The sequence below is a fragment of the Oncorhynchus clarkii genome, chromosome 18, assembly GCF_045791955.1.
Source record: "Oncorhynchus clarkii lewisi isolate Uvic-CL-2024 chromosome 18, UVic_Ocla_1.0, whole genome shotgun sequence".
Taxonomy (NCBI): Eukaryota; Metazoa; Chordata; class Actinopteri; order Salmoniformes; family Salmonidae; genus Oncorhynchus; species Oncorhynchus clarkii.
Genome location: NC_092164.1, coordinates 39,655,680 through 39,758,329, shown reverse-complemented (window position 1 = coordinate 39,758,329; position 102,650 = coordinate 39,655,680). Strand labels below are relative to the sequence as shown.

General features: G+C 41.5%; 3 protein-coding genes across 3 annotated transcripts; all 3 read right to left on the bottom strand.

Moving 5' to 3' along the window:
- Positions 1-17,933: 17,933 nt before the first annotated feature.
- On the bottom strand, positions 17,934-25,274 carry LOC139373474 (ectonucleotide pyrophosphatase/phosphodiesterase family member 3-like). The gene is made up of 6 exons (XM_071114030.1): positions 25,107-25,274; positions 24,533-24,668; positions 24,122-24,199; positions 23,656-23,788; positions 23,307-23,460; positions 17,934-22,396 (listed from the first exon to the last, which is right to left on the bottom strand). Exons 1-6 carry the CDS (start codon positions 25,236-25,238, stop codon positions 22,223-22,225), a joined length of 807 nt encoding a protein of 268 aa, XP_070970131.1. The 5' UTR covers positions 25,239-25,274; the 3' UTR covers positions 17,934-22,222.
- Positions 25,275-31,991: 6,717 nt separating this feature from the next.
- LOC139373475 (venom phosphodiesterase 1) lies at positions 31,992-65,608 on the bottom strand. Its single transcript, XM_071114031.1, has 25 exons — positions 65,458-65,608; positions 59,787-59,874; positions 59,397-59,531; positions 57,340-57,465; positions 57,115-57,175; positions 56,852-56,949; positions 56,650-56,729; positions 53,049-53,168; positions 52,638-52,747; positions 52,454-52,519; positions 52,262-52,334; positions 48,900-49,008; positions 48,541-48,669; positions 48,423-48,454; positions 48,071-48,198; positions 47,887-47,956; positions 44,682-44,769; positions 42,934-43,106; positions 42,080-42,125; positions 36,659-36,813; positions 36,085-36,220; positions 35,674-35,751; positions 35,208-35,340; positions 34,859-35,012; positions 31,992-33,948 (listed from the first exon to the last, which is right to left on the bottom strand). The coding sequence occupies exons 1-25, from the start codon at positions 65,497-65,499 to the stop codon at positions 33,775-33,777; spliced, it is 2,604 nt and encodes an 867-aa protein (XP_070970132.1). The 5' UTR covers positions 65,500-65,608; the 3' UTR covers positions 31,992-33,774.
- Positions 65,609-67,296: 1,688 nt separating this feature from the next.
- On the bottom strand, positions 67,297-100,879 carry LOC139373476 (autotaxin-like). The gene is made up of 25 exons (XM_071114033.1): positions 100,441-100,879; positions 98,968-99,073; positions 98,338-98,493; positions 97,810-97,935; positions 97,122-97,182; positions 96,761-96,858; positions 96,279-96,358; positions 95,946-96,065; positions 95,663-95,718; positions 95,066-95,131; positions 94,806-94,878; positions 94,349-94,457; positions 93,863-93,988; positions 93,692-93,723; positions 93,429-93,556; positions 91,848-91,932; positions 91,658-91,745; positions 91,339-91,508; positions 87,557-87,602; positions 86,007-86,146; positions 85,190-85,331; positions 84,894-84,971; positions 83,993-84,125; positions 70,973-71,126; positions 67,297-68,524 (listed from the first exon to the last, which is right to left on the bottom strand). Exons 1-25 carry the CDS (start codon positions 100,456-100,458, stop codon positions 68,354-68,356), a joined length of 2,562 nt encoding a protein of 853 aa, XP_070970134.1. The 5' UTR covers positions 100,459-100,879; the 3' UTR covers positions 67,297-68,353.
- Between the last annotated feature and the right edge of the window lie 1,771 nt (positions 100,880-102,650).

The following is a 102,650-nucleotide window of genomic DNA, read 5'->3' as shown; positions in this document are numbered from 1 at the left end:
CTGAATTTGGGATTTTGGCCATCACTCATCCTCTGGATATTAACTGAGAAACTCCCAAGAAATATTTTGCAAAGTTCTCAAGAATATAAAGAAACAATCATAAGAACTGGTGACACACAGTTGAGTGAGACAATTAGAAGCTGTGAGGCAGGGGGCGAAGAGAGTGAGGTCACACCATTACATTTGTATGGGCAAAGGTCAGGGTCAAAGGTAACATGACACAAACATCGCGTAATCAGTGTATCAATACATGCAGGCACATAGGTTTCAGAGGTTTTTGTCTTTTCTCTAAACAATGTTACTGTTTATTAACTGGGTGGTTTGAGCCCAGAATGCTGGTTGGCTGGTACTGTTCTAATTACGTTTGTAGCCAGTTTATAATAGCAATAAGGCACCTCGGGGGTTTGTGGTATATGGCCAGTATACCATGGCTAATTCCTGTATCAAGACACTCCGCATTGTGTCGTGCATGAAAACAGCCCTTAGCCGTGGTATATTGGCCATATACCACACCTCCTTGGAACGTATTACTTAATAAGGAACAGAACAAAAATATAAACACATGTAAAGTGTTGGTCCCATGTTTCATGAGCTGAAATTAAGGATCCCAGAAATTGTCCATACAGTACGCACAAAAAGCTTATTTCTCAAAAATGTTGTGCACAAATTCGTTTACATCCCTGTTAGGGAGCATTTATGTTTTGCCAAGATAATCCATCCACTTAAGAGGTGAACCTTGTGCTGGGGACAATAAAAGGCCACTCTACAATGTGAAGTTTTGTCACACAACACAATGTCACAGATTCAACTGTACCGGCAGATTTGCTGATGTGAACGTTGTGAACAAAGTGCCCATGTAATAGATTGGCATATTATAAGGTTAATTGACCCCACCCTGTGGTACCACCGTATAGTGTCATTTGTGACTGGATATTCCGTATGTGCAGTGCACTGAATTGGTAAGGGACATTGGTAAGTGTTGTTAGACTCTAGCTTGAAATGTACTCATTCATGTTACTATACTAGTGAACACATTAATTACATTACATGTATAAGGAATGTGTATGTTGGGATCATTGAAGGGTAGACGGGACTAGAAAAATGGAAAGTTATTGATAGTAAAAGCTTCATATTCTGTTCCATGTTTCTGAGAGGAGAGGTGAAAGGTAATTGTTAGTCTCTGATTAAGGCAGGATGGCTGGGGAGGAGTGAGGAATGCGTCACGAGGTCAAGTCAACAGATGAAGTGTGTAAGGACAGACGCTGGGAGACGAGAAGCAAGTACAGGGAGTGAATATTTAATGAATAAACAGACGGGAAACAAAACACGAACAGCGTCGTCTGGACAAGGGACACATAACGACATTAACGCTGACTCGGGAAAGAAACTGAGGAAGTGACAGATATAGGGGAGGTAATTAATAACGATGGAGTCCGGGTGAGTCCGATGACGCGCTGGTATGCGTAACGATGGTGACGGGTGTGTGTAATGATGAAGCAGCCTGGCGGCCTCGAGCACCAGGGAGGGGGAGCAGATGTGACAAAGTGAGAAGAAACCTCTGAGACGGGGGCCAGAGAGGCCCGCCACAATGCCTCTCCTGCTGCAGTGCTACCGCACACATACATTCTACGCCCATTAAGGTTTTAGTAACAGGCAGGGCTGTGACGACACCAGTGAGATGAACCAATTATATTCCTGCCTAGAAACAGAAATCTATTGGTTGTCTAGATGTGTAAGGAGTTGACCGCGCCTATTAGAAGGTTATAAATATATGTGCATGTGTAATTATGCCTCGTCTTTGCAGCTGTATGACCAAGTGGGTGAATAAACTTGGCTTGAGCTTTTTCTAGTTGTCCATTTGAGCTTTTACTCAGTTAGGTTCTGAACAAACAGGGTGAACGAGGTCACAGGGTCGACCGAGCAGGTTGTTGGGATGTGGGTTGATCGGAGCTCCTGTATCAATCGTTAATAAATGTATGTGTGAGACTGATGATTGGCTGAGAGAAATTGATGATAAAAATGATTGTGGGGCTCTTTTTAGACTTCAGTGCAGCTTTTGACATTATCGATCATAGTCTGCTGATGGAAAACGTATGTGTTAGGGCTTTACACCCCCTGCTATAATGTGGATAAAGAGTTACTTGTCTAACAGTACACAGAGTGTGTTCTTTAATGGAAGCCTCTCAAACATAATCCAGGTAGAATCAGGAATACCCCAGGGTAGCTTTTTAGGTCCCTTGCTTTTTTCAGTCTTTACTAACGACATGCCACTGACTTTGAGTAAAGCCAGAGTGTCTACAGTACGTATGCGGATGACTCAACACTATACACGTCAGCTACTACAGCGACTGAAATGACTGCAACACTTAACAAAGAGTTGCAGTTAGTTTCAGTGGGTGGCAAGGAATACGCTAGCCCTAAACATTTCTAAAACTTAAAGCATTGTATTTGGGACAAATCATTCACTGAACCCTAGACCTCAACTAAATATTGTAATAAATCATGTGGAAATTGAGCTCTGAGGAAGTGTAAGGGGGTGTTGAGCAGCTGGACTGATCAAGCAGGGAAGCAGTGGATTAAAGGGCTGATAACAGGAGTGCCTGTGAGTGTTAGCACTAAAGAGGTCAGCAACAACTTGAGAGGAGGCGTTCTAGTGAATGTTCAAAGATTGCAAGCAACAAGGGATGGAGCCTTTAAGGTGTTCTAATTGCCAGAGGTTTGTGCATGTGGCAACAGCCTTTAAAGAGAAAAAGAGGTGTGCCAGGTGTGGAGGGGAGCATGAGTATGGGAAGTGTGGGGATGGTGTACAACCCAAGTTCTGCAGCTGTGCGTGGGCTCATAGTGTGCCGTATGATGGGTGTGAGGCAATGGAGCAGGCAGTGGAGGTGCAACAAGTGAGAGTGGAGAGAAGGCTGTCATATGCTGAGGCAGTGAGGGTGGTCCAGGTCCAGGTTCAACAGAGAGATGGTTAGGAGCATCTAGACCAGGGATTACGGGGCAGGTGGGCGGCGATATGGCATACATAGTGTTAGCAATGGATGTTATTCTTCAATAACAGAAACTTCAAAGCAAATCAGGTGGAGGAAAATAGGTTTATTCAAAAAGGAGAAATCATACTGGGAGGTAGATGGTCATTCTCTCCTGTCCTCAGTGATTCTCTCCTGTGGTTCTCTCCAGTGATTCTCTCTCTACAGAACAAAGGAACATCATGCAGTTTTATAACCCAGCCCTAGCCTGTGGTTGACCAATTAGAATTCCTTGCAATAAAACTAGCCAATGGCCAAATAACAAGTATCCTATTTCAGAAGACATATTCCTCCCATGTTTCTGAACCATTGACCAATAATTCCCTATTACAGAAAAAACACTTTCCATTAATCGTTATTACTCTATTGACTCTTGTCGTCTCGTCCTCTGTCTCTGCGTTGTGTATTTATCTTCGACATATTCTTACACTCCCCCCTATACCATTTTAAAAGGAAATACTTCATGTATTTTTAGAAGAAAAAAATGTAAACATGAAAAAAATAGACATTATAAAATATATTTATGCAGTAAGCATATAGTCATTCACATTAAACGCCTTGTATTTCTATAAAACACAAAGGGCACATTGTACTTGCTATTACAATAAGAAATAGATTTCAAAGTTATAGAAAATAAGTATTAACAGGTGTAATGATAATGTACAGTGGGGCAAAAAAGTATTTAGTCAGCCACCAATTGTGCAAGTTCTCCCACTTAAAAAGATGAGAGAGGCCTGTAATTTTCTTCATAGGTACACTTCAACTATGACAGACAAAATGAGAAAAAGAAATCCAGAAAATCACATTGTAGATTTTTTAATGAATTTATTTGCAAATTATGGTGAAAAAAAAATAATATTTGGTCAATAACAAAAGTTTATCTCAATACTTTGTTATATACCCTTTGTTGGCAATGACGGAGGTCAAACGTTTTCTGTAAGTCTTCACAAGGTTTTCACACACTGTTGCTGGTATTTTGGCCCATTCCTAGATCTAGATCTCCTCTAGAGCAGTGATGTTTTGGGGCTGTTGCTGGGCAACACGGACTTTCAACTCCCTCCAAAGATTTTCTATGGGGTTGAGATCTGGAGACTGGCTAGGCCACTCCAGGACCTTGAAATGCTTCTTACGAAGCCACTCCTTCGTTGCCCGGGTGGTGTGTTTGGGATCATTGTCATGCTGAAAGACCCAGCCACGTTTCATCTTCAATGCCCTTGCTGATGGAAGGAGGTTTTCACTCAAAATCTCATGATACATGTCCCCATTCATTCTTTCCTTTACACGGATCAGTCGTCCTGGTCCCTTTGCAGAAAAGCAGCCCCAAAGCATGATGTTTCCACCCCCATGCTTCACAGTAGGTATGGTGTTCTTTGGATGCAACTCAGCCTTCTTTGTCCTCCAAACACGACGAGTTGAGTTTTTACCAAAAAGTTCTATTTTGGTTTCATCTGACCATATGACATTCTCCCAATCTTCTTCTGGATCATCCAAATGCTCTCTAGCAAACGTCAGATGGACTTGGACATGTACTGGCTTAAGCAGGGGGACACGTCAGGCACTGCAGGATTTGAGTCCCTGGCGGCGTAGTGTGTTACTGATGGTAGGCTTTGTTACTTTGGTCCCAGCTCTCTGCAGGTCATTCACTAGGTCCCCCCGTGTGGTTCTGGGATTTTTGCTCACCGTTCTTGGGATCATTTTGACCCCACGGGGTGAGATCTTGCGTGGAGCCCCAGATCGAGGGAGATTATCAGTGGTCTTGTATGTCTTCCATTTCCTAATAATTGCTCCCACAGTTGATTTCTTCAAACCAAGCTGCCTACCTATTGCAGATTCAGTCTTCCCAGCCTGGTGCAGGTCTACAATTTTGTTTCTGGTGTCCTTTGACAGCTCTTTGGTCTTGGCCGTAGTGGAGTTTGGAGTGTGACTGTTTGAGGTTGTGGACAGGTGTCTTTTATACTGATAACAAATTCAAACAGGTGCCATTAATACAGGTAACGAGTGGAGGACAGATGAGCCTCTTAAAGAAGAAGTTACAGGTCTGTGAGAGCCAGAAATCTTGCTTGTTTGTAGGTGACCAAATACTTATTTTCCACCATCATTTGCAAATAAATTCATAAAAAATCCTACAATGTGATTTTCTGGATTTTTTTTCTTCTCATTTTGTCTGTCATAGTTGAAGTGTACCTATGATGAATATTACAGGCCTCTCTCATCTTTTTAAGTGGGAGAACTTGCACAATTGGTGGCTGACTAAATACTTTTCTGCCCCACTGTATATGGGAGAAACTTAGAGAGGGTGGGGGCCTTCAGGTTCTTTGGGATATACTTTGCCACTAGACTGATCTGGGCAGAACACATTGAGAGAGTGGTGGGAAAGTATAAGGTGCTAAATGTGATGCACTGTCTGACAGGGAAGGAAGGAGTGGGTGGCTGGGCGTTCCTCATTGAGGACCATGTATGTTGCATTGATCTGATCTGTAATAGACTATGGCGGTATAGCGTAAGGTTCGTCAGCTCGGACCTCATTGGAAAGGCTAGATGTCGTACAGGGGCAAGGATTCAGAATATGTAGTGGGGCGTTTCGGACCTCCCCAGTGGCTGCACTACAGGTGGAGATGGGGAATATGTCATTGCAGATTAGGAGACAGCAACTGGCAATTAATTATTGGGCCAACCTACAGGGACATGGGGTGTCTCATCCTGTGAAAGGGATTTTATAGGCATGCTGGGAACATAAGCAAGGACGAGCTTTGGGTGCTTTGGGCGGGTGGGTAATACCCAGGCGAAGGAGATTAGTTCAACGGTAGCGATTCCGGTAAATCCACCATGGCTACCCTCGCCCCCAGTAGTTGATTTAGAAGTGTTGGAGAGATTACAGAAAGATAGGGAAGGTGTTGATCTCATCTGATTTGTTTAATAGACGTCTGGATACTGTGTATCGGGATTTTGGGGCCATTTACAGATGGCCATACTGTTGGCCTTGCAGTGGGTGAAGGAAGTCAAGCCAGACAGAGTAGTTATTTGCTCTGATTCATGTGCAGTGTTGATGAGTCTCCAGTCCTTTACTGTACCTCACATAGCAGACAAGACCTGCTTTATGATGTACTACACACCCATGACAGGATTAAACAGATGGGTATACAGATAAGATTTACTTCAGTCCAACTACAACCCTTACAACCCTGCTAAAAAAGGAGGTTACCTGTAAATGAACACCGGAGTGCAAAGCAGCGTTCCACAACGCAAAGAGACAGCAGTTGTACACTATGACACAAAGAAGCAGGTGAGGCTAGATGGCCACACGTCTCCGTCTGGACTTGGCGCTGTCATATCACAGAGAGGATAAGCCAATAGCATTTGCGTTGCGTACAAGTATTCTCAGAAAGAAGCACTGGCTTTGATATTTGGAGTAAAGAAATTCCAAAAATACCTGTATGAACGAAAGTTCATTCTCACTACAGACCACAAACCGCTTTTGCCAATCCTGGGTCAGCTGTCCCTACCTTAGCAGCATTGAGGATGCAGTGGTGGGCACTGATCCTGATGGCATACGCCTATGAGGTTGAATACTGAAAATCAGAGGGCCCTGCAAATGCACACTCTCTTTCCTGGATGTTGAGAGACAATGAAGAGAAAACAACCGAGGAGGGTAACGTATTTCACATCTCTTTCTTGGGTGAGTTGCCTGTGTAGGCGAGTGAGCACAAGCAAAGATCCAACTCGAAGCAGAGTGTGAGAGTTCACTTTAAATGGATGGCCAAACTACAAAGAGGATGAATCTCTACAACCGTTCTTTAACCGAAGGACCGAGCTATCTGAAGAACATGGATGTGTATTTTGGGGACTGAGAGTCATCATTCCCTTAGCACACTGAGAAAGACTGAGTGATCTGGGGCGGCAGGGAAGCCTAGTGGTTAGAGCGTTGGACTAGTAACCGAAAGGTTGCAAGTTCAAATCCCCGAGCTGACAAGGTAGATCTGTTGTTCTGCCTCTGAACAGGCAGTTAACCCACTGTTCCTAGTCATTGAAAATAAGAATTTGTTCTTAACTGACTTGCCTAGTTAAATAAAGGTTCAAAATAAATCTACATCAAGGACACCCGGACATTTGTCGCATGAAGGCGTTTGGAAGAAGCTATGTGTGGTGGCCCAACCTAGACGGTGACATAAAAAAAACAGTATTTGAAAACAAAAAAAATTGCTGGGATTCGACAAACAAAAGTTTGTGTACATGTGAATTCACTGTATCACAAGTCAGAAGTTTACATACACTGAGTTGACTGTGCCTTTAAACAGCTTAGACAATTCCTGAAAATTATGACTTTAGAAGCTTCTGATACGCTAATTGACATAATTTGAGTCAATTGGAGGTGTACCTGTGGATGTATTTCAAAGCCTACCTGCCTCTTTGCTGCCATCATGGCCTACCTTGCCTCTGCTTGTCATCATGGGAAAATCCAAATAAATCAACCAAGACCTCAGTAAAAAATGTGTAGACCTGCACAAGTCTGGTTCATCCTTGGGAGCATTTTCCAAATGCCTGAAGGTACCACGTTCATCTGTACAAACAATAGTACGCAAGTATAAATACCATGGGACCACGCAGCCGTCATACCGCTCAGAAAGGAGACGCGTTTTCTAGTAGTGTCTCTGTACTTTGATGCGAGAAGTACAACTCAATTCCAGAACAATAGCAAAGGACATTGTGAAGATGCTGGAGGAAACAGATACAAAGTATCTATATCCACAGTAAAACGAGTCCTATATCAACATAACTTGAAAGGCCGCTCAGCAAGGAAGAAGCCACTGCTCCAAAACCACCATAAAAAAGCCAGACTACAGTTTGCAACTGCACATGGGGGAAGAGATTGTACTTTATGGAGAAATGTCCTCTGGTCTGATGAAACAAAATTAGAACTGTTTGGCCATAATGACCATCGTTATGTTTGGAGGAAAAAGGGGGAGGCTTGCAAGCCGAAGAACACCATCCCAACCGTGAAGCACGGGGGTGGCAGCATCATGTTGTGGGGGTGCTTTGCTGCAAGAGGGACTGGTGCACTTCACAAAATAGATGGCATCATGAGGTAGGAACATTTTGTGGATATATTGAAGCAACATCTCAAGACATCTCTCAGGAAGTTAAAGCTTTGTCGCAAATGGGTATCCAAATGGACAATTACCCCAAGCATACTTCCAAAATTGTGTCAATCAGGTCAGGATGAGCCTGCAGGAAGGGTACCACATGAGGGAGGAGGATGTCTTCGCTGTAACGAACAGCATCGAGATTGCCTGCAATGACAACAAGCTCAGTCCGATGATGCCTTGACACACCGCCCCAGACCATGACGGACCCTCCACCTCCAAATCGATCCCGCTCCAGAGTACAGGCCTCGGTGTAACACTCATTCCTTTGACGATAAACGCGAATCCGACCATCACCTCTGCTATGACAAAACTGCGACTCGTCAGTGAAGAGCACTTTTTGCCAGTCCTCTGTGGCCCAGCGACAGTGGGTTTGTACCCATTGGCGACGTGGTTGCCGGTGAGGACCTGCCTTACAACAGGCCTACAAGCCCTCAGTCCAGCCTTTCTCAGCCTATTGTGGACAGTCTGAGCACTGATGGACGGATTCTGCGTTCCTGGTGTAACTCGGGCAGTTGTTGTTGCCATCCTGTACCTGTCCCGTAGGTGTGATGTTCGGATGTACCGATCCTGTGCAGGTGTTGTTACACGTGGTCTGCCACTGCGAGGTCGATCAGCTGTACGTCATGTCTCCCTGTAGCGTTGTCTTACACGTCTCACAGTACGGACATTGCAATTGATTGCCCTGGCCACATCTACAGTCCCCATGCCTCCTTGCAGCATGCCTAAGGCACGTTCACGCAGATGAGCAGGGACACTGGGTATCTTTCTTTTGGTGTTTTTCAGAGTGAATAGAAAAGCCTCTTTAGTGTTCTAAGTTTCATTGAACAAGCATGGGAAACAGTGTTTTAATCCCTTTACAATGCAGATCTGTGAAGTTATTTGGATTTTTTATCTTTGAAAGACAGGGTCCTGAAAAAAGTCTGTTTCTTTTTTTTGCTGAGTTTCCATACACACACACACACACACACACACTTTTTCCCCAATCCCAGCTAATTATTTTGTACTAACCATAACCGTTGCTCCTCAGGAGTGTTTTGTACTTCATGGATGTAAACAGTACCAGTCAACAGTTTGGACATACCTTCTCATTCAAGGGTTTTATGAAATAACACATATCATGTAGTAACCAAAAAATTATATTTTAGATTCTTCAAATTAGCCACCCTTTGCCTTGATGACAGCTTTGCACACATTTGGCATTCTCTCAAACAGCTTCACCTGGAATGCTTTTCCAACATTCTTGAAGGAGTTCCCACATATGCTGAGCACTTGTTTGCTGTTTTTCCCTTCACTCTGTGGTCCAACTCACCCCAAACATTGCTGTGAAAAAGTATTATCCCCCTTTCTAATTGTCTCTATTGTCTCATATTTTGCATACTGAGTGTTGAATACTGAATGTCAGATCTTCAATCAAAACCTAATATTAGATAAAGGGAACCTGAGTGAACACAACAATGACAGTTGTTTCATAAACAAAGTTATGCAACACCCAATGCCCCTGTGTGAAAAAGTAAATTCCCCCTTACACTCAATAACTGGGTGTGCCACCTTTAGCTGCAACGACTCCAACCAAACACTTCCTGTAGTTGTTAATCAGTCTCTCATGTCACTGTGGAGGAACGTTCGCCATGCAGAACTGTCACCAACAGATGCATTTCTATATTTCCAGTCATGTGAAATCTAGGGCCTAGTGAATTTATTTCAATTGACTAATTTCCTTATTTGAACTGTAACTCAGTAAAGTCTTTGAAATTGTTGCATTTATATTTTTGTTTGCATGCTGACAATCCTGCGAGACCGTTGTATATTCTTCCCAAGAGAGCGCATAAACACACACAATCACTTTATATTCCTAGAGAGTTTGTTGGAAAGGAATTCTCACACTACAAATCTCAAACAAGGTGTGTTTTTTGTGTATATAACCATCTGCAACATGGTAAAGTAAACTACCGACCAGAAACAGTCTCACAGATACTTCCAGACTACCAACAGTCATCTGCTGTTTATTATGCTTTCAGTGAATCAGTGATTTATCATGGTTAAAAGATCAAGTCAACATTACCTCATTGTCTACATAGTAACTAAGCCACTTTGTTATTACATTAGATGTTATTCTTCTGGTCGTTTTGCTTCCAATGTATTTTATACAAGCATCTCACTGGTTCGTGTTGAGACGAGATAGGAGAAACTGAACAAAGAGAAAATAAGAGGAAAAGTCAGTTGTCCAACTGAATGTATTCAACTGAAATGTGTCTTTTGCGTTTAACCCAACCCCTCTGAATCAAGAGAGATGTCGGGGGGCTGCCTTAATCGACATCCACGTCTTCGATTCAGGGGAACAGTGAGTTAACTGCCTTGCTCAGGGGCGGAACAACAGATGTTTACCTTGTCAGCTCAGGGATTGATTCAGCAACCTTCCGGTTACTCGCCCAACTCTCTAACCACTAGGCTACAAGCAGTGAAAAGTGATTATTTTTCACATGTCGGAATTGTAGTTCACATGCAGCCATTCGGGCCAAAGCTAACTCCTGAAAACCCTACAGATAATAGAGTAGCACAGTATGAGTCATATTCTCAGCTCACTGGTCACGATAACAACACCCACCTGTAGCACCCGCTCCAGCAGGTATATCTCACTGGTCATCCCCAAAGCCAACACCTAATTTGGCCACCATTCCTTCCAGTTCTCTGCTGCCAGTAACTGGAACGAATTGCAAAAATCACTGAAGCTGGAGACTTACATTTCCCTCACTAACTTTAAACATCAGCTATCTGAGCAGCTAACCGATCACTGCAGCTGTACATAGTCCATCTGTAAATAGCCCACACAATCTACCTACCTCCTCCCCATATTGTTTGTATGTACTTTGCTGCTCTTTTGCACACCAGTATCACTACTTACACACCATCATCTGCTCATCTATCACTCCAGTGTTAATCTGCTAAATTGTAATTACTTTGCTACTATGGCCTATTTATTTATATATGTTTTTGAACCTTTATTTAACCAGGAAGGGCTCATTGAGATTAAAATCTCTTTTTCAAGAGCGCCCTGGCCAAGATCGGCAGCACCAAGTCATTACAAAAAAATTACAGACAGACAACATGAAAAACTACGAGTAATCTAGTAAAAACCATTAATTTCACAAGAGTATAAAACAGCAAATTAAAAAAATTGACAGGTCTGGGAATCAGCCACAAAATCGTTCATCAGTGATTTAAAAACACCAATCGAGACAAGTTCTTCCAGTTTAAAAGTATTTTGTAAGGTGTTCCAAGACGATGGCGCAGAGTACATAAAAGCCCTTTTACCAAATTCAGTTCGGACATTTGGAACAGTTAGCAGGATAAAGTCCAGCGAACGAAGAGAGTACCCACCACATTTCTGAACAATAAAAATGCAGAAATAAAGAGGTAGTAAACCCAAAATGGCTTTGTAAAGTATACCAGTGACTGAGCCTACGAGTGACTAGAGAAGGCCAGCCAACCCTAGTATACAAAGTGCAGTTGTGCGTAAGGGTTTTGCAGTTTAAAATAAATCTCAAAGTGCCATGGTAAAGAGTGTCAATTGATCTCAAACACTGAGCGGAAGCATTCATATATAAAATATCCCCATAGTCTAGTAAAGGCATAAATGTAGCTGATACTAGCCTCCTTCTGGCTTCAAAAGAAAAACAGGCCTTATTCCTAAAATAAAATCCCAATTTCAGCTTCAGCTTCAATTTTTTTGTAAGTTGTGGAATATGCAATTTAAAAGAGAGGCCGTCATCAATTGGCCAGGTCGCAATTGTAAATGAGAACTTGTTCTCAACTTGCCTACCTGGTTAAATAAAGGTAAAATAAAAATAAAATAAATAAAACATTAACATTCTAAAGAAATGTATATGAGGTTACAACCTCAATCTCCTTGCCCTGACAGGTAGAAATATGTGAAAGGTTCAAATGTAAATGAGAACTTGTTCTCAACTAGCTAACCAGGTTAAATAAAGGTCAAATAAAACATTTCAAAATTACCCTTAAAACCTAGCAGTCAAACGGGGAAATGTTTGCAATTGTTTTTCCACCATTAATTTTCCCATAGGGGATTTTAGAAACACTTAAAATAAGGGCTGTGCCTCGTGTAAGCTTACCCTGGCGTGACATTTTGATAACCATGTAAATTTCTCTAGGCCAAGGTGACTTTTATCAATATATTTGCCTGTATTTACCTGCAAAAAATTAATGGCTTTCATAAAGAACTACAAATACCATGGTGATCTGGACAAGACTCTCTGGGTTAACTATTTAATGTTTGCTAAATGTAGTAATGAATTGGCTACATTTCTTTAAATTGACAATTCTGTGAACTGTTATGTGCAAGTTATAAATTGACACAATACATGTTTAGCAAAAAGGTGTCAGTTAGCGATTACGTGCAGGAGCTTGCAGGGATTTGTAGTCTTGCATGTCTACTTTGATGTTAATTAGCATTTTTGAATATGAGAATAAATACAGCCGAAATATAGTGATAAAAGTCACCTTGTCCGAGAGAGATTTACATAGTTGTCAAAATGTCACGCCAGTGTAAGCTTACACGAGGCACAGCCCTTATTTTAAGTGTTTCTAAGATCTGCTACAGGAAAAATGAATGGTGGAAAAATGATTGGAAGCATTTCCCTGTTTTGAACGCTAGGTTTTATGGGTATTATGACACCTCCACTGTGGAGCTGTATAAGGTTTTTTGAGAGCTAACTATCAAGTAGCTAAGAGCAGTGTTTCCCAACTCCAGTCCTCAAGTACCCCTCAACAGCACACCTTTTTATTGTAGCCCCAGACAAGCACACCTGATTCAACTTGTCAACTAATCATTTTTATGTTCGGGGCTACAACAAAAATGTGTGCTGTTGGGGATACTCGGGAACCGGAGTAGGGAAACACTTGCCTTAAGGGTGCTAAAAGTGCATGTTGTTTTCCTCAGAGATTGTCACAAGCTATGTTTCCATTAACTTATCCAGGGATTTTGGGGGGGGGGGATAGAATAGCTGCAACAATTGCCTGCTATGGTGCGTTTCCTTAAAGACCCTAGTGACAGAATGAAAGCCTGTCTATCTTCAGCCCAAACACTTCCTGTCCAAATTTGATGATGACTCAAGCTATCCACACTTCCCAGGAATAAAACTCACCAAAACACACAAATCCACTAAAAATAGCACCGCTGCTTATGCAACTGAGAGTACAAGTGAAATGACAACTTTACGTAAGGAGCAAGGACTGGATGGTGATGGATAACTATTTAGCAGTTTAAATGGTCAGACCACATTGAGCACCATCAGCTACAACTCGAGAACTGTCTGTCACTTCCTGTTTCAATACATCTTTACGCATTAGCCAATCAGGAAGCAGATGATTAGTTACCAGATATATCATGAATTCCATACATTTTATAAATGTGCACAAGTTCCATAGAAAATAACTGACCTCGGTACAACAAAATCTAAATGATCATAAAATAATCGTACATGAGCAACTGAAATCAAATCCAAGCACCAGAGCCGTCCAGATTCTAGCCCTAACAGATCATGTATTTTTTTTGTTTGTGTGAAAAGTTTAGCATTATTAACATTGATATTTTATTTTATTTTCTCTTACCGGGCAAATAAGTCACGGAGCACAAACACTAAGGACATACTAAACACCACTAAAACCAAGGTCATGTTGTTTGGTAGAAGGGACCCTGCTTGATAATGATTTACAGTATTTGCCTTGAGATGCCACCAACATTGACTCACAGTTTACGTACACACTTTCCAGCTCAATTACATAAAATACTTCATGCATATAATAAATATGTTCCTTATCAACCTAATATTTTACATCATGACGAATGTGGGCCTTCTCTTCTAGTGTCCCCTTCAGTTATGAAAAACAAAGAGGTCAATTTGAAGAAGAGTTCTTGTGCTCAATCATCTCAGAAGAGCCTTGTTGCTCTGTGACCATCTGGCACAGATATTTCAATGGCCCACTGAGAGAGACACACACACACACACTTTGCTAATCGTGTCCCGGCCCTGGGGAGTTTCCCAGATCTTAGGTGCAACAGATGTGAATCAGAGAGCCAGTAAGACATCAAGGAATTCTTGGAACATAACGGAACTTTAAACCCAAATAATGGAACTTTAAACCCAAATAATGAAGACCGTAATCACTCAAGCAATTGACTCAATCTCCTTCCGTGAGAATACAATTTCACCAAAATATCTGGGTTTCTCATGTAACCTCTGTTCTATGTGATTGAGGAGTTTTCACCCTGTGGGAATGTTTGTTGCATTCCCCATACAGCATTTGTTTTGTTTCTGAACAAATGTTCAGCCCTCATTTCCTTGTAAGAGAAAGAAGCAAATATCTATTCCGAAGAAAGCCAACCCTGTGTTTATTCAAAGTATACTGAACAAAAATATAAACACAACATGCAACAATTTACAGTTCATATAAGGAAATCAGTCAATTGAAATAAATATATTAGGGCCTAATCTATTGATTTCATATAATTGAGAATACAGATATACAGTGGGGAGAACAAGTATTTGATACACTGCCGACTTTGCAGGTTTTCCTACTTACAAAGCATGTACAGGTCTGTAATTTTTATCATAGACACACTTCAACGGTGAGAGACGGAATCTAAAACAAAAATCAAAAAAATCACATTGTATGATTTTTAAGTAATTAATTTACATTTTATTGCATGACATAAGTAGTTGATACATCAGAAAAGCAGAACTTAATATTTGGTACAGAAACCTTTGTTTGCAATTACAGAGATCATATGTTTCCTGTAGTTCTTGACCAGGTTTGCAAACACTGCAGCAGGGATTTTGGCCCACTCCTCCATACAGACCTTCTCCAGATCCTTCAGGTTTCGGGGCTGTCGCTGGCCAATATGGACTTTCAGCTCCCTCCAAAGATGTTCTATTGGGTTTAAGGTCTGGAGACTGGCTAGGCCACTCCAGGACCTTGTGATGCTTCTTACGGAGCCACTCCTTAGTTGCCCTAGCTGAGTATTTCAGGTCGTTGTCATGCTGGAAGACCCAGCCACGACAAATCTTCAATGCTCTTACTGAGGGAAGGAGGTTGTTGGCCAAAATCTCGCAATACATGGCCCCATCCATCCTCCCCTCAATACGGTACAGTCGTCCTGTCCCCTTTGCATAAAACCATCCCCAAAGAATGAGGTTTCCACCTCCATGCTTCACGGTTGGGATGGTGTTCTTGGGGTTGTACTCATCCTTCTTCTTCCTCCAAACACGGCGAGTGGAGTTTAGACCAAAAAGCTCTATTTTTGTCTCATCAGACCACATGACCTTCTCCCATTCCTCCTCTGGATCATGCAGATGGTCATTGGCAAACTTCAGATGGGCCTGGACATGCGCTGGCTTGAGCAGGGGGACCTTGCGTGCACTGCAGGATTTTAATCCATGACGACGTAGTGTGCTACTAATGGTTTTCTTTGAGACTGTGGTCCCAGCTCTCTTCAGGTCATTGACCAGGTCCTGCCATGTAGTTCTGGGCTGATCCCTTACCTTCCTCATGATCATTGATGGCCCACGAGGTGAGATCTTGCATGGATCCCCAGACCGAGGGTGATTGACCGTCATCTTGAACTTCTTCCATTTTCTAATAATTGCGCCAACAGTTGTTGCCTTCTCACCAAGCTGCTTGCCTATTGTCCTGTAGCCCATCCCATTGTGGAGAGGTTAGAGTCTGTTTGATTGAGTGTGTGGACATGTGTCTTTTATATAGGTAACGAGTTCAAACAGGTGCAGTTAATACAGGTAATGAGTGGAGAACAGGAGGGCTTCTTAAAGAAAAACTAACAGGTCTGTGAGAGCCGGAATTCTTACTGGTTGGTAGGTGATCAAATACTTATGTCATGCAATAAAATGCAAATGAATTACTTAAAAATCATACAATGTGATTTTCTGGATTTTTGTTTTAGATTCCGTCTCTCACAGTTGAAGTGTACCTATGATAAAAATTACAGACCTCTACATGCTTTGTAAGTAGGAAAACCTGCAAAATCGGCAGTGTATCAAATACTTGTTCTCCCCACTGTATATATTTATATATATTTAGATCTCTGTTGGTCATAGATACCTTTAAAAGAAATGGGCCTCAGAATCTCGTCACGGTATTTCTGTGCATTCAAATATCCATTAATAAAATGCAATTGTGCTGGGTGTCTTTAGTTTATGCATGCACATACCATGGGACACTCTGTTCACAACATTGACATCGGCAATCCGCTCGTCCACATGACTCCATACACGTGGTCTGCGGTTGGACGTATTGCCAAATTCTCTAAAATGACGTTGGAGGCGGCTAATGGTAGAGAAATTAACATAAAATTATCGGGCAATGCTCCCTCAACTTGAGACATCTGTGGCATTGTGTTATGTGAAACAACTGCACATTTTAGAGTGGCCTTTTATTGTCCTCAGCACAAGGTGCACCTGTTTAATGATCATGCTGTTTAATCAGCTTCTTGATATGCCACATTTGTCAGGTGGCTGGATTATTTTGGGAAATGAGAAATGCTCACTAACAGCAATGGAAACATTTTGAGAAAAATACACTTTTTGAGCATATGGAAAATTTCTGGGACAAACACTTATCACGTTGAGTTTATATATTTGTTCAGTATATTTATCAAGATGAATGAATATCACTCTGGTAATTGTCATCTAAACGATAAAGAAATGTGTTGGAAGTCATTTTCTCCCTCAAGCATTTTCCGAATAAATGGTCAGATAGTCAGATGGTGGACCGTTCATTCAACAAATTAATTCAACATGTGCAATCCCCGGACTGCAGGGAATGTGTAATATTGTTAGTCATCTTTTGCACTCCCATAATACAATTATGCAATGAACTAAACTCTTGAAAAAGATTGTTCTCCAACGCAGCAATGTAATCATTTCTTGAGGCAGATGATCACAATAGCTTGGAGGGGATAAGACGGGATGAAGGTTGATGGGAATATGACATCCATCTATACAGCCAATGACTCCAGGGAAGTTCCCATATTCATTGAACTCTACCTGGTAGTTGGCTTGGGCAGCAGCATCAGGGAACTTTATGTAATTGTCTTTCAGTGCACATATGGCATTGCAGACTTTGTAGACTATTCTGATAGAGTCGGTTTACTTACGCCACACAAATCTCCTGTTTCACGATGGAAGGTTCAAGATGCAAAAAACCTCAAGGTGATCAGTACTAGTAGGGAAGGTGGGATGAACCTTTCCCGAAGAGAGTCAGATGAAAGCCTTGGCTCAAGCAAACAAATTATGTCAGCTGCATTTTCTTTGTACATGCGTAAATGGTCATGGATATGCATTTCATTCAAATCATTTAGTGGGTTGCTCTGTCCATAAAATAAAATGTTATTTGTTAAATGCGCTGAATATAACAGGTATAGTAGACCTTACAGTGAAATGATTACTTATGAGCCCTTAACCAATTTATTTTCATTTAACTAGGCAAGTCAGTTGAGAACAAATTCTTTACAATGACGGCCTACCCCGGCCAAACCCGGACGACGGTGGGCCAATTGTGCGCCGTCCTATGGCACTCCCAATCACAGCCGGATGTGATTCACCCTGGATTCGAACCAGGGACTGTAGTGTCGCCTCTTGCACTGAGATGCATTGCTTTAGACTGCTGTGCCAGTCGGGAATCCAAAACCAACAATGCAGTTTTAAGAAAAATAAGGGTTAAGTAGAAAATAGATTAGTAAATGTTTTTAATAACAAACAATTATAGAGCAGCAGTAAAATAACAATAGCGAGGCTATATACCGGTACCGGTACAGAGTCAATGTGTGTGGGCAAATGTTAGTCGAGGTAATTGAGGTAATATGTTATTGTAGGTAGAGTTGAAGTGACTATGCATAGATAATAAACAGAGAGTAGCAGCAGCGTAAAAGAGAGAGGGGGGGGGGCAATGAAAATAGTCTGGGTATCCATTTGATTAGCTGTTCAAGAGTCTTATGGATTGGGGGTAGAAGCTGTTAAGAAGCCTTTTGGACCTAGACTTGGCGCTCTGGTACAGCTTGCCTTGCGGTAGCAGAGACAACAGTCTATGACTAGGGTGGCTGGAGTCTTTGACAATTTTTAGGGCCTTCCTCTGACACCACCTGGTATTGAGGTCATGGATGGCACGAAGCTTGGCCCCAGTGATGTACTGGGCCGTACTCACTACCCTCCGTAGTGCCTTGCGGTCGGAGGCCGAGCAGTTGCCATACCAGGCAGTGATGCAACCAGCCAGGATGCTCTCGATGGTGCAGCTGTAGACATTTTTGAGGGTCTGAGGACCCATGCCAAATCTTTTCAGTCTCCTGAGGGGGAATAGGCTTTGTCGTGCCCTCTTCACGACTGTCTTGGTGTGTTTGGACCATGATAGTTTGTTGGTGATATGGACACCAAGGAACTAGAACTTCTCAACCTGCTCCACTACAGCCCTGTCGATGAGAATGGGGGTGTGCTCGGTTCTCCTTTTCCTGTAGTCCACAATCATCTCCTTTGTCTTGATCACGTTGAGGGAGAGGTTGTTATCCTGGCACCACACTACCAGGTCTCTGACCTCCCTATAGGCTGTCTCATCATTGTCGGTGTTCAGGCCTACCACTGTTGTCGTCGGCAAACTTAATAATTGTGTTGGAATTGTGCCTGGCCATGCAGTCATGAGTGAACAAGGAGTACAGGAGGGGACTTGGCATGCACCCCTGAGGGGCCCCCGTGTTAAGGATCAGCGTGGTGGATGTGTTGGGGACGGCCCGTCAGGAAGTCCAGGATCCAGTTGCAGATGGAGGTGTTTAGTCCCAGGGTCCTTAGTGATGAGCTTTGAGGGCACTGGTGTTGGATGCTGAGCTGTAGTCAATGAGTATCATTCTCACATAGGTGTTCCTTTTGTCCAGGTGGGAAAGGGCAGTGTGGAATACAATAGAGATTGCATCATCTATGGATCTGTTGGGACAGTATGCAAATTGGAGTGGGTCTAGGGTTTCTGTGATAATGGTGTTGATGTGAGCCATGACCAGCCTATCAAAGCACTTCATGGCTACAGGTGTGAGTGTGATGGGTCGGTAGTCATTTTGGCAGGTTACCTTAGTGTTCTTGTGCACAGGGACTATGGTGGTCTGCTTGAAACATTTTGGTATTAGAGACTCAGTCAGGGACAAGTTAAATGTCAGTGAAGACACTTGCCAGTTGGTCAGTGCATGCTCGGAGTACACATCCTGGTAATTCGTCTGGCCCTGTGGCCTTGTGTATGTTGACCCGTTTAAAGGTCTTACTCACATCGGCTACGGAGAGCGTGATCACACAGACGTCCAGAACAGCTGATGCTCTCATGCATGCTTCAGTGTTGCTTTTCTCGAAGCGATTATAGAAGTAACTCGTCTGGTAGGCTCGTGTCACTGGGCAGCTCGTGGCTTTGCTTCCCTTTGTAGTCTGTAATAGTTTGCTAGGCCTGCCACATCTGACGAGCGTCAGAGCCGGTGTAGTACGATTCAGTCGTAGTCCTGTATTGACCCTTTGTCTATTTGGTGGTTTGTCAGAGTGCATAGCGGGATTTCTTAGGGTTAGAGACCCACTCCTTGAAAGTGGCAGCTCTACCCTTTAGCTCAGTGCGGATGTTGACTGTGGGGACGAAGTCATCAATGCATTTATTGATGAAGCCAGTGACTGATGTGGTGTACTCCTCAATGCCATTGGTGGAATCCCGGATCATATTCCAGTCTGTGCTAGCGAAACAGTCCTGTAGCTTAGCATCTTTGTCATCTGACCACTTCTTTATTGACCGAGTCACTGGTGCTTCCTGCTTTAGTTTTTGCTTTTAAGCAGGAATCAGGAGGATATAATTATGGTCAGATTTGCCAAATGGAGGGCGAGGGAGAGCTTTGTACGCGTCTCTGTGTGTGGAGTAAAGGTGGTAGATGTTTTTCCCTTTGGTTGCACATTTAACACGCTGGAAGAAATTAGGTAAAACGGATTTAAGTTTCCCTGCATTAAAGTTCCCGGTCACTAGGAGCACCGTCTATGGATGAGCGTCCTGTTTGCTTATGGCCGTATACAGCTCATTGAGTGCGGTCTTAGTGCCAGCATCGGTTTGTGGTGGTAAATAGACAGATACGAAGAATATAGATGAAAACTCTCTTGGTAAATAGTGTGGTTTACAGCTTATCATGAGATACTACCTCAGGCGAACAAAATCTTGAGACTTCCTTACTATTAGATTTCGTGCACGAGCTGTATTAACATGTTCAGCAAATTAAAAAAATAAGAAGTCAAATGGTCTTCCACAGAATTGCTGTATCTAGGCCAGCAGATAACAGTAATCCCATGTGAGGGTTTGGCTGATGGAAATACCACATTATACAGTGCCTTCGGAAAGTATTCAGACCCCTTTTTGTTAGGTTACAGCCTTATTCTAAAATTGATTACATCGTTTTTTTCCCTCATCAATCTACACACAATACTCAAAAACTTAAATATCACATTTACAAAAGTATTCAGACCCTTTATTTGTTGAAGCACCTTTGGCAGCGATTACAGCCTTGGGTCTTCTTGGGTATGACGCTACAAGCTTGGCACACCTGTATTTGGGGAGATTCTCCCATTTCTTCTCTGCAGATTCTCTCAAGCTCTGTCAGGTTGGATGGGGAGAGTTGCTGCACAGCTATTTTTGGGTATCTCCAGAGATGTTTGATCGGGTTCAAGTCCAGACTCTGGCTGGGTCACTCAAGGATATTCAGAGACTTGTCCCTAAGCCACTTCTGCATTGTCTTGGCTGTTTGCTTATGGCCGTTGTCCTGTTGGAAGGTGTGAGGTCCCCAGTATGAGGTCCTGAAACAACAAAAAAGTCTAACTCCCAACCCCTTAACTTTGTTTTTGTTTTTCTATGTAATTTAGTTAGCAGACACTCATAGCCAGAGAGATTTGCTGTAAGTGGTGTAATAGTAGAATGTATGTCAAAAAGAAACTGTTGCTCATCTGGTCTCCCCCTCACTAAAATAATATTATACTTCTCCGCACAGGCATCCAGCTGTCAAAATGAGGCCCTCTGGAGCAGGTTTTCATCAAGGATTTCTCTGTACTTTGCTCTGTTCATCTTTGCCTCGATCCTGACTAGTCTCCCAGTCCCTGCCACTGAAAAACAACCCACAGCATGATGCTGCCACCACCATGCTTCATCGTAGGGATGGTGCCAGGTTTCCTCCAGACATGACATTTAGCACTCAGGCCAAAGAGTTCAATCTTGGTTTCATCAGGCCAGAGAATCTTGTTTCTCATGGTCTGAGAGTCTTTAGGTGCCTTTTGGCAAACTCCAAGCGGGCTGTCATGTGCCTTTTACTGAGGAGTGGCTTCCGTCTGGCCACTCTACCATAAAGGCCTGATTGGTGGAGTGCTGCAGAGATGGTTGTCCCTCTGGAAGGTTCTCCCATCTCCATAGAGGAACTCTAGAGCTCTTGCAGAGTGACCATCGGGTTCTTGGTCACCTCCCTGACCAAGGCCCTTCTCCCCCGATTGCTCAGTTTGGCCGGGCGGCCAGCTCTAGGAAATTTCTAAAAACGTGTTTTCGCTTTGTCATTAGGGGGTATTGTGTGTAGATTGATGAGGATTTTTTTTATTGAATCCATTTTAGAATAAGGCTGTAACATAACAAAATGTGGAAAAAGTCAAGGGGTCTGAACACATTCCGAAGGCACTTTCCGAAGTCATTTAGCTGATATGTTTTCCTGTAATTGTTAAACAGGTCTTTCTGTGGAAGTCAGAAGATTAGGGGATAATCTCTGCACAGGAATTTAAGGGTGGAAAATACTTGTGTGGTGATTGGCCTACAGAAGCATTGTACATGTTTCATGACATTTGCATTCCTCCCTGCATTGATTTGAATCATGAAATATTTATTAACAAGTGGATAAATACCCACACTAGACAAACTAAATAAAATGTATGTTTTTATAATGATCAAATACCTCTACCAATACATGTATATTTCAAAAGGTCATTCATTTCAAGGTCTTCTGTGAATGGCAGCAGTTGGGCGAGTCTTTACTTTTAGAAGTTCCGGGATAGGCCTGGTGCTGCCTTGATAGAAATCCAATCCTGTGAGCCACTCTACATCTCTGACACGTGATTGGTGGAACCACAGGTGGTCTTCAACCCATAGAGATGCCGTGTCACCATTCTGTGGAAGTATAAAAACAAGCGGATCAGTGACACAGACCCTAATTATCACTACTTAGGTGTTGACACAACAAGACAGAGGTACAGACAAAAACAACGAGATCAAGTTGCAAACCAAAACATCATGATAGTTGCCAGGTGTTGGGAAAGGGGCATGCAAAAGTTGACTGTCTTCAAAACAGATGAAAGTTTGGGTGTTTTCTCAACTTTATAAAACTTCTCTATGTGTTTGTCAGTGGTAGGAGAAAGAGAAAATAGGATAATTTTGGTCATAAAGTCAGTCTAATCTAAAATGGAGTTTGGAACTTCAGTGCGTCACAACGAGTAAATGAAGGTTGGGTTTGGATTACAATTATGTCAACAAACCATGCCCCCTTTTGCCAATCTCCAAGGCAGGCTAGCTAACGTTAACTAGCAAGGCATGCTAGCTAACTTTTTAGCTAATGTTAGCTTACCTAGCTAGCTAGCTACCTCATTACAAATTGGTTAGGTCATAGCTTATACAAGTGTATTGTCTAGATACTACTGGTTATGTAACATTATCATTTGATAATGCTAGAGAGGCAGGCTAGCTAGCTAACGTTAGACACAATCCACGTTAAACACAATCCACATCAAGGTGCGAACCAGGGGTTTCCCACCAAAACAGGGAAAGGGAAAGGGTCATGCAAAAGGTTACTCTGTCTTCAAAACAGATTAAAGTATAGGTTTTTTCTCAACTTTACAACACAATTGTTTTGCATTTCACTACGTGTTTGTCAGTAGTAGGAGAGAGTACAGAATGTACATCATTCCAAAACACTCTGTACTTGCAATTCAAGTACTTAGACCTGTCCAGTTTTTCTTGTTTTTTGGTTGTTGTTTTTTACAAAGAAAGTGTGCAGTGCTTTGAGGTGATATGGTTGCCTTACATTACAGTTCTCTGAGTTGTCCGCTTTGTGTGGTATCAAGAAGGAAACGGTCTGTAGCTCATTGTTACAGCTGCTCACTGGTTGCGAGTCCTTACAGCTGGTGAGAACTGCAAAGTAATGGGTTGGGATTGGAATCTGTGTACCTGTTACAAACCTTAATGAAAACAAGAAATAAAACACTGGTTAAGACTGAAGTGTCTGGCATCGCTGCAATCCTGTGTGCCCCATTGATAGCGCTCTGCAACACTACGTGTTTCATGAGTGCCTTTTGTGAGATTTAGAAACTTTGCTTCCTCTCTGCTCCATGTTATAACACACCATTTTGTATGATAAAGAAAAGCTCACATACTGTTCTATCTGGTCTTGAGAATCAAACTGTCCGTCGTAGTTGAAGTCAAATGCCGGGCCTGTCACCACATTAATGCCATTATATTGACTGGCATATTTTTTCAGCAATGTAGTGTGGAAGTAATCCCAGATCTCTATAAAATAAAGACATGTGCATCTATTTATCATGAGCTGAAGCTACTTGTATGACGTGTGGTGTTGACTGTTTGCTGTGTCTGTTTTGTTTGTTGACGTTCTTTTATGTTGTGTGAAAACTAAATACAAATTGAATCACAAAAAAAAGTACATATAAATAATAATAAATGAAAATAAATTAATGTTTAATTATATAACATGTAGGAGACGTGAGTAAGGGAGAGAAGTAGAGAGACACGCTGAATTAGTGTACAGTGAGTGAACAAGAGAGGAAAAAATGAGTTTGAAGTAAGCAAGAGGGAGCTGTCTCAGACTGTGAAGAGTGTACGTACTCTTAAACTCAGGATACATCGGTACAACATTGCTCATCAACAGGCCATCATACTCCTCCTCTGCTGTCTTGTTGAGATCTGGGCGTCACAAGAAATAACACAAACAACAAGATAGTCTTATTGAAGTAACCTCCTCATTATTTTGACAGCTGGATGCCTGGGCGGAGAAGTATAATATTATGTTAGTGAGGGGGAGACCAGATGAGCAAAAGTTTCTTTTTGACATACATTCTACTATTACATCACTTACAGCAAATCTCTCTGGCTATGAGTGTCTGCTAACTAAATTACATAGAAAAACAAAAACAAAGTTAAGGGTTTGGGAGTCAGACTTCTTTGTTGTTTCAGATGTATTCTGTTTGCTTAAGATTAGTGTATTTGAAAGTATAGATGTAAAATCATCCCGCATACTGGGAGGGTAGAGGAAACCGTGGGTAATGTTCCTGGCTGGAGCATACTGGCCACATCTGGGACTTTTATCTGCCGGGATGCGGACATCAGCCCTCAGACAGTCTGGTGTGACTGCTGGCAAAGGGTCCATGTTTTCCTAAAGAGGGTGACAAAGAAGAGGAAATTACAAAGGTCCTTCCTGCATTACTCACATCCACTCTCCACATCCTTTTGAAAACATCCAAGGGAAGCAAGGACAACATTGGAGAAGACAATAGCAAAAAAAGCAACCTTGGATCTTCTCCAATGCATTTTGACAAGGATGACCCCTGTACTTTGTATGTCAATTTACATTCCAACCTTCCTTTAGATATAATTTAATCAAAGTGGATGATCTCTGAGAGGCAATGTTTAAACTCATCATAGCTCATGTTTGACGAAAGAACAGATCATTTGAAGACTTGTGGACATTCACATATCATTCACATATCAAAGTAAGAATTAACCGAAAGTTCAAATTAATGTGTCTAACAAATTACACTTGATCAGTTACTGATTTGTAAAAATGATGGCCTTTAGATGAAATGACTCTTACAGGTTTGTCCAAAGTGTATGAGTTCCACACTGGCATGAGGGATTTTTTGCTATAGGCGTTGACAAAGCCCTGATGATACAGTAAGCAGTAGTCATTGCTGGGTTGCAGCATTATTGGTCTTCCAAACAACATGTGCTTCTGCTCAACAGCTTTCACTGAAAGTGAGTAGACAAACAGATGTCAGATAAAGATGTACCATGCAGAAATCACTCTGCCATTTCCTGATTGTAAAAATTTGAATAGTTTGCCTAATTTCAATGTATGTAACAAAACAATCATTGTACCATATAACCAGCTGTGAATTTCCCATAACCATACGTATTACTGTATGTTTGAAGCTGGTGTACAAAACCTAAAGTAAAAGACGCAAAAACAAAATTTAACCTGTTGAGTGTAGGGGGCAGTATTTTGGTGTTTGGATGAAAAACATACCCAAATTAAACTGCCTATTTCTCAGGCACAGAAGCTAGAATATGCATATAATTGTCGGATTAGGATAGAAAACACTCTAAAGTTTCCAAAACTGTCAAAAATATTGTCTGTGAGTATAACAGAACTGATATTGCAGGTGAAAACCTGAGGAAAATCCAACTAGGAAGTGCCTCTTATTTTGAAAGCTCCCTGTTCCATTGCATGCCTTCCCTCCATTTAAAGTGATATCAATCAGATTCCTTTCCCTATTGCTTCCACATGGTGTGAACAGTCTTTAGACATAGTTTCAGCCTTTTATTCTGAAAAGTGAGCGAGAACGATCACATTGCGTCAGTGGATGGCTGGGTGCCAGCAGAGCTTTGCATGCGCAACAGCTTGGAGCAGACATTTTCTCTCTCTCTCCTATTGAAAAAGCTACGGTCCGGTTGAAATATTATTGTATTGTTGTATTATTTTCCAAAGAGCAGATAGTGCGCCATGTTCGTTCTCCCTTGCTATCAAGTTTACCAGATAGCTGCAGTAGTTGCCTTGGTAAACAAACAAACAGACTTGCTAGTTTAGCTAGCTAAACCTACCGAGATAAAGTTGGTTATAATTTCACATGTTCGGTAATTCAACAGACATTCAACAGACATTCGCCAAAAGCCATTTAAAAATCTATAGGTAATTCACAGTTTGTCACAGAATCATCAAACTAGAGGATTTATTCTATAAATGTCTAACATACTTTTACAACCGTTTTTTTAGTAGAAATTCCAGTTTTGACTTGATAGAAATACATAAAATCTATAAAATGCCATTTCAAGCGGTATAAATCAATAACTAATTCACCATTAGTCACATAAACATCAAACTGGGTAGGATTTATTCTATAAATGTCTAGCATACTTTTACAACTTTTTTTAGAAGAAATTCCAGGTTTGATTTCATAGAAATACATCAAATCTATAAAATACCATTTAAAGCGGTATAAATCAATAACTAATTCACTGTTTGTCACAGAAACATCAAACTATGTATGATTTATTCTATATCCATACTTTTACAACCTTTGTTTTGAAGAAAAAGTCCACATTTGTTAGAAATACAAAATAATCTCTAAAATTCTGTTTAAAACTATATAAAATCAAAAATGTTTTCACTGATTTATGATAGAATCATCAAATTAGGTATGATGTATTCTATAAATGTCTATACTTTTACAACCTTTGCTTTGAGTAGAAATTCCAGTTTTGATATGATAGAAATACATAAAATCTCAAATAAATGACATGCCTTTGACCACAACCCTGACAGAATCACCCGTAACTGAGGTGTTAATCATCGTTGAGTATTCAGGAAATATAAATCATATAGTAATAAAGGCATACATTTGGAAAAAGCGTATGCGTTTATAAAAAAGGTATCACACATCAATGTTGTAATATCAAACATTACAATAATGTCAGTCTTTGAAATCCAAATCAGTTGAATCATCACTTGATTCAATGTGTGTACCTATTATAGTGAATTTCTGTCATAGTATGTATCTAGTATCTCTCAAAGTAGAATAATAAAATAGAGTAATGATAATAGAACATTAGAGCATTAACTCGGGTTGCAAAGGGCCGGAATGCTTCCGGAAATGTTCCATGGGACGTTGAGTCCGGGAATTTGGGGAATTTTGCTTAAATTCATCAAAAAAAGTAAACTTATAGCAGTGAACCTTTTTCGTGGGATACACAAGGCAATTATAGGTCTTGTGGCATATTTTGGTGAAACTATCCACAATTCAATTGAATTGCAACCCTCTACATGCACAGTGCATTCTTCCATCACATGTGCAGTGCACTCTTCCATGGCATTTTATAGATTTTATTTCTATAAAATCAAAACTGAAATCTTTCCTCAAAACAAAGGTTGTAAAAGTATGCTAGACATTTATAGGATAAATAATACCCAGTTTTATGTTTATGTAACAAACAGTGAAATAGTTATTGATTTGTACATTTTTTTATGATTTTTGGCGAACATCTGTTGAATGTCTGTTGAATGTCCGAATGTGTGAATATAAAACCAACTTTACCTCGGTGCCAAACCTTCAGTCCAAGCTTGATATTTATGAAATTCAAATTCAGCCATGCCAATAATGTTTTCAATTCGACTTTTGATTTCAAAAGCAGCTCAAACATTGAACATGCAAGATTGAACTATAGCCATTGAATTCTACCAGTGCTGATATAGGGAATTATAAACTGGGTGGTTCGAGCCCTGAATGCTGATTGGCTGATAGCCGTATACCACGGGTATCTATTCCACAGTTTTCCGGCGGCTAAATCTATGATGTGAAAATGAGCTGATGCAGCTATGACGTTAAAGTGATCTGATGCAGCTCGGCAGGGCTGTCTCCAGCCGAATGTGTACGCAGACTTGACACCCAATACAGCTGTCTGTATTGCGGTCGTGCCAGTCATTTTGTGTCTACCTGTCCCTTCAAGTGACCTAGCTCATTCGTTGGAGTGAGTACACTAGTGGGTCTTAAAGATAATTGTTCTTCTCCCCTTACTCACCCCCTCTCCATGCCACCCTGCTGTGGGGCGACCAGTCCAAGTCTCTCCAGGTACTCATTGACTCGGGTGCCGATGTGAGTCTCATAGACGTTACCCTGGCGTCCGACTGGGCATCCCCACTCAAGCCCTCTCCATTCCCATGGGAGTTAGAGAGCTGGATGGGCACTCTATAGGCTCGGTCACCCACCAGAACAACCTACGAGTGTCGGGGAATCACAGCGAGACGATCCAATTCCTACTGGTACACTTTTTGAGCATATGGAAAATTTCTGGGACAAACACTTATCACGTTGAGTTTATATATTTGTTCAGTATATTTATCAAGATGAATGAATATCACTCTGGTAATTGTCATCTAAACGATAAAGAAATGTGTTGGAAGTCATTTTCTCCCTCAAGCATTTTCCGAATAAATGGTCAGATAGTCAGATGGTGGACCGTTCATTCAACAAATTAATTCAACATGTGCAATCCCCGGACTGCAGGGAATGTGTAATATTGTTAGTCATCTTTTGCACTCCCATAATACAATTATGCAATGAACTAAACTCTTGAAAAAGATTGTTCTCCAACGCAGCAATGTAATCATTTCTTGAGGCAGATGATCACAATAGCTTGGAGGGGATAAGACGGGATGAAGGTTGATGGGAATATGACATCCATCTATACAGCCAATGACTCCAGGGAAGTTCCCATATTCATTGAACTCTACCTGGTAGTTGGCTTGGGCAGCAGCATCAGGGAACTTTATGTAATTGTCTTTCAGTGCACATATGGCATTGCAGACTTTGTAGACTATTCTGATAGAGTCGGTTTACTTACGCCACACAAATCTCCTGTTTCACGATGGAAGGTTCAAGATGCAAAAAACCTCAAGGTGATCAGTACTAGTAGGGAAGGTGGGATGAACCTTTCCCGAAGAGAGTCAGATGAAAGCCTTGGCTCAAGCAAACAAATTATGTCAGCTGCATTTTCTTTGTACATGCGTAAATGGTCATGGATATGCATTTCATTCAAATCATTTAGTGGGTTGCTCTGTCCATAAAATAAAATGTTATTTGTTAAATGCGCTGAATATAACAGGTATAGTAGACCTTACAGTGAAATGATTACTTATGAGCCCTTAACCAATTTATTTTCATTTAACTAGGCAAGTCAGTTGAGAACAAATTCTTTACAATGACGGCCTACCCCGGCCAAACCCGGACGACGGTGGGCCAATTGTGCGCCGTCCTATGGCACTCCCAATCACAGCCGGATGTGATTCACCCTGGATTCGAACCAGGGACTGTAGTGTCGCCTCTTGCACTGAGATGCATTGCTTTAGACTGCTGTGCCAGTCGGGAATCCAAAACCAACAATGCAGTTTTAAGAAAAATAAGGGTTAAGTAGAAAATAGATTAGTAAATGTTTTTAATAACAAACAATTATAGAGCAGCAGTAAAATAACAATAGCGAGGCTATATACCGGTACCGGTACAGAGTCAATGTGTGTGGGCAAATGTTAGTCGAGGTAATTGAGGTAATATGTTATTGTAGGTAGAGTTGAAGTGACTATGCATAGATAATAAACAGAGAGTAGCAGCAGCGTAAAAGAGAGAGGGGGGGGGGCAATGAAAATAGTCTGGGTATCCATTTGATTAGCTGTTCAAGAGTCTTATGGATTGGGGGTAGAAGCTGTTAAGAAGCCTTTTGGACCTAGACTTGGCGCTCTGGTACAGCTTGCCTTGCGGTAGCAGAGACAACAGTCTATGACTAGGGTGGCTGGAGTCTTTGACAATTTTTAGGGCCTTCCTCTGACACCACCTGGTATTGAGGTCATGGATGGCACGAAGCTTGGCCCCAGTGATGTACTGGGCCGTACTCACTACCCTCCGTAGTGCCTTGCGGTCGGAGGCCGAGCAGTTGCCATACCAGGCAGTGATGCAACCAGCCAGGATGCTCTCGATGGTGCAGCTGTAGACATTTTTGAGGGTCTGAGGACCCATGCCAAATCTTTTCAGTCTCCTGAGGGGGAATAGGCTTTGTCGTGCCCTCTTCACGACTGTCTTGGTGTGTTTGGACCATGATAGTTTGTTGGTGATATGGACACCAAGGAACTAGAACTTCTCAACCTGCTCCACTACAGCCCTGTCGATGAGAATGGGGGTGTGCTCGGTTCTCCTTTTCCTGTAGTCCACAATCATCTCCTTTGTCTTGATCACGTTGAGGGAGAGGTTGTTATCCTGGCACCACACTACCAGGTCTCTGACCTCCCTATAGGCTGTCTCATCATTGTCGGTGTTCAGGCCTACCACTGTTGTCGTCGGCAAACTTAATAATTGTGTTGGAATTGTGCCTGGCCATGCAGTCATGAGTGAACAAGGAGTACAGGAGGGGACTTGGCATGCACCCCTGAGGGGCCCCCGTGTTAAGGATCAGCGTGGTGGATGTGTTGGGGACGGCCCGTCAGGAAGTCCAGGATCCAGTTGCAGATGGAGGTGTTTAGTCCCAGGGTCCTTAGTGATGAGCTTTGAGGGCACTGGTGTTGGATGCTGAGCTGTAGTCAATGAGTATCATTCTCACATAGGTGTTCCTTTTGTCCAGGTGGGAAAGGGCAGTGTGGAATACAATAGAGATTGCATCATCTATGGATCTGTTGGGACAGTATGCAAATTGGAGTGGGTCTAGGGTTTCTGTGATAATGGTGTTGATGTGAGCCATGACCAGCCTATCAAAGCACTTCATGGCTACAGGTGTGAGTGTGATGGGTCGGTAGTCATTTTGGCAGGTTACCTTAGTGTTCTTGTGCACAGGGACTATGGTGGTCTGCTTGAAACATTTTGGTATTAGAGACTCAGTCAGGGACAAGTTAAATGTCAGTGAAGACACTTGCCAGTTGGTCAGTGCATGCTCGGAGTACACATCCTGGTAATTCGTCTGGCCCTGTGGCCTTGTGTATGTTGACCCGTTTAAAGGTCTTACTCACATCGGCTACGGAGAGCGTGATCACACAGACGTCCAGAACAGCTGATGCTCTCATGCATGCTTCAGTGTTGCTTTTCTCGAAGCGATTATAGAAGTAACTCGTCTGGTAGGCTCGTGTCACTGGGCAGCTCGTGGCTTTGCTTCCCTTTGTAGTCTGTAATAGTTTGCTAGGCCTGCCACATCTGACGAGCGTCAGAGCCGGTGTAGTACGATTCAGTCGTAGTCCTGTATTGACCCTTTGTCTATTTGGTGGTTTGTCAGAGTGCATAGCGGGATTTCTTAGGGTTAGAGACCCACTCCTTGAAAGTGGCAGCTCTACCCTTTAGCTCAGTGCGGATGTTGACTGTGGGGACGAAGTCATCAATGCATTTATTGATGAAGCCAGTGACTGATGTGGTGTACTCCTCAATGCCATTGGTGGAATCCCGGATCATATTCCAGTCTGTGCTAGCGAAACAGTCCTGTAGCTTAGCATCTTTGTCATCTGACCACTTCTTTATTGACCGAGTCACTGGTGCTTCCTGCTTTAGTTTTTGCTTTTAAGCAGGAATCAGGAGGATATAATTATGGTCAGATTTGCCAAATGGAGGGCGAGGGAGAGCTTTGTACGCGTCTCTGTGTGTGGAGTAAAGGTGGTAGATGTTTTTCCCTTTGGTTGCACATTTAACACGCTGGAAGAAATTAGGTAAAACGGATTTAAGTTTCCCTGCATTAAAGTTCCCGGTCACTAGGAGCACCGTCTATGGATGAGCGTCCTGTTTGCTTATGGCCGTATACAGCTCATTGAGTGCGGTCTTAGTGCCAGCATCGGTTTGTGGTGGTAAATAGACAGATACGAAGAATATAGATGAAAACTCTCTTGGTAAATAGTGTGGTTTACAGCTTATCATGAGATACTACCTCAGGCGAACAAAATCTTGAGACTTCCTTACTATTAGATTTCGTGCACGAGCTGTATTAACATGTTCAGCAAATTAAAAAAATAAGAAGTCAAATGGTCTTCCACAGAATTGCTGTATCTAGGCCAGCAGATAACAGTAATCCCATGTGAGGGTTTGGCTGATGGAAATACCACATTATACAGTGCCTTCGGAAAGTATTCAGACCCCTTTTTGTTAGGTTACAGCCTTATTCTAAAATTGATTACATCGTTTTTTTCCCTCATCAATCTACACACAATACTCAAAAACTTAAATATCACATTTACAAAAGTATTCAGACCCTTTATTTGTTGAAGCACCTTTGGCAGCGATTACAGCCTTGGGTCTTCTTGGGTATGACGCTACAAGCTTGGCACACCTGTATTTGGGGAGATTCTCCCATTTCTTCTCTGCAGATTCTCTCAAGCTCTGTCAGGTTGGATGGGGAGAGTTGCTGCACAGCTATTTTTGGGTATCTCCAGAGATGTTTGATCGGGTTCAAGTCCAGACTCTGGCTGGGTCACTCAAGGATATTCAGAGACTTGTCCCTAAGCCACTTCTGCATTGTCTTGGCTGTTTGCTTATGGCCGTTGTCCTGTTGGAAGGTGTGAGGTCCCCAGTATGAGGTCCTGAAACAACAAAAAAGTCTAACTCCCAACCCCTTAACTTTGTTTTTGTTTTTCTATGTAATTTAGTTAGCAGACACTCATAGCCAGAGAGATTTGCTGTAAGTGGTGTAATAGTAGAATGTATGTCAAAAAGAAACTGTTGCTCATCTGGTCTCCCCCTCACTAAAATAATATTATACTTCTCCGCACAGGCATCCAGCTGTCAAAATGAGGCCCTCTGGAGCAGGTTTTCATCAAGGATTTCTCTGTACTTTGCTCTGTTCATCTTTGCCTCGATCCTGACTAGTCTCCCAGTCCCTGCCACTGAAAAACAACCCACAGCATGATGCTGCCACCACCATGCTTCATCGTAGGGATGGTGCCAGGTTTCCTCCAGACATGACATTTAGCACTCAGGCCAAAGAGTTCAATCTTGGTTTCATCAGGCCAGAGAATCTTGTTTCTCATGGTCTGAGAGTCTTTAGGTGCCTTTTGGCAAACTCCAAGCGGGCTGTCATGTGCCTTTTACTGAGGAGTGGCTTCCGTCTGGCCACTCTACCATAAAGGCCTGATTGGTGGAGTGCTGCAGAGATGGTTGTCCCTCTGGAAGGTTCTCCCATCTCCATAGAGGAACTCTAGAGCTCTTGCAGAGTGACCATCGGGTTCTTGGTCACCTCCCTGACCAAGGCCCTTCTCCCCCGATTGCTCAGTTTGGCCGGGCGGCCAGCTCTAGGAAATTTCTAAAAACGTGTTTTCGCTTTGTCATTAGGGGGTATTGTGTGTAGATTGATGAGGATTTTTTTTATTGAATCCATTTTAGAATAAGGCTGTAACATAACAAAATGTGGAAAAAGTCAAGGGGTCTGAACACATTCCGAAGGCACTTTCCGAAGTCATTTAGCTGATATGTTTTCCTGTAATTGTTAAACAGGTCTTTCTGTGGAAGTCAGAAGATTAGGGGATAATCTCTGCACAGGAATTTAAGGGTGGAAAATACTTGTGTGGTGATTGGCCTACAGAAGCATTGTACATGTTTCATGACATTTGCATTCCTCCCTGCATTGATTTGAATCATGAAATATTTATTAACAAGTGGATAAATACCCACACTAGACAAACTAAATAAAATGTATGTTTTTATAATGATCAAATACCTCTACCAATACATGTATATTTCAAAAGGTCATTCATTTCAAGGTCTTCTGTGAATGGCAGCAGTTGGGCGAGTCTTTACTTTTAGAAGTTCCGGGATAGGCCTGGTGCTGCCTTGATAGAAATCCAATCCTGTGAGCCACTCTACATCTCTGACACGTGATTGGTGGAACCACAGGTGGTCTTCAACCCATAGAGATGCCGTGTCACCATTCTGTGGAAGTATAAAAACAAGCGGATCAGTGACACAGACCCTAATTATCACTACTTAGGTGTTGACACAACAAGACAGAGGTACAGACAAAAACAACGAGATCAAGTTGCAAACCAAAACATCATGATAGTTGCCAGGTGTTGGGAAAGGGGCATGCAAAAGTTGACTGTCTTCAAAACAGATGAAAGTTTGGGTGTTTTCTCAACTTTATAAAACTTCTCTATGTGTTTGTCAGTGGTAGGAGAAAGAGAAAATAGGATAATTTTGGTCATAAAGTCAGTCTAATCTAAAATGGAGTTTGGAACTTCAGTGCGTCACAACGAGTAAATGAAGGTTGGGTTTGGATTACAATTATGTCAACAAACCATGCCCCCTTTTGCCAATCTCCAAGGCAGGCTAGCTAACGTTAACTAGCAAGGCATGCTAGCTAACTTTTTAGCTAATGTTAGCTTACCTAGCTAGCTAGCTACCTCATTACAAATTGGTTAGGTCATAGCTTATACAAGTGTATTGTCTAGATACTACTGGTTATGTAACATTATCATTTGATAATGCTAGAGAGGCAGGCTAGCTAGCTAACGTTAGACACAATCCACGTTAAACACAATCCACATCAAGGTGCGAACCAGGGGTTTCCCACCAAAACAGGGAAAGGGAAAGGGTCATGCAAAAGGTTACTCTGTCTTCAAAACAGATTAAAGTATAGGTTTTTTCTCAACTTTACAACACAATTGTTTTGCATTTCACTACGTGTTTGTCAGTAGTAGGAGAGAGTACAGAATGTACATCATTCCAAAACACTCTGTACTTGCAATTCAAGTACTTAGACCTGTCCAGTTTTTCTTGTTTTTTGGTTGTTGTTTTTTACAAAGAAAGTGTGCAGTGCTTTGAGGTGATATGGTTGCCTTACATTACAGTTCTCTGAGTTGTCCGCTTTGTGTGGTATCAAGAAGGAAACGGTCTGTAGCTCATTGTTACAGCTGCTCACTGGTTGCGAGTCCTTACAGCTGGTGAGAACTGCAAAGTAATGGGTTGGGATTGGAATCTGTGTACCTGTTACAAACCTTAATGAAAACAAGAAATAAAACACTGGTTAAGACTGAAGTGTCTGGCATCGCTGCAATCCTGTGTGCCCCATTGATAGCGCTCTGCAACACTACGTGTTTCATGAGTGCCTTTTGTGAGATTTAGAAACTTTGCTTCCTCTCTGCTCCATGTTATAACACACCATTTTGTATGATAAAGAAAAGCTCACATACTGTTCTATCTGGTCTTGAGAATCAAACTGTCCGTCGTAGTTGAAGTCAAATGCCGGGCCTGTCACCACATTAATGCCATTATATTGACTGGCATATTTTTTCAGCAATGTAGTGTGGAAGTAATCCCAGATCTCTATAAAATAAAGACATGTGCATCTATTTATCATGAGCTGAAGCTACTTGTATGACGTGTGGTGTTGACTGTTTGCTGTGTCTGTTTTGTTTGTTGACGTTCTTTTATGTTGTGTGAAAACTAAATACAAATTGAATCACAAAAAAAAGTACATATAAATAATAATAAATGAAAATAAATTAATGTTTAATTATATAACATGTAGGAGACGTGAGTAAGGGAGAGAAGTAGAGAGACACGCTGAATTAGTGTACAGTGAGTGAACAAGAGAGGAAAAAATGAGTTTGAAGTAAGCAAGAGGGAGCTGTCTCAGACTGTGAAGAGTGTACGTACTCTTAAACTCAGGATACATCGGTACAACATTGCTCATCAACAGGCCATCATACTCCTCCTCTGCTGTCTTGTTGAGATCTGGGCGTCACAAGAAATAACACAAACAACAAGATAGTCTTATTGAAGTAACCTCCTCATTATTTTGACAGCTGGATGCCTGGGCGGAGAAGTATAATATTATGTTAGTGAGGGGGAGACCAGATGAGCAAAAGTTTCTTTTTGACATACATTCTACTATTACATCACTTACAGCAAATCTCTCTGGCTATGAGTGTCTGCTAACTAAATTACATAGAAAAACAAAAACAAAGTTAAGGGTTTGGGAGTCAGACTTCTTTGTTGTTTCAGATGTATTCTGTTTGCTTAAGATTAGTGTATTTGAAAGTATAGATGTAAAATCATCCCGCATACTGGGAGGGTAGAGGAAACCGTGGGTAATGTTCCTGGCTGGAGCATACTGGCCACATCTGGGACTTTTATCTGCCGGGATGCGGACATCAGCCCTCAGACAGTCTGGTGTGACTGCTGGCAAAGGGTCCATGTTTTCCTAAAGAGGGTGACAAAGAAGAGGAAATTACAAAGGTCCTTCCTGCATTACTCACATCCACTCTCCACATCCTTTTGAAAACATCCAAGGGAAGCAAGGACAACATTGGAGAAGACAATAGCAAAAAAAGCAACCTTGGATCTTCTCCAATGCATTTTGACAAGGATGACCCCTGTACTTTGTATGTCAATTTACATTCCAACCTTCCTTTAGATATAATTTAATCAAAGTGGATGATCTCTGAGAGGCAATGTTTAAACTCATCATAGCTCATGTTTGACGAAAGAACAGATCATTTGAAGACTTGTGGACATTCACATATCATTCACATATCAAAGTAAGAATTAACCGAAAGTTCAAATTAATGTGTCTAACAAATTACACTTGATCAGTTACTGATTTGTAAAAATGATGGCCTTTAGATGAAATGACTCTTACAGGTTTGTCCAAAGTGTATGAGTTCCACACTGGCATGAGGGATTTTTTGCTATAGGCGTTGACAAAGCCCTGATGATACAGTAAGCAGTAGTCATTGCTGGGTTGCAGCATTATTGGTCTTCCAAACAACATGTGCTTCTGCTCAACAGCTTTCACTGAAAGTGAGTAGACAAACAGATGTCAGATAAAGATGTACCATGCAGAAATCACTCTGCCATTTCCTGATTGTAAAAATTTGAATAGTTTGCCTAATTTCAATGTATGTAACAAAACAATCATTGTACCATATAACCAGCTGTGAATTTCCCATAACCATACGTATTACTGTATGTTTGAAGCTGGTGTACAAAACCTAAAGTAAAAGACGCAAAAACAAAATTTAACCTGTTGAGTGTAGGGGGCAGTATTTTGGTGTTTGGATGAAAAACATACCCAAATTAAACTGCCTATTTCTCAGGCACAGAAGCTAGAATATGCATATAATTGTCGGATTAGGATAGAAAACACTCTAAAGTTTCCAAAACTGTCAAAAATATTGTCTGTGAGTATAACAGAACTGATATTGCAGGTGAAAACCTGAGGAAAATCCAACTAGGAAGTGCCTCTTATTTTGAAAGCTCCCTGTTCCATTGCATGCCTTCCCTCCATTTAAAGTGATATCAATCAGATTCCTTTCCCTATTGCTTCCACATGGTGTGAACAGTCTTTAGACATAGTTTCAGCCTTTTATTCTGAAAAGTGAGCGAGAACGATCACATTGCGTCAGTGGATGGCTGGGTGCCAGCAGAGCTTTGCATGCGCAACAGCTTGGAGCAGACATTTTCTCTCTCTCTCCTATTGAAAAAGCTACGGTCCGGTTGAAATATTATTGTATTGTTGTATTATTTTCCAAAGAGCAGATAGTGCGCCATGTTCGTTCTCCCTTGCTATCAAGTTTACCAGATAGCTGCAGTAGTTGCCTTGGTAAACAAACAAACAGACTTGCTAGTTTAGCTAGCTAAACCTACCGAGATAAAGTTGGTTATAATTTCACATGTTCGGTAATTCAACAGACATTCAACAGACATTCGCCAAAAGCCATTTAAAAATCTATAGGTAATTCACAGTTTGTCACAGAATCATCAAACTAGAGGATTTATTCTATAAATGTCTAACATACTTTTACAACCGTTTTTTTAGTAGAAATTCCAGTTTTGACTTGATAGAAATACATAAAATCTATAAAATGCCATTTCAAGCGGTATAAATCAATAACTAATTCACCATTAGTCACATAAACATCAAACTGGGTAGGATTTATTCTATAAATGTCTAGCATACTTTTACAACTTTTTTTAGAAGAAATTCCAGGTTTGATTTCATAGAAATACATCAAATCTATAAAATACCATTTAAAGCGGTATAAATCAATAACTAATTCACTGTTTGTCACAGAAACATCAAACTATGTATGATTTATTCTATATCCATACTTTTACAACCTTTGTTTTGAAGAAAAAGTCCACATTTGTTAGAAATACAAAATAATCTCTAAAATTCTGTTTAAAACTATATAAAATCAAAAATGTTTTCACTGATTTATGATAGAATCATCAAATTAGGTATGATGTATTCTATAAATGTCTATACTTTTACAACCTTTGCTTTGAGTAGAAATTCCAGTTTTGATATGATAGAAATACATAAAATCTCAAATAAATGACATGCCTTTGACCACAACCCTGACAGAATCACCCGTAACTGAGGTGTTAATCATCGTTGAGTATTCAGGAAATATAAATCATATAGTAATAAAGGCATACATTTGGAAAAAGCGTATGCGTTTATAAAAAAGGTATCACACATCAATGTTGTAATATCAAACATTACAATAATGTCAGTCTTTGAAATCCAAATCAGTTGAATCATCACTTGATTCAATGTGTGTACCTATTATAGTGAATTTCTGTCATAGTATGTATCTAGTATCTCTCAAAGTAGAATAATAAAATAGAGTAATGATAATAGAACATTAGAGCATTAACTCGGGTTGCAAAGGGCCGGAATGCTTCCGGAAATGTTCCATGGGACGTTGAGTCCGGGAATTTGGGGAATTTTGCTTAAATTCATCAAAAAAAGTAAACTTATAGCAGTGAACCTTTTTCGTGGGATACACAAGGCAATTATAGGTCTTGTGGCATATTTTGGTGAAACTATCCACAATTCAATTGAATTGCAACCCTCTACATGCACAGTGCATTCTTCCATCACATGTGCAGTGCACTCTTCCATGGCATTTTATAGATTTTATTTCTATAAAATCAAAACTGAAATCTTTCCTCAAAACAAAGGTTGTAAAAGTATGCTAGACATTTATAGGATAAATAATACCCAGTTTTATGTTTATGTAACAAACAGTGAAATAGTTATTGATTTGTACATTTTTTTATGATTTTTGGCGAACATCTGTTGAATGTCTGTTGAATGTCCGAATGTGTGAATATAAAACCAACTTTACCTCGGTGCCAAACCTTCAGTCCAAGCTTGATATTTATGAAATTCAAATTCAGCCATGCCAATAATGTTTTCAATTCGACTTTTGATTTCAAAAGCAGCTCAAACATTGAACATGCAAGATTGAACTATAGCCATTGAATTCTACCAGTGCTGATATAGGGAATTATAAACTGGGTGGTTCGAGCCCTGAATGCTGATTGGCTGATAGCCGTATACCACGGGTATCTATTCCACAGTTTTCCGGCGGCTAAATCTATGATGTGAAAATGAGCTGATGCAGCTATGACGTTAAAGTGATCTGATGCAGCTCGGCAGGGCTGTCTCCAGCCGAATGTGTACGCAGACTTGACACCCAATACAGCTGTCTGTATTGCGGTCGTGCCAGTCATTTTGTGTCTACCTGTCCCTTCAAGTGACCTAGCTCATTCGTTGGAGTGAGTACACTAGTGGGTCTTAAAGATAATTGTTCTTCTCCCCTTACTCACCCCCTCTCCATGCCACCCTGCTGTGGGGCGACCAGTCCAAGTCTCTCCAGGTACTCATTGACTCGGGTGCCGATGTGAGTCTCATAGACGTTACCCTGGCGTCCGACTGGGCATCCCCACTCAAGCCCTCTCCATTCCCATGGGAGTTAGAGAGCTGGATGGGCACTCTATAGGCTCGGTCACCCACCAGAACAACCTACGAGTGTCGGGGAATCACAGCGAGACGATCCAATTCCTACTGGTTGAGTCTCCGCAGGTTCCCGTGGTATTGGGATTCACTTGGCTCCATCAACACAATCCCTCCATTGACTGGGCTACTGGTGCCATCGTGGGCTGGAGCCCGTCCTGCCACAATCGTTGCCTGAAGTCAGCTCTGCCTGCCCCGGGACGTCTTCCTGGGGGCTTGGAAATTGCCCCGAACCTCTCCACCAGCCCCACTGAGTACCAGGACCCCCGGGAGGGGTTCAGTAAGGCCTGGGCCACTTCACTTCTGCAGCACCGACCGGTATCCAAGAAGGTCAAACCAGATGCGCTGGCACGCCGCTATAGCGCCGCGGCTACGCCGCTATAGCGCCGCGGCTACACCCCCGTCCCCCCTGCTCCAAGATCATTAGCTCCTCTGCTGTTCGTCCTCTGTTGCCCGGTACCCTCTGTATACCTCCTACCTTTCCTAGAATTAAAGCCATGTCTCACAGCCCTTTGTCTTCTGTTTCCAAGTTTGTCCTGTCAGCTCCAGTCTTTTCCCAGCCTCTTTTTCTTGTCCTCCTGGTTTTTACTCTGAGCCTGTACCTTTGCCCCACTACCCACTACTCTGGATTATCGAGCCCTGCCTGCCTTGACCTGTCGTTTGCCTGCCCCTGTTACAATAAACATTGTTACTTCACACAGTCTGCACTTGGGTCTTACCTTGACACCTGAGAGTTGGAAGTGATTGTGTTAGCTGTGTTGTTGGCTAGCTCATCTGAACAACAGTATCCCGACGAGTGAGCACGTTTTTTTTATGCCAGTCAAAATCACGCCTCATTAGCTCATTGTTATGGATGTATCCAAATAAATGTTACTAGAAAACAGCTTAAACGAATACAAAAGCAGCTACATTGCTGTTATTCTGGCTGCACTTTTTGACTTGACTGTAAGTTAGGCGTAGTTGGCTAGCTAGAAAGCATGGGATAAGAAAAGGCTGGCAACGGAACATTTAGAACCAGCGACTGGGTCGTGTCCATAAAAAATAAAAAATACTGAACGACTGGGTCTTGTCTCTGGCAACGGAACCGATAGAACGAACGAGCAGCCGGCTTGGGTAGCAACTCTAGATTTGTGTTGGGACTATATCTTGTGGAAGGATGAAATAGTATGAATAAATTAATCAAAATAATGTTTTTTTTATGAAAATATGACAATCATTATTTGAATATGTTGGTAACCCGTTGTATAAAAGTGATAATGCCCTCGAATCCAGTGTTTGGAGGATATATTGGCACGGTTTTCTAACACCAATGTATCCTCCAAACACCGGCATCTCAGGAATTATCACTTAAATAATGCACGCTCTAGAATGCCCTTCAAGGCAATCAGAAACAGGTATTCAACAATGCCATAGATTTGGTAAAGGAGTCAATGGGATGCAGACGCATTGACCAGATTGGTGCACATTCAACAAATCTGTTCTAACAATGTGGCTATTCTTCAAATCTGTCCTGATTTATGTATTGTAACAGGCCCACAATGTGGTTACTTAAATCCGATTAGGATATATTTGGCTGCATACCATGTAGAAGTTGTCCCTTTTCAGGTTAAGAAGTGACTGCTAAATGCTAACTTTCGTTCATATAAGCTGGTTAGCATAGCTAGCATACAGAAATCGGTGGTGCTCATTTGCACTTCCAGAATTTAAATCAATTTCTTAATTTCCTTTACTAATGTGTTATAATTTTAGCTAGCAGTGTTCAGCTGTTATCAGCCAATGGCTAGCAGTTTCTTACTGGCAGTAAAAAACATGATTGAATTATTTAAATAATTTATTTAACATTAAATCTTGTAAACAATTCATGGTAATTCATAGTAACCTCGTAAACATTTCATTTAGGCAGGGCGTTTATTTGAAACAGGCATTTATTTGCTGAAATGTGTGCTCTTGTCCGGCTATTAAAAGGGACAGGTGACTATTTGAGACTGCGTTTAAATGACGTTTTACGGTATACCACAACCCCCCCCAGGTGCCTTATTGCTATTATAAACTGGTTACCAACGTAATTAAAACAGTAAAATAATTTTGGTATATCACGGCTTTCAGACAATCAGCATTCAGGGCTCAAGCCAACCAGTTTATAATGAAGTATTATTGCTAAACTCAATGTACCATCTGGTATCATAATTGATTGTTAATCATGACAATATTCCGGCAATAATCTGTCCATACTGTCTCTCGCACAATATTTACCTTCAGCAGCTGTCAGATTCAGACGACTATTTGGATTAGTTACACCCTGGAAAGAAACAAGGATGTTGTTATAGATAAGACTCTGACAATATTGATCCTTTAATTAATTGATTCTTTCATGAATATCAACAACATTGGAGACAGAGACGTTCTATGGTTAGGGTAATTCATGTGTGCTTAACATACTGTACTGTATAATACCAGCTTCTTATCACTATAGTATTAAGAGGTGTATACTGTAACTTCAAAGCAGAGGTGTAGGCATGGGAGGACCATCATTTTAAACAAAAAACACTTTCCGTTTGTCGTAGATGGACAAGGTTAATATGGGATGAAAGGCGAGTCCAAGAGGTCAAGCTATAGAGCTGTGTGATGTCCACATTTTCTCTAACACTGAACATAGAAATATGTATTTTGCAGTTATAAGGAAGGTGAAATGTTATAGTTATTGGTTTTATAATTTGTTTATACTATATTTAGAAAGCATATACGTCATTTCAAGCCTTATTCATACAGTTTTATTGAATAGGACATAGGTCATATAACATATTTTATATTTGTACTGTGTACTTGCACTTGTGTCCTCAAAAGTGACTACTACACCTCAGCAATTTATTTTTAAAAACAATTCCAGAAAGGTGAGATTTGAACCTTTCTTGGCATATGCAGCATTACTAGATATTGTTTATGGTCCTCTAATGATAAATAATTACTCTTGGGGATTATATAGATTACATTTTAGATGAACATGCCCTGAGAAATTGAGGCTGTTCGGAGGGCAAAAGGGGGTGCAACTCAATATTTGGAAGGTGTTCATAATGTTTGGTGTACTCGATGTAAGCAAGGGGTACTACCAGGGAGGTGCATGTGCAGTCCAGGGTATCTGTGGGTTCAAGGATCACCAGAGGGCACTGCCCAGGGGTTGTCTGCTCTGCAGGGTGTATGGGAGTGTGCCAGGGAGTCCTCAGGAGATGGTTCATACTGCCGTGGCTTCCATTGTTCTGGGATGGGGAGATCCCCAACACATCTGAAAGGGTTTCACATGGACAATGTTACAATTCATGTTTGAGATCAAATCAAATGAAATCATATTTGTCGTTTGTACAGGATACAACAGGTGTAAAACAGTCCAGCGAAATGCTTACTTACAAGCTCTTCCTCAACAATGCAGTGTTCAAATACCAGGAGTTATATTTTTTTGGCTAGCGCTAAAGCAGCGCTATTGTCAAACTTCGTCACGTAAAAACTGGCGCTCTGGCATTTCCACACCTTGCGCCAGGTGCAGCTATTTACCTGTCTTACATCAGCTCACTTGTGCTGTGGGAGGGTTGGTAATATGTGAAGTGAGTCCTTAAAAACTAGCACAGCAGTGACAAATTCATTTAGCACAAATAGGGAGATTTAAGTCTCAACAAAAACTATTCTTATAAGTAACAAGGTTGATTACGGCATGGATTTTGACAGCGGAAGCACAGCCTATTCAGACTTGATGTATAGTGCCCATATGCCCATGGAACAAGAGAGATGTGTTTTTTTGTGCGTTGAATCTATATTTAGAAACCTAAAAAACGTTGTTGTTGTTTTTAAATAATTTTGTTTAATTTGATTAAAAACCCAAAACATCCTCATTCAGGATTGTTTTGTTTGTTGTCCTGCTCAATGCATTCATTAAGCAGCCAAGACTATCAATAAACGGTTTGGCTCATGAGACCGTTTTGAAATAAATCTTTATCACCAAAGCTTCATTAAAAAGATCAAGGGAGCAGTAAAACAGTAAGCTGACATCCCCTTTTGTATCTATGTATCGTACATTATTTTAGCCAGCTCCTGTTATTATTTTGGAACCTTTTATCCATAAAAGGTTTCTAAGTGGTCTTCTAGTGAGGCTTTTGCTGTCATGCTTTTGCATTATTCACAATTAACATAGGCCTACCTGTATACTCCATTTCACTTGTATCCATCCCCATTTACAAAGAGCGCCTATTGTACGGTTAGTGGGGGGTTACCAAAGATGCGCTCCTCCAAACCTATTCAAAATATTCGGTCCTATAATGCAATATCAACGGTGGGTAGACCTACAGTACATCTTGATATTGCGAACTAGCCTCACATATAGCCTACAATACATTTTAAGGGGAGCCTAGTATTTTATTTTTTTTCAGGAGAAATGCGATGCGTAAAGACATGTATAGGCCTATAGGTGAAGCGATTACAATGTTGACTGCAAACACTCCAAACATATTTATCAAAAACTGGATGTATATTGTTGTTGCTATTATTAATTACTGTAGCCTATGCTATTTAATAAATTGATTAGGACGAGAATATTCCATGCCCCTCCAGCCGAATTGGAGTTGATGACATCGAAAGACCGTCAATAACCGACACAACTTGAGACTACCTCGTGCAATATTAAGCCATGGAACACGTTGATTGGCCAGTGAATGGTCAAGCCCTCGCCCCGCGTTCAACTTACTTATTAATCAAAACCCAGCCCTTTCACAACAAATTCTGCCACTTAATGATGGAGTGACAGAAACAATTTCTTGGTTAACACAGACAAGTGACCCTGTAATTTACTGCGATATTTACTGCTACTCACCACACATGAGATTGTAGAGCTCAATATTGGAGAATGGTTCTATTTCGGTTTTATAATGAAACTTGGGTCCATAGCTTAAGAACATAGCCTGAGGAGAATAAAGAGGGTCTTCATCATAGGGTTAAGTTATAATTTTTCCATCTCTTAAATACAACAATATCAATATACACTGAGTGTAAAAAACATTAGGAGCACCCTCCTAATATTGAGTTGCACCCCGTTTGCCCTCAGAACAGCCTCCTCGTGGCATGGTATCTACAAGTTGTCGAAAGCGTTCCATAGAGATGCTGGCCCGTGTTGACTGCAGTGCTTCCCACTGTTGTGTCAAGCTGACTGGATGTCCTTTGGGTGGTGGACCAGTATTGATACACAGAGGATACTGTGCAGCATTGTGGTTCTTGACACAAACCGGTGTGCCTGGTACCTACTACCATATCCCATACTTTTACATGTCTCAATTGTCTCAATGCTTAAAAATCCTTATTTAACCTGTCTCTTCCCCTTCTGCTACACTGATTGAAGTGGATTTAACAAGGGACGTCAATAAGAGATCATAGCTTTCACCTGGTCAGTCTATGTCAAGGAATGAGCAGGTGATCCTAATGTTTTGTGCAAAGATGTGTGTGTGTGTGTGTGTGTATATATATATATATATATATACAGTGCCTTGCGAAAGTATTCGGCCCCCTTGAACTTTGCGACCTTTTGCCACATTTCAGGCTTCAAACATAAAGAGATAAAACAGTATTTTTTTGTGAAGAATCAACAACAAGTGGGACACAATCATGAAGTGGAACGACATTTATTGGATATTTCAAACTTTTTTAATAAATCAAAAACAGAAAAATTGGGCGTGCAAAATTATTCAGCCCCTTTACTTTCAGTGCAGCAAACTCTCTCCAGAAGTTCAGTGAGGATCTCTGAATGATCCAATGTTGACCTAAATGACTAATGATGATAAATACAATCCACCTCTGTGTAATCAAGTCTCCGTATAAATGCACCTGCACTGTGATAGTCTCAGAGGTCCGTTAAAAGCGCAGAGAGCATCATGAAGAACAAGAAACCCACCAGGCAGGTCCGAGATACTGTTGTGAAGAAGTTTAAAGCCGGATTTGGATACAAAAAGATTTCCCAAGCTTTAAACATCCCAAGGAGCACTGTGCAAGCGATAATATTGAAATGGAAGGAGTATCAGACCACTGCAAATCTACCAAGACCTGGCCGTCCCTCTAAACTTTCAGCTCATACAAGGAGAAGACTGATCAGAGATGCAGCAAAGAGGCCCATGATCACTCTGGATGAACTGCAGAGATCTACAGCTGAGGTGGGAGACTCTGTCCATAGGACAACAATCAGGCGTATATTGCACAAATCTGGCCTTTATGGAAGAGTGGCAAGAAGAAAGCTATTTCTTAAAGATATCCATAAAAAGTGTCGGTTAAAGTTTGCCACAAGCCACCTGGGAGACACACCAAACATGTGGAAGAAGGTGCTCTGGTCAGATGAAACCAAAATTGAACTTTTTGGCAACAATGCAAAACGTTATGTTTGGCGTAAAAGCAACACACCATCCCCACTGTCAAACATGGTGGTGGCAGCATCATGGTTTGGGCCTGCTTTTCTTCAGCAGGGACAGGGAAGATGGTTAAAATTGATGGGAAGATGGATGGAGCCAAATACAGGACCATTCTGGAAGAAAACCTGATGGAGTCTGCAAAAGACCTGAGACTGGGACGGAGATTTGTCTTCCAACAAGACAATGATCCAAAACATAAAGCAAAATCTACAATGGAATGGTTCAAAAATAAACATATCCAGGTGTTAGAATGGCCAAGTCAAAGTCCAGACCTGAATCCAATCGAGAATCTGTGGAAAGAACTGAAAACTGCTGTTCACAAATGCTCTCCATCCAACCTCACTGAGCTCGAGCTGTTTTGCAAGGAGGAGTGGGAAAAAATTTCAGTCTCTCGATGTGCAAAACTGATAGAGACATACCCCAAGCGACTTACAGCTGTAATCGCAGCAAAAGGTGGCGCTACAAAGTATTAACTTAAGGGGGCTGAATAATTTTGCACGCCCAATTTATCAGTTTTTGATTTGTTAAAAAAGTTTGAAATATCCAATAAATGTCGTTCCACTTCATGATTGTGTCCCACTTGTTGTTGATTCTTCACAAAAAAAATACAGTTTTATATCTTTATGTTTGAAGCCTGAAATGTGGCAAAAGGTCGCAATGTTCAAGGGGGCCGAATACTTTCGCAAGGCACTGTATATATATACACATACATACATACATATACATACATACATACATACAGAACAAAAATATAAACACAACATGTAAAGTGTTGGTCCCATTTTTCATGAGCTGAAATAAAAGATCCCAGAAATGTTCCATGAGCTCAAAAAGCTTATATCCCCTAAATTGTTTTGCACAAATTGTTTTCCCATCCCAGTTAGTGAGCATTTCCCCTTTGCCAAAATAATCCATCCACCTGATAGGTGTGGCATATCAAGAAGCTGGTTTAAACAGCATGATCATTACACAGGAGCACCTTGTGCTGGGGACAATAAAAGGCCACTCTAAAACACAATGCCACAGATGTCTCAAGTTCTGAGGGAGCGTGCAATTGGCATGCCGACTGCAGGAATGTCCACCAGAGCTGTTGCCAGAGGATTAAATGTTAATTTCTCTACCATAAGCCGCCTCCAACGTTGTTTTAGAGAATTTGTCAGTACGTCCAACCAGCCTCACAACCGCCAACCACGCCAGCCCAGGACCTCCGCATCTGGCTTCTTCCCCTACGGGATTGTTCAAGACCAGCCACCGGGACGGCTGATGAAACTGAAGAGTATTTCTGCCTGTGATAAAGCCCTTTTATGGGGAAAAATAATAATTCTGATTGTCTGAGCCTGGCTCCCCAGTGGGTGAGACTGGCTCCCAAGTGGGTGGGCCTATCCCCTCCCAGGCCCACCGATGGCTGTGCCCCTGACTAGTAATGTGATATCCATAGATTAGGGTCTAATGAATGTATTTCAATTGACTGATTTCCTTATATTAACTGTAACTCAGTAAAATCGTTGAAATTGTTGCATGTTGCGTTTATATTTTTGTTCAGTATATTTTTTAAACCAATCAAATTAAGTTTGTACTCATTAACTAACTGATGTATATGAGTAAATGGATCTCCTTTCTACTCACATGCATACTGACATCATCATTGTCATACCCATGCGCTCCACCTGCACAGAAGGTCAAAGACCCTGGGTATCTATAACATAACACAGAAATATGTAAGAAGCCAACATTTTGCTACATCATGCCCTACTAAAATCCACACCAGGGTTATGTTCATAAAGTAGGGTGGAGTTTCTTAAATCGGTACCTCTCGAACAGCCATCCTGGGTTGACTATCACGCTGACGTCCTCAATGCGTCTACTGTTTGCGTAGTGGAACCGCTTGGGCAGATGGTTTTTCAGGTAAGGCTTGACCTTCTGACCGTTCTTCTTGCACTGGAATCCCAAGAAAACAACATCATATTTTTGATCAATCCCTAGGTTTCTATAACAGATACGGTATTAGGGACAAAACATTATGGAACTGAATACAAACAACCTATGACCAAAGCTTTGCCTAAACATTTGATTATTCCTCAATTGGAGCATTTCCAGTCAATATGGCAGTCACGGCTAGTTTCAAATCAGGGTGAATGATTTTATTGTAGCTTCTTACTCACCGTCATGTTGGCTACAAGTCGGGCCGAGTCCACTGTCAAAGGAAACAACAGGAATATGTCATTTTTATTGTGAGACAAAGAAAGGGTCCATTTTCTACATGTTTGGTCTTACACTCACAGGGTTGGTTTTTGTCATTGGATCTAATTCTCCCAAAAGGTCCCTCGTAGACATATAGATCACGAACATTTTCCACCTGGAGTAGATCCTGGAGGACTTCCTTCCTGTCACAACTTGTGTCCTCCATACCTATTGGTGTAGCCCAATACATTTTTTGTTGAACTATTAAGCCACAACACGAATACAACAATACTTACTATTTTTTTCATGTTTGTAGACTAATTCCATATTATTCTAAATACATGACATTTTTAGACATACTAGGTCTATGGGAAAGAGGTCCATTTGCTGTCCAGATGTCAGATTTGTGGAGGGAAAGGGCGAATACATTTGATTCCTTTGATTTATTAGCGTCCTACCGTGGTCAGCTATGATGATGATGTTGAGACACTGATGCAGGTTCAGCTGTTTGAGTCCGTTCATCAGTTGACCAATGACCTTGTCCACTCCAGTGAGAGCCTCGATCAACTGAAATACAGTGAGAAACTTGTGAGACTGTTATATATCCGTGTCTGTAGTCTTCACTGACTTCATTGACCAAGGCTAATGGCACCCTCAGCATAATCAAACCTTGATTATTGTTAAGTACCAGTCTATTTACAAAAGGGAAACAGACTTTGACATGTGTTTACTTGTGATTTATGCATGATTATATGAAAACAAATGTGGAGTTCTACAATACGTAAATGTCATTAGATCGTAACTTTGCATCATGATGATTTAACAATATGTTTCCATTTATAAGACAACTGATTTGAAGGGGCCTTTTCAATGGAGAAAAACTATACCCAACATAATTGTCAACGGCACCATTTGTTCACATGTGAGCAAGACATTGAACTTCCACCTTTTGGTGAGCACTTTAATTTGGCGTTCAGCATTGAATCTAAGCCATGTGTTTTGAAAACAGCGGTCATGAATCAAAATCATTCAGTGGGTTGCTCTGTCTATCAAATCAAATCTTTTTTGTCACCTGCACTGAACAGAACAGGTACCTTACAGTGAAATACTTACTTGCAAGCCCTTAACCATTGATTTATATTCAATTTAACCTTAATTTAACTAGGCAAATCAGTTAAGAACAATTAAATTCTTATTTACAATGAAGGTCTACCCAGGCCAAACCCGGACGACGCTGGGCCAATTGTGCGCCGCCCTATGGGACTCCCAATCACGGCCGGATGTGATTCAGCCTAGATTCGAACCAGGGGCTGTAGTGCCCCCTCTTGAACTGAGATGCAGTGTCTTAGACCGCTATGCCACTCGGGAGCCCAAAACCAACAATGCAGTTTTAAGAAAAACAAGTGTTAAGTAGAAAATAGATTAGTAAAAAATAAAACTTACAAATAATTAAAGAGCAGCAGTAGAATAACAGTAGCAAGGATATATACAGGGGGAACCGGTACAGAGTCAATGTGTGGCGGCACAGGTTAGTCAAGGTAAATGAGGTAATATGTACATGTAGATAGAGTTAAAGTGACTATGCATAGATAATAATCAGAGAGTAGCAGCAGCGTAAAAGAGGGGGGGAATGCAAATAGTCTGGGTAGCCATTTGATTAGCTGTTCAGGAGTCTTACTGATTGGGGGTAGAAGCTGTTAAGAAGCCTTTTGGACTTAGACTTGGCGCTCTGGTACCGGTTTCCGTGTGGTAGCAAAGATAACAGTCTATGACTTGGGTGGCTGGAGTCTTTGACAGTTTTTAGGGCCTTCCTCTGACACCACCTGGTATTGAGGTCCTGGATGGCAGGAAGCTTGGCCCCAGTGATGTACTGGGCCGTACGCACTACCCTCTGTAGTGCCTTGCGGTCGGAGGCTGAGCAGTTGCCATACCAGTTGGTGATGGGGCAGCTGTAGAACTTTTTGAGGATCTGAGGATCCATGCCAAATCTTTTCAGTCTCCTGAGGGGGAATAGGCTATGTCGTGCCTCTTCGCGACTGTCTTGGTGTGTTTGGACCATTCTATTTTGTTGGTGATGTGAACACCAAGGAACTTGAAGCTCTCTACCTGCTCCACTACAGCCCTGTCGATGAGAAAAGGGGAGTGCTCAGTTCTCCTTTTCCTGTAGTCCACAATCATCTCCTTTGTCTTGATCATGTTGAGGGAGAGGTTGTTATCCTGGCACCACACGGCTAGGTCTCTGACCTCCTCCTTATAGGCTGTCTCATCGTTGTCGGTGATCAGGCCTACCACTGTTGTGTCGTCGGCAAAATTAATGATGGTGTTGGAATTGTGCCTGGCCATGCAGTCATGAGTGAACAGGGAGTACAGGAGGGGACTGAGCATGCACCCCTGAGGGACCCCCATGTTGAGGATCAGCGTGGTGGATGTGTTGTTACCTACCCTTACCACCTGGGGACGGCCCATCAGGAAGTCCAGGATCCAGTTGCAGAGGGAGGTGTGTAGTCCCAGGGTCCTTAGTGATGAGATATGAGTGCACCACTATGGTGTTGGACGCTGAGCTGTAGTCAATGAGTAGCATTCTCACATAGGTGTTCCTTTTGTCCAGGTGGGAAAGGGCAGTGTGGAATGCAATCTATATTGCATTGTCTGTTGATCTGTTATAGCAGTATGCAAATTGGAGTGGGTCTAGTTTTTTGGGGGATAATGGTGTTGATGTGAGCCATGACCAGCCTTTCAAAGCACTTCATGGCTACGGACGTGAGTGCTACGGGTCTGTAGTCATTTAGGCAGGTTGCCTTTGTGTTCTTGGGCACAGGGACTATGGTGGTCTGCTTGAAACATGTTGGTATTACAGACTCAGTCAGGGACAGGTTGAAAATGTCAGTGAAGACACTTGCCAGTTGGTTTTATTTTGTGTAAATGAGAGTTGTGTCAGGGGTTGATTATGGTGCTATAAAAGCATGTTAAAAGCAGTTACGAGAACAAAAACAAAGGGTAGTTTCGACACATGCCTGACCTAAACACAACAAGTGAGCCTTTTTGGATTACATTACGTAACAACAAAGCAGTATATCATGACCTTTTGCTGTTTTGTCCCTGACAGGAATCGAACACCTTTGAGGCAGCAGCCTTAATGCTTGACTGAAATAGGTGCCAGTGCTCATTTTGTGTGCTGGTACTGTTTATATTTAGGTGCAGGAACTCTGCAGTAGTGTTAATTCTAATATAAGTTATTTTGTCATTTTGGTTATTTTATTAATAAAGATTTATGGACCATTTCATCAAAGTACTTCAGAGCGTCTGAAGTGTATCTTATTAATGCGAGAGCTTTGGACTATAAAGTTCTATCAGAAAAAAAGATTATTCTGAGATAATTGGCTTTAATGCTCCGAACTCTCATTGGTTTGAATGGTGTCAGCAATATTTATCTTGTATTATTTTTAACTTAACATGAATTGTTGCATTTAGAGTACTTTAATAGGTAGAGAACATTGAACAGAACGAGCCTATGTCAATGACATGTTTTTTTCCAATGCAGATATAGCTTTATTGTCCCAAGCTCTCGAATGGTAGATACAGTATAAGCTTAACAATCCAGAACCTGCTTTGACCTGCAGGTTGTTGTAAGTTTGTTGCACGAGAGGTATTTCAATAGTCTGCAGTTGCTTCCTCACCTCTTCTCCTTCCCTTGATATGCAATGATCTGAGAACAAACCTGTTGTTTGCCCTTCGCCTCTCAATGTATTTCAGTTAATTGCATATGAAATAACTTCAGACTAATGAGATGCATCCTGGTTGTTTTCCTTATTGACCTTACCCCTCCACTGACAGGACCAAAGCTGTGCCCCGACTTGTCCGGCTCCTCGAGGTACAACGTGAAGAAATCTGGCCTGCAGGGACAACAATTGTTATACACCACGACATTATACACAATGCACTTTAGGCTTGAATGTCTCTGATAAAGGCTTACTAGTAGCTGGGATGCCTCTAACTTAAATGGGGGATTTACCTCTCATTATCTGGCAACTGTAGCCACTTCAGGAGTGTGAAGACCCTCTCCTCAAAAGGTATTTTTCTGAAATGAAATGAAAGGCATGACAATAGAAAATGACAGTTCTTATCATCCAAGAGTAATAAAGCTATCGGTCTATTCATATATGAGAAAGAAGATAATTTATTCCTGATTATATTACCCGTTGTAGTCTAAGTTGATGTCTGGGAAACTGCCATTGATTTTGACATCTGAGCCAGGCCAGAAATACGTTCCTGCTCTCAGTCCTTGGTAACTGGCAGTGTGCCAAATCTACAATGACAAGGTTATGAGCGAGAATATTTTCGAATCACTCCTCAGTACTGATCGAAGTATTCGTTTGAGCAGAGAGTTTTGTTCTTTTGTGAACTACAGCAACACACAGAAATGCACAACACACAATTAAAAAATAAATACTGACGTCAGGCTGACTTTCAACGCTATGGTCAAAAGATGGCAGTAGGCCCAGTATCTGACTGTGGGAAACCAAATAAAAGTATTCTTATCTTGCTTATCTAACTCTCTAAAGGTTTCAATGTGAATGGCAGAGCAGAAAGCAGGGGGGTGTACTCACAGGCTGACCAAAGTACCATCTGGGGTTGGACTTCTCGTCGTTTGACAGACTGAAGGAAGCGTCGAACACAGGGTCATACATCTTGTTGTCAACCAGTCCGTGGGACTCGGAGTACATGCCCTAAAGATGACACAGTGGACATTTTGTGAAGAAGAATACAAAATTAAATGACACAGTTTTGGCAATGACACAAACTGCTGCATATTTTTATTTCTTATACAGTTGAAGTCGGAAGTTTACATACACCTTAGCTAAATACATACAGATCAGTTTCACAATTCCCGACATTTAATCCTAGTAAAAATTCCCTGTCTTAGGTCAGTTAGGATCATCACTTTATTTAAAGAATGTGAAATGTCAGAATAATAGTAGAGAAAACGATTTATTTCAGCTTTAATATCTTTCATCACATTCCCATTGGGTCAAAAGTTTACATACACTCAATTAGTATTTGGTAGCATTGCCTTTAAATGATTTAACTTGGGTCAAACGTTTCAGGTAGCCTTCCATAAGCTTCCCACAATAAGTTGGGTGAATTTTGGCCCATTCCTCCTGACAGAGCTGGTGTAACTGAGTCAGGTTTGTAGGCCTCCTTGCTCGCACATGCTTTTTCAGTTCTGCCCACAAATTTTCGATAGCATTGAGGTCAGGACTTTGTGATGGCCACTCCAATACCTTGACTTTGTTGTCCTTAAGCCATTTTGCCATAACTTTGGAAGTATGCTTGGGGTCATTAACCATTTAGAAGACCCATTTGCGACCAAGCTTTAACTTCCTGACTGATGTCTTGAGATGTTGCTTCAATATAGCCACATCATTTTCCTTTCTCATGAAGCCATCTATTTTGTGAAGTGCACCAGTCCCTCCTGTAGCAAAGCATCCCCACAACATGATGCTGCCACCCCCGTCCTTCATGGTTGGGATGGTGTTCTTCGACTTGCAAGCATCCCCCTTTTTCCTCCAAACATAACGATGGTCATTATGGCCAAACAGTTGTATTTTTGTTTCATCAGACCAGAGGCTATTTCTCCAAAAAGACCAATCTTTGTCCCCATGTGCAGTTGCAAACCGTAGTCTGGATTTTTTTTATGGTTTTGGAGCAGTGGCTTCTTCCTTGCTGAGTGACTTTTCAGGTTATGTCAACATAGGACTCGTTTTTATTGTGGATATACAGTGCCTTGCGAAAGTATTCGGCCCCCTTGAACTTTGCGACCTTTTGCCACATTTCAGGCTTCAAACATAAAGATATAAAACTGTATTTTTTTGTGAAGAATCAACAACAAGTGGGACACAATCATGAAGTGGAACGACATTTATTGGATATTTCAAACTTTTTTAACAAATCAAAAACTGAAAAATTGGGCGTGCAAAATTATTCAGCCCCTTTACTTTCAGTGCAGCAAACTCTCTCCAGAAGTTCAGTGAGGATCTCTGAATGATCCAATGTTGACCTAAATGACTAATGATGATAAATACAATCCACCTGTGTGTAATCAAGTCTCCGTATAAATGCACCTGCACTGTGATAGTCTCAGAGGTCCGTTAAAAGCGCAGAGAGCATCATGAAGAACAAGGAACACACCAGGCAGGTCCGAGATACTGTTGTGAAGAAGTTTAAAGCCGGATTTGGGTACAAAAAGATTTCCCAAGCTTTAAACATCCCAAGGAGCACTGTGCAAGCGATAATATTGAAATGGAAGGAGTATCAGACCACTGCAAATCTACCAAGACCTGGCCGTCCCTCTAAACTTTCAGCTCATACAAGGAGAAGACTGATCAGAGATGCAGCCAAGAGGCCCATTATCACTCTGGATGAACTGCAGAGATCTACAGCTGAGGTGGGAGACTCTGTCCATAGGACAACAATCAGTCGTATATTGCACAAATCTGGCCTTTATGGAAGAGTGGCAAGAAGAAAGCCATTTCTTAAAGATATCCATAAAAAGTGTTGTTTAAAGTTTGCCACAAGCCACCTGGGAGACACACCAAACATGTGGAAGAAGGTGCTCTGGTCAGATGAAACCAAAATTGAACTTTTTGGCAACAATGCAAAACGTTATGTTTGGCGTAAAAGCAACACAGCTGAACACACCATCCCCACTGTCAAACATGGTGGTGGCAGCATCATGGTTTGGGCCTGCTTTTCTTCAGCAGGGACAGGGAAGATGGTTAAAATTGATGGGAAGATGGATGGAGCCAAATTCAGGACCATTCTGGAAGAAAACCTGATGGAGTCTGCAAAAGACCTGAGACTGGGACGGAGATTTGTCTTCCAACAAGACAATGATCCAAAACATAAAGCAAAATCTACAATGGAATGGTTCAAAATTAAACATATCCAGGTGTTAGAATGGCCAAGTCAAAGTCCAGACCTGAATCCAATCGAGAATCTGTGGAAAGAACTGAAAACTGCTGTTCACAAATGCTCTCCATCCAACCTCACTGAGCTCGAGCTGTTTTGCAAGGAGGAATGGGAAAAAATGTCAGTCTCTCGATGTGCAAAACTGATAGAGACATACCCCAAGCGACTTACAGCTGTAATCGCAGCAAAAGGTGGCGCTACAAAGTATTAACTTAAGGTGGCTGAATAAGTTTGCACGCCCAATTTTTCAGTTTTTGATTTGTTAAAAAAGTTTGAAATATCCAATAAATGTCGTTCCACTTCATGATTGTGTCCCACTTGTTGATTCTTCACAAAAAAATACAGTTTTATATCTTTATGTTTGAAGCCTGAAATGTGGCAAAAGGTCGCAAAGTTCAAGGGGGCCGAATACTTTCGCAAGGCACTGTAGATACTTTCGTACCTGTTTTCTCCAGCATCTTCATAAGGTCCTTTGCTGTTGTTCTGGGATTGATTTGCACTTTTCGCACCAAAGTACGTTCATCTCTAGGAGACAGAACGCGTCTTCTTCCTGAGCGGTATGACGGCTGCGTGGTCCCATGGTGTTTATACTTGCGTACTATTGTTTCTACAGATGAATGTGGTACCTTCAGGCATTTGGAAATTGCTCCAAAGGATGAAACAAACTTGTGGAGGTCTACAATTTTTTTTCTGAGGTCTTTGCTGATTTCTTTAGATTTTTCCATAATGTCAAGCAAAGAGGCACTGAGTTTGAAGGTAGGCCTTGAAATACATCCACAGGCACACCTCCAATTGACTCAATGATGTCAATGATGTCAATTAGCCTATCAGAAGCTTCTAAAGCCATGACATAATTTTCTGGAAATTTCCAGCTGTTTAAAGGCACAGTCAACTTAGCGTATGTAAACCTCTGACCCACTGGAATTGTGATACTGTGAATTATAAGTGAAATAATCGGTCTGTAAACAATTGTTGGAAAAATTACTTGTGGCATGCACAAAGTAGATGTCCTAACCGACTTGCCAAAACTATAGTTTGTTAACAAGAAATGTGTGGAGTGGTTGATAAACAAGTTTTAATGACTCCAACCTAAGTGTATGTAAACTTCTGACTTCAACTGTATATTTGATATCCCCTTGTTGGCTGATATACAATTCTGTGGGTCTTTTAAAAAGTCATACCTGTCATAGTGCATAACAATGGGTTTGTGTGTGAGGATATATACAGTATGAGGCTAACCGTCGCAATGGTGTAGTGATTCGGGAAGGTAATGCTGGGGAACACAGGCTGCATGTAAGGCGCAGAGGTGCCACAGGTTCCTGTTAGAGGGATAAGGAAAAAGATTAGCCCTTATGTGCAAGCCCATTGGTATGGTTAAGGTAGTTGAACAGGGATGATGGCACAAGCTGATCCCATCTGACAAAGGGATGATGGGACCCACTCAGTTTGTCTAGGACGGGGATGAGGGAACTCCATGTTTGTTGATACTCTGCTCTCAAGCCGTCCAGTGAGATGAGGAGCAGCGGCTGCAGTTTAAAGCTAAGGGTAAAAATATAGATTTTTTGAAACATTTAGAAATTATGTAGAATTTTACATTTTACATTTAGTTTAGTAATTCAGGTAGATATTGAAGCCTTTTCTAATCATCTTGGCATTCTTGTTTTTTTTTCAATTTTGTGCATTCCTTTATACGCTAAAACATACTTCGCTGGACATTTAGGGCTCGCCAAATCCACACAGTCATCTGCCACCCATTCTGTCTCTCCTTCATTTATGGGAAAACAAGTACAAGTGAGAAAATTGAAGAAGAAAAAATCATTTCAAATGTTCCTCCAAATCTGTCTCAATGCAAACATTTGAGCTATTGAGGATACATGGATACATGGTAATGTGTACATTGACGTGTACATTTCATAAAGTTCTTCTCACCTTGACAGACATGTTTGAAGTTGGTACAACAGTCACCAGCACCCAGACAGTCGTCAGAGCAGTGGCACCTGCTCTCCGCCAACCTCGTTTCTCCACAGCGCAGTTTGGTGCACTCCCATTGTTGAGCTGTTGGATTAAACCATTAGAAGTGGTGAAGCTAGTTAAACCATAATAAGCTAACATGTGAACAAGGAAACAATTCTGTCATCAAAGTTCAGTGTTTTCTTAGTTGAATAATGTGGTAGACTTGAACCCTATTGGTCCTAATATGCTATCATAAAAAATTATACAACATGACAACACCCAGTGGCGGTCTGTGCCGTTTATGATGAGGGAGGACGTTTTGTTTTTCATGAGCATGACCTTATTTCTATTACAGCATATTGGATGTCATTCATATTCCATTCACCCAGTTCAATGTAACATCGATAGGTTTAAGCTACTACATAATACTCTAATTTCCCCTATATCATGAGGTTGCTAAAACCTAGCCTATGAATGAAAGCTTACAACATAGGTTCACGCAGGTCAAGAGAAATGTGAGGCCTTGCACACTCTTGCCTGCATCTAGCTGGTAAAGAGGGTGTAATCATTAGTCCAACAGTTGCAAACGAGAGTTCAGGGATGTTCATCCCTGTTTCGTTCTGTTTGCTTCCGTTTAAGAAATGTTTTTCAACAGAATTGGTGGAATGTTCACTTTCATAGCAGCCACGTTGTACTCATTCTCGCATCTATACACTCTCCTCCTCTCACCTTGTCCCTTCGTTTGTGGACTTCAATGCACAACACATCACCTGTGACCAGGTGAAAAAACCTTTCCAAGCCAAACCATATCATAACCACTACACACAGCCTACATCATTGTCACCATATTAGCTAAAGGAACATCATAGTCAACATAGCTAATATAACTAACACGTTAGTAAACCCGCTACAATCATGCAGTAATGGTACAGTGTATAGTCAGTAAGCAGTTTAGCAGTTACACCGGCGGGCCCCGGTGGCAATATATTTGTAAAACCAAAAGCTTATCTTGACTTGGAAGAGTTCCAGTGTTGTGTTGGATAGTCATAGCCAGCTAGATAACATAGAATCCCCCTATTTGAGCCGGGTGTTTGAGTAGGCTAAACTAGCTAGCTGATTTTGCTTGCTAAGTAAGTGAAAATGTAAAAACATATGAAATCTCTATCTCTTTCATGCTTCTCCTTCATTTTTGAAGAAATTAATTTGTTCAAAACTATTCAACTACTGTCTTTGTCTCTCTTTGAGTCAACTACTCACCACATTTTATGTACTGCAGTGCTAGCTAGCTGTAGCTTATGCTTTCAGTACTAGATTCATTCTCTAATCCTTTGACCGGGTGGACAACATGTCAGTTCATGCTACCAGAGCTCTGATAGGTTGGAGGATGTCCTCCGGAAGTTGTCATAATTACTGTGATAATCTATGGAAGGGGGTGAGAACCATAAGCCTCCTAGGATTTGTATTGAAGTCAATATATCCAGAGGAGAAAGGAAGCTAGCTGTCCTCTGGCTAAACCATGGTGCTACAGAGTGCTGTTGAGGCTACTACAGACTTTCATTGCAAAACTGTATTTTTCATTGCAAAACAATTATTTGGTGACGTGAATATATTTAGTTTTAGTTTTATCTAAACTAAATATATTTTATTTTAATGAAATTCACTGAGGAGATTGTCCTCCCATTCCTCCTCTGAGGAGCCTCCACTGATAACACCATACTTTTCAAAGGTATTCATATCAGTATGCCAATGTATGAGTTCAATTTGTGAGGACATTCAGTGGGTGATATAGGGCAGGGGTTCCCAAACTTTTTCACTCAGGGTCCCTGTTCCAGCATTGGGTAACATCCCGCACCCCAAATTTCTGACAAGTTATAAATAGCTCTCTAAGGTATGCAATGACTAACATGGCAAGTGGAACTGAGAATGCACTATGTAATTTCGAAATTGTGCATTCTACTATTACTGCCCCCCCCCCCCCCCCCCCCCCCCCCCCGCTAGGTGGCGCACCCCAATTTACAGTAAACATGGCTCACTTGGTTGGAAACAGATGTCCTGAAAGTCATAGCAACAGTTATTGTTGATGACACACTGAGTATCACAGCGACAGCCTGGTGTCTCATCGTCAAAGGGCTCGTAGCATCTGTTCTTGCAGGAGGTAGTGGGAACCACTGGAACACATGAAGGTACACTGAGCATTTCCAGTTGATTTCACAGGTGCAGCTTATACAGTAGAATAGGGGGCACCAACTGATGGCTCGAGGGCCAAATCCGGCCCACGAGCCAATTTGATTTCGCACACCAAGGTAGTCTTCATTTATTGTTGAAGTGGTGATATCAAATATCACATATAATTGTAGTTTTACATATTGTGGTTGTGTACGTGATTTTTTTTACAGAATCTGCTCCAATAAGAAATAGTGTACCTTTGTTTCGACAGTCCTCTAGTTGTAAACCAAGCCCCAGTCCGAGCCCTAGGATTATGGTGACCATGGAGATCGCCAAAGCACCTATCTACACATATAGACACACACAAACACATACATGCATGTAAGCGCACACACACACACACACACACACACACAAACATACACACACACACAGTATCAGTACAAGTATCAACCACAAAGACACTAGTTGTACTATTTTTTAATACAAAATGTTTTTGAAAAAAGGGCATCCCATTTACTGTGGTATACCAAGACGGTAACACTTTACAATAAGGTTCCATTTGTAAAGGGTTTATAAAGGGTTTGTAATTACGATACTAACACTTATTTAATCACTTTTAAATGCATTATTAACCATAAATAAATGGGTTATAACAAATTAGTCAAAATAGTGCTTGCCAAATAGTGAGCCACTATTTACCTCAAGCCATTAACCATTTATAAATGCACTTCCAAATGCGTATAATATTGATGTGTCATCATGCAACCTTATTTTCAATGGTTGCACAGTTAAACTATAGTCATTTTCTCACTAATGGGTGTGATGCATTGTTGCTCTGTCCCAGGAACAGAAGAGGTTGGTTTTCAGACCAACGGTCAACTCCCATGATGTGTCTTTCCCCCACGTTTGAAACACTGATGATGCATTGGTACACATATTTAAGGCCTCATCTGAAGAGACCTCATCTGAAGATCTCAAGCCATATTACTGGTGTGGTTCGCTGGTTTCTGAAAAATGTCCCCTACTTTGTGAGATCTGCCCATCTGTGAAACGTGCTTGAAATAAAGATGACCTGGAACGTGTCCAGAATGTTGTGTTGACACTGACATTATGTGACAGTGCGTAATGAAGAATCATGATGGACGTGGCTATGAGAAGTGTGCAAAGTCCAGACAGAAGAGATTGCATGAAATAATCATTGTTCACAGGATCAAAATGTTGATAAGGAGAGAGGGTAAATTCTCTATGCAATTTGTTTAACTTTTGAATACAGAAATTCTGCTGGATGATTTAGCACGCTGCTCAGTTAGCTAAATTTAGCTAGCTTTTGTGGTTTAGCATGCTAGCTAGCTCTAGTAGTTATCTAACTAGCTGTTAGCTGGTAAGTTAACTAGCTAGCATTCTTTTTCAGCACACTAACATGAGTGACTCCAATTTTAAGACGAACTTACTAGCTAGCTAGCTAACTAGGCAGTGTATTAGCAAAAATTGTGATAACTAGCTAAACCCTTTCATCTGTGATAGCTAGCTATTGGTGTTAGCAAGTTTTCTTTTTCTTTTACCTTTATTTAACCAGGTAGGCTAGTTGAGAACAAGTTCTCATTTGCAACTGCGACCTGGCCAAGATAAAGCAAAGCAGTTCGACACATACAACAACACAGAGTTACATGTTAAACACGGGCTAATATTAGTTTTAGCTAGCAGTGGATAACATAACTAGCTACGGCTAAATGGTGGAAATCATGATGATGATATCCAAGCCCGACTCCAACACCATCATTAAGTTGGCTGACGACACAACGGAGGTAGGCCTGATCACCGACAACGGTGAGACAGCCTATAGGGATGAGCTCCAGAGACACTGGCAGTGTGGTGCCAGGACAACAACCTCTCCCTCAACGTGATCAAGACAAATGATATGATTGTGGACTTCAAGAAAAGGAGGGACAAGCACACCCCCATTCTCATCATCAGGGCTGTAGTCGAGCAGGTAGAGAGCTTCAAGTTCACCAACAAACTATCATGGTCCAAACATATCAAGACAATCGTGAAGAGGGCTCGACAACACCTATTCCCCCGCAGGAGACTGAAAAGATTTGTCATGGGTCCTCAGATCCTCAAAAAGTTCTACAGCTGCACCATCGAGACCTTCCTAACTGGTTGCATGACTGCCTGGTATGGCAACTGTTCGGCCTCCGACTGCAAGGCACTACATGGGGTAGTGCCTGTACATCACTGGGGCCAAGCTTCCTGCCATCCAGGACCTCAGAGGAAGGCCCTAAAACCCCATGGAATCTGTTTTTCTTCAATATAGCCACGCAGCACACTGAACATCCCCTGTGCCGTTTCATGCTCTGGAATTGTGAGACAGAACAATATGTCTTCGTGAGTAGCATCCCCGACATGTAGCGAACAAAAGTCATTGATTGCATGGGCATCTCGGCCCTCACAGCTAACATTTGGAGAGCATAAGCTGGGGAGTTTTTGAGTTGTTCAGTCAGTTTCCTCCTAATTGCTAGCTATAGCATACATTCTTAGTTTCACAGGGTTATCTGGCAAAGGTATTGATTATGCACACCTGTCACCATCTTTACGCACATCAACAATCATTGGACTCACCTGGACTCCTTCACGTTGTTGATTGCCCCCTCTATCTGTTTGTTCCTCAGTTTTGTGATCCGTGTCATCATTATTTTCATCATGTCGTTTTGTTCCCCCCGTCCAGACGCTGTTCTTCTTTTGTTTGATGTCCGTCTTCCATTAAATGTTCACTCCCTGTACTTGCTTCTCGTCTCCAGCGTCGGTCCTTACAGAATGCTGACACCACTATTTGAAGCATCAGGGAGTTGTTTTTAGTGGTGATGTCGGGTCCGGGTGCCGGGTCCTGCCTCAACCGGATCGTCAGGATCCCATGCCTCAGCCGGCCAGTCCGGCGCCCATGCCTTGGCCGGCCCGTCAAGCTCACCCATGTGGGATGCCGGGTGGCGCCCCTAGAGGGGGGATACTGTCACGCCTGTTCCTACTTCCCCTCTCTGCCGCTCGAGGGTGCCAGGCTGCCCTTCATTACTCGCACCTTTCACCATCATTACGCACATCAACGATCATTGGACTCACCTGGCCTCCTTCACATTGTTGATTGCCCCCTCTATCTGTTTGTTCCTCAGTTTTGTGATCCATATCAGCATTAATTTCATCATGTCGTTTTGTTCCCCCCGTCCAGAAGCTGTTCTTCTTTTGTTTGATGGCCGTCTTCCATTAAATGTTCACTCCCTGTACTTGCTTCTCGTCTCCAGCGTCGGTCCTTACACATTTAGATTTGTAAGGTTAACCATATTACAGTGATTTAGGAAGACAAAGATGATTTTATAATATTAAGAATTAAACATATATTTTGGAAATTCTCCCGCGACCCCATTTGTCATTTTTTTATTAATCTGTCAATTTCTCTTCTGATTTGTAATGTTAAAAAGGGGATAAAAAGACCCCCTGTTTATCTGAATTAGATAGACTACTCACTATTCCAATGATAGGCTACAGATTTGAGTCACTGCAATTAAAATAGTTTTCCCAATGTATCCTTCTATTAAATTCTATTTTATTTTCTTACTATGTATTGCATATTTGAGGTGATTACTGTATATACTGTTAGAAATGTTTGTAACAACATGAATAGAAGGCCAGAAGTTTTCCACTTTCTTTTAAGGTATTTTGTTTTTTGAAGTTATAAATACTGGTAGTCCTAACTCATTAATAAATGGTCAATATGTTTCCACTTTCTTTAAAGTTTATAGATCTGTCATTCTCATTGAAAGCAAGTCTAAGAAGTGATACATCTGTTTTATGTGTGCTATTTCAATGCTTCCTGTTGTTACGTTTTATTTTTCCATCTTTTACTTTCGGTTTTGTACACCAGCTTCAAACAGCTGAAAATACAATATCTGTCACGCCCTGACCTTAGTTATCTATGGTTTATGTATTATTTTGGTCAGGTCAGGGTGTGACGAGGGTGGATATGTGTTTTCCCCTGTCTAGGGTTTTTGTAATTCTATGGGGGTTTTGTATGTCTAGGTAATGTAGGTCTATGGTGGCCTGAATTGGTTCCCAATCAGAGGCAGCTGTTTATCGTTGTCTCTGATTGGGGATCCTATTTAGGTTGCCATTTTCCATTTTGGTTTTGTGGGTTATTGTCTATGTGTCCTTGCCTGTCAGCACTCGGTTTATGTAGCGTCACGTTTGTTTAGTGTTACTTCTTTTAATAAAGAAAGATGTATTCATATCGCGCTGCGCCTTGGTCTCATCAATACGACGAACGTGACAATATCTTTGGTTATGGAAAATATATTTCACAGCGGATTAGATGGTACAATGATTCTCTACACAACGACTGCTCGTTTTGTTACATAAACTGAAATTAGTCTAACTATTAGAATTTTAGCAACCAGGAAATGGTGGAGCGATATTGCAACTTTAATAGTATTTTGTGATAACTTGTTGTTTAAGAAACATGATACTTTTAGCAGTTATACATGTCGATAACTCAGTTATAGATGTGTATAGGTCTGTCACCTTTAAAATAAGGTATACTTTTAGCAGTTATACATGTGGGTAAATCATTTATAGATGATTTGAGAGTTCAGTCAGAAGTTAGACATACTTATAGGCAGTATTGGGTACTCATCACTACATACATGAGAGAGGATTCAACACTTTGTTAAATATGTTCCGTCAATGAATGGTGGGTGTGAAGACCAAAACAATCAACGTTGTGAGAGGATACCTCCTCCAATGTTTCACCAATCAAAGGTATTACGGTTACCATTTCACACCAGAGCGTTCACCGTACTTAAACTACCACAGAGAAGTGATGTTTGTTGATATAATCTGGTAATCTGTTAAGGGGTAATGATTGAATAATGTCCTGGATGTAAATTACCAGGGCATCAGGTTTTCAAAGGTCAGTCAAGATACATCATAAAAACCATCCTCTGTTCCTGGGACAGAGCAACAATGCATCACACCCAAAAGTTAAATGACTATAGTTTAACTGTGCAACCATTGAACATTTGGTTGCAAGATGACATAAAGGTTAATCTTATAAACATTTCCAAGTGCATTTATAAATGGTTAATAACGGGAGGTAAATATTGGCTTACTATTTGACTAACACTGACCAGTTATTACACTATTTTGGCCAATGTGATATAACCGTTTATTAATGGGTTATAAGGCATTTACAAATGGTTAAATAACCGTTCTATCCCATTTATTACCCCTTCACAAATGGAACCTTATGGTAAAGTGTTCCGGGAAAAAAAATGTAGGGTTGCTGAGTCACTGTGGAGAACATATGGTAAAAAATGAGAAAAGGACACAAATACACTGGGCATGTGGAGTGGGCAATACACAATAAGCACACATCTGTGATGGTAAAGCTACCAGTCCCACTGAAACACTTCATACCCTTCATATGCCTTACGGGTATCCTTTTGATTGTCATGATCATTTTTTTGTAGTGCATTTCAGGAGTAGTGTAAGTATTATTCTAAGAGTAGTTTATTTGTATGCATTATAAAGTACAATTGCACCCTTTCCCATAAATCCAATCAATCTTATGCATATCCTATCTCGATAACACTTAAAACTACTTAAAGCCTGCCGGTATGTTTTATACCGTTTTATATTAAGCATTTATGAGTCTTTGTAAGGTTTTATAATAACGATTATAATAATAATAATGTCTATGTATCAACATTTCAACTGGCTGGTATTTACCAGTGATTATGAGACAAAAGTCTTACAATACATTATGACTGCATCATGATAAATATTACCTGCAGGCTTTCAGTTTAGTGTTACCCATATCTCATTGTACACCACTTCCATTAGTGAAGCATTCAAAAGAAGCTGGATGTTGGATGCACTTACGACAAGAGTCTTCTTTCCCTGCAACTCCTTGCTTATCCCCATACTTGAGAGCTGTCCAGCTCTGAACACAGCCAACACGAGGTGCTACTTCACCACAACAGTGAACTCTGGAACTCCATGAGTGTGGAAAAGTCATTTATTGTCAGAAGAGGGAACTTCGTGTTTCTGCAACTGTAAAAGGCAAGAGACCAATTGAAAGCTTTGGGAACCTGTCCAGAACTCACCTGATATTAAGCTTTACAGGAAACGCTAATGATTTACAGGGAAGACGTTTTGCAACTCTGATTTTTACAATGTTCAGATCTGATTGCAGAGGGCTAAAAGGTTAGAGAGGCGAGCCAGCAACCGGAGCGTTTCGAGTTCAAATCCGGGGTCCAACAAGAAAATCTGTTGGGAAGTGAGCTGGCAGGCAGAGGGTTGCTGGTATCAAATTCTAGATGCCATTGCCTGCTGTTGTGCCCTTGAGCAAAACACTTAACCCCCCACAATAGCTCCCCGCACCTCTCCAAAAGCCTGTGTATATATGTGTCTTTCAGAGTGGTTGGGTTGAAAGTGAAAGTCAGATTTCGGTTGGACCCAGTGTGCAATTGACCAATAAAGTGATGTTAATCTTAAAATCAATATTTTATGAGAGTAGGAGACTTTATTAATTAATAGGGCAAGTATTGCCCTGGTATTATTAGGAATTGGTGAACAATTGTTGATGGTGCAATTGTTGAAATAAAGAAATATAGATAATTAAATCAGCAATCGAAACAATAATAAAGCGTTTCCCCCACCCCTGTTTCAGTAAAAAGCTAGGGGTGGGACTGGAGAAATGTACTGTAACCACTCGCAAATTCTTATACGGAGCTATGGATGCAAAAATGACAGTGTTATTCTGTATGTCGCTCTGGAGGAACTGCCCCTCCCTACCTTCAGGCTATGCTCAAACCCAACACCCCAACCCAAGCACCGTTCTGCCACATCAGGTCTCTTGGCCCTCCCACCCATACGGGAGGGCAGCTCCCGCTCAGCACAGTCCAAGCTCTTCTCTGTCCTGGCACCCCAATGGTAGAACCAGCTTCCCCCTGAAGTTAGGACAGCAGAGTCCCTTCCCATCTTCCGAATGCACCTGAACCCCTTTCCTCTTTAAAGAGTATCTTAAATAATCCCCCTCCTCACCTAGACCCCCCCCAAAACAAAATCCTGAACCAACACTTGCACTTTACCCCCCCCCCCCCTCCCCCTTTCCTAGCTCTGACTGCTGATAGCTACTCTATTGAGGAAAAGTGTAATACTATGCCTGTGATATGTGCTTGTCCCACCTAGCTATTTTAAGATCAATGCGCTAACTACGTCGCTCTGAATAAGAATGCCTGCTAAATTACAAAAATACAAATAAAAAATGTAAAAGTCAATAAATCGTTCATAACCACTGACTTTGGAACTTTAAGAAAACTGTTGAGTCTCTGTATGTAAGATCAGTGTAAAGACTGAATCAAACATTTTTTCCTTCAAAGCATAATCTAAACGGTAGCCAAATCCAGCGATGATTCCACTGAAGGAGGGAATTAAGCTTTGTAAATGATCTGGAAAAGCACTTTGCAGAGCCACTGTCATCTAAATCTGAAATAACAACCACCCAGATTTTAGTGCGTAGCTTCCACAATTATTCCTCATGGATAAACAGCAAAAAAAAAAAAAAACACACCTTTTAAACGTAATGTTTTGGTCTTACTCCAACTACTACAGCCAAGGTTAAATGATTGACAAGATGGTGCTCTCAAATTTCTCTATACATAACATACATACTGATTGAATGGTTACGGTGGCAAAAATGACTCAAATGGTCATCTGCAATATTATAAGAATTTATTCTGATCAGAACCTTGCCACATGCTAATAATACACCATTTAGAAGGGAAAAACATATCCAGATACCATCAACATACATATCAACCATTTGAGGCCGTCAATGGAGCTTGTACTAAGTGACATGAAAATGATTGTTAATTGTGATGAATCTCTATGACTTTGACTGAGTTAAGTGTGCTGCCAGCAGGGCCGTCATCAGTAATAGATTTAGTACAGTACGCTCAATGCCAAACAGCCAATCATTGCACTTGACTCCACTGTCATAAGGCCAACGTAACACTGTCATAAATCATATACCAGTTGTTAAAGTTATGTTATAACACAGTTATAAGATCTTATAACAACTGACTTAGCACTTATAACACCAATGCACTAGCCTGTTAGCTAACCTGAACAACGCTTTGTGTCACCAATAAAGTTTTACAGCAAGTTGCCGTTGATGCCTCGACTGTTTATAACATTTGCTCTGTCATCCTTATGTAGGTGTAGGAGGTGGCAGTAAAGTCTTCACACGAATTACACAGCTACTTCAGGCTATAGTACATCATCACTGTGCGGCATTAAGAGATATGAAATCATCTTCCTGCAACCAAAGGGCCCATTACCTAATCCAACCCATTACTTCCCCAAACAAACACTCCGTTCACGACACAACACTTTCTCTCGAACCACACACAGCAAAAGTCTAATTCCACTTCTACACTAGAGCTCTCTGAATTAGTGTGACTAAGTGGTAGCATTATTATCTTCTACCTAATAAATATGACAAATTGTATACAAATATACACCTAAAGATCAGAGATGTACTGGGGAGAGAGAGAGACCCCACTGGGCACACGCTGGTTTAATCAACGTTGTTTCCACATAATTTCAATGAAATGACGTTGCACCTATGTGGAGTAGACGTTGAATTGGCGTCTGTGCCCAGTAGGACAGAGAGGGGAGAGACAGAGAGGGGAAGTGAAACACAGTAACAAGATTGAGAAGAGAGTGAAAACAATACAGAGATACAGTAAGAGTGAGTCTGTGTGTGTCTGTTTTAGGTGTCACTCTCAAAAGTGTGCAGGAAGGTCTTGAGGGAGAGGGTCTGGGTGTAGTTCAGGGTGGTGGAGCGGTACATGTCCAGCCCTGTGAGGATCTCCACATCTCTGACGCGCGCTGTGTGCAACATCAGCAGCTCCTCCACCCACTGCGACTCGTCGTCTGAGCTCTGCAATACCACCACAAGTCAAGATGAAATGTTTATGTACTCAAGGGTTTCTATTTATTTTTACTATTTTCTACATTGTAGAATAATAGTGAAGACATCAAAACTATGAAATAAGATACATGGAATCGTGTAGTAACCAAAAAAGTGTTCAATAAATCAAAATATATTTTGCATTTCAGATTCTTCAAAGTAGCCACCCTTTACCTTGACAGATTTGCACACTCTTGGCATTCTCTCAACCAGCTTCATCTGGAATGATTTTCCAACAGTCTTGAATGAGTTCCCACATATGCTGAGCACTTGTTAGCTGCTTTTCCTTCACTCTGCGGTCCAACTCATCCCAAACATTCTCAATTGGGTTGAGGTTGAATGATTGTGGAAGCCAGGTCCTCTGATGCAGCACTCCATCACTCTCCTTCTTGGTCAAATAGCCCTTACACAGCCTGAAGGTGTGTTGGGTCCTTGTCCTGTTGAAAAACAAATGATAGTCCCACTAAGCGCAAACCAGATGGGATGGTGTATCGCTGCAGAATGTTGTGGTATCCATGCTGGTTAAGTGTGCCTTGAATTCTAAATAAATCACTGACAGTGTCACCAGCAAAGCTCTCCCACAACATCATACCTCCTCCTCCATGCTTCATGGTGGGAACCACACATGCGGAGATCATCCGTTCACCCACACCGCGTCTCACAAAGACATGGAGGTTGGAACCAAAAATCTCAAATTTGGACAGATTTCCACCGGTCTAATGTCCATTGCTCATGTTTCATGGCCCAAGCAAGTATCGTCTTCTTATTGGTGTCCTTTAGTAGTGGTTTCTTTGCAGCAATTTGACCATGAAGGCCTGATTCACATAGTCTCCTCTGAACAGTTGATGTTCAGATGTGTCTGTTACTTGAACTCTGTGAAGCATTTATTTGGGCTGCAATTTCTGAGGGTGGTAACTCTAATGAACTTCTCCTCTGCAGCGGAGGTAACTCGGGGTCTTCCTTTCCTGTGGTGGTCCTCATAAAAGACAGTTTCATCATAGCGCTTGATGGTTTTTGCAACTGCACTTGAAGAAACTTCCAATGTTCTTGACATTTTCCAGATTGACTGACCTTCATGTCTAAAAGTAATGGACTGTCTTTTCTTTTTGCTTTTTTGAGCTGTTCTCATGGCTCGTTTTTTTGCTCCGACATGCACTGTCAACTGTGGGACCTTGTATAGACAGGTGTGTGCCTTTCCAATTTAATTTACCACAGGTGGTCTCCAACCAAGTTGTAGAAACATCTCAAGGATCAAAGAAACATCTCAAGGATGATCAATGGAAACAGAATGCACCTGAGCTCAATTTCGAGTCTCATAGCAAAGGGTCTGAATAATTATGTAAATAAGGCCTTTCTGTTTATTACATTTCTAAAAACCTGTTTTTGCATTGTCATTATGGGGTATCGTGTGTACATTGCTGAGGACACTTAAAAAAAATCTATTTGATAATAAGGCTGTAACATAACAAAATTAGGAAAATTCAAGGGGTCTTAATACTTTTTGAAGGCACAGTATTGTGAAATTTGAACTGACACAGAAGGCTGCAATAAATGCCATCTTCTGCTGACAACGCAAAGCTTAATACATCCTAATAAAACTTCAAAGAAATTCAGTTTAAAACTTAATCTGTAATCTGCACATTGTTTAAGTCATTAACGGGAAGGTCAGAGTTGTGTGTGAATATCTCGGCCCTGAATCAGGCCTTTTATGAGTTTGTGTAGCAAACGGTTAGTGAGAAGAGTGACAGGTAGCCTACAGAGATGGTCATCCGTATTCATTCTAAATGTCACTCCAATAATTCAGTAGGGCAAGGGATGCCCCATGAATGGAAGTCTGAACATAAGAAACGGTGGAAAAGGTTGTTAGATGCAGAGTTGACTCAAGGACTGTGCAGTGGAAACAACAAAGTACTTCCCCTACACCATTTAACTGTTCCCTTGAAATTATTCTAGAATGTCATGCTAGACCTTTCACTAAGATTCTTAAGAATTCCTCAGCATGAAAGTATGATGTGGTGCCAAGAGTTTGTCAAGGGAATAATGTCAGTTGAATTAGTTCACATAAATACCAACCGTTGCCATGTAATTTCTAAGTAAATAGCTTTTCAATGATGTGGTATTGTTCTCTGAAATAAATACGCACTCTGAGGTTGGATTCTATTTGTATAGAATCCTGTGATTAAAGCAACTGTTGTTGAATATAGAGAGTCCCAGCCATGGGGAAGAATGGTGGAGCCAAGATACACATAACCACTCATACAGGGTCAGATACTATTTCATCCATCTAATGGTTACGGTAAGGGCTGGCAGTAGGATAACCTGATCCTTGATCTGCGGTGAATGACAATTTCTGATGTAGTCTTCTTCAAGCAGAGAGCTAGTCATAGACATAGTGCCCCCATGTGGTGAGAGAATTACCTTGCAGCTCTCATCATTATCTGAGCGGTGGGGTAAGAGGAAGGAGAAGACATTGAGGGGGCCGTCACACGCCTCGGCCGTCTGGTTGACATCCTGACAGTTGGTGATCACTACGTAGTAGTGGGTGGGGACCGGAGCCGAGACTCCGGCGTACCTGGGGATGACAGTCATTAGTGGTCACTTTAATGAATATACAGACACGCACACACACACAAACAGCCCCCCCCCCCCCCCCCCAAAAAAAAACCTGCGGGCTCTCCTTCACTGCAGCCGACGTGAGTAAAACATTTAAAAACGTGTTAACCCTCGCAAGGCTGCAGGCCCAGACGGCATCCCCAGCCGCGTCCTCAGAGCATGCGCAGACTAGCTGGCTGGTGTATTTACGGACATAATCAATCAATCCTTATCCCAGTCTGCTGTCCCCACATGCGTCAATTGTTCCTGTTCCCAAGAAAGCTAAGGTAACTGAGCTAAACGACTCACTTCCGTCATCATGAAGTGCTTTGAGAGACTAGTCAAGGACCATATCACCTCCAGCCTACCTGACACCCTAGACCCACTCCAATTTGCTTACCGCACCAATAGGTCCACAGACGACGCAATCGCAACCACACTGCCCTAACCCATCTGGACAAGAGGAAGACCTATGTGAGAATGCTGTTCATCGACTACAGCTCAGCATTTAACCCCATAGTACCCTCCAAACTCGTCATCAAGCTCGAGACCCTGGGTCTCGACCCCGCCCTGTGCAACTGGGTACTGGACTTCCTGACGGGCCGCCCCCAGGTGGTGAGGGTAGGTAACAACATCTCCACCCCGCTGATCCTCAACACTGGGGCCCCACAAGGGTGCGTTCTGAGCCCTCTCCTGTACTCCCTGTTCACCCACAAGTTTGCGGACAACACTAAAGAGGTAGGCTTGATTAACAACAACAACGAGACGGCCTACAGGGAGGAGGTGAGGGCTCTCGGAGTCTGGTGTCAGGAAAATAACCTCACACTCAACGTCAACAAAACAAAGGAGATGATTGTGGACTTCTGGAAACAGCAGAGGGAGCACCCCCCTATCCACATCGACGGGACAGTAGTGGAGAGGGTAGTAAGTTTTAAGTTCCTCGGGGTACACATCACAGACAAACTGAATTGGTCCACCCACACAGTGTGGTGAAGAAGGCGCAGCAGCGCCTCTTCAACCTCAGGAGGCTGAAGAAATTTGGCTTGTCACCAAAAGCACTCACAAACTTTTACATATGCACAATCGAGAGCATCCTGTCGGGCTGTATCATCGCCTGGTACGGCAACTGCTCCGCCCACAACCGTAAGGCTCTCCAGAGGGTAGTGAGGTCTGCACAACGCATCACCGGAGGCAAACTACCTGCTCTCCAGGATACCTACATCACAGGATGTCACAGGAAGGCCATAAAGATCATCAAGGACAACAACCACCCGAGCTTCTGCCTGTTCACCCCGCTATCATCCAGAAGGCGAGGTCAGTACAGATGCATCAAAGCATCTTGCCATCTTTATGTAATACATGTATCACTAGCCACTTTAAACAATGCCACTTTTATGTTTACATACCCTACATTACTCATCTCATATGTATATAGTGTACTCGATACCATCTACTGCATCTTGCCTACGCCGTTCTGTACCATCATTCATTCATATATCTTTATGTACATATTCTTTATCCCTTTACACTTGTGTGTATAAGGTAGTTGTTGTGGAATTGTTAGGTTAGATTACTCGTTGGGTATTACTGTATCGGAACTAGAAGCACAAGCATTTCGCTACACTCGCATTAACATCTGCTAACCATGTGTATGTGACAAATAAAATTGGATTGGATTGGATTACCATCATACCACCCCAACAGATCCACAGATGATGCAATCTCTATTGCACACTTGGTATGGTAACTGCCCTTTCCCACCTGGACAAAAGGAACACCTACATGTTCAGAATTCAACAGCATAGTTGAATGGGCGGCAGGTAGCCTAGTGGTTAGAGTGTTGAACTTGTAACTGGAAGGTTGCAAGATCAAATCCCAGAGCTGACAAGGTAAAAATCTGTTGTTTTGCCCCTGAACAAGGCAGTTAACCCACTGTTCCTAGGCTGTCATTGAAATAAGAATTTGTTCTTAACTGACTTGTGCCCTCCAAGCTCATCACTAAACTAAATACCTCCCTTAGCAACTGGCTCCTGGACTTCCTGAAGGGCTGCTCCCAGGTGGTGAGGGTAGGCAACAACACACACTGACCCACTTGGGCCTTGTCGTGGCTGAATTAGTTAGGTAACAGATAAGATGTTTATTTACATAATAATGCTTATGTGAGATATGTCATTAGAATGTCTTCTTTTGGATAATACTGTTGGCAGTTTGCAGTTATCCCTTCTCTGCTAGGGCTAAGTCACTAGGGGCCCAGAGAGGGGAGAGGTCAGGCTTGTCTTCTTATGGGAATGTGTCTAACTATTACATCCCCTCTGAGGTTGCCCTTATCTTGATCTAGTATATGACCTAAGAGGCTCACTGTCTCGGTGAGCTTGTCCAGGAGGGGGTGTATTTGAGATGGGAGTATCTAGAATTGACAATTGATATATGCCATTGGATGAGGTAATGTTTTGGTCCTAAGTGGTACCAAGAACGAGATTAAGAACTTCGATTAGGAGACCAAACTGAACAATAATTTATAGCTAATGCTATCTAGCTATGGGATACTCCTCTTTCAAGTAAAAGGTTCTTTGTGTAATGTTCCTAAGATCTGTTATTCGTCATGTGAGTTGAGGTGGGTGTGTCTTGGCTATAAATGATACTAAGAACTGTTTTGTAAGCACTCTCAGATAATTAATTTATAGACACTGAATTTATCTGAAAGTCACAGGGCTATGGTGAAGCTCATATAATTAAATATGGACTTTATGATATAACTCTGACTTGTGTGTGGTTTGCTCTCTCATGATTTGGTAATACAGGAAATTTCCACGACAGCCCCTCAGCAGTGCATGTTTAGTCCCCTCTACATCACAAAGGAATTACTATGGTCCACACACCAACACAGCCATGAAGAGGGCACAACCATGCCTCTTACCCCTCAGGAGGCTGAAAAGATTTGGCATGGACCCTCAGGTCCTCAAAAAGTTCTACAGCTGCACCAGTGAGAGCATTTTGACTGGCTGCATCACCACCTGGTATGGTAACTGGTTGGCATCTGACCACAATGCGCTACAGAGGGTAGTGCGTACAGCCCATTAATCCCTGGAGCCAAGCTCCCTGCCATTCAGGACCTCTATACCAGGCAGTGTCAGAGGAAGACCAGCCACCAAAGTCATAGACTGTTCACTCTGCTACCGCTCGACAAGCAGTACCAATGCACCAGGTCTGGAACCAATAGGACCCTGAGGAGCTTCTACCCCCAAGCCATAAGACTACTAAATAGTTAGTTAAATAGTTAACCAATAGCTACCCAGACTATCTGCAATGACCCTTTTTGTACTAACTATTTTGACTCATCACATAAGCTGCTGTTACTGTTTATTATCTATCCTGTTGCACAGTCACTGTACCCCTACCTACAGTATATGTACATACAGCATCTACCTCAATTACCTCATACCCCTGCACATCGACTCGGCTGTGGTACCCCATGTATATATCCAAGTTATCGTTACTCATTGTGTATTTATTCCTCGTGTTAATATTTTTATATTACTTATATTATTACTATTCTATTTTTTTCTCTCTGCCTTGTTGTTCACACCTGTTGTTTACGAAGCATGTGACAAATACAATTTGATTTGGCACACACACACACACACACACACACAGAAACATGCACAGCTGCAGACACAAAACCAAAAAATCATGACCAGAGGAACCGGACCTGGTCCGGTTTAAAAGCGGTTATAATCAGAAAAATTGCCTCTGAACAATTCCAGAATTCAGATGCTATAATCTATGAAATATCACCCCCAAATGTGTGTATGCATATTTATATTACAGTACTTCCCCATTTATCTGAACTTCAATCGCTAATAAAAAGGATGGGCGTCAGAACCATATTCAGCAACCTATTCCTCCACTAGTTGGGAGGACAAGCCCATACATTTATCCTGGTGGTTATGCTTGTGACACTCATTATTTAGGTAAAAGCAGTGGCGTGTATTCATGGACGTCAAGGGAAGCCAAGCTTCCCCATAAAAACAATAATAAATATATATATACACAGTATACATATAATTACTTAAGTCTCTGTGTTTTATCATTTTCATTAAATTCGCAAGTGGCAAGGCTGGATCTATATCTCAATGGAGAAATCATCAAAGCGAGGAAACAGCGCCCTCTGTCTTAGTAGCCTTTGTGTAGCCCATGTATTTGATGCTGTCTGGTCAAAAAGAGTATAACATGATGTTGCCTTCTGTAACATTGAATTCAATCGCAAGGGAAGCCAGCTAGCGTTTGGCTTCCCTTGATAAAAAAAAATCATATAATAATAAGCGAGCTCAACTCTGAATGGTCTTGGTGCAGCAAAACAAAATGTCAAGGGATGCCAGTTTGGATTCGGCTTCATTCCAATCAAATCACAACAAAGCAAAACGTCAGTCAGCTTCTGGAATGTGTCCCGCAGTAGCTAGCTATGGATGGAGATAGGGATCTAGAGTTTATAGTTCAAAACGATTCTGTAAAATTGTAATTTGAGCAGCAACTGAAAATCAAGGTGAATGGGAGGCCGACTCCAAAATTGGGATTGCGCAGGGGAGAGGAGCAAGGGGTGGGACCTGATATTTCAACACTGAGAATTACAATACGACTGGCTAACTGGGAGTGCTAAGTAAAAAAAAAAATGTTTTGCTGGCCATGCCTTCTATTTGACAAGAGCACATGTTTGCTCAACAACCCTTGGGCCACCACAGGTTTATCTGATCTTGCAAATCTGGGCAGGTCCCTTGACCGATATGGAAAATCTAAAAAACACATTATGGCGAGCCTGAAACTAAAGCTCTTTGGTCGAGTCCGGATCGAAAAGGCTCTCAACCAGGCCGCAGTGATCAGTGTCCAGAGGCACATCGAACAGGTGAATAAAACAGAGACATTCTGAAGAAACTGTTAATCGCAGTAATATACCTGGGACCGCAGGAGCAAGCCTTCAGGAGGCATGACGAGTCAGCAACAAACCTTAACAAAGGTAATTTTGTGGAACTTGTCAAGTTCGATACTGCCATGACTGAACACTGTGGGACAAGCAACATATTTACAGGTACAGTACCAGTCAAAAGTTTGGACAACTGCTCATGGACAACTGCTCATATTGTTTTTACTATTTTCTACATTGTAGAATAATATTGAAGACATCAGAACTATGAAAGAACACATATGGAATCAAGTTGTAACAAAAAATTATTAAACAAATCATAATATATATTATATTTGAGATTCTTCAAAGTAGCCTTGAAGACAGCTTTGCACACTCTAGGCATTTTCACAACCAACATTATGAGATAGTCATCTGGAATGCATTTGAATTAAAAGTTGTGCCTTGTTTTTACAAGGTAGGGTTGGTATGCAGAAGATAGCACTATTTGGGAAAAGACCAAGCCCATATTATGGCAAGAACAGCTCAAATAAGTAAAGAGAAACGACAGCCCATTATTACGTTAAGACATGAAGGTCAGTCAATCAGTAACTTTTAAAGTTTTTAAAGTTTCTTCAAGTGCAGTCGCAAAAACCATCAAGCACTATGATGAAACTGGCTCTCATGTGGACTGCTGCAGGAAAGGAAGACTCAGAGGATGCTGCAGAGGATACGTTTATTAGAATTATCTGCACCTCAGATTGCAGCCCAAATAAATGCTTCACAGAGTTCAAGTAACAGACATCTCAACATCAACTGTTCAGAGGAGACTATGTGAATCAGGCCTTCATGGTCAAATTGCTGCAAAGAAACCACAACTAAAAGACACCAATAAGAAGAAGAGACTTGATTCAGCCAAGAAACACGAGCAATAGACATTAGGCCGGTGGAAATCTGTCCTTTGGTCTGATGAGTCCAAATGTGAGATTTTTGGTTCCAACCGCTTTGTCTCTGTGAGACTTTGAGTAGGTGAAGAATGATCTCTGCCTGTGTGGTTCCCACCGTGAAGGAGGAGTGATGGTTCTTTGCTGATGACACTGTCAGTGATGTATTTAGAATTCAAGCCACACTTAACCAGCATGGATACCACAGCATTCTGCAGCAATACACTATTCCATCTGGTTTGCACTTAGTGGGACTATCATTTGTTTTTCATTTTTCAACAGGGCAATGACCCAACACACCTCCAGGCTGTGTAAGGGCTATTTGTCCAAGAAGGAGAGTGATGGAGTGCTGCATCAGATGACCTGGCCTCCACAATCACCTGACCTCAACCCACTGGAGATGGTTTGGGATGAGTTGGACCGCAGAGAGAAGGAAAAGCAGCCAACAAGTGCTCAGCATATGTGGGAACTCCTTCAAGACGGTTGGAAAAGCATTCCAGGTGAAGCTGGTTGAGAGAATGCCAAGAGTATGCAAAGCTGTCATCATTTTTGGACTCACAGAACCGCTGTTTTAGGCCCTGTAGAGCAAATCTCTTGATGTAAGACATTCTTGTGTACGGGTTGATAGTACACTGAATGCATTGAAAGACATTAGAAGTGATGCAAAGTTTCAAAGGATATATATGACAACACTGATCAGACTGTTGAATGGAAGATGAAAGACGCAAAAGAAGCAGCCGTGGCTGGGATGACTATGAACAGGGACTCAACCACCGGGACAACGCTGACAATGACCCAGGCTTCCTGGGCAGATACCAAACGACTGTACTTTGAAACACTCTATGGAATCATACTACACATGACCCAGAGGTTTGCTAACAAGAAGAGCCTCGACTTCTTCTGTGTTATTGATCATGGGTCATTTCCCGAGGACTCCAAGCTAGAGGGGTTTCCTGACAAGAGTATTCACACAGCTGTTCAAGACGTACCCTTTCTTTGACAACCAGAGGTTGAAACATTTGCTGCAGGTAGTCTATGCTGATGCCGCCTTCCACAAACCACCAGGTGAGCTGCTGCAATCACTCGTGAAAAATGACGTGACCAACACTTTACCCGAGGTATGCAAGCTCCTGAAACTGATGATCACCATCCCTTGTTACAAGTACAGCTGAAAGGCCATTTGAAAGGCCATTTTCCTATCATAAAATGATTAAAACCTGCCTAAACAATAGCTGTGGACAAGAGAGACTCACACATTTTGCAAAAAAGTCAATGGAAACGTGTGTTGCATGAACTTAAGTCCAGTGGAGTACTTGACCATTTTGCCAGCATGAAAGAGAGGAAGGTGAGTCAACAAGTAGGGTGAGTCAACATGTTTTTCTCTTTGCACACACACACACACACATGGATTGATTGGACTAAACAGTTTACAGTGTTTTTAAATTGCCATTGTATTAGACTAGGCATATACTTGATGTTGTTGAAATGTTGTTTTTTAAATGGTTTGTGTTTTCATCTTTGCTGTAAGAGGATCAATGTCTATATGCTTACAATTTCTGTACCATGTTAATCATTATTTTAGCTCAGTTTATTTCATGTTTGCTTCCATCTTCGCCACGAGATGGTAATACTTAACTATTTATCTGGTCTGGACTGTGGGGATATATTCTGCACAGGTTTATTCTAACTCGCATATATTATTGTGATGAGTCAATGTGAATGTGCTCGTTGAGATGCTGCCTCCGCCAGAAAGGCACTGTCCAACTTGAGGTGCTGATAGCGGAGGCCGCAAACTACGGTAACTCTCCGTGGTCCTGAATCAATATTTAGACTGCTCAGAGTCTGTTTTAATGCACATCTTGGGGTTACCACAAGTTAACATCAGTATTCCGGGGGGCTTCTCCCTAAAGTTAGCCTACAACATGTCAAAGTTGAAGTGCACTGCAGTTGTATTTCCCATTAGGCTATTATAATCTTGCTGCTTCGGAAACATTTTAGTAAGGATGTAATTATAACTCGAGCAAACCGATGGTCAAATGAACTTTTACAGCTAACTTTAACTTTCATTTGACCATGCTGTGTAGGTCATGTAACTGTTTGTTACATGCAATATTATCTTTGTGGACTTAAACAGGACAGAAGTTGCTCTCCGGGTTTTAACTGTGATGAAACACAAATGTATGTGTTTGAATTTATTACGCCATTGTGTGACACTTGTCTTTTGGAACTGTCTGTGAAACGATGTAGGCTATGGTTTATCAGCCTTATATCGGCTATCACGGTGCTGTACAAATGCATTTCTAACAGGTTATAGTGAAATCAAACAATTGTTACAACACAGGTTGTAAAAAATAATATATGCCTGGCTTGGCTTCCCCATTGATTTTACCCACACATCGCTACTGTGTAAAAGGAGATATCATGGATAAATGTACCAGCCAGTAAAAAAACCGAAATGAATCCATTGAACAGCCATAACTATCTGAGCATAAAAATAGAATAACACAAAACATGATCCCCTTTGTTTGTAACATCTTACAAAGGGTATCATCTTGACCTGTCACTAGGGCTGGGAATTGCTAGGGACCTCACGATGCTATATTATCACGACACTTAGGTGCCAATAAAATATGTTTTGCGATTCTCAAGATACTATATGTATCGGGATTTGATACTGCGATTTTATTGTGATTTGATGTTATGAACATATTGAACACCATGTCTGCTTTAGAGAGAAAAGACAGAGCATGAGAAAACAAGTTTTGATCAGTCAGGAAATTAAAAGGGCTGAAAACATGTGGGCTCACTATTTAAAAAGAAGACGGAGAACAAACTATAGGAGGAAAAATACTGGAGTTTTGGCGCAGGCACAGCCGACTAGTGCCAGCTAGCACTACCTATCGCTACCTACAGTAGCAAAATCAATACTTGGAATCAAATATCGATATAATATCGTCCCAAAATAATACTGCGATATGAGACTTGCTTCAGGAAACTAGGCGTATGTCGCACTTCACTACTTCACAGGAGAGGCATTTGAATGGAAACATGTATTTTTTTTAATCAAAATGCGTTTTTGGTCAGAAATGCCTGGAACATGTATACTTTCATGTGCTTTCATAACGAACGTGTATTCTATACGTACAGTGCCTTGTGAAAGTATTCGGCCCCCTTGAACTTTGCGACCTTTTGCCACATTTCAGGCCTCAAACATAAAGATATAAAACTGTATTTTTTTGTGAAGAATCAACAACAAGTGGGACACAATCATGAAGTGGAACGACATTTATTGGATATTTCAAACTTTTTTAACAAATCAAAAACGGAAAAATTGGGCGTGCAAAATTATTCAGCCCCTTTACTTTCAGTGCAGCAAACTCTCTCCAGAAGTTCAGTGAGGATCTCTGAATGATCCAATGTTGACCTAAATGACTAATGATGATAAATACAATCCACCTGTTGTAATCAAGTCTCCGTATAAATGCACCTGCACTGTGATAGTCTCAGAGGTCCGTTAAAAGCGCAGAGAGCATCATGAAGAACAAGGAACACACCAGGCAGGTCCGAGATACTGTTGTGAAGACGTTTAAAGCCGGATTTGGATACAAAAAGATTTCCCAAGCTTTAAACATCCCAAAGAGCACTATGCAAGCGATAATATTGAAATGGAAGGAGTATCAGACCACTGCAAATCTACCACGACCTGGCCGTCCCTCTAAACTTTCAGCTCATACAAGGAGAAGACTGATCAGAGATGCAGCCAAGAGGCCCATGATCACTCTGGATGAACTGCAGAGATCTACAGCTGAGGTGGGAGACTCTGTCCATAGGACAACAATCAGTCGTATATTGCACAAATCTGGCCTTTATGGAAGAGTGGCAAGAAGAAAGCCATTTCTTAAAGATATCCATAAAAAGTGTCGTTTAAAGTTTGCCACAAGCCACCTGGGAGACACACCAAACATGTGGAAGAAGGTGCTCTGGTCAGATGAAACCAAAATTGAACTTTTTGGCAACAATGCAAAACGTTATGTTTGGCGTAAAAGCAACACAGCTGAACACACCATCCCCACTGTCAAACATGGTGGTGGCAGCATCATATTTTGGGCCTGCTTTTCTTCTGCAGGGACAGGGAAGATGGTTAAAATTGATGGGAAGATGGATGGAGCCAAATACAGGACCATTCTGGAAGAAAACCTGATGGAGTCTGCAAAAAGACCTGAGACTGGGATGGAGATTTGTCTTCCAACAAGACAATGATCCAAAACATAAAGCAAAATCTACAATGGAATGGTTCAAAAATAAACATATCCAGGTGTTAGAATGGCCAAGTCAAAGTCCAGACCTGAATCCAATCGAGAATCTGTGGAAAGAACTGAAAACTGCTGTTCACAAATGCTCTCCATCCAACCTCACTGAGCTCGAGCTGTTTTGCAAGGAGGAATGGGAAAAAATGTCAGTCTCTCGATGTGCAAAACTGATAGAGACATACCCCAAGCGACTTACAGCTGTAATCGCAGCAAAAGGTGGCGCTACAAAGTATTAACTTAAGGGGGCTGAATAATTTTGCACGCCCAATTTTTCAGTTTTTGATTTGTTAAAAAAGTTTGAAATATCCAATAAATGTCGTTCCACTTCATGATTGTGTCCCACTTGTTGTTGATTCTTCACAAAAAAATACAGTTTTATATCTTTATGTTTGAAGCCTGAAATGTGGCAAAAGGTCGCAAAGTTCAAGGGGGCCGAATACTTTCGCAAGGCACTGTAAATATGAATAAAAGTGTAACATTACGAGCCTAGTTGGTCTAGCCACGGAAAATGACAGGAACCTTCCCGCTAGCCAAGATTGGCAGAGATAATGGTTGGGCTGCACATGCCGGGAGATGAGTTTGGATTGGTCTGCCATGTAGCATGCTTCTGTCTATAACGTGAGCTGTTCAGTATGTGTTGATAGTCCTCCCCACAGTGTCATTTTGAAATATATAACGTTAGCCATCGAGAACTACAAACATTTTGCTACTTTTCTCAACAACATTGATGCACTGACTTTAGCAGGCGCTGTTGACACACGCCATTGTCAGTATGAACCGGAGTGATTTGACACAACGCTGGCCAAACAAGATGTAGCTACAAACAAAAACATAGTTCAAATGGTTCCAGTCTGCTGTGAAGCGTTCACCCATCTATACGGGTAAGAGTCTAGCTACATTTTCAGATATTATACATTTTGTCAGAAAGTTATTTTCCTTGCAAGTTAAAGTGTACTGTTCGTTAGCTAGCGAACGTTAGCTTGCTGGCTCGCTAGCCAACGTTACGTGTATCATCTGTGTAGTAATATTATTCTAATCAGAAAACCATTTGCATTACTAGTTATAGCCTAATGTTAGCTAGCTAACATTGAACCTAGTTGTTAGCTTTAGCTACCTGCAGATTTATACTACAGCTATGACAATGTTTGTATTGGTAGTAGTACAAATTGGGATTATGCCAATTCATTGTTTGGCTAGCTAGCTAGCACCATGTCTAAACAAAAGGCTCCACTTTGCCAGATAATTACATGATCAAATTAGCCAGGTGTGTCTAGGGGTGATTAAGGCCATCTATTGTATTTAATCAACATGTGTACAAATCTAGACAATAGTGACCCCTCCACTTAGCTAGATGTGGCCGGGGGGTGGTTATAGCATTTCCTTGACATGACCCATCAATTTAGACAAGTGTGTCGGGTGAGCATCGTCTAGTAATTATACAAAATGTATAAAACATTTCATCTGGACACTTTCTGTTTTTGATATTGCCAATATGTAAGTAACCATTTCACTGTACTATTTACACCTTCTGTATCCTGTGCATGTGACAAATAAACGTTTGATTTTATTTGATATAGTGTGTGTTTACCATTGATGTCACACCCTGACCATAGAGAGCCTTTTTATTTGCCTATTTGGTTAGGTCGGGGTGTGATTTGGGTGGGCAGTCTAGTTTTTCTCTTTCTTAGGCAGCTGTCTATCGTTGTCTCTGATTGGGGATCATACTTAGGCAGCCTTTTTCCACCTTTAGTTTGTGAGATCTTGATTTTGTATAGTTGCTGTGTAGCCTGCAGAACTTTACGTTCGTTTTGTATTTTGTTGTTTTTCGTTGTTCATTTTAATAAAGTAAGATGTTCGCCTACCACGCTGCACCTTGGTTCAATCCATCTCTAAACGATCGTGACAATTGAAGAACAACATGACCTGCACCAAAGTCAGATTGGGATATAGGTAAGGGCTAGATAAAGTGTGATTTTACCTGGAGTTTTTCCTTATTGTAGGCTACTACTTTTACCACTTTAATCTAGAAATATTTGGTTGTTTACTAAACTACTCACTTAGTTTAGCACATGGCCACACATGTGAATCCTTAAAGAGATGGGTGGGGCTAAGGCTTAAGAGGGTGTGAACGATGCTGAATGGGTGTAGCAAAACTTTCAAGTGTCATTTTCTCAAAAGTGGCGTTACAAGTTTATCAAGTTTCAAGCAGAAATACTTTCCCATTGTTCCTCAACTGCGGCAGGTATCCTAAACGAAAGGTTGCTGGATCGAATCCCCAAGCTGACAAGGTAAAAATTTGTTGTTCTGCCCCTGAACAAGGCAGTTAACCCACTGTTCCCTGGTAGGCCGTCATTGTAAATAAGAATTTGTTTTTAACTGACTTGCCTAGTTAAATAAAGTTTAAATAAAAAACTGCAGTGTACAATATACAATTTCTAGCTCTGAGTCTCCACTTTTATCCAATGTAACACCATTACAAATTTTCACTACCTGTCACCCTTATAGCTTGCAGACATCGCACCAAATGTGGATATAGCGGTCATCTGCTGATCGTTCAACATGCTGTGTTTTAGGGACTACCCGCTGTAGACGTAAAATCGGTGTAAAATCGGTAACGCACTCGGTCCGTAAATTACTTTCAGATGTGCTAAGTACTCTCGGCCAGCAAACGCTATTGTTGTGTCTGAGTCCTTACTCTTTGATTTTCACTGTGGTGTCCCGGTGGCCATCGTAGTTGTTGTCAAAGATGGGACCGGTGACCACGTTTATGCCGTTATTCTCTTCTGCGTAGCGCTTGAGAAGAGTCCCCTGGAGGTACCTCCATACTTCTGCAGAGTTGAAGGGAAAAGAGAACAAGGGAATAAGACAATCAGCAATTGGAGAACCAAATCAAATGTTCTGCAACATTATGTGTAAATTACTTGTTGCATGAATGCATTTAGGTCATGAACTGAAATGAATGCTTATAGCCAACCTAAGGAAAATGCTCTCTATACTGCATTTGTGAATACATGTTATTAATGTGTTATTGCGCCATTTGAATCATGACAGGGCACCTTCTAAGCATTTCAAAAGCCAAAGGCTGCTGGTCTGATCTTGATGCTAATTCCTTCAAGAGGAAGTAAAAGTCATGCCCCACACTAAAAGTCCCCAGACAGGGGAACTGACCTTCACATCCTTTTCTAGTCTTTCACCACACCAGGCTTCACTGGCCTAGACTGAGGCTCTCTTTGTGTGTGTGTGTGTGTGTGGGGGGGTGTGTGTGGGGGGGGGGGGGGGAATGGGGTGTCAGCCTGTCCATTCTCTCCCAGACCCTGAGTTCTTCCGACTAGCCTCCCACCTCACTCCTCCTCCCACCTCTCCCTCGCAGTCCAAGCAAAAACGCAGTACAAGAGTCCAGAGGCCCACATGTACTATATATGATGTGATTGCTAACCGTAAAAGCTTTGGAAGGAAGCATCTACCAGAGGAAAACAGAAAGTGAGCAACAAGGATCTCCTTTGAGAACCTACAGCATAACATCAACCTTCTTAACACAACGCAGTGACAGATTTATTACAATTGATATAAGTAGATAGAAATTAATGAATACTCACTTTTGAACGCAGGGTACATGGGAACAGTGTTCGTGATCAGTGATGCATCATATTTTGATTCAGAAGACATGGCCAGCTCTAGCATAGAAAATACAAATATAGACTTTCATTTACCTCCCATTTAGGCCTGGAACAAAAGCCTGCACACCATGTAGCGCCACAAAACCAGGGTCGTCTTCATTAAGCACAAAACGGATTGAAAAAGGAGGTACTATCTGAACTCCAATAAGAAATGCTTGTTTTGCTTCAGTGTGCCTTAATGAACATGACCAAGAGTGGGCAAGTGTGCAACCCACCTGGTGGATAGAGGAAGCCATAGGAGCCATCGGTGTCCTGGCTGTAGGTGGTGCAGGCCTGGCTGTGTTCTAGAGCGACCCGCATGTCTGCTCTCACACACTCAATCACTGGCTCAGGCTCAGGGAGGGGCATGACTTCTTCCTGGAAGGGAATATGTTGTCATTGGTAACACATAGTGAAATCCCATCGCCAAACGAGAGAGAACCGGTACACAAACAGCCAGTGTTAACAAACAGCCAATACAGTGTTACTGTATGTGATTGGGGCCATGTCATTAGTTGGTATTTGTATGCTGTATAGTGTCTGGGTCTGTGTAGGGTTCGGTTAGGTTAGTGTTACGCAAGTACCTATCCAGATTCTCTCCCCCCAATAAAACAAAACCAGGCTCATTTTAATACAAAATGCAATTAATCAGTTGAGTCAAAGACCAAAATAACATTTACGATCTCCCAACAGGAGTACTAATTGTTTTCACACATGCTACTCCTTGCAACCACTCAAGTAAACAGAGACATTTCAAAAGAGATTTGGAAAGATATGACCTAATGCTTCCCAAATGGTGGCTCTGGGCCGACTGGTAGGTCATAGCCAGTCCCTGACCAAAGCCTGGGCTGTAACTATGATCTTTTTTTGTGTGTCTATTCTGTGGGTAAGAAAACTAGAAAAGCCTTATGTGGGTCACAATTCAAAAACCGTTCAGCAACCACTGATCAACGACTCAACATGACCCAGGTCTGAGGACAAGCTCTCAAATCATATGGATCGACTTAAATTACTACTACTAGTTTGTTGTGTTCCATGTGAAGAATAGCCTACTTGTTTGGGCACTGTGAATGACGTCCATAGGGGCATGGAGAGCTCCTGGCTGTATCCACTGATGAAGTCACTGTGGAGGAGGAGGCTATACGTCGTTTGGAAAAGAACTGCTGGTCGACCGAAGGGTAGGTGTGTGGCGTCTGTGAAAATACCAGTTAATCAAGCAAGTAGGGCAGTAGTTAACCTTGGCTCAAAATCAGTCATTTTGTTTTTGAATTCTACAGCAGGCTATGTGACTATATAGTATTTTAATATTGTCTAAATATTGCAAACTGGATAGTTTATTTTTATTTTTAATCTTTCGACTTACCTGTGTGTTGTTTCATTCTAAGTTCTAAATTCTTTAGCTGGTTCAATAGAAGGTCCAGAATCCCCTGGCTAGTGTTTTTGGGGGATGTAGCAATGCTAGTGGAAACTAATTGTATCAGTTAGGGCATTAGCATTAGGATTAGCATTAGCATAAGTTAGTGTATTCAAAAGCATGGGGATAAGGCGTTGGAGCTGGCTGGAGTAACTCAGGAGTGTGTACAATGTGTAACGCTCTGCACTACGGGTTCTCGACCAACCACATTCACGTTGTCATGGTGCAACCGAGTTGGTAAAGCTCACTCTTCAGCTTGAAATACCACCACCTGTGCCATTGAATTGCTTTTCGGTGGCTCAGCTGGCTAAGGTGTTTCAAGAGGGCACGTGTATTTGCGAGTCAAAGTACGCAAGATCAATCCCTTTCAGTAGTGGACTTGTTAGCTAGGAAGCAAAGCTGTTAAGCAAGTAGCATGCCGCCTGTTACAGTGGCGCCGTGTCCTGGATCTGCAGTGCGTTAATTTCAAAGGCTGGGGTGGCTGTGGACTGAGAGGGGCGAGTGTAACCGAGTTGAGATGGTTGAGAAGTTCACTCAGCTTGAAATACCACCACCAGCAGCATGGAATTGCTTGAATTATGGTGGCGCAGCTGGCTATGGGGATTTGAGAGTGTTTGGGATACAGAAGACACAAGAACAATCCCAGTAGCAGACGTGTGAGTGAGGAAACAAAGCTGCTAAGCTACACAGTGCAACAGGTTACCTGTCAGATGGTTGCTAAGCTCCTAGTCACTCAGTAATTGGGAAAGTCAGGGTGTGAGTTTAAAAAGAGTTAGAAAGAGTTCACCCAAATTACAAAATTACAGTTTCCCCGTGAGCAGTATATGGACAAGGTAAGACAGCAAACAATGCTTTTGTTTGGTTTACCTGGTCATTAGTGTTAAAAAAACACGGATCAATATTACCGATATTAGCATTTTTGGCGTTTCATGTCATATCTTGTCACGAGAGACTAGGCCAGTTGTAATACCTTTGAATGCACCGCTAACTGATACAATCTTTCACATTTTCAAAAACTGTTAGCCTGGAGATTCTGGAAGTTGGTAAATAACCAGCAAACAAACGTTTAAATTATTTGGATTACTTCATAACACCCTAGGTAAGTGGAAAATAAGTACATACAAAAAAAAAAAAAAACTTTAAATAAACTGTAACCGAAAAAAAAAGGAAAAAAAAGATTGACACTTACCATCTACGTCTGGGCTGAATCTCTGATTGTTCTCCTCCACTTTGTTCTGTAACAGAGGAACAGAGACCTTAAAGTCCCAGTGCAGTCAAAAGCGTGATTTCCCTGTGTGTTATATACATTGAACAAAAATAAAAATGCAACCTGCAACAATTTCAAAGATTTTACTGAGTTACAGTTCATATAAGGAAATCAGTCAATTGAAATAAATTCATGAAATCTGTGGATTTCACATGACTAGGAATACAGATATGCATCTGTTGGTCACAGACACCTTAAAAAAAAGGTAGAGGCGTGGATTAGAAAACCACCGTTTGCCTCAAGCGGCACAACACATCTCTTTCGCATAGAGTGGATCAGGCTGTTGAATGTGGCCTGTGGAATGTTGTCCCACTCCTCTTCAATGGTGTGTGAAGTTGCTGGATATTGGTGGGAACTGGAAAATGCTGTCGTACACGTTGATCCAGAGCATCCCAAACGTGCTCAATGGGTGACATGTCTGGTAAGTATGGAAGAACTGGGACATGTTCAGCTTCCAGGAATTGTGTACAGATCCTTGCAACATGAGGCCGCCCATTATCATGCTGAAACATGAGGTGATGGAGGTGGATGAATGGCACAACAATGGCCCCAGGATCTCATCATGGTATCTCTGTGCTTTCAAATTCCCAACGATAAAATACAATTGTGTTGGATGTCCGTAGCTTACCCCTACCTTAACCCCACTGCCACCATGGGGCACTCTGTTCACAACGTTGACATCAGCAAACCGCTCGCCCACACAACGCCATCTGCCCGGTACAGTTGAAACCGGGATTCATCCGTGTAGAGCACAGCGTGCCAGTGGCCATCGAAGGAGAGCATTTGACGCAGATGAGCTTCCCGGAGACGGTTTCTGACAGTTTGTGCAGACATTTTTCAGTTGTGCAAACCCACAGGTTCATCAGCTGTCCAGGTGGCTGGTCTCAGATGATCCCTTAGGTGAAGAAACTGGATGTGGAGGCCCTGGGCTGAAGTGGTTACAAGTGGTCTGTGGTTGTGAGGCCGGTTGGACGTACTGCCAAATTCTCTAAAACGACTTTGGTGTCACGTATACTCCCCCTCTGGCCTCTAGGTCACACGACTGCTGATTATTAGGCACACCTGTCATCATCGTCACGCACACCAGCGCTTATTGACACTCACCTGGACTTCATCACCTCCTTGATTACCTGCCCTAGTTATGTTACTCCCTTTGGTTCCTTCCCCAGGCGGTATTGTTTCTGTATCTGTTTCATGTCAGTGCGCTGTTCGTGTTTCTTGTTTTGTTCATGTTCGTTTATTTATTAAATGCCTTCACTCCCTGAACTTGCTTCCCGACTCTCAGAGTACATTGTTACAGTTGGTAGAGAAATTAACATTAAATTCTCTGGCAACAGCTCTGGTGGACATTCCTGCAGTCAGCATGCTATTTGCATGCTCCCTCAAAACTTGAGACATCTGTGGCATTGTCCTCAGCACAAGGTGCACCTGTGTAATGATCAGGTTGTTTAACTTCTTATGGCTGGGGGGCAGTATTGAGTAGCTTGGATGAATAAGGTGCCCAGAGTAAACTACCTGCTACTCAGGCCCAGAAGCTAAGGCATGCATGGTATTAGTAGATTCGGATAGAAAACACTCTGAAGTTTCTAAAACAGTTTGAATGATGTCTGTGAGTATAATAGAACTCATATGGCAGGCAAAAACCTGAGAAAAAATCCAACCAGGAAGTGGGAAGATTGTAGGTTTTCAATTCTTTGCCTATCCAAGATACAGTGTAAATGTGGTCCGATTGCACTTCCTAAGGCTTTCACTAGATGTCAACAGTCTTTAGAACCTTGTTTCAGGCTTCTACTGTGAAGGGGGAGCAAATAAGAGCTGTTTGACTAAGGGGTCTGGCAGAATTCCATGAGCTAAGTCATGCGCGTGGCCATGAGAGCGAGCTGTGTTCCTTTTCATTTCTAAAGAGAAAGGAATTGTCCTGTTGAAACATTATTGAAGATTTATGTTAAAAACATCCTAAAGATTGATTCTATACATCGTTTGACATGTTTCTACGAACTGTAATATAACTTTTTTGACTTTTCGTCTGGACTAAGTGCCTGCACCTCGTGAATTTGGATTTGTGAACTAAAGGCACAAACAAAAAGGAGGTATTTGGACATAAATGATGGACTTTATCGAACAAAACAAACATTTATTGTGGAACTGGGATTCCTGGGAGTGCTTCCGATGAAGATCATCAAAGGTAAGTGAATATTTTTAATGCTATTTCTAACTTCTGTTGACTCCACAACATGGCGGGTATCTGTATGGCTTGTTTTGGTCCCTGAGCGCTGTACTCAGTTTATTGCATGGTGTGCTTTTTCCGTAAACCTTTTTTGACATCTGACACAGCGGTTGCATTAAGGAGAAGTATATCTTTAATTCCATGTATAACACTTATATTTTCATCAACATTTATGATGTGTCACGCCCTGCCATAGAGAGGTTTTTATTCTCTATTTTGGTTAGGCCAGGGTGTGACTAGGGTGGGCATTCTAGTTTCTTTATTTCTATGTTGGTGTGGTTCCCAATCAGAGGCAGCTGTCTATTGTTGTCTCTGATTGTGGATCATATATAAGTTGTCCTTTTTCGTTTGGGTTTTGTGGGTAGTTGTTTTCTACATAGTTTATTTGCTTTGCAGAACTGTTCGTCTTTCACTTTGTTATTTTGTTTGAGTGTTTTGATAAATAAAAATCATGAACACTTACCAAGCTGCGCTTTGGTCTGATCCTCATTCTGACGAGAGCCGTTACATGATGAGTATTTCTGTAAATTGACGTGGCTCTCTGCAGAATCACCGGATGTTTTGGAAGCAAAACATTACTGAACATAACGCGCCAATGTAAACTGAGATTTTTGGATATAAATATGAACTTTAGCGAACAAAACATACATGTATTGTGTAACATGAAGTCCTATGAGTGTCATCTGACAAAGATCATCAAAGGTTAGTGATTAATTTGATCTCTATTTCTGCTTTTTGTGACTCCTCTCTTTGGCTGGAAAAATGGCTGTGTTTTTCTGTGACTAGGTGCTGACCTAACATAATCGCATGGTATGCTTTCGTCGTAAAGCCTTTTTGGAATCGGACACTGTGGTGCGATTAACAACAAGTTTATATTTAAAATGGTGTATAATACTTGCATATTTGAGGAATTGTAATTATGAGATTTCTGTTATTTGAATTTGGCGCCCTGCACTTTCACTGGCTGTTGTCAAATCGATCCCGTTAACGGGACTTTAGCCGTAAGAAGTTAATCAGCTTTCTTCATATGCCATACCTGTGAGGTGGATGGATTATCTTGGCAAAGGTGAAATGCTCACAGTTGGATGTAAACAAATGTGTGATTTTTATTTTATTTTTTATAAATACTTTTTTTGTGCGTATGGAACATTTCTGGGATATTTTATTTCAGCTCATGAATCATGGGACCAATACAAACACATTGAATAACAGATTCCCTACATGGAACAGCAGATCGTCCCCCCTACAAAAATCCAAAAAGTTTGTTCTGAAGTGTCTGTCCTATATTTACATTTAGCAGACGCTCTTATCCAGAGCAACTTACAGCGGCAATTAGGGTTAAGTGACACTAAACAGTCTCCATATATACTTGCATTCATCGGACATCAACCTTAGGGGTTTAAAAAGGAATGGACCCTGACCCTGTTACTCAATAAAACTCTTTGAGTTGGTTCCCACTCATGACCTCCCCACTGACCTCATTGTCACAGCTACATCCCAGGTCATAGGTTGTGGCAGAGGATGTGTCAGAGCTGGTGGGAGGGGTCACTTCCTCTGGCATGGTGGGTGTGAAAGGAGGGGCTTTCAGCATGTCATTCAGACTGCCATGGGTTCCATTGTTCGGGGCAGGGGTCAAGCCCAGGAGGTCTGAGAAAGAAGGGCATATGAGATTGATTTAGTATGGAACAAAGTTTCCACTGAAACGTTCAATTTCCTAGCTATGAAATATTTATTGTAAATATCTGGTGCCAAGGAATAAGCTCTTAATAGCAATTAAGTAAAGAAAGAAATCGTACCGCACATGACATTGTACAACTCAATACTTTCAAATTCTGCCACTTTTGTCTGGAACATAAAGCTTGGTCCGTAGCCCAAAAAGATTGTCTATACAGGGAACAAACATTGGAAACAATGTAAACACAAGCAGCTAAGAATATGATATCTGGAAAATGTTACAATTATATAATTTTGATTTAAGTGGTTTACCCGCATACTGGTGATCTTATTGTCAAATCCGTGGTCACCAAAGAAACCACATCTCCCAGGATTCCTCCTGTTTTCAGGCACTTTCCTGCATCACATAGAATATACAAAATAAAAAGCATTAGACAAATGCCAATTTGTCCCCAAATTCCACTTTTTAACTTAATCTAAACTCAGCAAAAAAGAAATGTTCCTTTTTCAGGACCCTGTCTTTCAAAGATAATTCGTAAAAATCCAAATAACAAATAACACAGATCTTCATTGTAAAGGGTTTAAACACTGCTTCCCATGCTTGTTCAATGAACCATAAATAATTAATGAACATGCACTTGTGGAACGGTCGTTAAGACACTAACAGCTTACAGACAGTAGGCAATTAAGGTCACAGCTATAAAAAACTTAGGACACTAAAGAGGCCTTTCTACTAACTCTGAAAAACACCAAAAGAAAGATGCCCAGGGTCCCTGCTCATCTGCGTGAACGTGCCTTAGGCATGCTGCAAGGAGGCATGAGGACTGCAGATATGACCAGGGCAATAAATTGCAATGTCCGTACTGTGAGGCGCAGAAGACAGCGCTACAGAGAGACATGATGGACAGCTGATCGTCCTCGCAGTGGCAGACCACGTGTAAAAACACTTGCACAGGATTGGTACATCTGAACATCACACTTGCGGGACAGGTACAGGATGGCAACAACAACTGCCCAAGTTACCCCAGGAATGCACAATCCCTCCATCAGTGCTCAGACTGTCCGCAATAGGCTGAGAGAGGCTGGACTGAGGGCTTGTAGGCCTGTTGTAAGGCAAGTCCTCACCAGATATCACCGGCAACAACTTCGCCTATGGGCACAAACCCACCATCGCTGGACCAGACAGGACTGGCAAAAAAGTGCTCTTTACTAACGAGTCGCGGTTTTGTCTCACCAGGGGTGATGGTCGGATTCGCGTTTATCGTCAAAGGAATGAGCGTTACACCGAGGCCTGTACTCTGGAGCGTGATCGATTTGGAGGTGGAGGGTCCGTCATGGTCTAGGGCGGTGTGTCACAGCATCATCGGACTGAGCTTGTTGTCATTGCAGGGAATCTCAACGCTGTGCGTTAAAGGGAAGACATCCTCCTCCATCATGTGGTACCCTTCCTGCAGGCTCATCCTGACATGACCCCCCAGCATGACAATGCCACCAGTCATACTGCTCATTCTGTGCGTGATGTGCGGGAACTTGCAGGTGCCTTGGTGGAAGAGTGGGGTAACATCTCACAGCAAGAACTGGCAAATCTGGTGCAGTCCATGAGGAGGAGATGCACTGCAGTACTTGTTGCAGCTGGTGGCCACACCAGATACTGACTGTTAGTTTTGATTTTGAACCCCCCTTTGTTCAGGGACACATTATTCAATTTCTGTTAGTCATATGTCTGTGGAACTTATTCAGTTAGTCTCAGTTGTGGAAACCTGTTATGTTCATACAAATATTTACACATGTTAAGTTTGCTGAAAATAAACGCAGTTGACAGTGAGAGGATGTTTCTTTTTTTGCTGAGTTTAGTTGACTTGATAGTACTAGTAGTGTAGAAAAATACAATACTTGGCAATGTGCCACTTTCTCTCCATGAGTAAGTGGACATCCTCAATTCTGCGGTTGTTGGCGTAGTGAAGCCGTTTTGGGAGGTGTTGTTTCAAGTAAGGCTTAAAGTGCTGGGTTGGCATTTTACACTGTAAAACAAGGTCATTACATGGACTCCGTGATCGCTCATGTAGATGACTTACAGTAAGTTCTACACAGCCAGCAAAATAACTAACAAAAACGTAATAATTGTTTTGTTTTGTAAATGTTTCATGTGTACTTACTGTAAGATTTGCCACAACTACTTTTGGGTCGTCTGAAAAATTGTAAACATAAAAAAGTAAAACAGCTATATAGGAAAATATGTACTAGAAAGAAAGAAAGGTGCATGAACACATTCTAGTTCACACATCTATCCAGCTATGTCCATTCTCTTACAGTACTGTGTAACTCACAGGTGGTTGACTTGGGATCCCGGGCCCGGATTCTCCCAAGAGATCCAGGGATCAGATTGATCTCGTCCACGTTCACAGGATAGGTACTGAGGAACTCAGTCCTTTCACAGTGGGCCTCCTCCATTCCTAGGGGCAGAAAGAGACAAGTTATTTTTATGTAATTTATTTAATCAAAAATTAATTAAAATGTTATTTAACTAGGTAAGTCAGTTAAGAACAAATTCTTATTTACAATGACGGCCTTACGCATAAACCAAGGTTAGTAAACATTTCCCATGGAACAAAAGTCAACATGGGACTTCACAATAACTTCATTTATTGGTTCCAAAATGTTTTTCTGGTTGCAGACATCAAATAACAAGATTACAACAAGGCAAATCTGTATTTTTTCACACTGTTGTCAAGACATCAGGGAAATATGTTTTTGTGTTATTCGGTCAGTTAACCAGAGTAGACATAGGCTCCTTGTGGCCCGTTGTTCCATACCATGGTCTCCAACGACGATGATGTTGACACAGCGGTGTAGGTTCATCTGCTTCAGGCCGTTCATCAGCTGACCAATGACATTATCAATCTCCCTCAGGGGGTTGTCCAACTATAACACACAAAACACATCAAAGGTTACTACAGTAAGCCATACCTCAACAACAATCTCTGGAATTTGTCATTTGTGGTTCATGACAACATTTGACCTGCATTTACAGTATTAATGTGTAAAAATGCGTAAATATCACCAAAGTTAGAGACCGCAACATGATTTAGCTCTTTATCCCCTTAAGATGAGTTGCTCTTACGTGAACCCCTCCCCCCACAACACCCACCCCGCCCCATAGCAACCTTCAACTATCTCTGGCCTAATCTCATCCACCAGCCGGCTCTCTCTCTGTCGAACCAATTCGGGACTGGGGACGAGGTTATGTCTGGCCCAATCAAAGGAGCTCACCTCGTTGCTGAAGGGTCCCAGTCTGTGTCCGAATGTGTCGGGCTGCTCTGAGTGGACAGCGTATACATAGGGCCTAGAAATATCACACAGACACACAGCTCAACCTCTGACCTATTCAGTACAGTACAGCAGCTTGATTCTCCTATCTATTAAGGCTGAGTAGCTTAGTCCATCTCTGAGTATTTTGGGGAAATTGGTGGAAGTGAGGTTGGTGCAGATTGATGTTCATATTTAATGAGCATTGGGGAAGAATATCTAACCTCTCATCGTCAGGAAGACTAAGCCAACGCAGGATGGTCAGGATTCTCCTCTCCAGTGGAATCACCCTGCAACGACAGACATGTCAGTCAAGTATACTTGCAAGTATCTCATGACTTAGTTCTAGAATAACTACATGTTATGAGGGTACATTATTTTGCTAAAAGAAATATCAACCAAAGTGTTTGCCTGGCAGTCTAACATGTGTTTATGCTAATTAGTGAAACTTGCTAGCAAAACAAACTGGGCTCTAGGCTACAATGCTTTGGAAGCTCAATGGCCAATGTGTCTGATTGCGTGGGGGGGCATTGTTTGTATGGATGTGCCGCAGGAAGGACCAGCCCCCTTGTCATTATTAGTTAATAGATGTGCAAATGATTTGCACTATTTCAGTAAAATCACAACTTATTTGCATTTATATTGACCCTTATTATCATCTTTATATTAAGTTTCACCACTCAGGATTAATGTTTTATAAATAATGAATGGTCTTGGTTTTTTAATCAACTGATCAATTATTTGTTGTGTCATTTTGCTCTAACAGGCCATCGTCGTTGACGGTCAAAATAGCCATTGACAAAGAGACCAAGTTAACTCACCATGGCCAGAAGAAGGTTCCTGCCTTCACCCCTTGCTTCTCTGCAGTGATCCAGATCTACAGATACACGGAAACAGGTATTGTTCCAAGCACAGATATAAAACACGAGGCATACAGTATGCAAAAAAAAAATAAAACATTCATTTATTATCTTATCCATTCCTAACCACTTGATGCTGCTTCAAGTTACCATCTTACATTAGAAATGTCATTGTGATTCTGCAAACCTTTAGTGTTTAAAAACTGTGTAAGCGTGAAGAAATGGACAGTGTCTGTGCACTTACAGGTTGGCCACCCCACCAGCGGTGGTTCAGTTTCTCCCTCCCCCTCAGGCTGAAGTTGGCGTCAAACACGGGGTCATGCATGGAGTTGCCCACTATTCCATGAGACTCGGGATATAGCCCCTTGAAAACATCACAACTCATAGATATACCAGCGAAACATAATTGACGAAGATCTGTATAAAAGTTGTTACAATGTTATTATAATGCATAATGTAACATGTTGTTACAATGTATATGAATTGGGATCCATCTAATTGAAAACGCATTTTATTTCAAGTTTCAATAAAACAATTGTATATTCATGTGGACATGCATCGGAATAAGTAACCATACCGTGGCAAGAGTATACAAATTGGGGAAAGTTTTGGAGGGGTACACTGGTCGCATGTAGGGTGCATGAGTGCCACATGTTCCTATATGGAAAGAAATGAGCAAATAATCAATATATTATCAGTAGCCTAGAATCATTCATCACACTGCATGAAATCTAAAGTGAAAGCACCTCACTTCAACTCATCCATTCCGGGTCTAAAATCTAATAGTAGCGTAGAGGAGAGGAGAGGAGAATGTTGTTTTATTCCTAGAGACCCTTATGCCTTCTAGGGAGTTTTTCCGAGCCACTGTGCATTGCTTGCTCTTTGGGGGTTTTAGGCTGGGTATCTGTAAGGCACTCTGTGACAACTGCTGAAATTTATCAAATACATTTGATTGATATGTAACTAAGTCGCTTGGGTTCCTGACTTTGTCTGCCTTCAACAACAGTATAGCTACACTATGGCCTATCTAGTGTCAGGGTGTGAGTGGGAGTGACTTACTCAGTTTCTCCATGTTGGGGATCACCGCTTTGCCTTTCTTCATGTAGGAGTCCCGGAACCCATCCACCGACAGCATGATCAGAGGAGGACGGATAAAACTGGGAATAAGGACCAAATACTCAAAAGCTGTCATGGAAAATTAACTGTTGATGGGATGTCACTTGTTTAGTTTACACAAATGATATGGGAACCATATGGCCTTGTAGTGTTAGGTCAAAAGGTGTCCACCGGGCTACTGGTTCCAGTCCAAGTTGGAGGCGACTGCTGTGCTGCTGCCCCTTTCCCCCAGACCATAAAGCCACTGTCGCTGTTTCTGAGGATAAAATCATTAACGTTTATTGAGTTTTTGATTCAAACTTACCCTGCAGGACATTCAGGGCCTGTGATCTCCTCACACTCATCGTCCACCCATTTAGTGTCTCCTGCAAATAGGAGAATTTGAAAGGTTAAAGTCTAGCGCAAGTCTGCAAAAGTCTGTTGCCGGTGCATTGGAATTTGATTCAGAAGAAGAATTTCCCTCACACTGCTTGTTGCAAAGTTTCCCTTCTTCATTTTGAAAGTATTTGGATGATCAAAGCTTGTCAGAGTGTGAGAAGAATAGAAAACATGTATGCAATGTAGAACCCTCAAACTCAACTCGGGACCTCGAAGCCAGTTTCACTGCGTCTTTTTCACTGTTGCCCTTTAATCAGGGACTGATTTAGACCTGGGACACCAGGTGGGTGCCATTAATTATTAGGTAGAAACAGAAAACCAGCAGACCCTGGACCACGAGTGTAAGAGTTGAATACCCCTGGTGTAGAATGTGAAAAGTTACTATGTATATAAGAGACTCACAACGTTTTATAGGTTCATTGTAGTGTAAACAACAAAAGTGAAACTAATGCACTTCGGCAGTCCAAAGGGAAAATGCACAACAAGAACCCAAAGCCCACACTCTACTTTTCCTTCTAACCGACTGCCTTCTCATTTGGTTCCAATACGGTATGAACTGACCTAAATTCACTTTCTTTAAAAGCCTTTCATACATCCTTAGTTCGAGTGTGTACCTTTGCAGAGGGCTTTGTAGTTGGTGCAGCAGTCTCCTCTCGCCAGACAGTCTTCTGAGCAGTGGCAAGCGTGGTCATCGTTTCTCGTCTCCCCACAGCGATCTTCACTGCACTCAAAGCTCCCCGCTGCACCAGGGAAGGGACATAAGAGTCTGTATTCAGCATCAACAACTAGCTACTACAAAACCATAGTCATGACTCACGCACACACACAAAATCAGATAGCAAATTCCATATCAGCCATTGTTTAATTTGGTGTACATTATTTTTAACAGTAGTGGATGGTTATACTCTGTGCATACTGGGGAATATAACTGGGTGGTTCGAGCCCTGAATGCTGATTGGCTGAAAGATGTGGTTAATCAGACCGTATACCACAGGTATGGCAAAACATTTATTTATACTGCTCTAATTACATTGGTAACCAGTTTATATTAGCAATAAGGCACCTCAGGGGTTTGTGGTATTTTGCCAATATACGTATCACGGCTAAGGGCTGAATCCACTCTGTATGGCGGGTATACAAACCTGTTTTTAAACAGTGCTCGTCGAAATCTGAGCAGCAGCTGTAGTAGGTTTTGCACAAGTTGTCACATCTGCAACCTGGCGGTAAAGCTTCCTCCAATTCAAAGCATCTGCCCTTACATGATCCTGCGGAGCTAACCCACAGGGAGTCTGAGAGAGCTGGGACAATAGAACACAATTAGCATCCACGCTAACAAGACACACCGACACACCAACAAGTGATTGACACAACGTCCATGGATGTGTCCTTAATATGGACACCATACTCGCTAGCAAAGACTTCAGCGTACTGAAGACGTAGCCTGGTAAACACCGTTTGTGTGTGCTACACATAATAGGCTATGGCATCGTGACGACACAAATGACCACGGCTAAAGACAACCAGGCTGCAGGAAATGTTACGTCAATCTTAAATATTGGGTTACGACTGAAAGTCTATTAGCCTACTGTTACAGAAAAAAGGTGCAATATGGAAGAAAAGGTACAGTGGGGATGCCAATGAACAGTTTCCATCCTTGAACGGACAAAACAGTTCCATTACTCTCTATTTTATTATACCGTAATAAAACCATTATTAGTCAACTGGGTCAGAGCAGGAAAGGCCAAACATCAACACATCGATCCACGTCTCACTTTTGGTTTGGGGCGGAGATCCCGCATCTTCTCCAGGTCCACTTGCTTGAAAGACATATGCCACACTAACACTGGATCCCGCAAGGAGTGCGAAGAGAACAACTGCCTGAGAATAAGAGATAGACGTCACCCTGAAGCTGTTCACGCAACATCAGAATCAAGGAGTCAAGCCTAGAACATTAGGTAATCCACCTGATGAATTCAAACAAATCCCCAAATCCTTTTTTACTGGTACAAAAATACCAGTTATAGGTAGGTACTGTGACAACTTAGATATGTGTACACTGGTTGATGTCAACTACATTCAAATACTCAAGCTGAGCATGATTTAGCCTACACTGTACAATTGAACCAATGGAATAGTCCCAAAAAGTGCTCTTAAATAGGGTAGTTGAAAGCATTTGACCTATAGCCTATTTTTGACTCAGGTCTGATGATAGCACCATCATATTGACAAATATTATGTTATTACTAGTGTGTGTTGAGCTTGAAATATGATCAAACAAACCAGAGTGTCATTGAAGAGAGGAACATAATATTGTTACCCTTGAGGTACTCCTTTAAAATCATCACAACTAGTGGTTGCCTTTTGTTATTCCATAAGCAGCCCACGGTTTGAAGTTTGAAGAGAGGTTTGTTTTTCAATTGGAGGATAGACAAGCTGAATTTATATATAAATTGATTATCACGGCAAAATATTTCATACACAAATATCGATATTTGAAAACGATCCCCCTGTTTATTGTCTTTTTGAAAGTTATAGACAATGGTTTAAAATAGTCCAAACAAGCCCTTTATGTTCACAATCTTTGTAATTTGATCCCTGATTAGACCACCCTGTGTATTTTTTATGCTCATGGTTTATGTGAAATTGTCCAAAACAAAAATCTTAGCAGATACTGATATTTGTGTCCGCGAAGAGAAAACTTAAATGAATGTGATTCATTATATAAGCTAATCAGTCTGAGCAGACGATTCCTGTCACTCATTGATTGCATCGCTATTGATTCAAGTTCATCTGAACTGCTGCACTTAAAACGATACATCTGACACATAGTCAGTCCTATTCATTTTCAGTTGAAACATTTACTCTCAAATAAATGCTGGCATCAATTAAGAAAATGTAAAATAATGTGTTGCAGAACATAACCGAGCCTTACATGACTATCCAAAATATTAATCACTAGCCAATTTAGCATGCTTACTTGCCCGGGTAAACAAGTGCGTGTGCCACTATTTACAGACTGTATGTAGCCTACCGACAATTTGGCTATTCATCTGTTGTTTATTTTTCGTAGTTAATGCATTATGCACAGGATGAATCATTACATACGTTTTATTATAGCTCGCTTGCAAGATCTGGACGCCTGTTGCAAGGACGCATTCAGCATTTTGTCAGGTTGCCCAAAAGAAATCCAAGAATTTCATGACTACATTTCAGAATACAACAATTATGAAACAATCTTACCGTACCAATTTTCCGAGTAACATGTTCCAAATAGCGTATCCTCTTAGTGCATTCTTCAAAAGTGTCAAAAAAAATGGTGGGCAAAGTCCACCCTGACCGTTCTGAATCGATGGACAGGGCGCTGGGGTTCAGCGCTGTTCAGTTGTCTTGCTCAATTTGTTTTTTGCTGCAAACCAATGCGGATTAAGTAATGGTGACAGCTGCGCTCTGGTACAATGGTGCTGCTGGCAGATGATCTGTTAACCAGAGTCAGCACTAAACTGTGGGTTCACTCCTACGCACGACCCGCGCAATGACCGAGGGAGAGAGAGAGACGCTCAGAGAGAGAAGGGGTGGGTTTTTATAACACTTTCTCAACTACAGTTTATGTTGAAATAACAGCTGTGAAAATAATTCTAGAAAACACCACAAAAATAACTGTTGGCCTTGGGACCATAGCGAAATCCACAATTCATGCTGTAGCCACAAATACGAGTATAGGATGAGTCAACAACATTATTTGGGTATGCGTTAACATAATATTAACTTTTAAAAGTTCGATTTTCACTGGACAGTTACTTTAAAACTGCAAAAATGTATGTCAGCCACAGGGAAAACTGTGTAGAATTGCAGGAAATGCATTTTAAAATGTAAACAAAGATTCCGGGGGAGGACCCCCAGTCTACTGTTTGTCTTTCCCAATATCTACACCCTTGCATGGGAGGGTGAGTGCACAGGGTGATTCCATGTTTATCATAGGCCTGTACTGTATGTCAGATATGGCATGTGTACCCTTGTTGACCTCTACTTGTGGTGCTAGGGGTTTGACTTGAAATTGACACTTTATTGAAATATGTTTTGGAAATGCATGGAAAGCACTCCTTTTGCCATTTGTCATTTCCTGTGTGATTATGCTCTTAATTCATCAAGCCCAAAAGCAAAGATGAAAGTATTTTGATACTGAATGGGGCAATGCATATTTGAGGTAAGAGTCCTCAATTTCATTTACTACAACAAATACACCCCATTCTGTCTCGTTTACCAATCATTCTGTTCTGTTTATTGAGTCAAAGGGGATGTCACAATGCAAAGGGAACAGTTACTCAATGCTACTCTCAAGGCTAGAAGTATAGAGGGTTCAAACAGCCCACAGGGGCATCCTTCAGTGCATCCTGATATACAGTACAGTACACAATGTTATATTCCACTCATTTAGCAGGGGCTCTATTCCACAGCATTATAAAGGCGCCAATGGTACCAATTCTCAGAAATCTATATTTTTTCTGGTAGTCAAGCCCTTTACAGGAGGGAGGCTCTCTGTCACTGCTTTACTGTTTTGAAACTAATCAGGACAAACTTTGCTTGAGGGCATCCACTTCCTAAAATGTACTCCGATGTTATGAAATATTTATCAAACAATGGTGTTTTGTTCAGTCGTTGGAGGCTTAGGTAGTTATGGGTAGCTGTTGAATGACAGACTAAAAGCTTGCCCTGTCTCATTTGGCTATTCGGCTTTTGGAGTGGATTACCTGGCATGGCCATTGAGCAATTTGATTGGGCAATGAACCTCTGCTACCTGGGGCTATGCTTACCTCCCTGATCCTACAGGAAGTTGGATCGGATAGGGTTTCAACCTTCCATGTCACTTGGGGACCAGATTCATTAAAAAAAATTATCTCTCTCTCTCTCTCTCTCTCTCTCTCTCTCTCTCTCTCTCTCTCTCTCTCTCTCTCTCTCTCTCTCTCTCTCTCTCTCTCTCTCTCTCTCTCTCTCTCTCTCTCTCTCTCTCTCTCTCTCTCCCCCTCAGGTTCTACTTGACAAACTTTACTATAAGGACACTTATTTGATATGGTTTCTAACTATGTTACCCTGTGAATTTCGACCAGAGAATCCTGCATGTTTTATCAAACTCCAGATGCACACCACAAGTTGAAATGGTTAAAGAAAATACCTTAGACAAAGAAGAATATAATGAATTTGTGAGTTTGTCACTGCTCCTCATGCAGTAACCATTGCTCAGGAACCACCCTGCCTCGGTCTTTGTGCAGTCAAATGTGTCAACCACTATGATAGACCTTAAAAGGAAACATTGTTGTCGCTCTAGATTAATTTAACATTTTGAGAATTGTCCAGGAATAAAATGGACAGTAATATGGTTGTGGGAAGTGAGGTCAAGAGTATACTCAAATAAGCTTATGCTGACATTCGTTGAGAGCAAAGTGAAAGAGCACACTAC

Excerpts from the sequence above, each read along its gene's own strand:
- LOC139373475 (XM_071114031.1), bottom strand. The coding sequence starts at position 65,499 with ATGGGGATAAGCAAGGAGTTGCAGGGAAAGAAGACTCTTGTC. Across the intron at positions 56,950-57,114 it reads AGCCCTAAATGTCCAGCGAA|CTTTAAACTGCAGCCGCTGC; the intron begins GTATGTTTTAGC and ends TTTTACCCTTAG. Across the intron at positions 48,199-48,422 it reads GACTTGTAGCCAACATGACG|TGCAAGAAGAACGGTCAGAA; the intron begins GTGAGTAAGAAG and ends TTGGGATTCCAG.
- LOC139373476 (XM_071114033.1), bottom strand. Across the intron at positions 96,066-96,278 it reads ATTTGTATACTCTTGCCACG|GGGCTATATCCCGAGTCTCA; the intron begins GTATGGTTACTT and ends GATGTTTTCAAG. Across the intron at positions 71,127-83,992 it reads ACCACAGTGAAAATCAAAGA|GTACGCCGGAGTCTCGGCTC; the intron begins GTAAGGACTCAG and ends TGTCATCCCCAG.
- LOC139373474 (XM_071114030.1), bottom strand. The coding sequence starts at position 25,238 with ATGTTGTTTGGAAGACCAATAATGCTGCAACCCAGCAATGACTACTGC. Across the intron at positions 24,669-25,106 it reads CATACACTTTGGACAAACCT|GAAAACATGGACCCTTTGCC; the intron begins GTAAGAGTCATT and ends CACCCTCTTTAG. Across the intron at positions 22,397-23,306 it reads ACAACTCAGAGAACTGTAAT|AATGGTGACACGGCATCTCT; the intron begins GTAAGGCAACCA and ends ATACTTCCACAG.